Source organism: Neurospora crassa, linkage group VII (assembly GCF_000182925.2).
Source record: "Neurospora crassa OR74A linkage group VII, whole genome shotgun sequence".
Taxonomy (NCBI): domain Eukaryota; kingdom Fungi; phylum Ascomycota; class Sordariomycetes; order Sordariales; family Sordariaceae; genus Neurospora; species Neurospora crassa.
The window spans coordinates 338374-454866 of record NC_026507.1 but is presented as its reverse complement, the minus strand read 5'-3'; the positions used below and the strand labels follow the sequence as shown (position 1 = coordinate 454866).

General features: G+C 49.8%; 28 protein-coding genes and 4 non-coding genes across 33 annotated transcripts; 18 read left to right on the top strand and 14 right to left on the bottom strand.

The window, feature by feature from the left end:
- The first annotated feature begins 622 nt into the window (after positions 1–622).
- NCU09049 (hypothetical protein) lies at positions 623–2486 on the top strand. Its single transcript, XM_953460.3, has 2 exons — positions 623–1784; positions 1884–2486. The coding sequence occupies exons 1-2, from the start codon at positions 1357–1359 to the stop codon at positions 1972–1974; spliced, it is 519 nt and encodes a 172-aa protein (XP_958553.1). The 5' UTR covers positions 623–1356; the 3' UTR covers positions 1975–2486.
- An 881-nt stretch (positions 2487–3367) lies between these two features.
- On the bottom strand, positions 3368–8234 carry NCU09048 (hypothetical protein). Its single transcript, XM_953459.2, has one exon. The coding sequence runs from the start codon at positions 7491–7493 to the stop codon at positions 4176–4178; it is 3318 nt and encodes a 1105-aa protein (XP_958552.1). The 5' UTR covers positions 7494–8234; the 3' UTR covers positions 3368–4175.
- Positions 8235–9797: 1563 nt separating this feature from the next.
- Positions 9798–10768, bottom strand: NCU17167 (hypothetical protein; the record flags this gene model as incomplete). The annotated part of the gene is made up of 2 exons (XM_011397046.1): positions 9798–9971; positions 10613–10768. 2 exons carry the CDS (start codon positions 10766–10768, stop codon positions 9798–9800), a joined length of 330 nt encoding a protein of 109 aa, XP_011395348.1.
- A 3710-nt stretch (positions 10769–14478) lies between these two features.
- Positions 14479–14550, top strand: NCU15350. Its single transcript has one exon. It is a non-coding gene; the product is annotated as a tRNA-Met (tRNA).
- A 2330-nt stretch (positions 14551–16880) lies between these two features.
- On the top strand, positions 16881–18061 carry NCU09046 (hypothetical protein). The gene is made up of 2 exons (XM_953900.2): positions 16881–17260; positions 17345–18061. Exons 1-2 carry the CDS (start codon positions 16937–16939, stop codon positions 17579–17581), a joined length of 561 nt encoding a protein of 186 aa, XP_958993.1. The 5' UTR covers positions 16881–16936; the 3' UTR covers positions 17582–18061.
- A 1001-nt stretch (positions 18062–19062) lies between these two features.
- Positions 19063–21649, top strand: NCU09045 (heterokaryon incompatibility protein; the record flags this gene model as incomplete). The annotated part of the gene is made up of 1 exon (XM_953899.3): positions 19063–21649. The coding sequence occupies exon 1, from the start codon at positions 19187–19189 to the stop codon at positions 21647–21649; it is 2463 nt and encodes an 820-aa protein (XP_958992.3). The 5' UTR covers positions 19063–19186.
- A 799-nt stretch (positions 21650–22448) lies between these two features.
- Positions 22449–23847, bottom strand: NCU09043 (caleosin domain-containing protein). Its single transcript, XM_953897.3, has 3 exons — positions 23415–23847; positions 22859–23338; positions 22449–22787 (listed from the first exon to the last, which is right to left on the bottom strand). The coding sequence occupies exons 1-3, from the start codon at positions 23643–23645 to the stop codon at positions 22599–22601; spliced, it is 900 nt and encodes a 299-aa protein (XP_958990.1). The 5' UTR covers positions 23646–23847; the 3' UTR covers positions 22449–22598.
- Positions 23848–24608: 761 nt separating this feature from the next.
- NCU09042 lies at positions 24609–28143 on the top strand (the record flags this gene model as incomplete). Of its 2 annotated transcripts, XM_011396980.1 has the most annotated exons (2): positions 24837–27405; positions 27496–28143. In XM_011396980.1, the coding sequence occupies exons 1-2, from the start codon at positions 24994–24996 to the stop codon at positions 28039–28041; spliced, it is 2958 nt and encodes a 985-aa protein (XP_011395282.1). In that variant the 5' UTR covers positions 24837–24993. The 2 variants fall into 2 exon arrangements, with proteins under 2 accessions (XP_011395281.1, XP_011395282.1); XM_011396979.1 differs by having other exon boundaries at positions 24609–28041.
- NCU09041 (L-xylulose reductase) lies at positions 27894–29546 on the bottom strand. Its single transcript, XM_953895.3, has 2 exons — positions 28938–29546; positions 27894–28860 (listed from the first exon to the last, which is right to left on the bottom strand). Exons 1-2 carry the CDS (start codon positions 29477–29479, stop codon positions 28380–28382), a joined length of 1023 nt encoding a protein of 340 aa, XP_958988.2. The 5' UTR covers positions 29480–29546; the 3' UTR covers positions 27894–28379.
- Positions 29547–32088: 2542 nt separating this feature from the next.
- On the bottom strand, positions 32089–33592 carry mig-4 (menadione-induced gene-4). Its single transcript, XM_953894.3, has 2 exons — positions 32592–33592; positions 32089–32521 (listed from the first exon to the last, which is right to left on the bottom strand). Exons 1-2 carry the CDS (start codon positions 33393–33395, stop codon positions 32237–32239), a joined length of 1089 nt encoding a protein of 362 aa, XP_958987.1. The 5' UTR covers positions 33396–33592; the 3' UTR covers positions 32089–32236.
- A 1074-nt stretch (positions 33593–34666) lies between these two features.
- Positions 34667–36722, bottom strand: NCU09039 (hypothetical protein; the record flags this gene model as incomplete). Its single annotated transcript, XM_953893.2, has 4 exons — positions 34667–35203; positions 35266–35805; positions 35880–36079; positions 36218–36722. The coding sequence occupies 4 exons, from the start codon at positions 36720–36722 to the stop codon at positions 34667–34669; spliced, it is 1782 nt and encodes a 593-aa protein (XP_958986.2).
- Positions 36723–38654: 1932 nt separating this feature from the next.
- Positions 38655–40589, bottom strand: NCU09038 (hypothetical protein; the record flags this gene model as incomplete). Its single annotated transcript, XM_953892.1, has 1 exon — positions 38655–40589. One exon carries the CDS (start codon positions 40587–40589, stop codon positions 38655–38657), a length of 1935 nt encoding a protein of 644 aa, XP_958985.1.
- A 486-nt stretch (positions 40590–41075) lies between these two features.
- NCU09037 (hypothetical protein) lies at positions 41076–43528 on the bottom strand (the record flags this gene model as incomplete). The annotated part of the gene is made up of 1 exon (XM_953891.2): positions 41076–43528. The coding sequence occupies exon 1, from the start codon at positions 43104–43106 to the stop codon at positions 41076–41078; it is 2031 nt and encodes a 676-aa protein (XP_958984.1). The 5' UTR covers positions 43107–43528.
- A 271-nt stretch (positions 43529–43799) lies between these two features.
- NCU15351 lies at positions 43800–43895 on the bottom strand. The gene has a single exon. It is a non-coding gene; the product is annotated as a tRNA-Pro (tRNA).
- A 933-nt stretch (positions 43896–44828) lies between these two features.
- On the top strand, positions 44829–46034 carry NCU09036 (hypothetical protein). The gene is made up of 2 exons (XM_953890.2): positions 44829–45722; positions 45795–46034. The coding sequence occupies exons 1-2, from the start codon at positions 45020–45022 to the stop codon at positions 45959–45961; spliced, it is 870 nt and encodes a 289-aa protein (XP_958983.2). The 5' UTR covers positions 44829–45019; the 3' UTR covers positions 45962–46034.
- On the bottom strand, positions 45935–47224 carry NCU09035 (alcohol dehydrogenase). Its single transcript, XM_953889.3, has one exon. The coding sequence runs from the start codon at positions 46954–46956 to the stop codon at positions 46102–46104; it is 855 nt and encodes a 284-aa protein (XP_958982.3). The 5' UTR covers positions 46957–47224; the 3' UTR covers positions 45935–46101.
- Positions 47225–47692: 468 nt separating this feature from the next.
- On the bottom strand, positions 47693–49524 carry NCU09034 (mandelate racemase/muconate lactonizing enzyme family protein). The gene is made up of 3 exons (XM_953888.3): positions 49185–49524; positions 48987–49135; positions 47693–48922 (listed from the first exon to the last, which is right to left on the bottom strand). The coding sequence occupies exons 1-3, from the start codon at positions 49286–49288 to the stop codon at positions 47799–47801; spliced, it is 1377 nt and encodes a 458-aa protein (XP_958981.2). The 5' UTR covers positions 49289–49524; the 3' UTR covers positions 47693–47798.
- An 883-nt stretch (positions 49525–50407) lies between these two features.
- Positions 50408–54443, top strand: NCU09033 (C6 transcription factor). The gene is made up of 4 exons (XM_953887.2): positions 50408–50819; positions 51110–51134; positions 51198–53942; positions 54001–54443. Exons 1-3 carry the CDS (start codon positions 50572–50574, stop codon positions 53838–53840), a joined length of 2916 nt encoding a protein of 971 aa, XP_958980.2. The 5' UTR covers positions 50408–50571; the 3' UTR covers positions 53841–53942; positions 54001–54443.
- Positions 54444–56927: 2484 nt separating this feature from the next.
- NCU09032 (hypothetical protein) lies at positions 56928–60874 on the top strand. The gene is made up of 2 exons (XM_953886.2): positions 56928–57823; positions 58104–60874. The coding sequence occupies exons 1-2, from the start codon at positions 57515–57517 to the stop codon at positions 60486–60488; spliced, it is 2694 nt and encodes an 897-aa protein (XP_958979.2). The 5' UTR covers positions 56928–57514; the 3' UTR covers positions 60489–60874.
- A 2081-nt stretch (positions 60875–62955) lies between these two features.
- Positions 62956–67301, top strand: NCU09031 (hypothetical protein; the record flags this gene model as incomplete). The annotated part of the gene is made up of 6 exons (XM_953885.2): positions 62956–63473; positions 63527–64526; positions 64621–64655; positions 64882–65166; positions 65609–66071; positions 66150–67301. Exons 1-6 carry the CDS (start codon positions 63004–63006, stop codon positions 67299–67301), a joined length of 3405 nt encoding a protein of 1134 aa, XP_958978.1. The 5' UTR covers positions 62956–63003.
- Positions 67302–68286: 985 nt separating this feature from the next.
- On the top strand, positions 68287–68385 carry NCU15352. The gene has a single exon. It is a non-coding gene; the product is annotated as a tRNA-Asp (tRNA).
- A 1180-nt stretch (positions 68386–69565) lies between these two features.
- NCU09030 (hypothetical protein) lies at positions 69566–72975 on the bottom strand (the record flags this gene model as incomplete). Its single annotated transcript, XM_953884.2, has 2 exons — positions 69860–72975; positions 69566–69651 (listed from the first exon to the last, which is right to left on the bottom strand). The coding sequence occupies exons 1-2, from the start codon at positions 72912–72914 to the stop codon at positions 69566–69568; spliced, it is 3141 nt and encodes a 1046-aa protein (XP_958977.2). The 5' UTR covers positions 72915–72975.
- A 997-nt stretch (positions 72976–73972) lies between these two features.
- Positions 73973–74808, top strand: NCU09029 (hypothetical protein; the record flags this gene model as incomplete). The annotated part of the gene is made up of 1 exon (XM_953883.2): positions 73973–74808. The coding sequence occupies one exon, from the start codon at positions 73973–73975 to the stop codon at positions 74786–74788; it is 816 nt and encodes a 271-aa protein (XP_958976.1). The 3' UTR covers positions 74789–74808.
- A 1031-nt stretch (positions 74809–75839) lies between these two features.
- On the top strand, positions 75840–77835 carry gh47-8 (glycosylhydrolase 47-8; the record flags this gene model as incomplete). Its single annotated transcript, XM_953882.2, has 4 exons — positions 75840–76586; positions 76648–76979; positions 77036–77615; positions 77686–77835. The coding sequence occupies 4 exons, from the start codon at positions 75840–75842 to the stop codon at positions 77833–77835; spliced, it is 1809 nt and encodes a 602-aa protein (XP_958975.2).
- Positions 77836–79206: 1371 nt separating this feature from the next.
- NCU09027 (MFS transporter) lies at positions 79207–81000 on the top strand. The gene is made up of 4 exons (XM_953881.2): positions 79207–79364; positions 79433–79842; positions 79902–80401; positions 80456–81000. Exons 1-4 carry the CDS (start codon positions 79287–79289, stop codon positions 80920–80922), a joined length of 1455 nt encoding a protein of 484 aa, XP_958974.2. The 5' UTR covers positions 79207–79286; the 3' UTR covers positions 80923–81000.
- Positions 81001–82755: 1755 nt separating this feature from the next.
- NCU09026 (feruloyl esterase B) lies at positions 82756–84721 on the top strand (the record flags this gene model as incomplete). Its single annotated transcript, XM_953880.1, has 2 exons — positions 82756–83219; positions 83359–84721. The coding sequence occupies 2 exons, from the start codon at positions 82756–82758 to the stop codon at positions 84719–84721; spliced, it is 1827 nt and encodes a 608-aa protein (XP_958973.1).
- Positions 84722–85226: 505 nt separating this feature from the next.
- Positions 85227–88055, top strand: NCU09025 (glutamyl-tRNA(Gln) amidotransferase). The gene has a single exon (XM_953879.2). The coding sequence runs from the start codon at positions 85259–85261 to the stop codon at positions 87200–87202; it is 1944 nt and encodes a 647-aa protein (XP_958972.1). The 5' UTR covers positions 85227–85258; the 3' UTR covers positions 87203–88055.
- A 75-nt stretch (positions 88056–88130) lies between these two features.
- On the top strand, positions 88131–90106 carry NCU09024 (hypothetical protein; the record flags this gene model as incomplete). The annotated part of the gene is made up of 2 exons (XM_953878.2): positions 88131–88751; positions 88815–90106. Exons 1-2 carry the CDS (start codon positions 88169–88171, stop codon positions 90104–90106), a joined length of 1875 nt encoding a protein of 624 aa, XP_958971.1. The 5' UTR covers positions 88131–88168.
- Positions 90107–91013: 907 nt separating this feature from the next.
- On the top strand, positions 91014–93791 carry NCU09023 (laccase 2). The gene is made up of 5 exons (XM_953877.2): positions 91014–91431; positions 91529–91563; positions 91618–91929; positions 91993–92401; positions 92478–93791. Exons 1-5 carry the CDS (start codon positions 91089–91091, stop codon positions 93479–93481), a joined length of 2103 nt encoding a protein of 700 aa, XP_958970.1. The 5' UTR covers positions 91014–91088; the 3' UTR covers positions 93482–93791.
- Positions 93715–96222, bottom strand: NCU09022 (hypothetical protein). Its single transcript, XM_953876.3, has 2 exons — positions 95529–96222; positions 93715–95323 (listed from the first exon to the last, which is right to left on the bottom strand). Exons 1-2 carry the CDS (start codon positions 95790–95792, stop codon positions 93947–93949), a joined length of 1641 nt encoding a protein of 546 aa, XP_958969.1. The 5' UTR covers positions 95793–96222; the 3' UTR covers positions 93715–93946.
- A 2643-nt stretch (positions 96223–98865) lies between these two features.
- NCU15353 lies at positions 98866–98947 on the top strand. Its single transcript has one exon. It is a non-coding gene; the product is annotated as a tRNA-Ser (tRNA).
- A 169-nt stretch (positions 98948–99116) lies between these two features.
- On the bottom strand, positions 99117–102030 carry NCU09020 (hypothetical protein). The gene is made up of 3 exons (XM_953874.2): positions 101797–102030; positions 100848–101698; positions 99117–100767 (listed from the first exon to the last, which is right to left on the bottom strand). Exons 2-3 carry the CDS (start codon positions 101135–101137, stop codon positions 99612–99614), a joined length of 1446 nt encoding a protein of 481 aa, XP_958967.1. The 5' UTR covers positions 101138–101698; positions 101797–102030; the 3' UTR covers positions 99117–99611.
- Positions 102031–116493: the final 14463 nt, after the last annotated feature.

Genomic DNA, 116493 nt, shown 5'->3' with positions numbered 1-116493 from the left:
GCGGATGTCACCGTCGCATTTCGCCAATCCTTGCGACAGAAGACCATCGTGGTGGTGGTGGTGGTGGTGGTAGTTGCGTCGTCGCATCAATGTCGTCGCATCGGTCCAGCCATTTCCGCACATCTCGACATGTATTCCCTGGGCAGTCGTCAGGATGATGAATCACCACCACAGGTCGGGCATCCAACGTTTCGTTGACGCAAGAGCCTGATCCCATGATGGTGTGGGAAGCCAATTGTAAATGGGTGGGAGATTTGTTGTGTCTCGACTGGCCCAATTACACTAGCGGAGAAGCGTCATTGGTGAGGTTTTGGGTGACTGACATGTGGTGATCCTCCCCCCCTGCAAAGTGACGTAGACACTGGTTGGACACCATCGGGGGTGAACTCTTTACACTAACAGAATATGGTGAGCAAGATGGTATAAAACTGTTAGCAATCAGATGGTGGTCAACATCTCGGCATTTTTCTCTTGGCGCCGACCGACGTCAGAAACAAAGACAAGTAGCACGCGTTTACATGGGAGGTCTCGGGAAGGATTGATTCACATTTCACAGGGATTCGTTGGATGAAGGGTCTTTTTTTTTTCGTTTCTTCTTCTTCACCACGTTTTTCTTTGCTGGGACGCGGGCATCATGATCAACGCGATATGTGGATGGCTCAACGACGGAGCAAATGCCCATCTCCGTCGCTGGTTGCACGGCAGACAAGACAAGAGTGATAGGTATCGGGAAACAGACGGACGGGACTTGGCAAGCATGGCAAACCATGGCATGGCACCTTCAACTTGACTTGTGTAGTGTACAAGGCAGGCAGGAATGATGGATGGATGAAATGATTTGGTCAATTGCGGGTGTACAAACCTGTCCAGTCCTTGATCATCCGTCACATCATTCTGCCACATTTCCATGGATGAGACAAGAGTCCTCGCTTGTGACTGGTTGGGAAGAACCTATCGATGACGGTGGGAGAGGACAGGACAGGAAAGAGTCAGACAGCATGATGCCGGAGATGACGGGAGGTAACTTGAAATCTAAACTGGACAGTGACGAAGTAGAATGGGTTAAGGGTGATTGCTCATTCCAGTCCAGTCCTTCCGTCACTTCCACCAGACATTCCATTCCATTCATCACACTGCAGATTTAAGACCAGCCTTCTTCCCTCCCTCCCACTCCCGCTCATCACCTCTACTCCCTCAGTTCAGTTTGCTAGGACAACAACAACAAAAACAACAACGCAGGACAACCAGCCACTACCATCACAGCCCACCCTCCGCACCAGCAGTATCAACAAAGAACATACACTCAATCACCATTACCACCATAATCGTAATCTAAAGACACCGAAATCAATCACCATGGCCTTCGGACGCGGTCCCCGCACCCCTCACACCGGCACCACCGGCACGACAACCACCACCACCGGCACCACCCGCGGTGACCGTCCCAGCATCTTCAACCCGATCCTCTCGCTCTTGAACATCTTTGTCTGGATCTCCTCCGTCATCGTCCTGGGCATCGCAGCCTACGAGATCCACCAGTTCAAGAAGTACTACGACGCGTACCCGGGCGCCCGCATAGTGTACATTCTGGTGATCGCCGTCTTCACGGTCGCCTTCTTCTTGCTTTCGTTCCTGCTGCACCCCCGCCCCGGCTACACGTTGCTGTTCAACCTCATTTTCAGCTACCTGTGGCTGGTGTCGGTGGTGTTTGCTGCGCAGAGCTGGTCGAGTCGCCATGTGGCGAGGAAGTGGCATGCCATGGAGGCTTTTACGTTTATTGCTTTGTGAGTTGCATGTTTCGCCCCGTCGTCGGGATGGAGAGATGTGATATGAAAACGAAGAAAACTGGATGCTAACGATTTGACAACTACCTATGCAAATAGCTTCGGCCTGTTTTTCAACACCCTCTACGCCTGGTGGCAGCAGCACCGCGCTACTGTTCCCACCCGCACTACTACTGCTGCTGTCGTCTAAGCTTCCTTCCCTGTGAAGTGAAGTGAAGTGAAGTGATGCTGCGGCTGTGCTCATGGAAACTGGACTGGACTGGAACAAACAAACGATGCAAGCAAACGAAAACTAAGGAGGTCATCATCAATGCAGCTACCCACCCGTCTGCCGCGATGCCTCACTTTGTGTCTATGACAGGTAGTACCTGGTGGAAGTGAGAGACGGATACCCCTATTGTGAAGACCTTGATGGTCTTTTTCTAATACCTACCTACTTACGACTTGATGACGGATGATATCGGACTGGACTGGACTGGACTGGCTGGAAATGATGATGGCGAGGCGAGAAATCATGGCTTTCCCCCCTTTAATACCCACCAATACCCCAATACCCCTAATACCCACAATGTTACTTTAAGGTACCTAACAAGGCAATGGCGGATCGATGCGAAGCAATGGAGTAACGGCTGTTAATACCTACGTACGGATTGGATGGAATACATACCCTTCAATGAAAATCTCTCATCTTTTTCCATGCGTACCTACCCACTACATGTCCCATGAACTCGCTGTATTATTGACAGAATTGAACCGTATGAATTCGTTGTATGTTGACAGACATGGAATTGACCGCGGATGAAGATCATTTGTGTAATTGATGCCCTGTGCTGTCCTCGACTGGACTGAGTTTGAGTGACCACCATGCATCAGCAAAGACATATGTTGTAGCTTTCACACCGACACCCTCTCACACACCAAGAGCCGAATATAACGAGCAGGGTACTACTACCTCTACCTACATAGGCAACTTCGTTGAGCTTCAATAAGAGAGAGAGGCGAAGGCGAGGAAGTTAACGTGACTCGATGCGATGGGTAAGACAGGTACCTAGGTATCTAGGTACCCACCCACTGTTTACTTTCGGCTTCCCAGTCCATTGTTGATACCTCCATCATCATCTTCATCACCTCACCGAACCGAACCTCACCGAACTCGAGAAAACTAATCAACTTGCCTCTCTCTCCTCCACACTCCTTGCTTAAAAATCCTTAATGCTGTGTGGACTATACGACGAACCTTCATGGACTAGTAACTTGATCCTGAGTGGTTTAACTAGAAGAAATAATAATAATAATGATAATGATAATATACTTCCTAAAGAGAAATAGGGGCATCTTCCACACTCCTCGCTTAATGCTGTGAATTATACGAACCTACATGTAGACTATTGGTAACTTGATGATCATGGTTCAACCAGAAGAAATGATGATGATGATGATTTACTTCCTGGAGAAATAAGAGGGATGGGGGAGGGTATAGATTCATCGAGTCGTACTTGTCCTAACGACTCAATTACCACACACAAAGAGAGCAATCGATGTACCCGAACGACCATACCACGCACAAAGAGTAGGTACCTAATGTAAGGTACCCGAACGACCAAAACCTGCATACCTAGCTATGTAGGTAGGTAAACATTAACCAGCGCAATGGCGGCGTACGGACGTGCATGATACAAACATGGATCGATAGCGTAGGTCAAAAAAATCACATCCTTTTCTCTCTCTCTCTCTCTCTCTCTCTCAATCCTTCATCCCCTTCACCAAGTCTAGGTTAGGTAGTCAGTCGTCATTCGCTTCCTTCATGTTGTCCTGCTCCCCACATTACCTCAACAAGTTATGATCCCGTCCTTTCCTTTCCTTTCACTCTTTCTTGAACCTTCTTCATTCATTTGAAAAAAAAAAAAAATCTCTCATCTCTCTCTCCTCTCAAATCATGGTATCATACACTAGGTAACACAACTGAACAAGCTCTAACCCCCCCTTCCTTCCTTCCTTCCTTCCCCGCCAAGCATTTCCGCCATCCTCCGAACACTTCAGTTCCATGTTAGGCGAATCCCAAACTTTAGGTATTCATATGGTGGAATGCTTTACTCATTCCCATGCTCATGCTCATGCTCATCATGCCCTATGCAAGTTGCAACCCAGCCCAACCCAACCCAACCCAACCACTCCCCTAAGCGGTCAAATGTAGCCCCCTGAGCCCTGACTAAAACCGTGATCCTATGCATACCTTGCTTGACCTTGTCCCGGCATACTGTGCCCAATGGCCCCTGACCGTTCAACTCCGTGGATCCAATCAGGCATCTTCGTTGCTTGTGCTTGTGGTCCATGCCCTTCTTGTGTATTTGTTGCTATTGCTTGTTGCCTTGGTTGCCTATCCCATCTCCTTCACTTCTTTCCCTCCAAGAACATCTTCTTGAAGTCGGCGTTGCTTTTCTGAGCAACTGGTGGGCCTGGCGACGATTGACCGGTACCGTTGACGTGCTGCTCCGGGCCCAAGCCATCCTTCGCCGCCGCCGCCGTAGCAGCAGCGTTCTGCTCCTTCTGCACCTTGCTGACAGGAACGACGAACCCGAGGCCTTTCTTGGCCCCTGCTTTGCCCAACACAGGCGGTCTCCTGATGGGTGGCGGCGGCGGCATCAGCTGCGCGGCGGTCTTTCCCTTCTTGCTGGCCTTGGAATCGTCCTGCTTTTTTGGCGGCTGCTGATGGGGCAGATCGATCCTGTCTATCCTCTTCTCGGCCTTTTCTTTGAACAGCTGACCGACGGACCCGACGCGCAGCTTCTTACCGCCCTCGATCTCAGTACTATTGATCACAAGAGAGGCCTTGCCGGCCGTCGCCGCATCAGCGAACTCAACGACAGCGCCGCCGTGCTGCGGGTGGAGCACGAGCTTGTTGATGGCGCCGATGGGGGCGACGATGGAGCGGACGCGCGCGTCGTTCATCGTGTCGGGAATGCCAAGAATGGCGATCGTACGGGCGGCAATCTCAGGCCCAGACACGTGACTAGGTCCCGACCCGGAGGCGCTAGACTCGGGCGATCCTTCGGCTTCACCGTCAGCTCGACTCGTCGCGGTGGTTTTGCGCGTGGGCGGCTTTGACACCTCCACCTTGAGGGGATGGTTGCCAAAGATCACCTTATCTAGTATCTCAATTGCCTTGGCTGCCTGTTCCTTGGTTTCCATCACCACAAACGCGGTGCCGGTGCTAACACCCGCCATGTTGCGCGTCAGACGGACGCTGACGACGTTGCCGGCCTTTTGGAAGAGACCCTCGACGTCCTCTTCGCTTGCTGCACGAGGCAGGTTGTTCACATGGAGCTCGCGTTCTTCGGCCTGAGCTCCTTGGCGCACTTGCCTGTGGCCCGGATCGGAGAGCTTGGCCTGCAACTTGTACTTTCCTCCCTCCAACGGCTTGCCATCGAGTTGAGTGGCCGCGGCTGCAGCGGATCGGTCGCGGAAGGATACGTAGCAGAACCGACGCTTGGTGTTGTACTTGAGGCTGGGAAAACGGATACTGTGAATGTCACCACATTGTTTGAAAAGATCACGAATAGACTGCTCATCTGCCTCAGGCGGGTAATTGGTCACGAAGAGAGTGCAATCGGTTGCCGGGCTGACTTGGATAACTGATTCGCCGAGGCGTTTCCCATCGCGAAGCAAAGCTGTCCGAGCATCTTCTGGCGACTTGAACTCGATCAGCGCCACAGCCGGGGTACCTTCGCTCTTTTGGAGGTCAATGTTGTTGATGTGGCCGTATTCGCGGAAGAACTGTCGTAGCTTGGTTTGGGTTATGCCTTCGGGGAGATTGTGAACAAAAACCGATGTGTTTTCCCTGTCACGCTTGAGCTCAGCCGCACTCATAGTTGTTTCGCTCTTCGCCCGCTTGGCACAGTCATCAACCTCATCCTCAAAACCATCTTCGCGCTTCCTCTTGGAGCTGGGTGATGTGCCAGCTTGCGGGGATTCTGTCATGGGGTAATCCTGGTATTGTTGCTGTGGGTATTTCTCTTGCTGTTGGTGTAGTTGCGGTTGGTGCTGGGCCTGGGTCTGGGCCGCCTGTGCCGCGTACGCGGCCTGGGCTTGAGCTTGTGCCGCCGCTTGTGCTTGGGCAGCCTCCCTCTCGCGACGCCTAGAAACGCCCTTTCGTGTCTTGTAAATGGTGTCCTGGGCTTCCCGGAGGGTTTCGGCCAGCTCGTAATCGTTGCAATGCTGTAGATAAACATCCATAATCCTCTCAGGCCAGTCAAGCGTGCGCACCTTGAGAGCCTTGATGAAAACACGAGTGGCAAATGAGGGGACCCGCAAGCCTTGGGCCAAGGTAGCAGGTGTAGGACTCCGGTTTTTGCTCTTGGTAGAGGCGAAGACGAGCATTTCCCATAGGAACCAAGCCAGCCAGAAATCGTAGCTATTGGCGTGTAGGGGAATGACAGACAGCTGCTCCCATACGTTGCGTGCTTCATCAATGTCATCCTTCTTTTCGGTTAGAAACTGGATCAAGATCTTTTCTAACCTGAAGTTGGGGTCACCCTGGTAGGCATCACCGTACCGTCGCTTGCCCCAGTGTCGAACGTCTTCCAGGGCGGACGGGAGGCCGACTTCGGCAAGGTCAACGGCTTCTTCAGTCGCGTTGGGGTTCATGGCGGTGCGCTTGAGGTAGCCACACCAAGCCGAGTACATTTCCAGAACTCCACCCATGCCATCACGATCGAGTTGAGCACAGCTCGTCGCTGCGTGCTTGATGCGCTCAATATCAGTGAAGCCTAGGCCAGCTTCCTCGGCAGCCAGGATGTAGCGGGCCCAGACCGTGCCGGACCAGGGAACGTGGTGCACAGCGCGCTGAAGGACGTCCAGCATGTTAGGCAGGGTAGACGAGGGGATCTTTACGCGGCCCATTTTGATGTCCGAGTGCCATGTTGAGACGAAAACGAGAAAGTTGAGCCAGGTCGCTTCATCCGAAGACATGATGCCGGTAAGAGCACGCGAAAACAGACCCAGGCAAATGCGGATGTTGAGCAAGCTATGATGGTCCTTTTTGGATTTGGCCTGCCTAATCTCCCAATCAATGTATTCGGTCATGATGGCCTTCATGCCCGCGATATCGCCCACCTTCTGGGCCTGGTTGAGCTTCATCTCCCAAGGGTCGCGCATCTCGTACAGGCGCTTGGCGTCTCGGGCGTTAGCGGTAACGTGCAGCATCTCGGACTCGTAGTTGACGCGGTTGTACTCGGAGAGGAAGCTAGAAAACATCTGTGACGTGTTATCCCAAGCGGCATGGGGCACCGCCAGTCGGTTCTTGAAGAGATGGGTGATGCGGCGGACGCCGGCCTCGGTAGCTGTGCGGGCGAGCAGCTCCATCTCGAGGGAAACCCAGCGATTCCAGAGCTGGTGGCTGTCGGAGAGCCGGTACTGGACGGCCTCGTAGCCCTCCTGCCAGAGGTTGAGGGCACGGTCTAGGGTAAAGGTTTCGCAGCCGGCGCGCTGCTCCTCCATGGGCCAGCCAGCGTCGCTACCCGGCTGGCAGTCGGAATAGAGCGACCAGAAGTATTCGCAGTAGGCCATCCATACTTTGAGGCTGCCGGGCTCGGCCTGGACGGCGCGACCAAAGGTCTCGATGACTTTGACGCGGCCTTCGAAGTCGGTGGCGCCACGCAGCTGGTGGTCGACAAAGTCGACCCAGTTATCCTCCCCCACCGGACTCGCCATTGTTCTAAGCCTTGGATCGGGGATCTCGTGTCATCGGTCGACGGGGTGTTTTGTGCGGGGATGTGCGTGTGCGATTTGGTAGCGAGCGGTAGTCAGCAGCGGGATACGGACAGCAGATGGCGGGGTGTTGCCGTTATCGCGAGGCTACCGGTGCGATATGCGCTGGGTGGTCGGTCGGTTGGCCGGAGAAGAAAGCGTAAAAATTCTCGCGAGGATCAGGTGCGCAGGCGTGGGTGCGGCGGGCGTGGTAGATGAGGAACGACGGACTGGGGGGGCCGACGTGTCAATGCCGATCAGCGGATCTGTTTCCCAGGCAGTAGTGTAGTGTATGGTAGTCTAGTGTAGCCTGACCTAGGGATCCAGCCAAGATGAGAGAGGGAGGAGAGGAAGTTTCGTCAAGAAGACAAGCGAGGAAGAGATAGAAGGCGGCTGCTGGCTGGGATGGTGTAGACAAACAGTGGTGCGGGTGGTGAAAGTGTGAAGGTGTGGACCGTGAACGTCGTGGTGGTGGTGGTGGTGGTGGTGAGGTGGTTGGCGGCCGGATGACTGAGTGAGGATCTGTGATCAGAGATTCTCGGAAAACGAAACCGAGGACGGACGGGAGTGCAAGTGGACTGACTGAAGGATGGAAGATCCAGTGCGGTCTCCTGGTTGTTCAGGGCACTGACACTGACACTGACACTGACACTGAGAGCGAAGCTCGGGAGGGATTCTGTTCTGGGCCCCGCCGTAGACTTTCCGGGCACTTCACTTGTGACGGGGAATTTTTGGGTCGGGTCGGGCTACGTTACGGTTTTTAGTGGGCACAGTGAGGAGGAGGTGGTGGTTACCTGGTGGGCCGGACGGCACGGGCGGTACCTGGCGTCCATCGCCTTATCGCTGCGGTGCAGGGCAGGGCAGGCAGGTGGTTCCGCCCGCCGCGCTGTCCACTCTACTGGGAGAACGCGGGAAGGAGGGAGCTGGAGCGGGATGGAGGTCGAGATAGTACCTTCCAGGTTACAGTACTTGCCCGGACAGACTACATATTCAAGTCGAGGCATTGCATTGCAGTGTTCAGACTGACACGGAAACGTGACATTTTGGTGATCATGGAACTTGAGCGAGTCATGTCATTCACTTCAAATTGTCCCTTCCCGCCGCAAGTCAGTTCCTCAGTCCTTCTTCAGTACCTCTAGGTAATTCTGTTTCTGTTTCTCTCACGCAGTCGCACCTGTTCTCTTGGCTTTTGCTCCCAGCGCAGGCCGCACCCCTTCCATTCCACTTCTGCTGTGTGGGCGGCCGGTACGATCGGATGCTCCCTGCCCTGCAGCTTCTTTGGCAGCAGCAACAACCTCGCCAGCCCCGGCCAAATAAGTAGTCCCCTGACTGACAACCGACCGTAGCGCGGCGGGATAAGATGGAGACGGAGGGAGGAGTGAGTCCCACGGTGGAGCCCCGAACACCTTCGCTGCTGCACCATGCCCGCTGCTCGCTTGCGCAAAGCTCCCGTCACAGTGAGACTTGGGCGACACAGTTCACTGGGCGACGACTGGACACTGGATGGTACAATATGTATCTCTATTGAAGGCTAGAACATTGTTGATCGTCTTCGACCACCGTCTCAGGACATCCAGATCGTCTCCCATAGCCAATCGCCGTGTGTGTGTCTCGGGGCGCCAAGGTCCTTTTTGCTCCTCATGCTTTGGCAGCTGCCTGGAAGACGGAGGGACTGAAAAGTGACGGGTCTGTTAGTGGACCCTTGATTGACTGTGATCTTTTTCACGGCTCGGCGATCTCTGTTACTGTGTGTGAACCCTACAGTTAGTGTACATGTTGAGGTTGAAAAGGCGCCCCGGCATTTCTCTCTTTTTGCTTCCCACCTCACTGCCCTGATTGCCGGACAACTCTCGTAACTGGAATCGCTCTCCTTTCTGTCATGTTCTTTTGGGTCCTTCGTGTTTGGCGGCAGAAACGTAACGGCATGCTCTAAAAAAGACTTGGCACAAACTCACAGCGGCCCGTCAAGTGGGCAAACTTCATGATTGCCAAGAGGGGGGGACAAACCCAAGAGGCTGCGTTGTGCCGGACATGCACACACATGGCCAGGATGGCGAAATAAGCTCTGTGGGATCTCGCTGGGATGTCATATCTCATCTCCATTCCATTTTGACAAAGCCCACCAATATGCGACCTTCCTCCTGCGGCCGTGTCGCCGGCTCCGGCTCCGTTGGGTTGAGAGATTTAGCGTCCGACTCGTATGGGAATGGCATGGGAATGGGACCAGTGGAACACCGCGATCCAGTTCCGACCAAGCAACACCACCCTTTAGCTTGTGATGGCCTCATCCAAGACGGAGCTAAGCACATATTGGCGGACCACGACAAGAGGTGGTGCCCCGAAACGCATTGGTGCTGACTGCTGACTACTGCTGACTTTGCCCTTTGACTTTCCTTGATGCTTGGAGCTTTGTCCGACAGAGCCGGCCAGATCGACAGAGGTCTAGAACTGATCAGAGCAATTGATGGGCTGCCAAATTTCCTGATTGCCTTGCGAGTCCGATCGTGAGTGACACTGCATAAATTCCAGGAGGTGCGCCTCGTGTGCCTCTTTTTCACGCCTACGTTTCTGTGTTGCAATCGTGAAAACCTACACGGTGGAATGAAAGAGATTCAACCAAAATCGACAGAATTTCATGAGACAATTCACATTTCAAGCAAGTTGCCGACCAAAAAATGGAATCCCCGAAATCCGCTGCCGACATGGAATTCAAGATTTCGACCCTGGCGTAACGGGGGAAAAAAGGGGTCAGGGTCGGGTCGGGTGTGCACGACGGCACACCTCACCAGCGAAAAAAGTCGTCATGACGACACTGTCGGTCCCCGCTCTGGGAACAACCCACTTCGGGTCATCCGCGGGTCCAGGTGAGGAAGTGCTGATTTCAGTATGATTCAGTCTTTTTTATGCACGGGCATTTATCTATTACACTATTACATATGTACCTCCCTCATCTTTCAATAAAAGGGTCGACGATTCAGGGTCCTACCGCAAACTATTGGCAAATCTCCCGTGCGGCTGCAGTGCAAAAGATCCTTTGGAAAAGCCAGCCAGCAGCGGAGGGAGTTGGCAGTTCGTAAGAGTACCGTAGTCTCCAAAAAGTAAATCGGCCGGCCGAGCACCTTGGCGCCCACAAAAACCCCCTTTTGCCGATCTCGCCGATCAACCCTGAGCCAAGCCAATGAGGTGCCTGTTCGCTGACTGGTCCCTGGCTTTCCGTTCTCAGCTCCCAGCTCTGCCATCTTGGCACCGTTGGCTCCCGCCGAGACCCCTTTCCTGCCGTTTTTGCCTCGTCCAATTGTTTCCGTTGCTGGCGTCCTTTTTAGTTTCCTTTGTCTTGCGGCATTCTTTCTCCTCTTTTCTCCCCGCCTTGTGTGCATAATGTTGGTGTGGGTGTGGTGGTCTCAGAATCCCATCATCATTACTACCGTTCACTGTCGCCATGTGAGTTGTTCCTGGGTCGGGCGGGATGTGGTTCCTTCAGAAGAACATGGCTGGGGAGGAGGAGGAGGAGGAGGAGGACGAGGACGAGGGGGAGGACGAGGGGGAGAAAAAAACAGAATGATCTGGCCAAGACCGGGACGCCGAACGAAGCCCAGCAATCCCGTCGTAGCTGTGCGGAACAATTGCGGGTGCAGTCCGTTTTGTACTGTGGGCCTTTGAGCCTGTGACGTCATGGTCCAGCCGACCGAGTGCCGTCACATCCGAGCACTTGCCGCTCCACGCTTCGGCCATCTGAAAAGCGATTGGTGGTCTCGGCCTTGCAAAGTGGGCTGCTAAGGGAAAAGAAAAAGTCCTGCCAAGGTTGGCGTCATTGCCGCCGGGATTAGGTCCGCAGCACCAGAGTTGAGTGGAACCGAAGGCACTAAATCGTAGTAGCGGCGCATTCGACCCGTTATCGATCCGTTATCGAGCCCGCCCCCGACCGCTCGACCGTCCGAGACCGTCGATTGGACGGATTTTGGTCCACTGGCGAAATCTCAGCGACGGGACTTTGAGACTTTTCAGTCCCAGATGATTTGGATGGATGCAACGTTCTCGAAAACAGTCACTCTCTCCATTTCACGACTCTCGCCAGAAAGATTCTTGTTCTTACACACACAGAGAGAAAGTGTGTGACAGAAAAATTCAGTTAAAGTCAATCGAGCAATGAGTCTGTTCATCTGGACGTCACAAAGCAGCTGCGGGAACAGGGACCCTTGAGGACCCTTGGTTTTGTGACATGCATGGAATGTTTTGTTCTAGAACGCGCACAGTACATACAACAGTCAAATGAACCAACAGCCCTCACTTCAAGTTATAAGTATGTTAAGGGATCTTGGAGCTCTTCACAATCTTCTTGCCTCCCGTCCTCTGAATCTGACAATACCCCAGACAGTTTAGAGTCACTGACTGCCTCGCTGCTTTCAAAAATAGCTCCCTCCGAAAGAGATCGACTCTGATCCGTGGCGTTTTGAGATTGCTCACATGCTTTTTGTTTAGTGCATGCATAGTACTGTTACTCAGCGTTGCACTCGCGCCTGAATCCGCTGCTCCCAGCATCAACACTATCGATTCTACGACACAAGTTCCAACCCTCAATTTTGCAGAGTCAACACGGCAACTTCAAGTTGCGCTAGTTCATTCAAACTCTTACCATTGCAGCAATGACTGTGAGGTGGCAACGATAAATGCCAAAGTTCACAAAGAAAAGTCCATGTCCGCATACCTACCAGTATCTATCGTTTCCACACTTTACATGCACGTTGCCTTACACCCGATGTACGCAGTAAACGCAGCTGGCATCCTACCTACCAAACAAACGAATTTCAAAGTGGTGATGCGCTGGATATGTAGGGTTACATGTCTTGCATGGCCACCAGCTGAGTGATGGAGAAAGCAAAAAGCCAAAGTCGAGTAGAAAATTGATCAAGTTAAAAACGTCCATGCTTGCTGCCTCTCCCATGATGTGTCGCTCTTTCCACCTCCTCCTCCTCCTCCTCCAAACCAGCATCACAATGACGACACCGACTCTATCACCCCAGTGCCTCCTTCCTCGCAATTCCACACAGCTTTTCACCGGCCCTTAGAACCTCTTTCCCATTATAGACCTTCCATTACTGCACAAGCCTCATTTATCAGTTTCCCTCCCTCCGCTCGTTCCCGACGGACAGAGTAAAAAAGAATACAACTGATATCTCGTCGTTATGGCGCAGCGGTAAACAACACAAGGCAAGTTTCCATACCTTGGGTGCTCCTCCTCCTTGTTCCAATTCACATGAGAGGATTCGAGTTCGATTCCCCGAAAAGGCTGCCAACCGGCAACGTCCTCCAAATGATGACCTTAATTAGACTCCGATGATAGGTCAAAGTCAAGACCACAGGGAAAAAAAATGACGAACATCATTTCTCGTTAATCTGAAGGAAGAATACATACGTTGCCTTAATCACGAGTGGTCTTTCATTGAATACCTTGCCAAGTTCCGGTGTGTGCTAACCTTGGATATCTCGCAGTTCTACCTCTTTGATATCCGCGATTGAATTCGACCGATGATTCTGATCTGTGAGCTCCAAAATAGCCACAACACCACAGTATCTTTTTGGCCTGGTGTCCTTCAATGATTGAGTGTCCCAAATTGCGTTTACTGACACCATCGATGCATCGCTGCCCTCCTTCCTCTTCTCTTTTCTCGCCAACTGCATTCTCCAGCCAGTCCTCTTTGCATATCCCCCTCAAGTCCCCCTTCTGCAAGTCAAAACCCCCAATCCCACCATTCACCAACTCCATGAGCAGCAACATCATCTTATCCGCTTCCTCATCACCACCTGCCATATCTTTCGCCACCTCGCTCACCCTTCCCTCTCCTTCCAGCCCGCAGTATCAGTCTGCAGTGTGATCCCAAGGTGAGGAGAGCGCAATGAACTGTGCAGACCATGGTAGGAGAGGTGTTCAGCTTTGGTCGGACAGATCACGACGGAGAGTGTCGGCTTTTTCTCAACTATGTCCAGGACTGTGCATCATGATCGAACGAAGGACTCTAACGATCCCAACAAGAAACTCACGTCTGGTCTCTCAGTAGTTAGTCGGCGGGTGAGTCGATGGAAACGAAGAACCTGGGACGGCTGGGAACTGGGATGTCTCCGCCGCCGCCGCCGTTGCTGGTCGGGATCGATCATTTGAGGGAATCAGCCAAGCCTGGTGATGACTTTCGAGGTGGTGACTGTAGGCTGAATGGCAAATGAGCGCATCTTGCAATTTGGTCTGCTGTACGCTTAGCTTGAAGTTCGTTCACGTGGCTTAAAGTAGATTGTATGACACTGAGAGAGGTGTATTGATATCTGGAGCTACAGCCACCGTCGTCGACAAAGATCTTGGGAGCAGCCGATGCTGATCTGTTATTTACCCAGTTTCTTACTTCCTACCAATGTACATTTCTAGGGAAATTTGATAGTAAAGCATGTCACTATGCCAGTGACAAAAGCAGCAAGAAGGTTTCGGTATCAGTGCATGGTAAACCTCTTAGGATGACACCTTACTGCTGTTGTTTCACAGCTTCATGGATAGCATACGAGTCAATATCTTTTTCTTGGCAAGCACTTTTTGCAAAAATAAGGGCGAAAACAAAGTTATAAGGACTCTTTCTTCATGAATCAAATGTGCTCCATTTGCAGTCAGCAATTATCGACGTCCTTCTCCTTCCAGTATCAGCATACTGAAAGCAGGAGAGCTATTCTAAGTAGGAAAGCCAAGAATGACCTCATGTTGCACAGTATCCAGGGCGGTCGATCCCTATGCGCTGGAAGAATATACCTACGCTTACCAGTATATCTACACAAACAGAATGAATGATAGAAACCAACGGCAGAAACTGAAGAAGCGCAAATGGTATGCGATCAACTTGATTAGTTAAATCAAAGTTCAGTAACATACATAAACCTACCAAAGACCAGAACTCCACATGTTAACAAAAACAGCTGCATGGCGCAGCGGAAGCGCGCCGGGCTCATAACCCGGAGGTCACTCGATCGAAACGAGTTGCAGCTAAAATATTTCTGGCCTTTTTTTGTTTTTCTCGTCGGCTTTTTGCCTCAACACGATGTTTCTTTTTTGTCATTTTCGTAAGAAGTTGGTACAGAAAAGGTTTTCGTTCACAAATAATCCTTCTTAGGAGCAGCGTGATTACAGGCACTTCCAGGATTTTACTTAGCTACTTCTTTCCCGTTTATAAGCTACTGTTCTTTTGTCTTTCAACTTCAAATCGCTACCTTCCCCCCCCCCCCCCCCCCCCCCCCCCCCTTTGCGTTCCATTACCTAGGTACTTCAGGTAACTTCCTAAGGCTCTTCTTCTCCCTTCTCAGTTTCCCCTTTTCCATCCTTCCGTCCTTCCTCTCCTTCCTCCTTCCTCCCAAAACCACTCACTACACTCCGCACTCCGCACTCCCCGGTGCTTTCCCCAGCTGCACCTACATCTCGCCAAACTGAACCGTGGTCCGTGGAGGCCAGACGTTTATGATAACGTGTGAGGATGCCACGCGTATATATCAACATGGTGAATATTGGCCGAAATCAAAGCCTAGATAAACCTTCGCTCAGTTCATCTGACAATTGAGAATACATCATTTGTCAGAAAATAACCTTGTTAGCTATGATCTACGGGAATATCGACCCTGCTCGGATCCGGACCGCCCCACAAAATGTCAGACTGACGGGACTTGTTGTTGCACGGAAGCGGACTCACTTTCTCCTTTAACCGGACCTGACGGGAGTTTCTTTTCTTTTGACCTTCTTACCTATTCTACGCCTCAACCTCCAAACTCAGGACCGTACAAACTGCGTAGAGTTGGAGCATTCATTTCTCAGCCGTAACGCCATTTTGTACTGCCCTGGCCCTTTCGTACTACCACCAAAAATGCCCCCAAACCCCCGCCCAAAAGATCATGAAGGCAACCGATGTTCCCTTTAACTTACCATAGAAGTAGGTACGTCCTGTCTGGAGTTTCAAGATCTGATCGGCCACATTGCTATGGCGCCCGCCCCAATTTGACCGGGCACGCATTTTTAGGTATTGAGGATCGACTCTCGACGCAGCGATCTTGTTGCCAACCGGAGAATATATCGATAGGTACCTACCTACCTCTAGTGAGCCACCAATAATATTTCCTGCGGCAGGCGGCAACCTACATGATATCAGGTAACTAATGGATGAATACCTTAGCTGACGACGCCCGGAATGGATAGCATTGGGTTATACTTGCCCTCTTCTCACCCACAATTGTTAATGGCTTCAATTTGAGTAGGTGATTTGGTCGACTTGCCGCAGCTATCAGTTGATCCCCGCTGTTGGTACCGTCCAGAAAAATAGGTACCTCTAGCTACTTAAAGACGCGCAAACAAGCCGGGTTGAAAACAAGCTTACCTCTACTAACAAACAACAAGCTTAATACGGCCCGTCCCATGATATATTTGCGGGGTGTATACAGTACTCGTGTGGTTGCACGAAATCTCACCGGCACCCACCCGCAAAATCGGTAACTCGCAATGTATTGACATGCAGGGTTCTTTCTTTGGACTTTCGGTGGTCTCCATCCCTCCTTCTCTAGGACAGATTTCCAAAAAGAATAAGGGCTGCGTTGGAGCTGAACGCGTTCATTCAAGGTATTCCCGGGAAATATTGTTTCTTTTTCGTACGGCTGACGACCCGACTGAAGCTGAGCAGTGAAGTCAAGAAGGTACCCTACACACCTGTTTCCCGTAGTTGCAAACTTACAGTTGCACTGAGGCTCATGTATTGTCTGAGTAAGCAAGGGATGTACGTATGTGGTTCGGTTGAACCAATGTTTCTGTGAGGCGCCGAAGAGGCGTTGCTGATGATTGGGCGAGAGACCCCGTTGCCCTTACTGAGTTCCTGTGGTCTGGGGATATGCATTGTGCAGGAGAGACATTCTTCGGGAGAGATTGCGACCTTCTTGATGGACGGATCAGAAGATGCACATCTGACTGATAAATTGACGGATTTGCACAGTTTTCCCATGGCTCCATGTCAGCGTGGCTGGAAGTACATAGGTATGTAAAAGGTTGCAAGATCAATGATAGGACCAACCAAACACGAGGGGCATTGAGCCATGGGCAGCGACTGCCGAGTCCCTCCCTACTCCGTATGTCGTACCCCATGGGGGAGAGATAGTTCCCGATGGCTTGGACAGGGACATGGACCTGGAGGGAGTCAGGTACGCCCCTTATTCGTACGACGATCTCTGCGCGGCCCTCCCTGGCTCCCGAGACTAAGGAATGAGGATATCGATCAAAGTATAAGTCAAGCTCCTCCCTCAACTATCATCTGCTGTTCTCTCATCCCGCTTCACCAGTCCTACATTCCTCAGTCTACCTAATCTGTCACCACCAGTAACACCCACGTTACCACATCGCAAAGATGCACCTCCTCCCATACCTTACCGTCCTCGCCACTGCCTTCACGGCCCTAACCTCTGCCGTCGCCCTCTCCCAGTCCGAATCCAAAGCTGTTGAATTCCGCACCTACGGTGGGGACAAGTGCCTCTGCGAAGACGATGCCAACCTCCTCCGGGACGCCTACGTCCGCATGATCAGCGTCTGGAACCCGGCCGATGCCAAGTACCTCACAGACGACTTTAGAGACACAAGCGGTAGCATCAACATTTTGATTGGGAAGCCGTTGGATGGATCGGTGCCTACGTTTGCGAACAAGCAGGAGTTTGTGGATCATATGACTGTGATGGTTCGTTCTTCACTTCTTCTTCTTCTGTCTTTACTACTCTCTGTCTTGACTTTCATTCCTCTAATTACCTAATAACATAAACAGCCCGACAACCTCCCCCTCCAAGTGACCTTCTCCACCTTCAACTGCAAGTACATCACGCTCATCTGGACCGCCACGTTTGGCGTCGCCCAAAAGGCCGTGCGCGGCATCGCCGTCGTGGGAACCGTGTACGACAAGAAGAAGAAGATGTGGCTGATTAATAGCCTGGATGTTGAGTGGAACTCGATGGCTTATCTTTTGGATATTGGGGGCAGCTATCAGGTGCCTGGACAGCCATAGATTGCTTTCCTGGTTTCTAGGAGGGGGGCGCTGGTTGGAGCGACGGTCGGGAGTGAAGATTCCATTTTGAGAAGGAGGCCAGGGAAGGGAGGGGAAAGGTGCTGCGGTAACGCGGTAGTGGAAGCAGGGACGAGAATGGGGTGGAATGTAAATATTTCGTGATGATTGGGTAACTCGCGGACCGAAGCGCAAAGGGGTCAAGGGGGATCTCGGGTGCCGAGCCGGGAACAGACATTCCATTCAAGGTTGGCGGCATCGGTTTGCATGCAAGGGACTGGACCCGGTGCAGCATGTGTCACGCATGGTGCCTGGCTTCCATGTTTTTGTGTTCCTGCACAGTTGTATCTACTGTTTGTCGTCGGATGATGATAGTTAGGTCAGTTGATGGATATAATGAGATGGATCTGCTTGCAATTGAGTTGCAACTCACCGGTGTTGTAGGTTAGGTACGAGAATGAAGTTTTTCCTTCTGGATTTTTCAAGCCCAGCATCAAAGTGCATGCTTACCTGGTACGATTGCCATCACTACAGAGGTAAGTGCCGAAGCATGCATGCTATGTAGATTGAGACATATGCTGTGTTCAGACTGTGACTCGTGTCGAAAAAAGGGTCGCTGAGACACTTACTTTGTCTGCGCTTCGGAGCCTTTGCCGATGCCGTGCCACAACACACAAAGTTAAGTTTCTGTATATCTCCGTGTGTATGACCGAACTTGGAAAAATGCAGAAGACTCAGAAGCACAGAGAGAGCGAGTTTTGGCGAGGATTTTGGGCTATGGAGCAACGGAAATACAGCTGTACCCTTGATAGTTGCACAAATGACATCTGTACCATCTCTTGCTTCCTTGACGCCTGTAAAAAAAATAGCGGCTCTGCGCAACTGGACTGAAGTTGTTTTGGGCTGATTAAACTTTGTGCTGGTGCTCAAAAACTCGAGTGTCCCTGTTGTCTGCCAGTTTGCGCTGTACAACAAATCCACATCACGAACCCCTTTCAATAGAGGTAAAATCGAGACAATATGAAAAGACAATTCTACATTTGTTTTTGCATGCACATATACTCCCAGTCAATCCAAGCTTCGAGTAGCTGCAATCTACGTGGCGCTTTTATGCAAGTTGACTTCAGTCGGGTGCCCAGGGGCAATTGGGCTGCAAATGGAAAACCAGCGTTGCGAATGCACGCAGGTTTCGTGGGGAACTAATATGGCACCCACTTCTGGCAGTCCAACGAGTGAAAAGGAGGAACTGTAGAAGGTGTGAGATCGATTGCCTCCCTCGGCCAAGGATTGGATGATGGAAAGGCTGCATTGCAGTGTCGTTTCATCACCTCAGAATGGCTGGAGTGTAGGTGCCTGTCCGCCACTTGAACCTCAGCGAACTATTCCTGCATTGGTACCTCGCGCTTACCCGCCGGACATCGGCTTCTTTGGGTGTCCATTCTCTGACCCCGCTCTCTTTCCATCAACATTTCACGAGGAAGTGAGCGATATCAATCCATCAACCATCAAAACCTCAATCTGGCCCCCAAAACACAACCTTGCTTGACGCCTCCATCTCTAGACCATTCCTCGCATGTTGAGACAATCCCAAACCACCAGGACCCAATCATGGACGACAAGACCTCCCCCTCATCAATACCACCTCGGCACCAAGAACTCTCCTACACCACCATCCCTCTCAACACCCCCGCCACCGAAATCCGCCTCCTCGAGCTCTTTCCCTCCGCCGACTTCTTCTCCCCGCTCTCCTGCCGCCTCTACACCACGCCCATCGCCTCGCCTGCACCCTTCAAAGCCCTCTCCTACGCGTGGGGCAGCGACGACAAGACGCATCTGATTTACATTGACTCGTCCAACGTCACCAGCGACAATGGCAATGGAAATGATGCAGAGTCAGATGCAAGCCTTGCAAGCGGTCTCAGCGCTGTCACTTCTTCCGATGACAACGAGGTCAATACTACCGTCGACGGCGGTAGGACTGGGGCTGATGCTCTAAATGGAGAGAAGTGTATGATCCGGATAACATCCTCGCTAGACACTTGTCTGCGTCATCTGCGCGCTATACACCACCGCCACCACCACCCTTCGACCATTCTGACACTCTGGATCGATCAACTCTGCATCGATCAATCTGATTCGGATGAAAAGGCTGTTCAGGTTGGACTTATGGGTCAGATCTACTCGCAAGCCAAACAGGTGCTGATTTGGCTGGGTCCGGCAGCGGACGGGTCAGATGAAGTGATGGATATGTTGGCGGAGCTGGGGAGGGAGTATGAGAGTGTTGGGAAAAGCGTGGCCGATGCACCTTACATTGCACAATTGATGACAGAAATAGGCAGGGGTGTCGAATTTGAGGACCGTGGTGGTGAGAAAAGGAAAGGGGGGATTGGGGCGAACGAGGAGAATATCGTCAATGTCCCTGGTGGTGGTGGTGGTGATGCTGCTGCTGCTGGGAACAGTGGTGAAAGTGGGAGTAGGGTTGACTTGGGCGTGGACGTCACCGATATCGAGGCATTGGACAAAGCAGCAGTGGCCTGCACGAGAAACGAAGCCGAAGCAAGCACCGGAAAGACCGCCATGGCAGTCGTGGAGGAAGGAGCAGCAAGACTTTTTCGTCTGGGGTTGTCGGGAGAGTTGCAAGCTTTTTTCCGACGCCCATGGTTTACGCGCTTGTGGGTCGTGCAGGAGGCGTGCCACTGCGCCGATACTGTCTTTGTGTGTGGGATGAAGCCGCCGGTGAGCTACGATATTCTTGGGCCGATGTCTATTTGTGGATTGATTATCACACAACAATCAATGCTCAAGAGTCGCTACATGCTGAAGAGCGGCGTGAGGGACCCTAGTTTCGACGGAGACTTGGAAAGATTTATTGTGTCTGTCATGAGCGACTTGTTAGTACAGACAGTTCCGTTATACAAAACTCGCTATCAGACAGTTCGGCAGATCTCGAAAGGAAATGGGGGTGATAATCTATTCTCACTGCTCGTCGCTACGTACACGCAAGACACTTTAACTCGAGAGGCGAAGTTGCACAGAGATCGGATTTATGCTTTGTTGGGTTTGGCGGCGGATGTCAATGAGCTGGGGATACAACCCGATTATTCCAGTCAAACGAGAACTGCGCAAATTCTGACCGGGGTAGCAGAGGCTATCATCGGGAAAACAAAGGACGGTTTTCCGGTCGAGGTTCTCTCTTATTCGCAGTTTCCCAAAACAACCCTCGACGATGGAAGTGATGAACAACTACCATCGTGGGTACCGGACTGGGGGTCTGGCTTGAGTAATCCATTTTATTATAGACTCAGGAAGACGCATATGTTTATGGCATGCGGGCCTCATCGTTCAGTCGATATGGTGCCGACTACAACTGCTGGGGTGCTGGGTCTACGAGGATATCTTGTTGATACCATAGAAGAGGTGGTCGGCATGATGCCGACGAGAAACAGATGGCGTGAGAGCATTGAGTACTTTGAGAAGTTGGGCAGACTATGGGAACTTTCGAAGCAGAAGAATCAACCCATATACGATACGCAGGCGCGAAGGGAAGAGGCACTTTGGCGTGTGCCCGTGGAAGACACGGTGGCTGGTAGATTTACTTCGGAGCTCGTGGATCAACTTGACGCTACTAGGGCAAAGGCTGGCTTTGCCCTTGAATACCACAAGTGGAGACGTGGCTTGGAGCTATATGAAGCCATGGATTGTGACACAACAACTGTGCCCGGTTTGGGCCGTGGGGCGGATGGTGTGGATGATGATAAGAAGAAAAAAGCTCTTGAATGGTTGGCACACGCATCAGGGGCAGATACAGGACTTTACTACTACCTAGCTATGAGCAAAGCTACTACCGGAAGGAGGCTATACCTCACAAAGGAAGGGTACATGGGTACGGGGCCCTCCAACATGCAACCCGGAGACGTGGTTGTTGTATTTCCAGGGGCCCGTATCCCTTTCGTGTTACGACCCACGGGCGAAGACAACACATTCGCCTACGTGGGAGACGTATACTGCGATGGCATTATGGATGGAGAGATCACCCTCAGGGAGGAGAGACGGGATTTCTTCTTGGTGTAGAACTTGGACCGAAAGCAAGAGCAATGAATAGGTAGAGGTGGTGGACCAGTCAAAATCGCAGCAACAAAAGATACAAAATAGAAGCTAGGTAGATAAAGGTGTCCAAGCCCAAAAGAATGAGCAACTCATCCGTTGAATTTGAGAGAGGTAAGACTACCCAAAAGGCCATCTGTGATATACACACATTCACACACACGCGCACACACATGCGCACACACAACGAAAACAACAACAACAACAACAACAACAACAACAACAACAACAACAACAACAACAACAACAACAACAACAACAACAACAACAACAACAACAACAACAACAACAACAACAACAACAACAACAACAACAACAATCACCACCGAAAGCCCAAAGTAATCAAGATCTGTATAGCCATCTATTTATCTATCTTCCAACTTCCGCTCTATCCCAACCAAACATCGCTTGCTTAGCCTTAATTAGAAGACTTTATAAAAATTGAATAACTCCAGTCTAGATATTCCAAAAGCGCAACTCTGCTTCGAAAACACCCTCCCAAAAGCTTTTAAGAAAAAAAAAAAAAAAAAAAAAAAAAAAAAAAAAAAAAAAAAAAAGAGGAAGAAGAAAAAAAGAAAAAGGAAAAGAAGAAAAAGGCACTGATGGGTAAAGGTGGACAGTCCTGAAAGGAACTAGGTCTAATTACCTACCTCCTTGTTCATCGGTCAAGTTGCATGGTTCGTTGCCGGTTATTGCCAATCGACGTGTCAGCATGGCAACAACGGCACAACCCCGCCTCTTCAAGTGCGGGACATTGTTGTACATACCAGAAGGGCAATGCGCATGTTTTCAGCAGCTATATTGACGAGTCTATAGTGTTATTCCTCTAGGATCTAGGTTATGCTCATATGTCTACCTATGTCCGTTTATGGTCAGGACCAAGGATTTGTACGACCATGTCTCTGCATTTGTGCGTTCAGGCCCTGTGCAACTTTTGCGTAACACTCCTCTCAACCTTACTGACAATGCCGTTCAACGGTGGAATCCTGCCCTTGTTCTTAGCCCACTGCTCCCGGCCCAGGTTAAAGAACTCGCAGAGGCCGAAACCCTTGTTCCATCCCTTTTCGGTGCGGTAGGCCTCCCTGATTTTGAAGAACATGGAGCCCTGCAACCAAACACTTCTTGTTAGCATTGCCTTCTTGAAAGGTCGATCCGGGACAATCAATAATCACTCACATCGTAAATCCTCCTTAAATCCTCCTTGTCCACCATCCCGTCCTGCTGCACCAACAACCAGGTTACGCCAAACTCAAAGATGCCCGCAGCCCAGCCGAACGGGTCCGCAGCGAGCCTGTTGGCCGCTATCATGTTCCAGAGCTCGCCCGCCGACAGCGCGCCCTTGTCGCCCCTGTCCCACTTGCTGAACATGTCCTCAAACGCCTGCGGCACGAAGCGGCCTTCCTTGTCGTACGTGCCCGAGTCCGAGCCGTGCTTGGCCTTGTGCATGGACGGCAGGTACAGCCGGAAATAGGGGTCGGGGATGTAGGAGACACCGAGACGGGTTGGGTACGAGAAGTTGAGGTTGATGACGAGTGTCGCTAAAAAGCAGAAAAAGAGGTTGAAGCCGAGTTCGTAGAAGCCAATGAAGGTGTCTTGGGGCCAGATTACGCCATCCCTGTCGCGGTCCCAAAACATGCAGTGTTGTTGGAGGACGGTCTGCGTGGGGAGAGGATGGATTTTAGCGAGTGGACTTTAGGGGGAAATCGGAGACAGAGAGGGACGGGTGACATACGTAGTCCTTGAGGTCTAGGGCGTCGACATATTCGGCACTGCCCTCGGGCTGCTCGGTCGAGGGGGCCACATTCGCGCGAGCGATGCTAGGCTTGTAGATGTCGACGTCGATGTCGATTGCTTGGGGACGCTCGGCCGTGGGAGGACAGTTGGAGACGGCGGTAGCAAAGTCGACGCCTTGTCTTTCGTCGTCGACCTGTTCATCTTCTCTGGGAACCACTCTGACCGGCATCTTGGTCGGTTGTTTGACTCGTGGGTGTTGGGAAGTATTCTGTGGCTAGGAACAAATGCAGCTTGGTTTTGTACTTAATGATGTTGTCCAAAGAATGATCACACTTCGAGTTGGTGGAAAGAGGGAGGTTGATATAGGTGACGATAAATCGGCAGTTGGAGGTCGGATATGATGGAGGAGACGGACGACACCCTATACTTACCGGATCGCCTGAGGGGTGCCTGGTAGATGTGATACGGACTAAAAGCTCCATCCAATTGGGTTGGAATGGGCGGGAGTAGCCGGAAGTGGCTGTCATCGCATCCATCTGTTAAGCGACATCGAAAAAAGCAAAGGGATGGCACATGTCGTTTTCCTTGACTCTGTGTTATTCGTGGACCTTGATGGATTTGTTGATGTAGTGACGTCATGGTGAAAGCTCGAATGAAACGACTGCACTGAGAATGGGTCCTTTAGAGGCGGGGTTCAGTGTTGACATGTGCTTGCGTTGACTGGAAGTGGTGAGGAGGAACAACAGAAAACGAGTTGAAATGTCTTCGTGGGGGGGAATTTGACCCTTTCCCAATCACCATCGCCGGCAGTTCCCTTGCATGTGAAGATAGGTGGCTTGAGGTTGTCTGTCGATCATGTTCTTGTCTCAAAGCCAATGTTAGTGTAGTGCACTTAGCTTTGTTTATCATTCCCTTTCTGTACTCCACCATTCCTACCCTGCCGCTAATGAAGTGGCCCGGACCCTTCCACTTCCTTTGGCTCCTGAAGGCCAATCAACGAGCCTATAAGTGCCGGCCCGGAAAGCCGCTATAACAGGCACTAACAATTTCTACACAGCGGACTTCCCAAATGAACGGAGGAATCGCGTCCACCCGCGCTCGCACTTCCTCCCGTCCCCTTGTACCTAGAAGACCCGACCTGAACCACGTTTCGAATAAACAACTTGAACTTCCGTCCCTTCTGTCGTAATTTGTATCCCAAATTATCCGCGATCCTCTCTTTACCCGTGTCACACTACCTCCCGTACCGCTGGCGATTCATCCTCCATAAATGGAAGCCCGGAGACGCAACATAAAGTGGCTGGCGGGGTTCCGATGACGGCCTTCTTTGTACTGGGCTGGTGACACGACATGTAACGTTGACTTTAATTTGCGCGGGCATTCTTCTGCTTGCAAAGTTACACAAAAGAAATGCTTTGGAGGAGAATAATCGCGTCGCGCATGTAATCCATATCATGAATGGGAGTCCAGTATAAGATACCCTGCTGTAATGTTCCCCGATCGCGACGCTGCGAAGGCCGCAATTGCCCGCTACCTCTAGCCTCACCACAGCGCCCATCCACCGTGGGCTCTTCACGATGCACCTCAGGAGGTCTCCAGTAACACTTCAGGTGTTGTTCGGCGCCATCCTTGGTTTCGCCATAGCCACCGCGGCAGACTCTAGCAGCGCTCTAGTATCAACACCAGGCCAAGTAGCACCCGTTCCTGCATGGTACTTGCAGTCATCAACAAAAGCAGCAAGCGATTTGGAAGCTCTCTCTCGTCCAGGCATTGACACTTCAGGATGGCTCCACGTCAACACATCCAAGTGCACCCTGATGGGCTGCCTGTTAGAAGCCGGCATCTACAACGATACCGAGCTATTCTACTCCGACAACCTCCGGAGAGTGGACAGCAAGCAGTTTGAAGTCCCGTGGCTGTTCCGACAGGAATTCGGACTGGATCCAGGAGCCGGGAAATACTTCCATCTTCTCACGCATGGAATTACTTCCCGCGCCGACGTGTATCTGAACGGGAAACAAGTAGCGGACAAGAAGACACAGGCTGGTAGCTATGGAGGCCACACATACGACATCACTGATCTGGTTGACAAGGACAATGCATTGCTCATCCAGGCATATCCCACGAGCTACTACGCCGACTTGGCGGTGGGCTGGGGGGACTGGAATCCGTGGCCTGCAGACAATGGCACAGGAGTATGGCGAGATGTGGAAGTCAAGCAGACCGGATCTGTTGCTCTTGGACCCCTACGAGTGGTGACCCAGCTTGGAACGCCCTTGGATGGCTCACCCGCGAACGTGACTCTTAAATCCCGTGCCCAGAACTTGGAGAATATAGACGTAACCATCACCGTTACCGGCACCGTATCCCCGGAAGGCTACGCCGACCAGTCAATAATCTGGTCCCAAACCGTCACCCTGCCGCCCCTGTCTACCACAGACGTAACCCTCACCACCACTGTCCAGAAGCCAGCCATCTGGTGGCCAAAGCAATGGGGTTCCCAACCACTTTACAACGCTCAGCTCTCCGTCTTCGCTTCCAATAACACCCTCTCCGACCAGGTTTCCGCAGTATTCGGCTTCCGCACCGTCACTTCCCAGCTTAACTCATTCAACGACATCACCTTCCTCATCAACAGCCACCCATTCCAAGTCCTTGGCGCAGGCTACGCCCCCGACATGTTTCTTCGCTTCTCTCCCGCCAAATTCGAATCCGAAGCCCGCTACGTCCTCGACCTCGGCTTCAACACCATCCGCCTCGAAGGCAAGAACGAGCACCCGGAGCTCTACCAGATCGCCGACCGGCTAGGCATCATGATCCTCGCCGGCTGGGAATGCTGCGACAAGTGGGAAGCCTGGAGCTACAACCAGGACCTGACAGTCCCAACCCCAGTCTGGAGCGAAGACGATTACAACATCGCCAACGCGAGCATGTTCCACGAAGCCGGGATGCTCCAGACTCACCCGAGCATCCTAGGTTATCTTATCGGCAGCGACTACTGGCCAGATTCCAAGGCAGCACCAATGTACATAAACACCCTAAGACTCCAAGACTGGCAAACACCAGTACTATCCTCCGCTTCAAAAAGGGGATTCCCCTCCTTCATGGGCTCGCCCGGTTTAAAAATGGAAGGTCCTTACGACTGGGTCCCTCCCAACTACTGGTACGACACCGAACCAAGCGCTGGCCGTTTTGGAGCAGCATTCGGTTTCGGCTCAGAACTAGGCGCCGGCGTCGGAACCCCCGACTCATCCAGCCTGCACAAATTTCTTTCTCCCTCTGACCTCACCGACCTCTGGAAGAACCCCAACAAAGACTTATTTCACATGTCCTCCACCGAAACATCCAGCTTCCGCAACCGCAGGATTTACAATACCGGTCTCTGGAACCGCTGGAGCGCCCCGACTTCTCTCGAGGACTATGTCCAGAAATCCCAAATCACCGACTACGAAGCCACCCGCGCCCAATTTGAAGGGTACGCAGCCAACTGGGGGAACTCCCAACGGCCTGCGACGGGTATGATCTACTGGATGTTAAACGGTGCTTTTCCAAGCTTGCACTGGTCCATCTGGGACTACTACATGCATCCTGCCGGGGCGTATTTCGGTGCCAAAGTCGGTAGTCGGATCGAGCATGTGGCGTTCGACTACGTCAAGAAGAGCGTGGTTCTAATCAATAGGTCGTTGGACAAAGAAGGACCAAGAAGTGTCGATATCGAAATAATAGATCCAACTGGAAAGACACTATACACCAAGACAGTAAAAACGACAACCGAGCCGAATACAAGTAGGGAAATCACCTCTTTGGCTTCTGCTTTTGAGGATATCAAAGATGTGGTCTTTCTTCGTTTAGTCCTCTCTGGTACTTCCCCTAAGGACTCTGATACTTCCCCTAAGAACTCCAACCCCTCCTCTGATGTCCTCTCCAACCCTTCTTCTTCTTCTTCCAAAAACACGGAGCTCAAGGCCCTCTCCAACCCTTCCTCAAAGGCGTCCAACCCCTCCTCTAAGATCCTCTTCAACCCTTCTTCTTCTTCCAAAAACACGGAGCTCAAGGCCCTCTCCAACCCTTCCTCAAAGGCGTCCAACCCCTCCTCTGATGTCCTCTCCAACCCTTCTTCTTCCTCCAACGCCAACCCTTCTTCTTCTTCTTCTTCCAACCCCTCCTCCTCCGCCAGAAACACAGAACACAAAGTCCTAAGCAGCAACACCTACTGGCTCTCCAGCACCCTCGACACTCTATCCTGGGACAACTCCAATTGGTATTACACCCCCGTAAGCGAGTACAGTGACTACACGGCATTAAACAAGCTACCTGCCGCGAACGTGAGTGTCAGTGTGACTGCTTTGTCCAAGGGGCATTCTGAGTACGAGTCTTCGAAGGTGCAGGTGACGTTAGAAAACCATTCTTCCTTTCCTGCCTTCTTCATCAGTCTCAACTTGGTAAACAAAGAAGGGCAAGATGTGGTGCCGGTGATTTGGGATGATAATTACTTGACGCTGTGGCCAAGGGAGAAGGCTACGGTTCAGGTTGGGACTCTGGAAGGGGCGGAACTGGTACATGCAGCTGCTGCTGTGAAGGTGGCTGGGAAGAATCTTAAGGGGATGACAGTGATGGTCGGTTAAGGGTCCGGAATTGAAGGTCTTGAACTCCGAGGAGTATTCAAGTTCAATCATGCCGCTGGAGCGGGGGAACGCAGTGGCTGACAGACATCTCGAAGTCCTGGGATCATGGTGTTATAACATTGCTTAATTTGACATTATTCATGACTTCGTACAGGCTTCTACATAATGCTCAAGGGGCTAACTGCAAGCGAATCGAGCGAGGTGCATCGCATCCACGGCATCTCGGATCCGAACACGCCCCATATTTCCGGCTCCGGGTGGCCTGTGCACCCATGCCGTATGACGTAACTCCCGGGTGATCTGATTCCGGGACCAGGTCTCTTCTCCGCGCTCGTCCTTTAGCGGACAGTGTATCCACCGTCAATCAAGATATCCGCACCGGTGGTATAGCTGCTGGCATCGCTAACCAAGTAAACATAGGCGCCCTTCAACTCCTTTGCATCGCCGTTCCTGCCCAGTGGAATCATGCTCTTCCACAAATCCTGCGTCTTCTGGTCGACAAAGTCCGACAAGCCGGTGTCAATGTAACCGGGCGAGATGCTGTTGACACGGGCAAAGTCGCGCCACTCGTTGGCCAGCGACCGGGCCATGTGAATGCAGCCGGCCTTGGCGACATTGTACGACGTCTGCTCCTGGGGGTAGTTGGCGATGTGGCCGGAAATGGAACTTGTGATGACAAAGGAGCCGCGGCCGCGCTCCTTGAAGTGCGGGCCGACCGCCTTGGCGCAGTAGGCGGTGCCGTTGAGGTCCGTTTCGATGACGCGGTCCCATTCCTCCTTGGAGCCGTCGAGGACACCCGACTTGGCTGTGGCGCCGGCGCTGTTTTCCTTTGCGTTAGCATGCGTTCCTAGAGAAAGAAAAGGGTACACAGAGAAGGAAAGAGAGCGTCTACATACTTGGCAATAAAAGCATCAATCTGGCCGAAATCCGCAATGACGTCCTTGACCAGCTTCTCGCATTCCGCGTAGTCGGCCACGTTCAGCTTGTAGGCCTTGGCCTTGATTCCGTACTCCTTCTCCAGCTCGGCAACGTTCTTTTGAGCGCCATCGGCCCGCGAGGCGTACGTGATGGCTACTGAGGCGCCCATCTCGGCGCAGCCACGGGCGGCTTCGATGCCCATGCCTCGAGGACCGGAAGCACCGGTGATGACGACGACTTTACCCTTGAGGCTGAAGAGGTCTGAAAGCTTGGAAGCCGTGGGGATGGCGTTACCCTTGGTGGTGGAGGCCATGGTTGCGGTTTGGAATTTGGGCTTGTATGGGGTTGGTTTTGGTTGTCGATGTGGTTGTGGTTTGGTCAAGATGGTGGTTGAGAAAGTTCTTGGTTGGTTGTGTTGTGGTTTTGAAAAGAGAGGAAGAGATGAGATGCAGATGGGAAGATGCCGTCTGGTCAACGGGGAGCAAGTTGTTGATGCTTTATACGTTCGTACTGCCTGCATTGTAACTACCTACGTACCTATCTACTTACCGATCACCACTTCTCTTTCGATGTGCAATGTAACAGTGAATGCCACTGCAGGTGTGAATGGGGAGATTTCTGTTGTCATTGTGGATGGTGGATGGGATGGCCCTTACATGTAATGATGTCATGATTAGGGGAACTGCAACGCGCATGCCGGTTCGGAAATAGCGGGCACGCTGTATTAGTGTTTTGGAAATGCCTGGGCGTTGTCCTGCTTGTCGGCCTGCTAACACTTCTGCGCCTTCACTAGGTGTCTAACTGATAGGCCACTATTTGCACTGGACGAGTTGTGTTATTCCGCTATCTTGGCCCTCACTGCTCCTGCATCCGGATACAGATGTGTGTGCATAACCGAGCCCACATTGAGCTCACTCGGTGGGGTTTGGTGGTGGTGAACGTGGACGCCTGCCAACATTTGCTTTTGCTGATATCCTCTTGGCTGCTTTATAATCTCGGTGTTACTAACAAGATCACGATGGGAAGTGTGAATGATTGTGATAAACAGCTGCAATGCTCGCTGTTTCCCAAGACTGCCAAGATCCATCTCAATGGTTCTGTAGCTGTTTCCCTAAACTTACACGTGTACTTGCATCGCCAACAATGGACTCGAAGTCCCTGATCACTGACGGCAGGACCCAAACGACGGCAACTGAAATCCGATCACTGCAGGGACCGCGGGCGCGGATCTTCCCGTCGCGCGAACGCAGGCACCTTTCAGTCTTCCTGCGACCTCTCGACTTCCAAGATTCACTTCCCCAAACCTTCACTCCTCCTTCCCATGCAGTGCTGTCAGTCAATCAGCCACCTCTGAGCCACCCGCACGCAACCATTGTTGGATACACTCACTAGGTACGTAAGTATAGAGATATATCGATAGATGCTCACTGACACACAGCTATTTGGACTCTTTCCATCAATGCCGGGAAAATGCCTTCTATCAATCGCCCAGTCCAGTAGGCAAAGGCAGTTCAAAAAGAAGAACTACAACCTAAGCAGAAAGAGACAAGTGAATATAGGAACAAAACCTGACCATACCACCCTCTATCTTCAAAGCAGAACATGATAAAGGCTAGCCGCTCTCCTCCACATCATACCTAACTTCTGGTTGCCCCCGTCCAGGAGCCACCGCAGACCAACAACCTGGAAGGTGATGGAGAAGCGTCTGCCCTTTGACAAAATCCACCGTGGGCCTTTCTACTTTGCTTCTATCTATATCGCCCTCCTCATTGTCTCTTGGGTCCTCACATGTGACATGTTTTGCTAAACAGAGGGACATCCAGTTCCATCTCAATGAACCCAAGAAGAACCATGGCTACCACCTACCTACCGCGACCTCACCTTCCGTGTGCCCAGGTCGAGGACTAGAACTTTGATAGATTGATATGGCTACTAGAACTACTCCAGCTCCATGGTCCGTACCTAGTATGTAGAATATTGTCCTTTCATCTTGCGCATCACTTACACGCTACACGTATGTCCGAGGCAGGTCCGAGGCAAGATCTGACGCAGCGTGGTAGATCTGAGGCAGCAAGCAGTCCAGCGGTTAGTACCTCTAGTTATTTGGACCTGGAAAGTGGCCAAGGGAAGTGAATACCTAAGTCAGAAAGGTGGGAGAAGGAGGGCAAGTGAGAATCGACGATGAAATGGGCAGGTTACTTAGGGTATGTAGGATGAGTGTCCTTAGTCCTGATAGTTGGACTTGTTAAAATGTCCTTTCCTTTTTTTCTTTTTTTTTTCTTCGTCTTGGCTTTGTTGTATCGTTGTGTGTCCAGCAGAGAGATGATTGATTGTATATTAAGTGTTAACGGGATGGGGAACAGATTAGTTATCTATCTATCTAATTTTCCAATAATGCGCGACTGTTTTTGGTTCGTTGTTGAGACTGAGCATACATTGGTTATATATGCCGGGGATGACATTGGTTGGATTCTGGGAAGCCCCGATTCAGTGGTTTCGAAAAGGCTAATTGATGAGACGGGTAATGGAGATGACAATTGTGACAAAAAAAAAACCGCTGTTGCTTCTGGACGGAGTGTTAGTAGTGTGGCTGCCACTTTGATCCATGGCATTCGTTGGTGTTGACGCTGTTCAACCTTTCAGAAGGGCGAAAGGAATCAAATTGGATGGTCGCCTGAAAAGGCGTTGTTGATATTGTTGGATAGGTACTCTCTAACGATTTTGGTTGACAAAAAAGGCTTCGATGTAGATGCCCGCGGGTGCATGAAACTCCGATAGCTTAGTTCCTTACATAGTTCGATTCTTCCTCGCTCGGGTTCCCGTATTTGGTCGGTCATCATCATCTCTCTGAAGAACTTGTGCATGCTTACTGTAACCATCGGATATCAACGGCAAGCAATCCCATAGGATTTGACCCCTGGCTTTGAGCTGCCATCCAATGTCAGACGGGATCTGGCGTGACACAAAGACCACGCACAGCTTCGGCGTCAATGGACCAACAAACGGTTCTGCTGTCAGCAGTCATTCAGCATGCACGCCACCGGCGGCACGTTCGGTACCGTTCCTTGCGTCACACACCTTATTTCAACGACACGACACGACACGACACGACACGACACACATCTTTGACCCTTTAAGGATTTGTTTTTTCTTTCAATTGTTTTCTTTTATTCGAAAACTAGCAATTACAATTTACATAGCTAGCGGCGGGTATAATACATCCATCCATCCATCAATCTCTTGCTTTTTTGTTTATTTTTAAAGAGGAGAGAACACTTTACTCATCCTTGATGTGAAGGACAGCCTTGCCAAAGTTCTCGCCCTTAAAGATACCGACAAGACCCTTGGGGGCGTTGTCGATGCCCTCGGTGACGTGGAGCTTGAACTTGACGGAGCCCTCGGCGATCCACTTGGAGAGCTGCTCCTGATGCTCCTTGGCGTACTTGGGGCCAAAGTCCTTGTCGAAGACGATGAAGCCGCGCATCGTGAGGCGCTTGGCGACGACCTGGATGAGGTTCTTGACGCCGTAGGCCTCTCCGGGCTTGACGTTGTATTGGGAGATCTGCGTGATAATTGCGGTTAGTACAAGTGGAATGAGGAAACAGGGGAAAACGAAGAAAAAGAATACTCACCATGCCGCAAGCGACAATGCGACCAAACGTGTTGAGGCACTCGAGGGCAGCGTCGAGGTGCTCACCACCGACGTTCTCGTAGTAAATGTCAATACCCTGAGGAGCCAACCTCTTGAGGGCATCGAGCGGCTTCTCCTTCTTGTAGTTGAAGCCGCCATCGAAGCCGAGCTCGTTGATGATGAAGTCGAGCTTCTCGCCGGCGCCGACGGAGCCGATAACCTTCAAGCCCTCGCGCTTGGCGATCTGGCCAACGACCTGGCCGACAGCGCCGGCAGCACTGCTGATGAAGATGGTCTCGCCGGCCTTGGGCTGGCCAATCTCCTTGTACGACGACCAAGCGGTCAGACCGGGCATGCCGAGGGGACCGAGGAAGAGGCCGAGGTCCTTGAAGCCGTACTTGTTGTCGATCTTGGTCTGGACAACCTGGCCGACGATGCCGCCCATGACGGAGCCGACCTCGGTCTTGGTGAGGGCGGCGTACTCGGCAATGGGCAGGTGGGCAACAACGAGGTCACCGGGCTGGTAGTCGGGGTTGTCGGACTTGAGGACCTTGGCAACGGTGTCGTTGGTGACGGGGCCGCCGAGCTGGTAAGCGGGAGCGTAGGACTTGACGCTGGCGTCACGCATGCGGCCGCGCTGGTAGGGGTCGAAGGAGGCCCAGAGGATGGAGACGGTCATACCGCCCGGGGGAGGAGCGGCATCGGGGTCGAAGCCACGGTCCTCGATGACGATGTGCTCGCCGGGGACGGGGTATCCCTCGGGGATCTTCTTGAAGACGAGAGTCTTGTTGTGGGTAGGAGCCATTTTGATGTGTTGTGTGTGGATTTTTGTCGAGGTGGTTTTGAAAAAGGGCGATGACGGAACAGAACAACAGACGGGACCACCATGGGATTTATATCAACAAGAGCACGAAGGGTCCGAACACATGGTGGACAGCGTCAACAGTGGGGACATTGCTCGGATCGACTGGAGACAGTTTTGCTGATAAAGCACGTTTTCGATGGCACGATTAGAATCATGAAGAAATGGTGACGTGGGGCAATCGATTCGGAGACTTTCCAGCGGCCACGGCCTAGTGTACGATCCGCCCCTGTGGGCTGCTTCCTGGGATTTGGTCCCCTTTGCCTCGGATCATGATGCACTCAGACACCGCCGAAAAGGAGGCTGTTTCATGGGTCGGGTGTAAATACTACTACCTACTTGTAGTCAAGCGGTGTTGTTTGTTGTGTAGTGTGTTGTATTGTTGTGGTGATGCTGTGGGTGATGGTTGCCCAGCAATTGCGCCATTCATTGTTCAGTGCACCTAGTTCAATGGCTTGATAAGCTGCTATCGTCATGACCTGTATTTCCAAGCAAATCCAATCGTAGCAAGGAGTGGTCTGTGTTCCCGATTCAATCATTGACTTCTCAGAGCTGCTCTCTCGCTGTTCAATTGGTTCTTTGGAGCTCCGGAGCTTCCAGCTTGCACTGTAGAGGTACCTAGGTACCTACATAGCTATCTTATCGCCAATTGCAATCGCTGAGATCATGATGGAAGTGAGAACTCAATCGGCGGAAGGAGCCCCGCGCGGGGGGGCCGCCCTTTCCGCTGCCCTGGGATGTCGCCAAGTACCGAGGCATCTCCAGGGGGGCATTTAAGCTTGTCTCTTCACCGTCCGTTTCACCAACGAAGTTCCCCTGCTCGTCCGCTTCTCCATTCTGATTTCTAAGCACACCACAACACGAGTTTTATGCAAGATCTTAAACCTCGGCTTGTACCGCTGTACAAACACTAAAATATACCCCGTCTCCCGTCCCTCGTATCACTGATCCCGACTGGTGAAACAATCATGTACATACCGCGGATGGTCTACTTGTATGCGCATTGTGCAACCTCGGGAAGCTCCTTCTGTTTGGTTTCAGAACTTTGACAGGCCATGATTGTTTACATTACGTCATGCACTATGGATTTTCCCGGCAGCTTCCGGCAACCGGACCTCCCGGCAGGCACTGATGATAACCTGCGACAGCTTACACCCTAACCCTCTCTACCCTTTCTTTCCTCTCCTCTTCCATGTTCCCCAACACAACACAACTCAATGCGCAAACCTGAAGTCCAACCTTCGACTCCCTTGCACCTTGGTCGTCTTGATATACTCAGCCTTCTGCTCCTCCGTCAGCCCATTCCACACCTTATCCTTCTGCTTATTCCTCCACACATAGTACGCCTTGGTGAACAAGAAGACGCCAATCGCCAGCAAGTTGATCACCACCAGCTTGGTGTTGCCATCATGGTAATACGGCTTGTCGTAGTCCAAGTAGATGAAATTGGCTACCACGTTGCCTAGCTGGACCGACATGTTGTACAACGCCGCCGACACGCTGCGGGCCCCGACGTTGTTGGCGTTTTTGGACGTCCAGGCTACGAGGATGGCGTGGCAGTAAGGATACGACAGGAGGACGGACATGAGCGCATACGTTCCCCACGCGTTTTCGATCAGACCGGGCCAGAACCTGAGCGCCAGGATGCAGGGGAGTGTCCAGAGTGATTGAAGCATGGCGACAAAGGTGCGCTCCTTGAGAATGTCGGAGAGCCGGGTGAGGAGGAGGAGAGTGATGATGTGGACGACGGACTGTGTTTTCCCGTCTTGTCAGCATATGGCTTCCTCAATGAACATGAAAGGGATAAACTCACCGATGGAATAACCAGCAGATTCGTATTAAACGCGCTGAACCCCAGCCTCCTCAGCGTCAAAGTCAAATAATAGTTCACTGGCGTTTGCGGAATATACGCCACCAGCCCAATCGCATACAGCGGCCAGAGATCGTAATCCTTCAAGGTCTCCCACAGCCTCTTGGGCGTAATGGCCTCGCGGTTATGCATATCGCCCTTGGACGGATCATCTCTCAGCACGCGGTTAACGACAATGGCGACTTCGCGGTCCGTGAACCACCCGTTGGGGCGGAACCACGTCTTGGTTTGCACGGCCGAGGCAGGCATCATGAAGAAGGAGGCCAGGCCGATGCAGAGCGTGATGAGCCCTTCGACAAGGAACATCCATTGCCAGCCCGCCCAGCCGTTGATGCCACGCATGTGCAGGAGGCCAAAGGCCATGAGACTGGTGATGATGGAGGTGGTGGAGAGGGTGGTCCAGAAGTAGGAGAGGCGGATGGGGAGCTCGCGCGAGGTGTAGAAGTAGGAGAGCCAGAGGACAATGTCGGGGATGAAGCCGCCCTGGTGATTGTGTTAGTTCTTGTTGGCCTCCTTGGATGCGAACGGGGAAGGTCACTGCAGGTAAGAAGACAAACCTCGATAAGACCCAACAAACACCGAGTAGCGAAGAAACTGCCCCTTCCATTCAACGAGCACTGCGAAATGGCAACGACAGACCACAGCACAATCTGTATCGGAATCCAGCGATCCGGACCAAGCTTCTTCGACAGCAACTGAGACGGCAGTTCAGCACATAGGAACGACACCAGAAAAATGACGTTGCCGTAATTATAATCTGTAATGTTGTCAGCCTCATCTTCAGCCTCATCCCCCATCCCCTTTTCTTTCCTTTTTTTCTCTTCTTTCTTTCTTTCTCCTGCTCTCTCGATTTTTTTTTCTTCTCCAACCCACCCCGGAATATGTAAGTACTCACCATTAGTATTCAACCCCAAATCGTCCAACATCCCATCCGCCAACGCCTGGCTCAAATTCCCCCGATCGACCTGCAGCGCAAAAAACATGACAATCGCCCACGCACACGCCCGAAAATCAATCTTGCGAATAATGGCCTTTTCTTCTTCTTCGGTCCAGGTTACGCTCGGGTCGAACACCGCGCGGCATTCGTAGTCGGCTTCTTCGTAGACTTTGCGCCAGTGCGCGGCGACGACCGGGTCCAGGAAGGGGTTTCGTGTGAGGTCGGCGTATTCGGAGGATTCGGAGAGGTCTGATGACGAGGAGGAGGGGAAGTTCTTGGTGTCGGGAGAAGGGGAGGGGGGGATTACGGTGCCGTAGGAGGAGGGTTTCTTTTCGTCGGTGGGGGTTGGGAGGGCGGAAGAGGTGGAGGAGATGGAAGAGTTGGGGTCGGGGGAACTGGAGCTCCCGCCTGAACCAGAGCCTGGGTAGGGTGGTGGTAGTGGTTGTTGCGGTGATTGTGACATGCTTGTTGAGTCGGTTGGGTGTCTTGTCGTGTGGTGTTGTTAATGGGGGGTAGATAAGATCAAACCGCGGGAGCACAAAGCTTTGAACCCGATAACTCTCTCTTACAGATCGGACTGCAAAGACTGGCAGGACCCTGAAATGAGACGAGGTGAGATGCGATTAGATACGATGAGAGGTACCGACAGGAACCCAAAGTGAGGCTCAAGTGTCGAGAGAAAGATGTCGAAGATATGTTAATAGTAGGTACATACAGCCTATGTCTGACAAGACTACAGGAAGATTCGCAACGATACGAGACGACAAGGCACATGCGAACACATTGTCTGGATAGTTGGGAAGGGCTTATATACGACGTGCTCTTGGGTCACCTTTGTTCCCGCTTCTCTTCTTCCTTCCGTTCCCACCATCCAAAGGGGTGAAATATCCTACCTTGATTGCGTGATGGCCACATACCTACTTATTTATCTACTTATCAGCCCAGTTGGCAGGCTAGCGGGTTAACAGGTTATCGCTCGCAAAGTTCACTTGGGGAATCACGAGGGGGGTGGGTAGGCACTAGGAACAGCACCTCTCGGGCCGCCTGTTCGCCACAGTTTCTTTCTTTGCCCTATCTGTGGAGTACCGTTGATTTTACTTGATGGCGCTGACCTACATAAACTCCCCGAACGACAGGGGAACGGGAGCAGGAGAAGAAAAACACAAGTGAGAAAAGCGTGGGGTGGGCAGCCGTGTCAACAACCGACCTAATCGAACCCGGGAAACCACTACCGCCTACCGCATACCGGTACATAACACGTACGTTGGCATTGGCAATCACCGTGGAAGAGATTCGGTTGGTCAATGGTATTTCGCTGCTGACTGACTGTATGCCCTACCCGGGTTCTAGACGGACGGACGGGGACGGGGAGAGTGCCCGGTGGAACTGTGGAAGTGGAAGTGGAAGTGAGCAGCGAGAACAGGGTAGCTAGCTACTTAGCTATCTATGTCGTGATTTCTTTCCGGGATGAGACGACTTCGTTGGGCTCGGAGTGATTAGACTATAGGGGAATGGTCTAGAGATCCCGCTCGCATCCCGCATCCCGGTCGATAGGTAAGTACATCTAGTCTGGGGCTGGCTCTTCTTTGGGAAAGGTGCTAGATGACGGCGAGTAGGGGCTCAAGGTTCTAGAATGGAATCCCATCTGCTTGTTGGTTTCAGTGGTTTTGATGAGATAGGAAGGAGGTGTTGTTCACAACGAAACGAGAGTGAAGAGGCATCACTGGAGATACTCGTCAGGTACCTCCCGTCCATCTTCATGAGGCGGAAAAAAAAAAAAAAGAAAAAGAAAAAAAAAAAAAAAAAAAAAAGCTAAGATTATACAAGCAACCAAACGACCTCGCCATACAACTCTTGACGAAGCTTGTTGAAAACAAAAAGCAAGCTCCAAGACGAACCTTCCAGCCCATTCACAACTTGAAGCCTTGGCATGCACGAATTACACCCACGTTGTCGCAAGCCGGCCGTTCAGTTCTCGGTACCTACAGTACCTTACCAAGATGGAAACCACCTACGAATGGCGAGGCATGGTGGTGGATGGTGCAATCAAATAGTTCCCGTTGTTGTGTGGTAGGTTCGCCAGTGATGTACGTTTCTAGGGGATGTTCGTCAACTCCCTGGAGTATGGCACCATCGCGACCCCACTCGCTGAATGGGTGTGTCAGCCAAAATGATACTCACGGCGAGGCGACAACAGTACGCCCGGGTTGGGTCAGAGGCATGAAAAACAGAGAGAGGAAGGTTTTGTTTTATAAGGAGCTTGGAATTCCGGAAAGTTTTCTTGTAAGTGGTCTTTTTCGGTTCTTTGACTCTTTGCACAGGCAGCACAAAAATGTCCCCTCTGAGTCCTGTAGTTGATTATCTGACTTGACAACTGAAATAAACACACTGCCCTTCATCCTTCCCACTCATCACCATCCGCAGCTTCCCCCTCTTCCTGCTGCCTCTCCTTCCTTTCACGCCGTTTCCTAGCCTTCTTGATCTTCTTACCAACCAACCTCATCGTCTCGACACGGAACTCTCGATCCTTCCGCTTCCTCAACCGTTCCTTGTAATCCTTTCTCTCGTCCTCTTGCACTTCCTTCCCCAGCAGAGAATCCGGGACTGTCCGGAACATATTTTCCACTCGTCGGTCTATCTCCCTCTCCTCTGCTGCACGCTTCTCCTCCAATTCCCTCATCTTATCCGTCTTCGCCAGACGAGCGTTCTCATGCTCGTGGCCGTACTCGACCACGACCTTATATGCCGGCCCATTCAGCGACTCCATCATTACTTCCATCTCATTCTCCACATCCTTTTCCCGGATTCGTCTGGTTCGGAACGGCATGTGGTAGTGCCTCAGATCTGGCGGTCGGACCGTTGCGATGCTGATCTGACGTGCAGCAACAGGTGGTTCACTCTCCCGGAACGCTTCGACGTGCGACTCGGCATCCTCTAGCAATTGGTCCTCCAAGCCAGCCACACTGTTCAAACGACCCGGCTTTTCGTCTTCAGTAAACCGAGCGTTGCCCTTCCATTCGACAACCTCGCCGTCTGGTCCCGTGCTTTCAAACCATCGGATCGCATCGATGAGCTCATCAGAGTAAGGCCCGCCTCGACTTTGCGCATAGGGCGCCAAGTCGTAAGTCTCGGAATTGAACCAGTTCTTTTGGCCTCTCATGGGGATGTCATGTTCTATTCCTGGGCGACGTCTGTCTAGTATGATTCGTCGTAACAGCTTTCCCATGGCGTAGATATCCTGCCACGTGTCCGGCTCTTCCATTTGCCAGACTCGATCCCTGGGGCTCACGCCATACCTAGCCTCTCGAATGCGATCCTTGGGTAACGATAGACGGCCAAAGTGAATGATACCATTGTCGTGAGGCTCTTCACCTTTTCTTGCCGCATTATCAAAGTTCGTCAGCACCACGCGCGGAAGTCGGCCATCCATGCTCTCTTCGTATCCTTCCTCGCCATATTCCGGCCAATGCAGCATGATGTTGTCCATGGTCAACCATCGGTGGCAAACTGGCTGCCAGTTGCGGGGTATTCTTTCTCCGTCCTCGTTGCGTTCGTTCCCCTGGCGTTCAACGCCCCAGTGCAGATAGAGCAGGGCTCGCGAGAGCTGCTCGATGAGGTGCCAGATGAACGGTTCCTCCACGAACAGGGCACGTTCACCTTCTCCCCAGTTGATACGCATGATTGCATGCTCGAGAGAGCCGCCGTTCAGGTATTCGTAGTACAGAGAGGCGTTGTAGACTTCCTCTGTGGCCCTGCCATCTCTCTCGACCATGCCATGGTCCAGATGCCCATCCTTTTGTTCGTGAGGAAATCCGTAGGCGTACAATTTCTGGAAATAGGGTTCATCCGGAAGGCGCACTTCTACACGCGGGTCGCGGTGGTCGCCACTAATTCGAGCAAAGCGAATATCGCCAGGGATTGGGTGGGCGTACATCTGCAAACGCCGCGGCAAGCGTTGTCGTATGTCCTTCCGCTCGGGATACAAGGTCGCCAGGTCAGAACGCCTCAGGTACTTGCGTACGCGCTTGTTGATGACTAATTCCTCGGTATACAAGTCATGGACAAGGAGAAGTCGGTTGAGTGGAGCAAGCTGTTGGATGAGAAGGAATCCCCTTGTACCGGGGCTTCGTGCGCGTGCCTGAAGCCACTTGTAGCTCTGGATTCGATTGATAGCGATGTCGCCGCTATCCCATTGATTCTCTTCTCGGGGGGCCAAATCCCAATGAGCGACGGGAAAGAGAATGGACCAGTGAAACATGTCCCCGGCCTGAGTCGGACGCTGTGGCTCTGGTGATGCAGCAGCATCTCTTCTTGTTCTTCTCGAAGGCATGTTGTGGTGAGTGGTCTGCGTTGCTTCGGACTCGGATCTGCGACAATTGCCTCGTACCAGGATTTGCGACAAATGGATAAGGTTACGGGAGCAAGCAGTAGTTGTCCATTTGCCTGGAGTTGAGTTCACGAAGCTTTATGGGTATCGTTCTGGTGCAGACATCCTTTGTATCCTGCTATCCGCTTTCGGTGTCGAGGCGTCGAAGCAACAAAGGATGTTGGGTGGTCCGTACTAACTGTAGAGGTAGTTACAACAATCAACAAAGGGAGTCGGTACCAAACCCAAAACGAATCAATAACCTGCACGCGTTCCAGTCCGGCCAGCATCGAGTAGACAATTGCTTTCTTGGTCAACAGCACTCGTGGAAGACCAAGGGATAAATCGCACACAGAGGGCCGAAAGCCGTTTCGGATGTGCCGAGTAGAGGTAAGTAGAAGCATCTTTGTACAACTTCTAACACCCGGAAAGTGTAAGTGTCGTAGCGGCTCATACCAGCATAATTTTCTGGCTTGACGACAAAGCCCCCGCCCACTGTTGCGTCTCGGTGCCCTCCCCGTCCATCAGAGCATGGACATAGCAAGTACCAAGCACCCGATACCCATGCATCCCATCCTTGGTTTCCCGCAGCATCACAGGAACTTGTCCTCCTCTGAAAAGGGCAATGGAATCTCCCGGAGAGGTCTGCCGAGGCGCCAGCCCAGGTCTGCCAGATGCATCGACAAACGCACGTCTTCGGTAGATCTTCCAGGTACGACGGTAGTTCCAAGACTCCGACAGCATCCAACTTCTTTTTGTTTCTTCAGATACTTGAGCTTCTGCGGGGGGCGCAACTCTCCCTAGAAGGACGTTGAAGCCGTGTATGTACCGCTCTGGTGTCTCGAGCTCTGCACGGGTCGCTAGACCGAAATCTGCCATGGGCACTCGCCAGATGTTGTCCCTTGCAACTTCATCGCTTTCACTCGCCAATTGCAGCAACTCTTCTAACCATGCTCGACATGCGAGCAGGTAGTCCTCCTGTCCTGAGACACTAGTGAACTCTGAACCGATACGGGCGACAGTTGACATTGCTGCTCCCGGCAAGAAGAGGGCGAGCTTCGACTCTCCAATCATTGCAGTCTTCACCGTGCTGTTTGAGGGCCAATGCTTTCCCTTTGTGGCATTGAAGTCGAATCTGGCTCCAGGTCCGTCAAGGTTGACGCTGCCGATCGTCGGGCTCCTAGGTGCCGTCCAGTCGGGCACCCAAGAGGGAAGCCCCTCATGTGCCCAACGAGCGGTCTCCCGATGATAACATAGTACATCCGGGCCATATTCTTGTATCAAAGCTAGGGCGACGTGCGTGAGGACTGTGCTGACCGTTGTCTTATCCGAGTAGTCCACCGGGATTTTCTTCCTGTCACACTCCCGTATGAGACCGAGCAATCCGTAGATGCGATCACGAGGATCCGTTGCCTGAATAGACTTGTCCTCTCCATCCGCAAAGTCGGTAAACAGCAGCACCTCCATGAGCCGCATGCCATCTTTTCCTTTCCGCAGATTGCGCCTGTACGCATTCGTGGCCTCCTCGAGATGCACGACCTTGGGCATGATGTCTCCCAGCAACTCATACAGCCGCCGATACTTGGGATCAATGTTCGAGTAAAGGATGATCCACTCGAACAACTGCAGCGCATCCCGAATATCCTCCCAGTCCACCACCACCCCCTCGCCACTCCCGCACGCCACCACCGCTTTTCGAGCCAGCACCACTTCCTGCACGATCCACAGCCGTCGCCAGTACGGCCGCTCACAGAAGAGCTGCCAAATACGTTCAAAGTCGAACCCCCCACTCTTGGCGTTCTCGTGTCCATAATCCCGGGTGATGCTGAACTGAAGCACAGTCCACACAAACCCCTGCGCAACCTTCTTCCTCTGATCTTCCTCGCTAAGACCCTTAAGCGCGCTGAGAAGCGGACCTTCCCGTTTCTTCTTCACCTGCTGTCTGAACATACTCCCCAGCCAGGTTACCGTCTTGAGCGTACATCCACAGTCCCTATGAGGCCCTTCACCCGGACGGGGTAGCAAGCCTAGCCAGACGAACACCCTCATGGCGCTTGTGTAGATTTTGCTCATAAGCGGAACCTGGAAGGCCTTCTCATCGTTGTCGGCTTGGTTGATGCACAAGGCGTCTATCCAGAAGCTTGTTTTGAAGCCATTGTCCTCCGGTTGCTGTTGCTGCGAGAGGAGGAAGCATAGAGCAGAGTGAAGATTGGGGGTAACGGTCATGGAAATACCGTCGAGAAGGATGGTTGGAAGGGGCTTATCGGGGTCCGGAATGCCCCAGACATAGGAGAGGGCCTGGAAGGGCGGCAGTGTTGCAGGTGAGGAGGGTGCGGAGAGGGCGACATGGCTGAGGGAAAGGGAGATAACTGCCGACGCAGAGTCCGACTCTGTGGGGACCTTCTGCAAACTGTCGAAAGTGAGAAGGCGGATCTCCTCTGAAGTGCAGTCGAGAGGCTTGTATGGAGGTCTAGGAACCATGTTGGCAATGTCGTTGCGTGCTGTCCCCCAACTTATTCAGCGGTGAGGACTGTCAAATCATAAGGTATAGAGGAAGTGATCACGAGAGAGGAATAAGTTGGCGGTGAATGTCTTGACTGTTGAAGACAAATAGAGAAAAAGGGAAAGGAAGGAGGACCAGAGGCGACTAAATATACCTAAGGTAAGGGTAACCGTATATTGGTCATATCCACCTTGAGCCAGGACATGGTGATAGCTTCAACAAGGGCAAGACAGAGAGAGGTTCAGTCGAGAGGGTGGAAGCTCGGCGCTTCGAGCTATTCTGGAATTTGGTCAAAAGTCTTCACGTCAAGCGGCCCACGGAAAATGTAACGTTCTGAATGTCTGAAGCCGAACGCTCCTCCCATGCCCTGTCACACCCCATTGCAGTTAGGCAGGTGCTGAAGATGACAGGGCAGCAACTTGGGCGCGATTGCATGCCCACAGTAAGCACACCCACTGCGATTGCCGCCGGCCGTTAACGAAGACCATGCCGTGATGATATCACGCCAGACAACCATGTTGTCAGGCACATCTGAAACGAGGAAGAGAGGAGGGAAAAGAGAAGATGAACTCATTGCCAAATGCTCTCAAATTGGAATTTGACGAAACGTGAAGAGCACAGAAAGGTGAGATGCTGTCAAAAAAGACCAGGAAAAAACTTTGCAAAAGAAAGGGCTCAACCGGGATTTGAACCCGGGACCTCGCACATTCATGGTGACCATGAGGGTGTAACCCGAAGCGCGAATCATACCACTAGACCATTGAGCCAGTTGTAGTTGTTGATATTGGGCTTTGTCAAAACCTCCTATATTGCACACTCATACAATAAGCTGGCGCGAATCCTTCTGCTTCGTTGTTTAATGCATCTTCTCTTTCGTGTTTGGTCGCGTGAAGCTTTCCGACATGCACCCCATCCATTCACCATCCCACTCTTCTTTTCTTGATTTCGCGCCCTCTCCTTCAAACTTCAAAGGCCTCAGAATATAATCCGTTTTTGTCTATCTCTTTCTACCTCCACCATCAAGGTCATTCCTTGTCGTCTAAATGGCGCGCTCCACGATGACGTACGGGGTCTGCCCGCCATCTCGGTAGCGGGGACCAAAGCCCAGGAATATCGAAGTTGTGCGATGTGCCTCCTCTTCCGTGCTGCGCCGCGGCTTTCTGGGACGGGATTTGTTGAGAAGTGACAGCAAGCCGAGCGGGTGCTCTTGGCACACACCGTCCGACAAGATGTCCGACTTGACAGAAATCAACAAAGGCCCGGAGAATAAGCGACTCCGACAGATCTCATCAAGCAAGACGCAAATAGCTTTGAGCACCGAAATCTAGTGGTCAAATCCTTGTCTTGAAAGATGAAACAAAAAAGTCCCCTACACAACACTCACTCGAAGAACTCCCCGGATCCACCAGGTCTTCGCCCCGTCCCGTTTTGCGTCGTCTCCACCGCCGACCCCAGAGCCAAGAATTCAACATTCCCCCAGATGATCTACAACCAGGACCATCCAAGCCACCTACCGAGAACTTCCTTGGATGACGCGCTCGAATCGCCTTGTTTGAAGCACCTTTGACAGGTATGATAGGTTCCTCGCAGTTGCGTGTTATCTGGCACATTCCGGCCGTTACGGCCCGTGGGGAGTCGGGGGGCCCGTTGGGATGGAGAGGACACGGAGTGGCATGTGCATCAATGACATCAACCGTTATCTTGGACTGAGTTTATCTCATGTGTATATATATATATATTAGGTATAGTCCTTCTACCTCTACCACAGCAGTACCATCTTGGTTCCCGTCAACCGATTCTCCAAAGGCCACTCACCTCCATACAACCACCATCACCAACAGACAATACCACCACAACACCACCACAATACCACACCAACAAATCCATCAAAATGCTAGCCCGCCGCGGTGTAATAGCCGACGAACTCACCGAATCCAGGTCCCACGTCCAAGAAGCAGTACTCGGAAGCAGCTCCGACCATCGAACCACCCCACAAACGCACTCCGAACAACCACATCCCGAACCCCCCAAAACATGTACCGACCCAAACTGCCATTTCTCGCCCTCTACCTCTGAATCTGCATCAGCAACCTCCTCTTCCACCGTTCGCCAAGAGCAAGGAAATGACCACCACCACAACCACCCCACACACCACCACAGCCACCACCATCACCATGAATGGGATAACCTCCCAGGAATCACCTCCGAAGCAGAGGTTTTGCGGCAGATAAAGATGCAGCAGCAGCAAAGGGAACAACAACAACAACAACACCACAAATGGGATAACCTACCGGGAATCACTTCAGAAGCGGAGGTTCTGCGGCAAATGCAGCAGCGGGAACAGCAACAGAAAAACGATGGTGGTCAGGAGCAGAGCCAGGGCCTGGACCAGGGTTCCGAGGTTCAGGGAGGTAACAGCAATAAGCCAAAACAAGCGACATTTAAAGAAGAAGAAGAAGAAGGGCAGGCTGGGAGCAGCATCACCGGAGGCTTTTCCACGGAGGCCGGAGGACAGGAGCAAGATAAAGGGAAGCAGAGGGAGGGTGATAGTCCAAATAGGGGACGGGGGGCGGGTAGTACAGGGAAAAGTCACGGTTAGTCAAAACTCCCGTGTAATGTTGCATGTGGCGGGAGAGAAATGTGCTGATACGATTTTTGGGGTACAGAGGCGAATGTAGGAAGCTGGAGTCGTTCAAGGGACCGAAGGGGTTCTTCCGCCGAGGACGAGGCGGGAGCTAAAAGAGCAGGAGAAGGAGCAACACAGGGTTCATATGACCCCAATGATTACGACCGAGGAGCGTACGTGGAGACTAGTAGGGTTGGGTTGGAGTAGTCCGTCATTCACCACCTCAATGTCGACTACCTTTCAAGCCAAGAATTTCTTCTTTTTACTTACCCTTCCTGGCAGAGATGATGTTCATCATACCTATCAACTATTTCCACCCCTTGGGTTACACTCCCCTCCCAACCTAATCACTGCAAATTAACAAACAATCCCCCATCAACCAACACCTGCGCCCCCGTCACATACCCACTCAACTCCTCACACGCCAAAAACACCGCCGGCCCACCCACATCTTTTGGTTGTCCCAATCGTCCCAGCGGTATCCGTCCCTCCATATACCTCCTCTTCTCCCTTCCCTCTTCCTCGTCAGCGTTCAAATCCCCTTCATTCAACTGCGTCTCCACCGTCCCCGGCAGTATAGCATTACACCTAATCCCATACCTCCCCAACGCACACGCCATACTCTGCATCAGACTCAACACCCCCGCTTTCGTGGGCGTATAATGCGTCTGCCCTGCTCCTCCCACCAAAGCCGAAATGGAGCTGATGCCTATTATTGACCCCCCGGGTGGATCCTGGTGACGCGCCATCTGTCTGGCTGCCGCTTGGACGACGTAGAATGCTCCGTCGAGATTGGTGCGGACCGTGTTGCTGAATAAGTCGGCATCCATGTCTAAGAAATCGGCGAATTGGCAGATACCGGCGTTGGAGACGCAAATGTCGAGGCGGTTGGTCTTGAAGGTGTCGAGGGCGAACTTGACTAGGGCTGGACCGGTGGACGGGTCGCGGACGTCGCCGGGTAGTAAGGCTAGAGAGCCTATTGTTGTGTGCTGCGGTGAAGAGGAGGAAGAGGAGGAAGACTTGAGGGCTGCGGCTTCGGCAATTAAAGAGTCGACGTGGTGTCGGTCGCGCGGGAGGTCGAGGTGGTTAACGGCTACGGAACAGCCTTGGGCGAGAAAGGCGAGGGTGATGGCGCGGCCAATGCCGGTTGTGCCGCCGGTGATGATGGCGGTTTTGGAGGCTAGGAGGTTGGTTGGTGGCATTTTGGGGGGTTTAAAATCGGAGGGTGGGAATTGCTGTTGTTGTTGATTGGGATTTGGGGTAGTGAAACTGTGACTTTTCGATATGCTTTTGGAATAAAGGAGGTGCGGTTCAATGGGGTATAAACTGGCAATGGAAGAATGAAGAGAAGGTCTCGGTGTAGTTTTCCTCAAGGTCACTTCCAGCAGTAATCACGAAGAGATGGTGTTGAGCCAAGGGAGCTTCAGATTAATGTATCATATGTACTGCATATATTATCTCATCATCAATCACCTCCATCTCATATTGCAAAGTTCAATCCATCCAATTGGCCCGACTAAAAATCATCACAGGCTGAAAGAGCGGATGGTGTTCGAAAGCTGCGAAAAGTCGAAGACAGAATGGAGGGGAAGAGGGGAAGCAATAATAAAGTGGGTCCCGACCCCAACTCCTTGACCCACCATGGCGGGGCCAAACCGAGAGATTCCTCCACTGGACCTCGGGGAGAATTACAGCGAGATTGGCGAGGTCGGTCCCGTCATTCCACTTGTCCGGGCACCAATTCCTCTTAGTCCTTCCCTACTGGAGATGAATTCCCTTCCATGTGAGATACAAGTCTTCGTAGACTCATTCAGTCTTCAAGAAAATTTGAATTTATATTCTCAGGTGTTTGATGAATGTGAATTTCAGTCAGCTGAGCTGCCATGGAGGTTCTCACGATGACGTCAGTGCTGTGCCCCGAGTACATAATGATCGGATCGATTTGTTTTGGGTTACATGCTTATAAAAAGGAAAACGGGTGAAAATATTGATCGTTGATATCATTTCAGACAAGACTTCGTAGACCTCAAATACAACATTTCTGCTACAAGCTCGTAAGCTCCTGAATCCTCGCTACAAACCCATCAAGCACCCCATCACTCTCCTCCTTGTGCTCTGTCACCCCCGGCGCCGGCGCCGGTTTTGTCTCCTCAGCACCTGTGACACCCGAACTAGCATCCACAGGTGTCAACGGTGCCATGGGTGGTGGTGCAAGCAAATAAGCACTAGGAATCAACTTTGCCCTCGCCACGGGATTAAGCGTCAACCCAAAGCCCGGCTTATTAAGGTCCGCTGTCGTCAAGAAGCCCTTGGTCGGGATCGGTTCATCCAAGAACAAATCACCAAACACCGGCAGCACACTCTTCCCGTCAGGAGAATTAGCCAAATACTCCTGGAACGGCGTATTCGGCTGGCTCATCACAAAGTGGTAACTATACGGTCCACTAGCGTGCGGGACAACGGGAATGTCGTACGCAGCCGCCATGGCAGCCACGCGGAGCAGCTCCGTCATGCCGCCGAGCCACATTACATCCGGCTGGATGATGTCCAGATTCCTACCCTCAATCAGCTTACGGAATCCGTAGCGAGAGTACTCGTGCTCGCCCGTGGTGAACTTGACGGTGGGGTGGGCACGCTTGATCTGCTCGAAGCCGTCCGTGTCGTCGGGGGAAAGACACTCCTCCCACCAGTTGATGTCGAGGTCCTTGGTCTTCTCGACAATCTCAATCGTGTACGACACGTTGAGCGACATGTAGCAGTCCACCATCAAAGGGAAGTTTGGGCCGACGGCCTCGCGATGCTTGCGCAGGAACTCAATGTTCTTTTGCAGGCCGACGTGCCCTTCCTCCGGGCAGTAGGGGAGCGGCACCTTGGCGCCCCAGAAACCCATCTCTTTGGCGGCTGGCGGGTCGGGACCAGTGCAGTAGAAGTTGAGACGCTCCTTGGTGGCGCCGCCAATCATCTTGTAAACGGGCTCGTTGCGGATCTTGCCGAGGAGGTCCCAGAGGGCGAGGTCGATGACTGAGATGACGGCAACGGGAAGACCCTTGCGGCCGTAAAACATGGAGGCGCGGTACATTTGCTCGAAAAGGTGGTTGGTGTTTCGGGGGTCGGCGCCGATGAGGAAACGTTCAAAGTGTTGGTGGACGAGCCAGCATGCCGGAGGACCTGTATTGTGGTGTCTTGGTTAGCTTGACTTGCGTGTTGTGTGAATCTGGAAGTGGAACATTACCCCCAAAGCCAGTTGCGAATCCGACGGTGCCATCGGTGGCCTCGATCTCAACAAAGAAGGAGCCCAGGACATTGATGCCCCAGCTTGTGCGGGAAGCCCGATACTTTTCCCATTGTGAGCATGGCGTCGAGATGGGAGAGTCGATCAGCCTGTGCTGTTAGTGTTCAGTCCCGAGGAGAGTCTTGGTAAAAACCATACCAATGGCCGCCCTTGACGTTGTGGTAATCACCACCCGAGCCAACGCCGCCGATGACAAAGGATCGTATGCTCTTGATGGTAGGAAACTGTCTTGCTGTCGCCATTGTGTCTGTGGGTCTTGAAGAAAAGGAGACATGAAGCCGAGAACGAAGTGCACGGGGAACGAGAAGATGTCCCCGTATATCTAACTGAGCCAAAGTTCTAGGTCAGGTACCTAGCCTCGGCTTTTCCAAACACCGGGAAAGCACGATGGACGATGATCACGAGCTATCAAAGGACAGTCGAGAATTCGGGCCACCATTCGGGTGGTGATGTCCCGACGACGAGCATAGACTCAACATACATGGGGTTTTGGAGACTCCGAGCTGTTTGTTCACCCAGGAATGGTTTTATTAGGTTGGTCTGGTCCCTTGATGCAGCAAGCCATCAACCCCACCTCCACGTTTCAACGCTGGCCGCATCAACGGCTGCTGAAAAAGAAGACCGGCAAAAAGAGAGCCGATGAGCCTGATATTAATCTGAACTCTATTTTGATGTTGAATAGTCCGAACGACTAGTCCGTCACTTTTACAATCCATTGACATAGGGTTAGGTTGTTGGTGGTTGCGACGGAGTTCGGAGGTATCGAGGCCTGGCCAATGCCTGCCTCTGCTTATCGGGCCCGTTTGGGAATTCCTTCATTCTTCCCCGCTGGCCCAGGCCTGTACCGATTTCACTGTTCAACATCAGCCCGAACCTCTCCTGACACAGTTAGACCATTTCTAACCCCTCATGGAAAGATCGCTTTGTCTGCGTGCGCCTGCACACCTTCCATTCCGCTCGCCCGCCAAGCCCACCTGGGAAAAGCTGAACTGAGTGAAGAGCCCTTGGCGAGGGAGTGGCTCGATGTTGGATGTTCACAAGACAGAAGGTTCGCTTTTCTGGGGATTGGTCTTGCCCACCAATTTCTCAGGCAGTTAACTTCCACTTGAACCCTAAATAAACCATACTTGCCCCTAGAATCGTTCATTTCAAAATTCCTTCACGAATTTAATTCTATCTCGTTGCTCCCAAACTTTGCTATTCAAAAGACATTATTCAATACCACATGTACCTGTATTTACCGTCTTGGTTTTCGGCTTTGTTACTGTAGGGTAGACAAACAAGAGCGCACTGACCTCGAACCCACGGACACAGGATCGACATCAGCAGGGCCTCCTCCACTCCACCCAGGCAACCTGAACGGCATCCGCTGCTTTTCATCCCGAACAGCCTCCCCGCTCGGTCACCATCACGCCGAGCAACCCAACGCGACTACAACCCTCGGCCCAGATCGGCCGTCCCCAATCGCAATCATCAATCAGTAGAGGTATACAGGCATCCGATCGAATCGCTGCCGACCAGCGCGATGGCTGCTGCTGCTTCCGGGCAACAGCATCATGCAGCGGCAGGAGGACCGTCACCGTCACGACCGCCATTGTTCCAATTCCAGGGGCAGCAGCAGCAGCAGCAGCAGCATGGCCCGCCAAATGCCTCCGTCTACAGCGACGACGGCCAGCAGAGCGGCGACGATGACGACGACGACGACGACGACAATAACCACGCAAATGACCAGGTGCTTCCTAATGGCAAGCGAAAGAGACCCCTTTCTGTCTCGTAAGTCCATACATTCATTCATTTCATTCTTTTCCTATTGGCCTCGACGACGACCTGCGCCATACTACACTCGGCATTGTCTGTTAGTGCCACCATGTATTATACACGTTGTTGATAACACCCCGTACATCCTGGCATCCTCACCACCAACAACAACAACAACCACATCATCATCATCAACACGGCGGGCTTTTCATAGGCATCTTGTGTACCTTTACTTGAATTTCCAATTCCAATTGTGGTGTAGTGTTGTATTGCAGTGGCAAATCAAACTGACCAGGGATTACAAGGTGTGAAACTTGCAAAACTCGAAAGGTTCGCCTGATCTTCCCAATTGCAACCCATCTCCCCGCCATCCCACCACTAATACTGAACTAGGTAAAATGCGACCGCGGTCAACCAGCCTGCGGATGGTGTAGTAGAAATACAGTCGTGTGCGAGTACAAAGAACGAAAGAAGCCCGGCCTCAGAGCAGGCTATGGCCGCGAGTTAGAGCAACGTCTCGACAATCTCGAAGCAGAACTCAAAAGACACGCCGACATCTTAGCGGCACACGGACTCGACCTCAACACGAGCCCGGGGAGTGTCAACACTCGTGCTACGCTCAGCATCAATGCCAATAACAGAAATAACCATGCACCATCAGGCCATCGGAGCACACCAAGCCTGCCGAGCAACGGCCACGGCACACCGCGCGATACAGGACCCCCTCCGGTCTTTGCTCACGCCGGCCCAGATTCGGCTGAGAGGGCTCTATTCATGCACAAACCCCCGACTTCAGCCGATTTCAGTCTGGGCCCTCACACTCCAGCCATTGTCCATGACAACTTCCAGCATGTGGCAACTCCCCAGCCTCGGATACAGCCGGCCATGACCCCTAGTGCGGCCGTTCAAGAGTACTATGGCGCCCCCCGAGCCGTCTCCCATCAGATGGCGGGTCCGTCGCTAACAGCAGCTGTTTTGCCGGCCACGCAAGGGCAAGGAGGTGCTGAACAGGAGCTTCCTCCGTATGGCGTTTGTTACGCTCTCATGGAGCTATACTTCAAGCACATCCACCCATGGTGTCCAATCCTGAACCGTGAGACCACAAAAGATCTGTTTTTTGGCGAGAGAATCCCGAACGAGGAAGAAAAGATCCTGTTGCATGCCATTGTGGCTACAGCCATGAGATTCGCAACGGACAAGATGCTCCCCAAGGAGAGTCGGCAGCGTTTCTACACGGCCTCGAAGCAGCGTGTTTTACTCTATGGAATGGAACATTCATCCGTCATGTCGCTACAAGCCCTGGTGATCCTTGCGCTGGATCTATGCGGTAGTAGCAACGGACCCCCAGGATGGAACATCATGGCTCTCATCACTCGAGGGGTGGTGCAGCTTGGCTTGGCCGTCGAGACGAACTCCATGACAGTTTGTCCAAGCTATCCCTCAATCTACACTCTTCGCGCCATGGTCCTTCCAGAACCCCGCGACTTCACCGAGGAGGAGACCCGCAGAAGGTTGTTCTGGATGGTATATGTGCTCGATCGCTACGCTACCATTTCCACGGCGTTCGACTTTGCGCTCGATGACAAGGAAATTGACCGGACCCTTCCATGCCGCAACGAACTGTGGATTAAGAATCAAAAAGTTGAGACTAGATGGTTCTACGCCGCTGACGATGATAGCCGACTCAACAGCAACAGCTCCGCCGACTACCAAGTCAACAAGCCCGAGAATCTTGGCGCCTTCAGCTACTATATCGAAATCCTGGGTATTCTCTCCAAGATCCACAAGTTCCTCAAGCAGCCCGTCGACATCTCATCTCTCACCGATGTTGAAAATTGGCAGCACCGCTATCGAGAACTGGATACAATGCTCAAAGTGTGGAAATTCGAACTCCCCGATGACTACAGCAACATGGCCAAGATCTATGAGCACCCCAGGGTTGCCCGTACTCTAAACTGCGCCTGGATCATGCTCCATGCGACCTACCACACCGCCGTCATTCGTCTGCACTCGTCAGCCGCATACCCCACCGTCCGTTCACCCATCTTCTCTCCTTCCTACATGGCCTCTCAAACCTGCCGCGACACAGTCAATAATATCCTTGCCCTGGGTAAATTCGTCGTCGAATACAACTTGCTCTCCACACTTGGCCCTCCCTTTGCGTTCACGCTCTGGGTCGCTGCCCGTGTTCTACTGGTTCACGGCAGCACCGTTGAGCGCAGCCTCAACCCGGATATCCAGTTCTTTGTTGACACCCTGCGCGAGATGGGCAAGTACTGGCCCGTAGCCACGCGCTACTCCAATCTCCTGACGCGCGTACTAGACGAATACAAGGCCAGCGTAAGCGAGGGCGACGAGGTGACGCCCAGTAGCGTGCGGATTCTGGCGGACATGCGACGGACCGCATTCGACTTGGACCTGTTGATTAGTCGCCAGCCTAGGCATGGCTCGCGGCAACACGGAGCATTGACGGGCACCGCGGCCGGAAACAGTGTGATGAGCGCAGGCGTCATGATGCCTGTCACCAATAACAGCAACGGACATTTTGGTATGGGAACAGAAGGAGGAACAGGAGGAGGAGGAGGGGGGGCCAACGATCTGGAATATCTCGATGTTTTTGACTTCTTCAACATGCCCAGATTTCCTCTGTCAGCCATTGCCCCAGCACAGAATGCTAGCGGAACTGAAACGAACCAGAACCACAGTATGGGCCAGGGACATGGTATGGAGGGCGCTGGCGGCGGAAGAGGACTAATTGATGATGGCGAAAGTGGTAGCAAGCAGCCGCCAGGCCAAGGCATGGGCAGCGATGTCATGCATGGCTCGGCAATGGGAGGAGGAGGATCGGCACAGGGAGTGGGGCAGTTCAACATCATGGACTTTATGGTGTATCCTGAGCGCGATTGGCTTGAGAATCCTCGCGGTTCTTCTTGGGTCGATGCTACAGGAGGAAGGCCTGAGCAAGGGACTGGTGCCAGTGGCCCTAGAGCAAGAACTGGGACTGGAAGCGCGGAAGGCGCTGGGGCGACTCTTTAGGGCTAGGAGCGCCCCCAGAACCCTCAACCCCCGCATCGGACAGGAAGTAAAAGGAAATACAAGAGGGTGGTTTGCATCCGATGTAATTGGGCCAAACAGAAGGTGAGTTATTCCTATCTTGTGGGGAGGTGCTGATATTGACATGGCCATGTTCTTTCAGTGTGACCGCCAACGCCCTTGCTCTAATTGCATCCGTCTCAACAAACAAGATGATTGCCGATATGAGTATTGAACGCGTCCGCGGCCAAGGAGCAGCCAGCAGCTGTCTGGAACTGGTGCTGCTGGAACACTTAGAACAACTAGCACAGGCGAATCGCAGTTTAGATTATATTTTATTTTCTCGGAAGGATCAAGGAAACAGGTAGCGAGCGGGCCTGGACGCGTGATCTTGGGTATATAGCGCGTAACCCAATACACAAAGGGGATGGCTTATAATGTAGTGCTTTGGCAGGCATAGGCATAAGCATGCTGGGCTTTTCTTGCTTGTTGTACAACGGAAATAGCGAGTACAAGGTAGTCACTTGAATAACTTAACGAAGGGGAAATAGCGGTATTCTTTGAAGTAATGTTTATCTCGGACCTATGCGTCCATTCTGCTCTTCTGAGGACAGCCATCATGTTGGAGTTATTCTGAGTGTGCTACTATTTGCACTCATTGCCGTTCACCTCATCACTTTCACAGTCGCAACCTTAGCTTCCTCGCCTTTCTCTTTGACCGTAGTGTACTGAGAGATGTGTATGAAAATATTTCAAAATGTCTGCGACGACGGCCTCGCGGTACCTCGTCGCTAGGTACTTGATGGCTTGACTCCGGTACTCTTGTGACGACACATTGCCCCTGGAGGTGGTGGATTGGTGATTACATCAGGTAAGGTCCGGCTGCCGCGGCGGTGACGGGATTCTACATTAATGGTACACGAGATCTTGGTCTTTTTTTTACTTTTTTTTTTCCTTTTTTTTTTCTTTTTTTTTCTTTTTTTTTCTTTTTTTTCTTCTTTTTTTTTTCTTTTTTTTTCTTTTTTTTTTTTTTTTTAAATAAAGAGCGGGAGTAGATCCTGAGTGTTAAGTGATTGTCCTACGAAAGATGAAGAGATCGTTGGAAGAGAACCGAACGAATGCCGGTGAGAGACGATAAAAAAAGAGAGAGAAAGAAGAAGCGGGAAAGAAGAATCGTCATGCGACAATGCAAACTACCTTAGTAGGGCAGCAGAAGAGACAGAAAACTGAAGAACCACCCGACTCGGCCGCCTGGATACCTAGGATCGGATGGATCGCCGGAACCGACCGACCGCCCGCCCGCCCGTCACCTACCTCTAGTCAAGGATCACTTCAATGTGGAGACATTTCAGTTACATGCACAATGAGGATTCAATGCAGTGTTCGAGGAAAAGGGAAAAGAGAAAAAAAAAAAAGAAAGACCATGGATGGATGGATGCTCCATGTTTTAAGCCGTCCCGCGGGCCGCATGAGGCGGCTATGAGCGGGCATAATGAGCGGGCATGGAGGATGCGGGCATCAATGGATGAGGGGAAATTTGAGACCTACAGTAGGATGGGGAATTCGTGCACGTCGGTGACGGTGTTTCAATCTCCAATGAAAGAATCGTGAGAAACTTAGTTCAGCTTGCAGCGAGTAAAGTCTAAGACAGACATGAGCGGGGAGGAGACTTAGGAAAGGAGAGCAAAAGGAAAGAGGCGGGGTGGATTGAATTGAATTGAATTGAATTGATTGATTGACAGCACGTGCTATGTCGTTCAGCGCAGATACTCATTTCTTTCTTTCCTTTTTGATCATCGCATTGTTCAAAAAAGAAGTGGAAGAACTGGAGAAGAACTGAAGAAGAACAAACCCCCGGTCAATCGCGGCCTCTTTCGGACTTGTTTCGCTTGGAGATCATTTTTCGTTAGTTAGTTTAGTTGGATACTTAAGTAAGCAAGCAAGCAAGCAAGTAGCCTTGCGGATGAATCCCGTTGGCTGTCGTTGTTGATTGATTGAATTGAATTGAATTGAATTAACGGGTAATTATTTTGGGGTATAATTATCTCATCTCATCTCATCTTATTTGATCTACGTGCTGCGTATCTGTACAGTATTGGTGGACATTGGATCGGAGATAACATTAGACTATTGGCACACGACACGACTCGCTCGCTTGCACATGATGACGAACGGATGTTGGGTCGCCGTTGTCTTTGAATTGAACTGAACCGTAGAGGTATAAAAGACATAAAAAAGGGTGAACCCCTCTTTCTCGGAATGGCCTCGCATGTTTCGTCCGTCTGGTGGTGTCTCGGTCAATCGGTCGGTGGTTGATGGAATGACGACTTGTCGTTCGGTTCGTTGTTGTTGTTGTTGTTCGTTGCTTTATCAATGGATTCCTCCACTTGGGTGTGAGTGGGGTGGTTTGGTCGCAATGGGGCCGCGGACCGGGGAAAGAAAGAGACACAAGGCGGCTAAACTGGAAGTGGTTAGGGTGATGTGCATTGGGCGGTGAGCGTCTATGTATCTTTGTAGCCTTTGGCAGCTGGTGGACGAGTGTGTGTGTTAATGGAATGGTGGAAGAAGTGATCAAGGCCATAACAGGAGGGAAAATGGCTGGCAGCTGAGGGAAGGTGTTGAAGGACTGGTGTGTGGTGTCATTGGTGTGAGCGGGTACCTGTTCGGCGCAACCCTTGTCTCTGGCACAAGCCGCGTCTGGGCCTCTTTTCACCCCGACACCTTTCCATTTGTGGTCAACAGGCTTGGCTGCATCTGTAAGCGGGCTGCAACGATTGCGCCAGTGTCAGTCATTGGCGACGAAATGCACGCATTCTCTGCTTGTGCAGTGGTGACCTGGCGCGTCCTCGACCTCTGGAATCGAATCCACAATAAACGCCAGTCATTTCTGCTGTGTGTTGTTCAACGCCTTCATACCCAACACGAAGCACATGAGGACCGGACCGGGGCCTCAAATGGGAACAAGTGGAAGACATGGATCATTCTGCTTGAGGAACCCGGGGCCACGGGGACAGGGGGGGATGTCCAACCAGTGCTCGCCGTTTTGGTCGTTATCATTCAATTTTCCTTCTTTATTTTTTTCTTTTTTTTTTTCGCTCTTTTTTTCTCTCTCCATTTCCCTTCGTCTGTCTAACCCATACCCACCGACCGATGTCCTATACCTCTAGCCTATAGACCGGCGAGGCCCCGTTTCCTCTTCCTCCTCTCAATTCTGCTGTCATCAGGATCCCAGTGTCAATATCGGAACACCCACTTTGCCGGGTTCACCGTCCTTTGCCGGCCAATCCTTGCGAGTCCCGAGTCAACGATCCGTGGTCCTCGTGCTTTTTCCCGACCTTCCACTTCTTTTTCTCCATCCTGCCTGCAAAATCTCCGACACGGCATTCGGGTATCTGTGCACAGGTGTTCCCTACCTGTTCCTTACCGACTTCTACGCTGTTCGTCCCTAAAAAGCCACAGCGCCAAAGCGAGTCCAGATTCGTGCTCCCGGTGCCGCCGATCCTCCAGTCAATCAGGGGTCGACATTTCAGCAGCATGGTGGAGGTGGTGTTGACCAAGACACTATCCTCCTCCTCCTCCTCATCCTCATCCTGCTCCTCTTCATCCGCCTGTGACGACAACACATTCCACCGACGGTCCCCGAGTAGCCCGACGAGTCCAGTATACACACTATAGGCATGGGAATGGGAATGGCAGACGCCGCGACTCCGAACGCCGACTGCGAACAAGAAGTAGCCGCCGCCGCTGCTGCTCCTCCTGCTACTTCTGCTGCTGCTGCTGAGCCCGTAGCTGAGCTCGTGCCGCAAAATCCACCAACATCACCCACCGCCGCCATGGGATCCAGCGGCGATAACTCCGCCCAGGGGGCACAGCCGTCGGCTATGCGGTGCTGCTGTGGAAGGGAGGACTGCGTTTATCTTAGGCACAACTGTACTCTTCTCAAGAGTGTCGAGCGCGATGTCCATACGGCCGCCAAAATGGGCCAGGTGAGTAATCAATGACGCAGACCTGCTCCCTGTTGATGCGTGCCGCATTCCTTTCATCCGCTCCCTGTGCGCCTGGCGCCACCGTCAATCGCTCCCTTCATATCCCTTGATTTGGCTTCGACCATAGCCTGGTTGCAAAATCATCTGCACCTATCTCGTCTTCCTCACAGATTGCACAATGCTAGAGTGGTCGGAAAAGACACCTGCAACGCACAGCAAATGGCGCGCGCGACAACCCAGGCCGGAGGAATGCTTCTCCTCGCTGACCTTTTCCCTTCAGACTCTGCTCATCCGCCATGAAGCCTACATGGCCGCCGCCGAACGCGACCGCGCCGAACTCACCGCTCGCATTGAACAGCTGGAACGCGAAAATGCAGAGCTCGAGGAGAGGAACAGGGAAACGATACACGAGAATTACAGCCTCCACGCCGAACTCGAGTCGCTCAATGATACCGTCCGAGAGGCCGACACCCGCATTGACTACCTCGAGACCACCCTGCGCGAGTCCCAGCGCGAGATCCGCCGACTGGAATTGGCGGCGGAGAGGGCAGCGACCCTGGAGAAGCAGCTCTCCATGCTCGAAGAGGAGCAGGCGACACTACAGGCAACCTTGGTCAATACACAGGAGGAGGCGCGCACCGCCATCACACGTTGGAAGCAGGCCGAAAAGGGTATCAACGACTTGCAGGAACAACTGGAGCGCATGGAGAAGGAAGCAAAGGAAGAACGGGAACGACACGCTGAGGTTATCGGCCGTATCGAAAAACAACGAGAAATGGAAAAGGAGCTCAGCACGGCAGCAGGCAGACTTAAGGGCGCTGCCGCTGTCAAGTCCTTATCCGACACCAAGAGCACGCGCAATGTCGTGTCGCATTTCGTACGCGACCTCTTGCAGGACAACGCCAACCTACAGCTGGGCATTGCCGAACTGCGTGAGATGCTAATGAACTCACACGACGAAATCCAACTCCTACGGGAACAGATACATTATCACCAGCCGTCATCAAGTAATCCTAAACAGTTGGGTACCGTATCAACACTACAGACCGAATTCGACGATCCCGACTCGGCCAAAACACCAAAGATCTCACAAGCCGTGCACGTCCACCACCATTACCATATCGCCCAGAAGGGCGAGACACGAAAACAAAAGAAGAACAGGAGATCCATGACTTCAGGTACCTTTTCGCCGCCACACATCATCTCAGCACCTACAACACCAGTATCCTCCCAGAATCCCCAATGGCAGGCGGGCCGTGGCCTTGGGCCACCCTTTATCCCGCGTCACAGTGCTCACGATTCCACCTCGACAGCAGCAGGCCGTTGGTCCCTAATCTCCGAAATGCCCTCCGAATTCGCGCCATCCTCCGCGCCGACCTCTCCCCAATCGAACCCCCGGCGCAATTCCGTCTTCGACCGCGGCATCATTGAGGTGTCGGTCCCCAACTCTCCCACCACAAGTGTCGATCCAACTTCCCCCGAATGGAACCGAAAGTCGCACCGCAGACAGGCATCCCAATGGTCGACTCGTAGTACGGCCATGCACAATTCCGGCACCTGTTCACCACCGTATCCCGGCCACCGTTCGCTCGCCGGTCTCGTTCTTGCCGAGGAGCTCAACCAGGCCATGGGCGCCTACACCACCGACGACGTACCTGACATGGCCCACGGGGTTTCCTCCGCCGAAGACGACACCGTTGAGACCATGAGCGCAAATGGCGACGTCGATGACCCGGAAATTGTGACGGACGACACGATTCACAGAGATCTCGACTTCCACCCCGAAGCGGCAGAGCAACGAACAGGAGGACTCCGACGGATGACCTCACACGAATCCATCATGTCCCTCTCCAACGGCCTCGACATCCACACCCTCAAGGTCCGCCCGAGCCAACTGACCCTGCGACCCCTCGGCCTCAGTGCCGCCGGAACCGGAATCAGCAACGTCACGGCCATGCCGACCATCTCGGCGCGCGGTTCGCGCGGAAGCATGCACGCCAGAGATAATTTGGCCCTGGTAGGACAGCGCCTACCCCGACCCGTATCCACCTCCCAGAATAACAAACGTCCCTCGGTCGCCGAGCCGCCCTTCTTCCTCAATCCCAATCGTCGCGCCCACACTGACGGTTTGCATATGTCCTCTTCTGTGCGATCAACAGCCTCCCGTCAGCTGTCTCTTCCTACCTTGGGTAGGCTAGTCTCGTGGCGGCCTTGGAGCCAGAGTTCTAGCCAGCCGACTACCGCAATCGACGCAGTACCCGGAACCACGGGAAGATCAACAGGACTGGAGCCAACCCCGGAACTCCCCGAGCTCACATCCACCCCGGTTGGAACAGGAAGCACAGGCGCAGGCACCGGCCTAGGCATCGCCATTGCTGCAAGCGACGGCAAGTCATCCTACCGAAGCGTCAGCTCGTCCACCACCACTGGCACGGCCGGCACGGTAACCACGACCACCACCACCCCCCTGTCGTCTTCCTTGCGGTCCGTGTCCTCTGCGACGACGGGGACGACCATCAAGCCTAGGGCGCCGGGCATCAACCAACCCGGCGTGATCCCAGGGTTTTTGTCGAGGAAGGGTGGGTTGCCGAGTAAAGTGACGGTGGAGGCGTTGGATGTGAGCCAGCTGGGGAGTATTGAGGAGGCTTTGAGGGAGGGAATATAGGGGTGATGAATAAGGGGATCTATAAAGGAAAGGAATTAATGATGTGGAATGATGGCTGCTGTAGAAGGCAGGAAGGGAAAATACGACGAAAAGGTTGGATTTGCATATTGCAATATTACTACATCATAACCTTTTTTTTTCTTTGTTTGGATCCAGATTCAGATTCTCAGTTGTTTCAGATTTTCTCATGGCGACCCGGCCCAAGCGATGGTCGGCAAGGAAGAGATGTTGGATCTTTAAAGAAGGGATTTCTTGGATGGATGGATTTATTTTGTTTTAGCATCTCTGCGTCTTTGCATCAGGAAGCGGTGTTTTGGGTTGTTCGAAGGTATCGAATTGTTTCGTACATGTGTCTCTAGGTTATTTATACCCTTGTTCAAATTCGCCATTGTCTGCTTCTTGTTTGTTAAGTGCTTCTCTTGCTCTTCTTTTCCTATTGACTGCCGGTCCAGCTCCGTCCGATATGATTAATCCAGACTCGCAGCAAGTATATACACAATATCTCATGTTGTAGTTTCAAACCACCACTAACTGAACTGGAAGGACACATCGAGACTCCCCAGCTCTCTCTCACGGGACCGCAAGAGGCATTCTACCCAATCTCAGCTGTGGCCTGTCTTGTTTATACAGTAGCGTTTCGTACTACTACCGCATCCTACCAAATACTTCCAAAAAAAAAAACCTACTCTATTAATGCACGCCCTTCTCAATCTCAGCCGGCCTCAGCAGCGGCCGGCTGCGTCTAATCCAATCGACCGTGCTATATCGTGTTAGTTAGATAGGAGAGATACAGATGGAAAGATCCAGGTACTAATCGCCGCCGCCATACCCAATCTAAACGTACTAACGTCACAAGCGTGAGGTAGGTAGAGGTAGTTTCTCCTCTCGTCCTTCCTGAAAACATCAACCCCCCGAAAGCTGAGTGATTCAGTTCTCTTAGCACAGAATCTTCACAACAACAACAACCGTTGCGTTGCGTTGCGATTTCGAACCGACCGCTAGGTAGCCAGGGCATGCCACCACCCATTTCCCCTAAATTATACGCGTCGACCCCTCCAGTCTTCTATAACTCTCCCTCCTCTTGACCTCCTCCTCTTGACCTCTCGCGCGCTGGTTCGGCATCTCCGTTCCTCTTCCCGGAGAAAAGAAAATTAAAAGATAAAAAAAACAAAAGGTATACTGCTTTAGACACCAACCCCCCGCCCGGTGCCTCGTATCACATTCCCGAAATCTGCCTAGAGTTTGAGCGTGCCGGCAGCGACCTACTATGTGTTGGATGTTGGACGAGATCAAAAGCAGGAATTGTTTTCTTCCAACTCTGTTAACTGAAGGAAGTTAAATCGACCAGGGGACGGGGGTGGAAAGAAGTGGAGGGTCTCTTACGACTAAGTAGGTGCCTGGATTGGAAATTCATTCGGGAAAAGCAGATGGATGGATGGATGGATGGCAGCAACAATCGATGCGTGGGCGAGTGCGATGGGATCGATCCCATCGTTGAAGCCAAGGATGAGGAGGTATGGCATCGATGATTTTGTCAACCTGGATTCATCACATGGGTACACAGTAATGTCCAGATGAGATGATGGTGGATCTCATGTCAAACATGGGTTTTTCCAAACTTACTATGCTTAGAGGAACTACCTCTAGGGAGAAACGGCCATGATGAGTCAGACAGGAAAGAGGGTGCCCGGACTTCAATTGTCAGTGGAAATTGCGTGGCGCTACGTAGCCGGCTGAAATGTCAATGGTGAGGTGTACTTTCCGTTATGAAGTGGATGGAGGGGGGAGGAGTTTGGCTGACGATTAGACTGAGGGGGACTGGTCAAGGGACTGAATGAGTTCAGCTTCCGTCGTCATAACATGACGCAGTACTATCCAAGTGAACAAGGAACAGTGAGTGCCTGATAGGTTGCACGAGAAGCCTTGGGTTAGTAGTTGTCAAAGGCAGAAAAGGAAAGATTTGTTATTGTCGCTGACGGTGAAGGAGGGTACTGCTCAATCATCCTTTCTTTTCGATTGGATAGGTAGTGGAAGATGCTGGCGTTAATTTTGGAGATGGAAAACGACTGGGATAAAATGATCCGAGTTTCAACTAAGTGCCTGACTGCGCCTCCCACAGATAAGCAATTTGCTGCATCACTATGCAGTTAGGTAGGTAGGTAGCGTTGTGGCTGTCTGTACCTTGCTCTTCAAGGCAGACTGCAGGAGGCGCTTCGAGCCTTGACGAATAACGGGAGAGAGCGTGGTTGATGGGTAAGTATCTCGTGTGGATGGAAGGAAGGAACTGAACGAAGGCATCGCCCAATTATTGAACGTCCCCACCACACCACATGCAATCAATTCTTGCCTGCTAGCCGAGCCAGCCTCTCCAGTTTCATGCCTTCTTCAAGTTCCTTTCCAACTAACCCCTGGTGATTTTCGACGGAGCTTCACACTCCCCAATCTGTTCTCTTCTTTCTCACCAACACTGGACTCACCTCCTGTCCTCTGTCAAGTCGTCGCTTCCCGCCTCAACATGGACCCGGCGTCGATTCTCGGAATCGTGGCCGCTGCATGCCAGTTCGCTGAGCTGGCGGCAAAGGGCGCAATCAAGGGCGCTGGGCTGTTGAAGAGCCTGAGAGACACTCCTGCCAAGCTCACGGAACTTCTGACACTTGTTCAGATATCGAAACAAAATATGGTACAACTGCGAGATCACCTAGCCCACCCAACTCTCCTGAGTCTGTCGAGCCAATTTCAACTGCAAACCTACCGGGACGACATTGGAAAAGCACACAAAGTCGCCCAAGATTTGGAACTGCAGATCGAATCCCTTGTTGGACCTACCACCCAGGATTTGAGGGGGATCAAAAAGCTCTGGCGAGACGTCATCACAATCAAGAAGGAAGGGGAGTTCAACGACAGATTCGAAGCTATCCAGCGGTACAATGAGCAAATCCACCGCGGACTCTCAGGTCTCCAGGTTGCTCTGTCCACCAAAAATCTGTGAGTCAACCCAAAGTTGCCCCTCAAATGCAATAGATATTAACAGCCTTCAGGGAGAGCAGTGTAGCCATTGGAACGAGAGTCAATGAGAACACCACCGTTCTGGCTGAGATAAAGGACAAGGTCTATGAGCTGAACAGCAGGAAGACCGATGTTGATATCGATGTGAACGTGCATGGTTCTACACTCATCGGAGCTCAGCAGACACGAGCCAGCCCAGCAACAACCCGAATCGAACTTGAGCTGCGACTTGAGCCGGCAACGATCAGGGACGAATTGCGGAGCGAACTAATGCTACTGATGACTGGTCAAGGGCTGTACGCCAGCGCTTCCAATGCGCTTCTCCCTATCGTATCACGCCTTTCCCACGAAGATAGAGCGCAAGTAGCTAGCATGCTTCTGATGAATCAGATTCCGTATTCAAATAACCCGAGAAGACACAGCAACTCTGCAGCGGCGAGACGCTCCTTTGATCGGCACTCCGCTTCCGGGCCAACAGTGTGTGGTTGTGACACCAAAACTTACAACACTGGAAAGGCATTCAGACGTGGTCCATTTTCTTTTGGTTATGGCTATGAGAACCAGAAGCGACATCATACCTCTTGTCCCTACAGTGGAGGACAGGCTGTGAAACAAACCTGGAACTATCAGCTATGCATGCAACTCCTCCCTCTGGTCAACAAAACGGTGCAATTCGCTTTCTCTGCGACAATCGGCGGCGGCGGTTTTGAGCTCCGGTTCCCGCTCAAAGTGTTTCCTACCGTTCAAAGGGCCAATTCGGCGATATTCAGGCTCTTTGATAATTTCGCCGAGCGATGCGCAGAGCTCGATTTCTTCAGGGAGTATTACGTTGATGAACGATTGTACCCTTGGTTCTGTGTCCGCCGCATTTGTCCCACAAACAATGGGCACGACAGCAATACCGCGGTTGTGTGGAACATTGATCGTATTCGTCAAGAGCTCCGACATATTCATCGAGTGCTATGTGATGCTCATATCCTCCAGATTGGTTCAATCAGAGACAGGGATGAATCTGGATATACTGTCCTTCATGTAAGTTGTCCTTCTTCAACACACACTACCATATTCTCTACTTGTTCGGGCCTTCATGACGGCATTACATCGTTCATAACTAACAACCCCATAGGAAATGATGCTCTTGATCCTAATTTTGATGCCAGTGTATAGTCATGTCGCAGACGAAGTCACAGGCCTTCTCGCGCTCATCTCAGTCAATGGCATTGACGCACACTCTATCCCCGGTGACTCTGGATCACACTCTATCGCCGATAACTCTAGATCACGCCGTTTGATAGCACTTCCAACGTTGCAAATACATCAATCGTTTAGACAAGATTTATTCCAGTATGTGTGACTACAAGATCCATTGCAATTTGAATTTGAACAGATCTACATGTACTCACCTTGCCATATTCCATCCCCACAGAACCATGAATGCTACAGTAGCATCCCCTCTGAACAGCGCAATAGCCGCTATTCAAATGAGTTTACCCCTATTCGGACAGATGCTAGATTCGATAGAGCAGCCACATCTGCCATTCGATATTATGCTAAGCACAATGTCCTTGCATTGGGACAGTCGCACGATTAAACTTGCTGCCGATATGAACTTCTACGACGTTGAATTCACCTACGAATTTGATTTTGATGATTTATCGGGCGAGGTAAACCAGTATGCCTGCGTCCATCGTACGATGTTGACGTTGCTTAGGATGAAACCAGATTTGTCTACATGTAAGCAAAGATATACTTGACCATTCATCCCTCTTGGATCGAAGGGGCCGTCTCGACTAATTGTACCGCTGCTGACATTTATCATAAGCCACTTTCGAGGGGGAACTCGCAAGGATCGTACTAGATCGAGATCTCCGTAACCTGGAACGATTCCTGACATCGTCCACACTCAACTGGAGTGCACAAGCATTTGGTTCATACGGAATAAGTGTTTTAGATTTGGCTGTGGGTTGGAGGGAAGGACTGCAGGCTCTGTCTGCCGTCTGGACGTCGGATGCGTCACGCACCTTTTGGCTGGCATTCCTGATATCTGACAAGGAATCTTGCCACCAAATTCTCGACTCGTTCTTCATGCCTATGAATACTTTCCCTTTCATTAGGCTCATGATGGATTTGGTCAAGGCTGATGCAATGGATTGGGCCCAGATCGTTGTCAAGTCGCATGTTCGCAAACGTACGGATCTTGCTACCCTTGGCCGTCAACACTTATCGCCCATCGACCAAAAGAGACTGGGACTTTCTACTACTCAAGTCATACCGCTGGATGCTCATGCGCGAGAACTATACAACCTTTTGAGAGATCAAGGGATTCAAGTCCCCCAAGCCTTGCACCCTGGATGGGCTGGGTCGATCTATCAAGTCTTGGGCGATTTTTCCGACAACCACTATGGGTCACCGCGCATCTACAAGGGTTCTTCTAAAGCTCCGTCTACTGCACAGGTCCGTGAGAGCTTCCTGCTGGTCGTAGTGGCGCAGCAGTTGTTCGACAACGGGTTTACCGCTATCGACGACGGGTTCACCGTTTTCGACAAGACTCATATGAACATAAGAAGAGACAAGCTGGTGCGAACGTCTCTGGATCAAGCCACGCGGAAACTTTCTGGACTGGCACCACTACCGATATGCGTATGGCTTCTACAGAAGGGTGCCAGTCCGAATTTTCCGCTTCCGATACATCACAAGAAACAAGGCTACCTCGGGCGTCGCAGACAGAGCAGCCGCAATCTCTTAGAGCGGCTAGCAAAAGGATGCACTACTCAGCCCAACTCACACTGGTCTTTGATGCGTCTGCTAGTTCAGTACGTTTCCGGCCTGTGTCCTCCCATGTTGACAGACAGCTGTGTCTGTTATTGTCTTGCCTCGGACGGATGTCTACCACAACACCTCCACGTATCCTTTGATGCCTACTCCCGTATATGCAACCAACATGAGCACAAAGCGAATGCGTTAGTTTCTTGGCTCGAGTCGTGTTCTCTTACCCGGGACGAAAAGTCGCTGTGTTTCGAACAAGCAGTGCGGCTAGAGTTGTTTGACAGGCTCGGCCTCGTTCACACATGCTGTCTAGGGCGGGAATACAAAATGAACCCTCCCAAACCCGAAGAAGTCGAAAGGATCAGAGACGATGACGAGGAACTAGCATCGCATTTAAAACTGTTAATGTTCGCTTACCGTGGGTCCCTCCTCATGTTTCTCCAACGGCATGATGAAGATGAAGAATACTCGACGGAGTTCGATTGTGGCTGTTATGAATTTGAAGATCTGGGGAAAACGCCTCCTTCTTGGGGTAGCCATAATCTTGATGGCCACACAACTCGGTTGCTGGCTCACTGGCGCCACTGGTGGAGTGTGACGGATCCAATACTGGCCGATATTTACGGCATCACTCGGATGGAGCTCTATAAAGCTTATGGTGAAGAGGTCTTTAACGTCAGATGTCGGTCAGAGGTGGAAGTAGCAGATATGATGCGTGAGACAGCTGACAGGAGGACTAATTTGAATCTGGAAGAGATGGGATTTGGCGACCTCGATTACAAGGAAGTAATCGAGCGGCATTTTGCCACTGAACTAACATACGCGAAGGAAAATATTATTTCCGTGCCTAGAGGTAGTGAGGATGCGCACTATTGGCTAAAGAAGTTTGATGAGACAGCCTTCGTACCAGTCTACAGGACAGAACTCCTGGACGAACTGATGGAAAAGCTAAGGCGAGCAGTGTCGGGACAAGATGAAATATTCGCAAAGGAAACAGACATATGGAGCGATGCGAGGAGTTATTATGAGTGGACATTATGAGTGGACTCGAATTTAGTGATGAGTAACAGGGAAGTTCAGTCCAGTACTGGTTTGTTTGTCACCTAGTTCGAGACCTCGTGTCAACTTTCCCATGCATTCTCACTGCTGACTAATGCGTGATCTTACCCTGAATACGTTATTTCTGATATCCAAAATGCCATATAGGATTCTTGCTGACGGCTTTTGTGATTCGTACCAGCCATTTTCATTGGTTCTTGCGAGGTTTGGGACAATACTCGGGATAGATTTCGTGTACGTAGTGTGGTGTACAGAGTACGGCATAGTACCTACCTAGCGTACCGAGCTGAAAAACAAACCAGTACTGGATTGTGATGAATTGGGAAGACGGATAGAGAATTAGCTTTCGTTGTGCATTTAGTTAGGTATATAATGGCGATAGACAGTTGCGTGGCTAAATCAGCATAATCCTCAATCTGACTCGTGAAAAATCGGCTCCGTATGGGTTACCTATACCCTATCTCCTCATGGAAGTACACTCTTATCCTTTCCTTCTCTTCCTTGGGGACAGTCCAAGCATTAAGAAGTCCAATGAGTGGAGGTTATTGTAGACTGTGTAACTTGTGTTGATAGGCACTTGAAGTAAAGGAAGGGGATGTTGATAGGTCTAGGTTGGAAGGGGGAATAGGTAAATGGTAGAGAAGAGAGTGACTTTGGTATGTGTTAGCTGCCTGACATATCGAGGGAACACATGCGAGACCAGTGTCGTAATAACCAGCCCCAGATTTACGACTTCACTCCCACGATACACAACCACGAAAGAACAAACCCCAAAAACTTATTCCCAAATTCCAGTCGCCTTCCTCCAAAAGCTTCCCAATATCAATCTGTTCAATCCTTCGATGCAGACAGGTAGTTAGAATGATTTGTTCCATATTCTAGGAATGCAATTCAAGACAGACAATATAGGCTCACTAGAAGCCCTCTCTGACCAATCAACTACGACAGCTGATCCAACAGTTGTACATCTTCCGTAGTATAGTGGTCAGTATGTGAGCTTGTCAAGCTTGAACATGATATCAGTTCGATTTCGCTCGAGACCCGGGTTCAATTCCCGGCGGGAGAGACCATCACTTTTTTTGCCATTTTTGCAGCTTTGTCTTCACACCCAGCCCAGCATCTTTTTGCATTCCGATTTTCTGTTGGGCGAGGGAAAAATGGATGCTCTGGAGGTCCCTGCCGGCCGTTCCTGGACCGCCCCACTTAACAAAGAAGTAAGAGTGGGGACATTGGTCCTCCACTTACAACCATAACCACAACCACAACCACAACTGCCACTTCCTTCCAACCTCTTCCTTCGTGATTTTCTTCCTCACCACTTGCAAAGTCGGGCCTACAGCGGATGGCGCTATCTCGCTGTCACGCGCTTAACCCATAAACGACGGAACATTCCGACATTCACATCGCTCCATCAGCCATGGAGACGACTGGAGGATTCCAATCACTCGAAAGTCCCCCCGACTCGTTAACGAGAACCATTTCTCTAATTGATGGAGAATAAATATCTCATTAATACCTCTACTCATAATTGCTAATCCTCCACTAGTAGTCACGCGAATCCGTCCCAACCGAACTGTACCTGTACCTGTACCTGTGCCCTGCATCCTGCTTGGCAACCAAAGCTGATCTTTTCTTTTCATAGCATCTTTCCTTCCCCCCTTTGCAAGAATGCGAATGCGAATGCGAATGCTTAGGACGCCGTGCCCAGCTCCCGTCCTGCACAAACGATCGGCCAGATGGCATCATCATCATACAGCTAGAGGTAGCTACCTTAGCTACCTTGGAGCCAAATCCAATCCGCGAGCAGCACGCGATTTGCCTTGACCACACACAGGTGGTGGCTTGCATATATAGAGGTATGTAGGTAGAGGTAGAGTTCGGCTTTGGCAGTAAGCCTGATGCCGCCTACTTACTTTCCAAAGTCAGCCTAAAATAATGATGAGGTAGGTAGGTAGGTAACTATCTGATTGCCGGGGGCACATACCTAGGCATAGTTGAAGGAACCGGCCTGCCTGCTCCGATTGTTTGAACTGGTGCTGCTGGAACTGACGATAGGTAGGCTTAGTGAAGTCGGGGTGGCACACTTTTCGGATGGAAGATAATTACCTAGGTAGTTTGCATCGTCTGGGGTCCAGCAGGGCGTCGTCCAAAAAAAAGTAGATTTAGAGTCTGATTGAGGTTCCTCTCGACGCGGACTGGAGCTCTCCCCGCGTCTCTCCATCGGACTAATAAAATATGAGTCTCTTTTACACGAGAGGGAAACTCAACAGAGTCACGAATCCAGCCAGGTATGCAGCAGGACTTGGAATTGTCCCATAGGCTGATGATTGATCTGTGTTAGGTAGGTCCTTTAGTGGTACCGTTCTGTATATACATCTTCACGACTGGAGATGCTCAAATCCACCGCGTTTCTTCATTTTTACTTACAACATGGGTAGTTCCCGTATGTTAGCCTTTGTAGATCAATCAACCTCTTTCATGCCCGTTGACCCCCATGTCGTCAAAGCAATTGAACTGACTCCTAGTCATTCATACCGTACCTTGTTCCTGCTCCTTTTTGGCCTCCTCCTCCTCCTCCTCCTCCTCTTGCTCCCCTTGATCGTCCTCTACTCGTTCTTGCCCCTCCTGTTGTTCTTGTCGTCCATCGCCGTCGTCTTGCTGTTCCTTCGCGTCTGGTGCTGATGGCGCCTCTTCTGCTGGCGTTTCGTATGTCTCAAGGTCATCTTCATCCTCTTGCCCCTTTTTATCTGCTCCCTCCCCTTGTCCTTTTTGTCCCTCTTGTTGCTCCTGGTTCTGTGTCTGTCCTTGTTCTTCCTCGGCTTGCCCATTTGCATTATCTGGTGATGCATCATCTCGTTGCTCGCCGTCCTGCTGTTCCTCCTGTTCCTGATCCTCCTCTTCTGACCCATATCTTTCTACATGTCCCTCACCCTCCATCGGTGTCGAGGCGGACGTCTTCCTCTCTTCCTTACCATCGCCTCCCTCGCGCGGCACCACGTTCCCTGGCTTGTGAACCACAATGTCAGACGGCGCTCTATTGTAACCCTTTTTCGGTCCACGTCGTTTCTTGGGCGGATTTGTATGCATTCCTATCTGTATCCCCTCGGCATCTCTTGGTCGTATTTTTTGAAACCCAGGGAGGTCCTTCGGCGGAGACGGTGGGCGCGGCGGCGGCGGTGCTAATCGTGGTGGCGGTGCTGGTCGTGGCGGCGGCGCTGCTCGTGGCGGTGGTAGTGGTGGAAGCGTGTGGTCCGACGCCGGCGGCGGTATCTTTGAGGTGATCATGATCTCCATGGGCTGCGCGATCTCCTTGGGCTGCGCGATCGGCCTCTGCAGCTGTTCTTCCACCCGTCTCTGCAGCTGTGCTTCCATCTGTTTAGGCCGGAAATTGCTCCACTGCTCTGGCATCTTTCTCGGTTGATCCATCACTTTATACATGGAGAACGCAACTGGGTTGTCCCTCCCAAAGAACTTTGCGTATTTTAGCCATCCCTTGCCAAAGGCTTTGTTGTTCATGTCGATATCCACCCAACCCCTGTTCCTGTTTGCGGGGTCCATGTCGAGTTCCACGTCAAGCTCGCCAGCTCGCCGGCCGATCCAGTCGAAGAAGATGCGCACGGGAGGCATGGGGTCATAGGGGGATCTCCGTCGCGGATACTCGACGAAGAAGTCATCGCCTCGTCTTCGCTTCTGATGGGGTATACGTGGCAGAACCTCAGGGTCATGGAGTAGGTAGGCTGACAGTTCCTCTAGCAATTGTTCCGATTTGGCGAGGATCATGGTGCCTAGGGCAACTTTGAGGTTGATGGACGCTACCAGGCCGTAGCTGTCAACAGGCCAGTTGAGAATGTCGATGGTCATTTCGCCGGGGCGTCCTCCCCATCCACCGTCTTCCAGGGCAGGACACTGGATCAGCCACGAGCCAACCAGCTCTTCGATCTCAAAGGGCTCGTATGCTTGCTGGGGGTTTGTCCGTAACAGATGGGCTTTTATTTGACACAAGCGGAAGTGAGGCTGAAGTGCCAATTCCCAGGTAGGGTTACCTTGGATCTCCACCCGCTGTGGCGTTGTGTTTGCGACTTGTTGGCGCATGGACGTCTCTCTCAGGTGTTCTATCACCTCAAACGGCTTGTCACCCCAGCCGATCACCGTCTTGTCGATACCGTTGCCGATAAAAGCCCAGACGCGGAGGTCAGGGACGCGAAGGACGGCATGTGTCAGAATATTCCGAATATCGGGACCTCCAAACCATCCTTCGATGACGACGGGCTCCGGCGTCAACATGGGCATGGGCCGTCCGTGTAAGCCGGTAAGAAAATATTTGGATAAAAAGTAGTCGATGTGGAAGTGGGCCTCCATGGTAGGCACATGGATGGTTATGGACGGATGAGAGGCTGCAATGCTGGCGAAGGCCTCCTCGATGGCCCCCTCGATGCCGTACCACTCCCAGCAAATGACAGACCAGAGAGGCATCATATGGGACCGCAACCCGGGAACGGCTTTAACCACCTGGCGGGTGCCGTCGTAGTCGTTTAGTTTGTGCAGTATGATGGGGTACCGTGTTTTCCATGGATCAGGTCGGCCTCTGGTGTCGAAGAAATACTTGGCCATGAACAGGTCGAGGCTGCAGTTGATCTCGTCGGTGGGGGTGGCGCATCGCGCAAAGGTTTGCTGTTCCCAATACGTGAATGCTTCTTTGTACTGTCTGTTGATGTCCTTGAACTGTCTTGTGAGGTTGTCCTCGATGGTCAGGATGTCAGCAGGCGGGAGCTTGCCTTCTTTGATGGTTTCTCTGAATAGGGCGGTCTGTAGAGCGTAAAACAAGTCGCCAGGAAGAGGCTCAGCGCCGGGGGCAGATTGGTGAACAGGGATGCCGTAGTGTATCAGTTGGGCGTGAAACCAGGCTTTGGCGACGGGTTCGATGGGCGGAACGGCATTGGGATCACGCATGATCATGTGGAGGTTGTAGGGCGTCTCCCGCTTGAAGCCCAGGGCCTTGAAGCCGTCCTTGTCATACGTGAAGGGTCCATGGACAGCGGGTGCTGGAGGCATGGGCTTTGGTCCCAGGTCGGGGGGCGGCGGGCCAAAATGTCCATAGATGCCATTGGGATGAGGGCTTGGTGCTGGCCGAGGATGAAGATCGGTATGAGGTCCGGGTGGGGGGCCATTGTTAGCGGTGCCGTTGGTGTTTGGATGACTGTGAGATGGGGTTGAGGAATTTCCAGTCAAGGGTCGATTTCCATCAGATGAAGGATTGGCACGGGCTGGTTGAGTTTGTGGTTGGTGTTGTTGCTGTTGTTGACTTTCTTGAGGTTGAGTCTCAAGTCGGCCATCAGGTTGAGATGGAGGTTCAGAATGAGATTTATGGCTGCCTTGATCTTCAGGTGGGGCTTGGGCGGGACTCTGAGTTTGAGACTCGAATGCGGGTGTTTTGCCATCGAAGAGAGAGTCGGCGTCCTTGTCGTCGTCGTCGTCGGCTTGCGGGTGAGTCTCGGGGGCGGGGTCGGCAGCCGTTGGACTTGACACCGAGTCCATTGTTGTTGGAGGATCCGGTTGGCGGTCGGTGGTACAAGGATCCATGGCTACTACTACCATGTGTCATTGATGTCGCGTCATGTTGTCCAAAAAGGTCACCGTGGCTCCTGTGAAAATGGCGAATGAGTGGTGATGTTGACAAACAGAAGAACTTCAGACGCGCAAATTGACAAACGATTTGTTTTCGGCCGGCAATGCTGGTCCAATCAGTGGATCCGGACCCCACATCGGGACTCCCCACCAAACACTATCAGCTTTTCTCGCTTTTAGCGTGATGAACTGTTAGTGTGTGAATAAGTAGCTGCTCTACTGGTAGGTGATGTTCTGCCATCCCATTCATTGCTCGTCTCATCTTCCCTCCTTCCATCTCTTTTTTCCACAACTTCGGGACGGAAAAAGTACTTGCGACAAAAATGTCCAAAAATAATGCAACCACAAAGGCACCTACCACAACTCAACCGCAAACAAGCGACCGAAGGGAAATGGAATGTTTCCCGACGGCAATGACCGAGGTACTTTCGCTCCCGACTTTCCGGCGACCACTTGTCTTGTCATGCCCGAGTTCCCATCACTCGGTGACCAAAACACCACGGCAACAACGTTACGCAGTTGCGCCTTTTTCACCAATCAACCATATCCAAGCGGGAACCATGTCTTGACACCATTTTCCCCGAGTGTCATCAACCACGACGATTGCTCAAAGTAGGGGACTTTTATACTCATCGGTCCCGCCCTCGAAAAGCTTCGCGGCTCGACTTGAAACCATCCATCCATCCGACGGGAGACTTGCCGTCGGGGCGGTTATTCTTTCCTCGAGTGAAGAGAGTTGACCACCACACTTACTGACCGGATTACCATCATGTAATCTTCCCGGCACAATGGCTGTTGCACCGGACTGGTAAAGGATTGTATCGCGGTTGTAACTACATCGAAGTAGGCTCAAGTGAACCTGCTAAGCCGCCATGTTCATGTTATAAAGTAAGACATAGCCCTCTTCTCACATCTCATCTTCGCCCGTGTTTGCCAAGTCCATCAATTCGGCTGGACATCCATTGTCTACACTCGCCTTGCATACTGCCTTCGTCAACACCACGCCAGAAACAGATATACCAGCCACCATGTTCACCAAGGCCCTCCTCACCCTTACGGCCCTGACCCTCACAACGGCCACTCCTCTTCACCTCGAAGACTCCTCCCCCACCTCTCCACAACCTCCAACCTCAACAGCCCTCGGCTTCGCCCTCGTCGCCAACCTCACCGACCCCGACATGGCCCGCAACCTCTTCCTAGACGACATCAACCACTGGTCCCTACGCGGCGTGCACGTCGGGGCAGGCCAAAGCACCGCTGTCCTCGCCAAGCCCAACACCACTGCATCCGGTTCCTCTTCACAGACCATCGCCGAAAGATCCAGCTCCAGTCCCCACCAAATCTACTACCAAAATTCCACTGGCGGCATCTCCCTCGACAGTTCCAACCCCTTCCCCCTCTCCATTCGTCTGGGCGGCATCTACGACTCAGACTTCCCCTCCGTCCTCTACCTCGGCATCTTCTTTGGGCTTTCCACCCCTTCCATCTCCATCTCCTCGCCCTCCGGTCACCCGCGCCTTTTTATCTCCTCCGCTGGCCCTGATTCACCGCAAGCTGACCAACCCACTGCTCCCGGGTCGCCCATTACGGATAGTGAGGCACCGGAACTGTATCAGCGCGGCACGTTCATTGTTTGTAACGAGACGGATCCGGTGTACACGAGGCCGCAGTACCCGGTTAGGTTTGTCAAGTCGAATGGGGATGGGACGGTTAGTTTGCCGGGTAATTGTGCGAGGATTGAGTTGCTGGCCGAGTGTGGGGTGTTGAGGTATTTGGATGGGCAAGGGATGGAGTATGGACAGGATAAGCCGGGGGTTGTGGCATGTTTTGATGGGGATCTTTGATCTCTGGGCAGGCTTCAATGGTAGGTGTTGGTCAGTTGAACAATAACAAGAATTCCTGTGCGGGAGTAAGGTCACTGGGCAGGTGGGAAGAGGGCTGGGAGGGAAGAATCAAGCGCTGTTGTGATGGTTTATCGAAGTGGAGGTTTGAATACATGGCTTTGGGTCCCGGCAAGCGGTCGATATACCGAGGTGCACAAGGTATTATAACACAAACAGCATCCCTCCTAATGATCGAATTTTCACCTGGACCAATCAACACAAACCTGCTTTCTGCGTGAAAACGCCGAGAGGCTCGATGAGACCACAGCTAAAAAGCATGTTGATGTTGCAGTGTGTTTACTTGAACCGTCCCCTGGTCCACGGTCCGCGACAGATCTACAGTAAATCTTCATCTCCCCCTTCCCCCTCCCCAACATTGTCATTCATTCTATTTTTGTTTCAACCATGCCAAGTTTATCCCAGCCCTATACCATACAACTTCAACCACCGCCAATCCTCGCCAATCTTCCACCGTTGCATCTTAACATATCGGTTTACCTGCCTTGGCACCCTGTAAGACATGTCGCGATAAATAAACCAAAGCGCGGTACTGTGCATTTCGAACGAGTCTCAAGGGTCTCTCTACAGCAGCTGAGTGGTCAATAGACAACGGACCGAAACAGTTGTGGTGTGGCGGCGGCGGCACCATGTCCATTAACAACCTAATGACAAAAACTGCAAATGGGCGGCCGGTGGTCAGGGTTTTTGTGGCGGCCGTTTTTAAAGGAAGAATTATTATGATCGGTTACTCAACCTTTCTTATTTCATCATTTATTTTGGATTTCTTTTTTTCTCTGAACTCCTCTGGTTTGGAGCTTTTGGGGGCTGAAAAACTGAAAAAAAGGGAACTAAAGTGTAGTCGCGACGACAGAATCATTAAGATCTACATGCCCGCCTCAACGTCTTCACGATCCCACGGAGTTAGTTAGGCCTTGCTAAACCACCGTATCATCCACCATCCTCCGCTCCGTCTCACAACGGAAATCACGACTGACTGACTGACTCACCAACAATGGCGCGCTTTTCCTCCACCGGCAGCAGCATAATAATCCCCCGCGGGCGCCTCCGCCCCAAATCTCGCCGTCGCCATATCCTCCCCCTCCTCGCCCTCTTACTTCTCTTTAGCATCGCTTACTTTCTTCACTCCTCCTCCTCCTCCTCCTCCTCTCCTCCATCAGCAGCACATGCTGTCTCAGAGTTCGCCTGGCTACAACACCACATGAACTCCCCTTTCCCCTCTCAAAGGAGAAACTTAGTCTCCAACACCTCTTTCGACTGGAGCTCCATCCCCTACAAATATCCCCCGCCCTTTCCCCTCCGGGTCTTACCCCTACCCTCTGGCTTTCCCATTTCTTTACCACCCATCCAACACCATTTTGGACCAGAATCCCGAACAGCGCGCCATATCCGCGAATCCCGACGACAGCAAGTCAAGCAAGTGTTCATCAAGAACTGGAAATCTTACCGCGAACGAGCATGGAAAAAGGACGCTTTGCTGCCCATTTCCGGGGGATATAAAGATCAATTCTCCGGATGGGCCGCTACGCTAGTTGACGCACTGGATACGCTCTGGATCATGGGGTTACGGAGTGAATTCGACGAGGCAGTCGCAGCCGTAGCCGAGATCGATTTTGGAGTTGTGCAAGAAGGAAGTGGAAACAGAGTGAATACCTTTGAGACTAACATTCGGTACTTGGGCGGACTTTTAGGGGCGTATGACCTTAGTCACAGGGATATACTATTGATCAAGGCGCGCGAGGTGGGCGATTTACTGTTTGCGGGGTTCAACACTGCAAAGAGAATGCCAGTGGATTTCATAGATTTTGAGCGGGCCAAGGAGGGAAAAGAAGGGGTTGGAAGTGGAAGAGACAGTAGTGAGCGCTAGTCCGGGAACACTCACGCTGGAAATGACGAGGCTGGCGCAGGTGATGGGGGACATGCAGTATTACGATGCGGCGGCGAGGGTGATGGATGTTTTTGAGCGGGGGCAGAATCGCACCAAAATCCCGGGGTTGTGGCCTGTCTATGTGTCGATGGCGAGGCAGGACGTAGTGCCGACGAGCGGGAATCAGTTTGGCGTGGCGGGGGGTGCGGATTCGTTGTATGAGTATTTGCCCAAGATGTATGCGCTTACGGGGGGGTTGGAGACGCGGTACGAAGACATGTCGAGGGCGTTCTTGGAGCGGCGGATCAGAAGTTGCTTTTTAGGCCGATGGTGCCGGGGAATGAGGACGTCTTGATGATTGGGACGGCGGATGTCATGATTAATAAGAATGGGAAGGAGGAGGTGGTGCTGAATCCGGAGAGCGAGCATTTGGGGTGTTTTGTGGGAGGGGTTTATGGACTTGGTGGGAGGTTGTTTGGGAGGCCGGAGTGGGTGGAGAACCAGGGCATCAAGATCACAAAGGGGTGTGTGTACGCTTACAGGGCGATGCCGACGGGGATGATGCCCGAGAGGTATAACATGGTGCCTTGTCCGTCACGCGATGATGTGAGTTGTTGGTGGAACGAGGACGTGTGGAAGAGGGAGAAGAAGAAGAGGCTTGAGTGGAAGCAACATCTACCAAAGGGGTTCACGACGGCGAAGGATCCGAGGTATATCCTGCGACCAGAGGCTATTGAGAGCGTGTTTGTCATGTGGAGGATTACAGGCAGACAGGAGTTCCAGGAGGCGGCGTGGGATATGTTTACGGCTGTGAGCAATGCGACGGAAACCGAGTTTGCGAATGCGGCCGTGTTGGATGTGACCAAGGCCGAGTATCCTCTGCCAAAGGAGGATTACATGGAGGTGAGGGTTCTAACCTTGACCCGATATGACGCCGTATTCAAGCGATGCAATAGCTGACAGTGGTTCGCAGAGCTTTTGGTTGGCCGAGACACTCAAGTATTTCTACTTGGTCTTTTCGCCGCCAGATGTTATCAGTCTCGATGATTTCGTCTTGAACACCGAGGCGCATCCGTTTCGAAGGCCAAAGAAGCCACGGGTCGATCGCCCATTGAAGATGTAATGTGTAGACTGTCAGTGTGTCAATACCATGATCGAATTGGATATCAGTACCATCAATGATTTGACCATTTATGGTGTGGCATGGACGGCGGGGATCCAACGTTGCCATGTCGAAGACTGGCCATCCGATTTGGACTGCTGATGTTGGGGGACCAGTGTTGCAACTGCCGAATGCGCATCCAGATTGCCCTCTTGAAATGGACGAGTCAGATTTGGCGACCAGATTGAAGTCGCAGTTGGAATTCCAGTTGGTGATCAATTGGGGAAGGAAGCTGGAAAGCTAACCTACAGTACCAACCTACTTGTAACTGCAGTGGCGAGATGTCTTCCTTCCTGTTGGAGAAGAAGCGCGGCACGTAAAAGGAAGGTGCATGTTAACTCTGCATGACCTGTAAATTTCTGCATCCATTCCATCTCCAGGTCATTTTCTATCGACGATAGGTACTTATTCGAACTGAATGGGAGGGAAGACGTTCGAGTTCCACGAGACGAGATGTTTGCAACCTCCGTCTCCCTGTCCATGCGGGACTGAGTGTGTGTCGATCTTCCCCACCATGGCCATGTTCTGTTCGAGCTAGACTGTATGCCTTAACAAAGCAGACATTGATCTGAACGCTGTCCTTCTCTGTTTCATCACCAGATCAATGCCAAAACAAACCAAAAAGACATATTCAGACTTTACTCCTCATCCTCCTTTGAAATTCTCATTCAGCCCTTAAAGTACGTTGTTGAAGAACATCAAGAACTGGAGCTCGATAATGTTAGTGATAAGGGAAAAGGTACCTTGGAGATCAGTTTATCTGCACTGACGTACCTTAGCGCCCCTCCCCCACAAAGTACTACACTATACCCCTTCGGTACCCTGACGGTTTTCACCAGACTAGGTACCTAGGCAAGTTTGCTGCTTCCCCTCCTTCTCCTTCGACTCCTCCAGTTCATTCTCCCCCGCACCCAATCTATCGCTTACCTTTATCCGCCCCCAGCAATCCAGAGGAGATAGGTTTCCTTTGGTTTGTTCCAGCTCACAATACTCTCCCAAAGAATATGCAGGAATGACTAGAGGTAGGCACCAACCCAACATCGTACACCTATGGTAGGGCGCAACATGGAATGTCTGGTTGCTGATCGCCACTCACGGTCATGGCCCGAGACACCGGAGGACCCTGAAAGTGACACACTTTGGTTAAAGACAGGTCTCGCCGATGTGTCCAATCATATCGTCTTGTGCTAGAAGCTAGAGCTAGGCCAAGGGTCCTTGGAAAGCTGGCATGGTGCTGTGTAATACGCACAGCACAAGGAAGGGCACGAGGGTAGCTACCTAGGTACCCAGGTTTCTTGCTCCTTATCATCAGAGAGCAAGCCCAGCCCTTCAAGCCTCCACTTCGGATCACGACAACCCTACTCAAACGTCCCTTGTCTACGTCAAAACACAAACAGCCCGCTCAAACCACCATGGCTCACTCGATCGAAGAAATGGACCCAGACAAGGAGAAACAGTTGGATGAGGTCGAAGTCAGCAGGAACAACGAGGTTAGTGGCAGGTCCATCGCACCGTGTCTCAATCTCAAACCTCCAACATGCTGACGCAGTTCTGCCAGTTGACCCCGGAATTCGAGTATTCTCAAGCTGAAGAGCAAGCCTTGTTGCGTAAACAAGACTTGACCATACTTCCCCTTTGCGCTGCCATCTACTTCCTCTGCTATCTGGACCGTTCCAACATCGGCAACGCCCGCATTCTCAACTCGTCGACACACAATGATATGCAGACCGAGACCCATTCCACCCAGTACCAGTTCAACATTGCCTTGATGGTCTTCCTGGTGGCCTACGCCACTTTCGAGGTGCCATCCAATATTCTGCTCAAGAAGCTGCGGCCTTCGCGGTGGATCGCGTTCCTCATGTTTTCATGGGGTGCCATCACTATGGGGCTGGGTGGTGTTCAGAACTTTTCCTCCTTGGCCGCTGTGAGGTTCATCCTTGGTGCTTCCGAAGCCGGTCTTTTCCCTGGGTTGGTACCACCGATGGCCCCTTTGACCACATCAAGCCGCTAACCATCTGGGCGGATAGCCTGGTCTACTACCTGACCTTTTGGTACAAGTCCGACGAGCGCAGTGTCAGAGTCGCCTCTATTCTCGCCAGCGCCACGCTCGCCGGTGCTTTTGGGGGCGCAATCGCCTACGGCATTGGCCACATGAACGGCGCAAGCGGACTATCTGCATGGCGTTGGCTCTTCATCATTGAAGGCGCCCCATCGTGCGTCTCGTCGCTCTTTGTCCTCTTTTTCCTACCGGATTACCCAGAGGAGCACCTCAAAGGAAGAGAACGCGAAATTGCGCTAGCTCGTCTCAAGGTAGAAGGGAGCAAGAGTCATCATCGCAGCATGACGTGGCAGGATGCCAAAACTACACTTACGGACTGGCGGCTTTATGGCCACTACCTCATCTACTTTGGAATATCGGTTCCCTTCAGCTCGCTGTCGTTGTTCACCCCGTCCATCACTGCCGGTCTGGGATACAAAGATCTCCGGGCTCAGTTGATGAGTGTGCCACCTTATGCGGTAGCTTATGGTTAGTCTACGCATACCTCCGTGATGAATACCTTACTGACGGAATTACCTACAGTCACACAAATTGTTGGTTCGTGGTCAGCGGACCACTTCAATGCCCGCGGTATTCACAGCGCCGTGTTTTCGCTCCTCGGTGCCGTAGGGTTTATAGCCATGGTCACACTACCAGTAGATGCCTACCAGCACAGATACGGTTGTCTCATCCTTGCATCGGCGGGTTCTTTTGCCTGTGTCCCACCAATGCTGGGATGGCTCTCATCAAATGTCTACAGTACGGCTTCCGTAGGTCTAGCCATTGCAATCAATGTGAGTGTCGGGGGTGGCATTGGCCAAATCCCCGGTGTGTGGATATACCCAAAGGAGGAGGCCGCTCGGGGATATCCCACGGGTCACTGGACCAATGCGGGGATGCTTCTCATGGTTTCGGCGGGAGCAGTTGGACTCCGGGTTTGGTATGGCTACAAGAATCGGCAGCTTCTTCGCGAAAGTAACGGACAGGAAGTCCGGTTATTCCGACTCTGAGAAGGGAATCTGGGGTAAGATGGAGGCTGACTGACGTATTCACCATGGACAAGGTATGCATTTCAGCGTCGTACCCGGGTTGTTTCTTCTTTTGTTCTTCTTCTCTTCTTTGTTCTTTTTTGATTAACAATCGCAATCATCACAAAGTCACTTAAGATACACCCACACATGTGAATCGAGTTCGGGGAGAGCGTCATAGCGGCATACAAAAGTTAATTTGCTCGGAGCAATTCAAGCGCGGAAGTGGAGTTCTCTTCACCCTTCTACCCAAGCGTACAGCTTGTAGACAGGAGAAATATCCTTTTCGGACATGGAAGTCCCGGCGAGATACCTGCTCTGCTCCTGGTACTTACAAATATGACGTTTGATAGGTTCAAGAAGCGGATAGTAACCTCCTTGAGATCGGACGGGGTTCTTCGGAGTGGGGTTCTAGGTTGGGGTCCCCAAAGGATCCAGGTTGCCTCCGTAACAAAACCTGAAGCAAGAATGAGAAACCCAAAGGGTGAGAAGGGAGGGGCACCATTCGGGTTACCGCCAGTCTGGATCAGATCAATAATTGGGCACGTATGGCAACAGAGAGAGAAGATATAACAGCGGCAGCGAATTCACATCGGACCCGAGCCGTCCCCTCATCCCTGCCTGCCGGTAAACTTCTCCGACTACCACATAATCTCAAACAACTCGTATTCCAGGACAGGACCGTCCGACAACGCAGGGTTATAGCTCTGCAATTTGCTTCTACAGCCAGCTACTTACAGCCAAACGCAACTGACAGACCTTTGACCTGACAGATTCCGCACGACTGTGCCTATCCTGAAACTGCAAGTTTGTGTGAGGCTACACGGTAACTGCATGCTTGGTAGCAGTACGCAGTCCCATCATTCCCCGCTCGAAGTTGTAACTTTGTGTTCTTCATCTCCCTCGTCACTCGTAATTTGTCAAACCTGGGACAGTGTCTCGCACGACCCAAGATTTAGAGTTGTAGTCTTGACGCTGTGTTACCATCTATTTCCAGAAAAAGAGTAAGGTAGTATCAGACTTTGAAAGCACACAGATCAAGCTTCATTCCAACTCAACCCAAGGTCACCGAGCTAGCTCCCATCATCCAACCTCTCCAATCAAGCCCAGCATCATATTGAAGGTAGTCTTGGAACTACAATGGATCGAGTTGGCAGTTGCGATTCAGTGTCACACCCGCATGACCAGCCTAATGCATATATCTGCCATGTCTGCTTCTCCAGCTTGCCCTCGGGCTGCTCCTCCGCTGCATGGCTGCTCTGCAAGTCAGCTTGCAGATTCCTGAACTCCCATCCTGTCGGGCACCTTGGGCAGGCTAGCATCTACCCCGACCGTTCAGCTTGATGACAAACGCTAGGAGAAGCCGCCAAGGTATTACGCTGGATACCGACCGTTTCAAGCCATGGAAGAAAGGTTCGCCTCTCCAGACGAACCCCAAGATGCCGATTCACGACCAACCGAACCTCGTGATAGCACTTCGAAAGTTGGGATATCCTCGGTGGGTGTCGTTGCAGCTGGTAAGTCATACAGTTCTGGATTCTTTATAAAGGGAACACCAAGTACCCGTCTTCACGATATCCTTAGTTGTAGACGTTACACTGTACCACGTTCGGTCTACCACATTCGATCCGTCTACCCTGAGGGTTACTCAACTACCCATGTTCTCTACTCGGTCTACTTCATCAGTCGACTCTTGTCAAAAACTTCCATACATGGAACAGAACGAACTGTTTTTCCTTTATTATCCTCTTACTGATTCTCTTTTATGGTCTCCGCAACGACAGACCGTTATCCATCTCTCTACTTCTTTGCATAATGACGCGTATCACAGCCTCTCTTGCCGGAGTCGTCGCTGCCCTCCTCGCCATTGTCATCCAAAGTCATGCCGTACCCGGCACATTAGGATGGTGGGAACGTGATATCCCACCACCAGCCTCCAGCTCGGCAGCTGCAACATCACCGGCAGAACCAATACCAACAACGCCACCTGATAATTGCAACCAGGCCTTCTTCACCAGCATCCTGCCCTCCGAAGCAAACCTGGAGAATATCGCGGCTGTTCCAGATGGCGGCAGCCATGGTGAAGGAAAGGCGAATATTGCGTATCCGACTGACCCAACGGATCTTCCCGCATTATGTGCGGTGACGGTCAACGTGACGAGTTCGCCGTCGAGTAGCTATCGGTTTGGGCTGTTCTTGCCGATGTCGACGGAGTGGAGCGGGAGGTTTCTTGCGGTTGGAAATGGAGGATTTGCGGGGGGGATAAATTGGCTTGATATGTATGTCCTTATGTTGCTTTTGTCATGGTTCTTCCCCTCCTGTCAACGGACTACGAGCATTGCTCTTGTTTATGGAATTTGACCACCTTTGTGTCTTCGATGGCCGAACCAGCTGCTAATGATGTCTCTGTCAATCCAGGGCCCCCGGCACACATTACGGCATGGCAACCGTCTCATCTGACCTTGGCCACAACGGGTCTGTAATCGACACATCTTGGGCTATCAACCAGCCTGAAAAGAAGACCGACTGGGGATGGCGTGCCCTTCATGGAACCGTTACGCTCGGCAAGAAGCTTACAGCCGCCTACTACGGCAGCGATATCACTTACTCGTACTATAGCGGCTGCTCTACGGGTGGCCGCCAGGGTCTCCGCGAAATCCAAGAATTTCCTGACTCCTTCGACGGCGTGCTTGTCGGCGCCCCAGCCTGGTGGACTTCCCACCTCAACAACTACATCACCCAGCTGGGCATGTACAACCTCCCCAACACCATCGACTCCTACATCCCGACGCCCTTGCTCCAAGTCGTCGCCGATGAAGTCGTCCGCCAATGCGACCCAACCGACGGTCTTCAAGACGGCATCATCAGCCGTCCCGACCTCTGCACCTTCAACTCCTCCCTCCTTCTCTGCCCATCCAACGAACCAGCACCAACCTGCCTAACCAACCCCCAACTCTCCACCCTCGCCAAAGTATACTCCTCACACCACCACGAAACCACAGGCGAACTCATCTACCCGGGCCTGACCCTCGGCTCCGAAGCCCAATGGTGGGCCATCATCGGCAACACCAACGGCCTCCCTTCCCCCTTTGGCATCGGCTACCAGCGTAACTTTCTCTTCGACAACGCCGCCTGGGACTACACCACCTCTTACTCCGATTCCGTCGTCGACCTCGCTGAGCGTCTCGACCCGGGCCAAGCAACAGCAGATCACTACGACATTTCGGCCTATAGATCCCGCGGCGGCAAGATTATTTTGTATCATGGCTTAGCAGACGGGTTAGTACCCACTAAGGGGTCGGAACTTTACTACCAGCGGACTATGCAGTACTTTGGCGACGAAACGACAGAGTTCTTCAAGATGTTCTTGATCCCAGGGATGCAGCACTGCTGGGCTAGTCCGGCGGGGGTGGATGCGCCGTGGAATATTGGCGGGGCGTTCCAGGCTGGTGTCATGGGGTCTGGGGTCTGGTCGGTGCCCGGATTCGAGGGAAGTGAGGAGCATGATGCGTTGGTGGCGCTGAGGAAGTGGGTGGAGGAGGGGAGGGAGGTGAGGCAGTTGGTGGCAACGAGTTGGAGGGCGGGGATGAATGCTAGTGGTGGGGTGAGGAGACAGAGAAAGGTTTGTGCGTGGCCGGGGAAGAGTGTTTTGAAGGAGGAGGTGGTGCAAAAGATGGAGGATGGGGGGGATGTGGATGTGGATGTGGATGTGGATAGAGAGGAGGTGTGGGAGTGTAGGTGGCCGGAGGAGGGTGGTGAGGGGGAGGTTGAGGTGGATTAGGGCGGGATAAGATGAAAAAGGGGTATGGAAAGGGTAAGAATGATTTTTGGTAATGGACAGGAAAAGGAGATGTTTTGGTTGTGACGGTTGAGGAGAAGTGTTGTGTAGGAACATTAGTGTACAGGGTCCTGGAGAAGTACCTTGGCTTTGGGGAGTCGGTGAGGAAGGATAGCCTGTTCTAAAGGCATCTTGTTAGCACCAGCTTGGATTCAATACATAGCTAATAATCATTTAAGTTTCTTCTTTGGCAACTTCATAATACATTGACATATTAATGGTCGTGTTTAATCATCATGTCCTCTGTTCCCTTCGTCTAGAAAACAGGCGGGGTTAGGGTTGGAGGAGACAAGTCCCGTGTAAGTGATAAGATCCCCTGTATAGCGATAACGGGTTGGGAGCTATGACCACCATGAGGGGAGCACCACGTCGGGCCAAATTCCCCGAATCCCCAATTCCTTCCCAATTCCTCTTTTCCTTTTCTCCATCCCGCCTTTGGTCACAACACGAAGGCTTGACGCCGACACCATCCGACCTACAATGCCTCGAATCCCCACTGTCGAACTCAGTAGATATCTACTGACTGGTCACATTGCCTCTCCCGGTTGTCTTCGTGCCCGCGCCGCACTTCCCGGCAAGAATACGCGCGTAGCTCTCGGCGGTGCTCCTCTCCCCTCGCGACAGCTTCAGCCTCGTCAACACGCCCGCTACCTAACGACTGAAACCTCCTTCGCGAACCCCTCAGCCACAACCTCTTCTCCCGCCGCCGCCGCCCCCTTCCGCAAACAACTCAAAGAACAAGCCAAAGCCCTCAAAAAGTCGGGCCACAAAAAGAAAAAGAGCAGCGACAACCAAACAGTCCCCGGCTGGGAACTCACCGTCGGCATCGAGATCCACGCCCAGCTCAACACCGCCCACAAGCTTTTTTCTCCCGCAACCACGTCCTTCAACGACCCGCCCAACACCCATGTCGCCCCCTTCGACCTCGCCCTCCCCGGCTCCCAACCGCTTTTCCAGCCCGCCACACTGATCCCCGCCGTCCGCGCCGCTTTGGCTCTCAACTGCTCCATCCAGCCCGTCAGTCGGTTCGACAGGAAACATTATTTCCACTGGGACCAGCCGAGCGGGTACCAGATCACGCAGTTTTACGAGCCGTTTGCCAAAGATGGCTTCATCACGCTCTACGCCAGGGACGGGATCGCGGCGGAGGATGGGGAAGAGATAAAAGTCGGGATCAAACAGGTGCAGATGGAGCAGGACACGGCCAAGACTACGGCACAACCCGGGGATGTTCAGTGGTTGGATTTTAATCGCGTCGGGGTTCCCTTGATTGAGATCATCACGCTTCCCGAAATCCACCACCCCGCTACGGCGGCGGCGTTGGTGAGAAAGGTGCAGATGGTTTTGGCGAGTGTGGATGCGTGCGTGAGCGGGCTGGAGGAGGGCGGACTAAGGGCCGATGTGAATGTTTCGGTCAGGAGGACGGATGATCCCAGTGGGAAGTTGGGCACGAGGACGGAGATCAAGAATTTGAGTAGCTTCAAGGCGGTTGAGGACGCGATTATTGCTGAGAGGGATAGGCAGATTGAGCTACTGGAGGAAGGCGGGGAAGTGAAGGGGGAGACGAGAGGGTGGAGCTTGGGAAGCACAGAGACGAGAAGGCTCAGAGGGAAGGAAGGCGAGGTGGATTATCGATATATGCCTGATCCGGACCTAGGGCCGGTGGTGATCGGGGAGGATCTGGTGGCAAGGTTGAGGGAGACGATGGGGGTGTTGCCGGATCAGGAGGCGGATCAGTTGATGGAGAGGTATAACCTCAGCGCCAAGGATGCCTTGTCGTTGATGTTGCTTGATGGTGGAGCCAGGATTCAGTACTTCTACAATGTGCTTGATTCCCTTGAGGAACGCCTCGTCGCCGATGGGCAAGCCGTTCCAGAAGGCGCGGAACACGCAACCCTGGCTGCGAACTGGTGTCTCCACGAACTCGGCAAGCTCACCGACTCCGCTTCCTCTTCCTCCTGTTCAGATCCAGATGTCCTCGAAGGCCTAGCCATGACGCCCCTTGGCGAATCACCCCTCGTTCCCTCCTCCTCCCTAGCCGCCATCCTTCACCACCTCTACTCCCGCACCATCACCGCCAAAGTCGCCAAGGACCTCCTCTGGGCTGTCTACCGCGGCGAGATCCCCGAAGGCGGAACAACCAGCTACATTGATACCCACGGCCTCTGGTTCAAGGAGCTGCCAGAGGAGGAATACGCAAAACTGGCGGATGAGGTTATCCAAGGAGAGGAGAAGATATTGGGCGAGTTCTTGAGGTGGAAGCAAGGGAAGATGAAGGCGTATCCCCAGGGAAAGCTGATGTTTTTGGTGGGAAAGATGATGAGAGGGGGGCCGGAGGGGAGGGTGGAGGCTTCTGGGGCGGAAAGGGTGTTGAGAAGAAGGATTGAAGAGGTCTATTTGCCTGAGCTGGAGAAGGGGGAGTAATCTTGCGTTCACGAAATGGGGAATCCCGTAGTTGGGGTCTCGGTACCGTCATCGACTCGGGTCCACTGGCCTCCACGCAAGCTTTCGGACTTCTGATCACGAACCTGTCGTGACCATCTACCACCCACAACAAGGAAGAAGAGCGGTGGGGAGGGGAGATCCATGGCCGTGGTCCTGTTGCTATCGTCACTATAAAGGCACGTCAAGCGCTCGCTTCAATGGACGATAACACCGAAGCCTGGCCCAGGTAGAACAACGTTCGGCTTTACACCTTGCACTCTCGGCAAACGGAACAGTTGCAGACCGTTCTGACCAAGAACCAACTGCATGCCGTTCCGAGCTCGTCGGCCTTCCCTTTCCATGCCATGCGGCGTCACATTCCGATCTTGGCTCGCATTGACTGCTACTTCCCCTCCTTCCCACATTCTCAAGCGACGTATTATGGAGCCATTTCTAAGCTTACCATTGGTGATTATCGCTCTTTACAAGGCAACGACTGGCATAAGATGCTTTCGATTACCCTAATAAAGTTTCATTGGTCGTCAATCGGTCCATTGGCTGGCGCATGACGAGACCTCGGAAACAGATGGTTGTGTACAATGGGGAGAAACGGCCGGCCATGGGTCAAAGCACAACACTTTAGCCATACACTGATGGACACTCAAGGAGGCGAATGGACAGTGATTGCAATATCTCGGAAACAAGTTACCAGGCTCAAACCCCTCTCACTATAACGGAACCAGGCCAGGCGATTTACCCGCTGCCATGAGTCCTGTGTTGCGCTTAACAAGGTAGTATTCGTCTAGATCCAATCAATCAGACGCTCATTGTTGAGCTTCATATATTAATGTTCCCCTTCCACCACTTTCTGGTGATTTTGTCCCATCCTCACCTTCATCCTCCGCGGACCCTGGGAGTCTCGCACACTCTTCTCTCTCCTCTCACCACTGTCCTCATCTGCCTGCCATGATGAAGTTCTTCTTACTCTCCCTCCTCCTCGCCCCTGCTCTAGCAGCCCCCGCGGATGCGGACCCCACTGCCACCTACGACTACATAGTCGTGGGCTCCGGTCCAGGCGGTGGTCCCCTTTCCGCCGAGCTCGCCCGCGCCGGCTACTCCACCCTGCTAATCGAAGCCGGCACCGACCAATGGGACAACCCGACCTACGCCGACATCCAGAACTTCAACGAGGCCGCCAACGACGAGACTACGCGCTGGGACTTTTGGGTCAAGCACTCGGACGACGCGGCGAGGGATTTGAAATTCAAGCATACCACCTGGGACACCGGTGACGGGACGTTTTATGTCGGGTTGGATCCGCCTGAGGGGGCCAAGTTGTTGGGGATTCAGTACCCGCGTGCTGCCGTCTTGGGCGGGTGCGCGATGCATAACGCGGGCGTGGCGAGCTTGCCGGAAGATGATGATTGGAATCGGATTGTGAATCTGACGGGGGATGCCAGCTGGGAGGCCGGGAAGATGAGAGAGTATCTGAAGAAGATTGAGAGGAATGAGTATGCGGATGCTGATGATCCTTCGCATGGACATGATGGTGAGTTTTCTTTGTGACAGTCTTTCGTATAATGAGATGGGAACTGACAACGGACGACGGTAGGCTGGCTGGCAATCTCTAACTCTGATCCCTCCTGGGCCAAAAACGACAGCAGTCCAGCCGTCAAAATCATGAAGCGGCTCGCCGAGCTCATCGGCCAAGACCCTTCGCGAGTAGCCGACTTCGCCAACACCGACATCCTCGGCGACTTCCCCAACCGCGACACCATGTCCTCCTTCTTCAACCTGGCCACCCACGCCGACAAGACCGGCAAGCGCTTCAGTCCCAACAACTACATCCGCGCCACCGTCGCCGACCCCGCCAAGTACCCTCTAACCGTGAAACTCAACACCCTCGCCACCAAAGTCCTCTTCAACACCACCGGACCCAAGCCCCGCGCCATCGGCGTCGAAGCAATGTCCGGGCCCTCCCTCTACCGCGCCGACCCCAAGCACATTCCCGGCACCACCGCGCCCAAAACTCAATACTTTGCCAGACGCGAAGTAATTCTCTCCGGCGGCGTCTTCAACACCCCCCAACTGCTCAAACTCTCCGGCATCGGCCCGGCCACCGAGCTTTCCAAATTCGGCATCCCCGTGCTCGTCGACCTTCCCGGTGTAGGCGAGCGCTTAACCGATAACTACGAAGGTTCCCTTTTGGGGCTAGGCAAAGTCCCCATCGCAAGCGGTCTCATCACCATCTTGTTCCGAACCCCCAACGCGCCCACTCCCAAACGAAACATCTTTGCCTGGTGCGGTGCGTTTTCCTTTGAAGGATTCTGGCCGGGGTTCCCCACCTACTACGGCCCCAATCAATATTCTTGTGCAATGGTGCATATCAAACCCCGCTCGCAAGACGGGAGCGTTCGGTTACTGTCTGCCGATCCGCAGGATAAACCGGAGATTAACTTTCGGTTCTTTGAACATGGTGGGGATGAAGATCTAGCCGAACTTGTGAGTGCGGCGAATATGCTGAGGGAAAGTTGGCAGGCGGCGGGGGAACCGGTCTTGCCTTTTGAGGAACTGCATCCTTGTCCGTCGTCGGCTGAAAAGAAGAGTAATGGAACGACGTGTTCGGATGGGAAACAGGCCGAGTATTTCAAGACGCAAGCGTATTCGCATCATGCGACGTCGAGTTGCCAGATTGGTGCTGAGGGGGATAAAATGGCGGTGTTGGATAGTAAGTTCCGCGTGAGGGGGGCGGAGGGATTGAGGGTTGTGGATGCGAGTGCGTTTCCGAATGTGCCGGGGTTCTTCCCGAGTGTGCCGACCATGATGATTAGTGTGAAGGCGGCGGGGGATGTGTTGGCTGCGGCGGCGGCTGCGAAGGGGGCAGATGCTGGGGATGGGGAGTAAAGCGGAGGGGGGGATTGGATTGAGGAGTGGTGTGAGGATTTAGGATGAGGTTGCTGGCGATGGTGATTTGGTGTTGAGTTCTTGATGTGTGGGTGTCGTGCCAGACCTTTACGTACCTCACCTGAAAACTAACTTTCTTCATTCCCTCATAGTGGAACATTCCCCCTCCTTGTCGTTTCTTCCTGGCAAGGATCCAATGCAGCCAATTGCTCCTACGCGCTCTTTAGCGTTTTGTTCTCGCAATAGACTAATCTTACCAGGTGCCTGGGATTGATTCTGACAAAACGGAATTGAGGAGGGTTGAGGGGGGTCGAAGTTCAGGATTGGCGTTGAAAGCATGTCTGCATATGCAGGCGAAGCATGAGCGCATTCCCTGCATGTTTGACTTGCTTGATGCGATCAAGAGAGCCTCGGGTTGTCAAAGCAGGCCGTCCGACGATGTGGATGTTTGGTTCTTTGAGCTGCTTATAATGTTGGACAAAGGTGCATTTGCAGATGAGAGATGGCAGCAACATCGAAGGAGACGGATGACAAAAACAGGAAAAGGGGCATATGTCAGCCATACCGTGATTCCATGGACTTCCAGTGAAGAGATACGGAGGGAAAAGACAATCCGAATGCCGCCAATTCTTGTTCACCTTCCCCCTCTTTACTCCTCCTTTTCTGCAGGATCCGTTTCCAACATTATGCACCTTGCTGACTTGGACTGGAACTGACATTTACGAGAAGCAGGTGTCGACATCGATTTGGCAACTCTTTTTGTGCAAAGAGACGATGTCTTGGTAAGCGTGCTTGTACAGACAGACGGGGCGCGAGTTGGGTATAAGAGCTCGTCTTGGTGATCTGTCCTTCCCTCATTCTTCTTCACCTTTTCTCTTGTGCGTTCCCATCTTCATGCTCTTGTAACCACCCCGTCTCCCTGGTATCTCAGCTATCTGCACTTCAGTTGTCAATAGGTCACGATACCCAAGCCCCAATAAGCATGGCGTACCGCCTAAGCCTATTACAATATCTTGTCTCTGTTCTTGTCCTCTGTAAACATGTCTTGACTCTCGATTTTGGTCAGTCGTACAGCGCTGGCAACTCAGACTTACTCGCGCCTCGTCGGTACACAGAGCATGACCTCAAACGCAAGGGGCTAAGCGACCATGTCAGCTTTCATCCCGAAGGTGCCTCCGAGGGCTTCTACTGCCATTACCCCGACTTAAAGTCGAAGGAATGGGAAGCCTGCAATGACGGGGCCGATTCAAGATGGTGCTGGTTGAGACAACTTCAAGCTCAAGAGGGCGAGTCACGTCCTAAGGGATACACCGTCACAACGAACTGTACGTGCACCCGCCTCTTTCATATTCTGTTCATCACGCTACTCCTTTGTGATGGTTTATACTGACCTGGCGACCGTTCGGTCCTCTACCTGAACAGATGACAACTTTACTCCTATTGGAATTCAGAGACATGTACGTATATCCTTGCCAACTACACGTAGGCCTGAGTCTGACGAATCAATCTAGTATCACATGGATATTTCCAAGCAGACCATTGCCCCCGATGGTACCCCTCGAGAGGCCCGTCTCATGAACGGCACGTATCCCGGACCCACGATCGAAGCCTGCTGGGGCGACACGGTCATCGTCCATGTCACCAACAACCTCGACGACGAAGGCAGCGTCATTCACTGGCACGGTCTGCGTCAGTTCTACAACAATGACCAGGACGGCGTGGCCCTGACGCAGTGTCCTATTGCCAGGGGTTCCACGTGGACCTACAACTTTACCATGCTGCAGTATGGGACAACCTGGTATCACAGCCATTACATCTTGCAGGTAAGCAAGCGCTTTGATAGTTCACAAACTTATATAGTGTTGGAGCTAACATATTTCCAACAGTATGCCGATGGCGTCCTTGGACCGGTCGTAGTCCACGGTCCAGCCAGTGCTCCCTACGACGTTTCCCTCCCGTCGCCCCACTTCATGTCGGACTGGGTGTACAGGAAGGCGGAGGAAGAGTTTGAGAACGAGAAGGATCCGGTGGTCCGTGGATCCAAGGCAGACAACATCCTAGTGAATGGCATTGGCAGAAGCAAAGAAGCCGTGGCTGCTTACAATGGCGAAGACATTCAATCGTTGTACCCCATCACTGAGATCCTTCCGGGGCAGAGGGTCCGTTTGCGACTGATCAATGGAGCCGCAGGAACATCGTTCATCTTTTCCATTGACGGACACGCGTTGGAGATTATTGCCAATGATCTGGTGCCTGTCGAGCCACAGATTGTTGACTCGCTGCTTGTCGCCGTTGGTCTGTCGGCCCCCCCTTATTATTCTCTCCTCTTTCCCCTGTTCCTGATCAGTGAGAGACTGACAAATAACTATAGGTCAACGATACGATATCATCATCCACGGCCTTGACAACCCTTCCCCTTCAGGCAACTACTGGATCCGCACCCATCCCGCGGACGGGTGCAACACGTTCCGCAACGGTCTCTTCAACAGCACCGACAGCACCAACGAGGACCCCCTCGACCCGCGCACCGGCATCCTGCACTACGGCCACTCCTCCGCCACCTACTTGTCCCTTCCCGACACAACCGCCAACACCATCAGCGACTTCTCCTGCGCTCGCGTCTCCGAGCAAAGCTCTCTGCGGCCCGTCGTCCCCTGGTCCATCTCCACCACCCCTCTCAACAACCTCACCCTGTCCACCTTCTACCCCTCCCACCAGACCGAAGACGACGTGCCCTACGGCAACTACACCCACTGGCTTCTCCGCCTCGACCCCCTCGTCGAGAAACAAGGCGGCGTCAGCTTCCACAACCCCCTCTTCGCCAACTTCAGCACCCCCTCCCTCCTCGACTTCACCAACATCGGCCAAGGCGAGAACGACAACGTCATTCGCCTGCCGTACTCGTCCCACCCGACCGACTTCATCCACATGGTCATCGACGGGTCCCTCCTCCCTTCTACGAACCAAACAGACCTCGACCCAGACGTGATCCCCTTGCTTGCCCACCCGATGCACTGGCACGGCTCGGACGTCGTCTTGCTGGCGCAGAGCGAGCAGCCTTTCGATCCGGCGACGTCGATGGATACGTGGAACTACGAAAACCCCCCGAGAAGGGATACCATCATGGCGCCCGCGGGGGGGTACGTGGCGGTGGCGTTCAAGCCGGATAATCCGGGGGTGTGGTTGGTGCATTGCCATATTGCGTGGCATGCGAGCGCGGGGTTGGCGCTGCAGATGGTGATTGATGATGGGCAGGGGATGGTGGAGAAAATGTTGGCGGGCGAGAGGATGAAGCGGTTGGAAGGGGGTTGTGAGGAGTGGAAGGCGGATTTGGGGAAGGTGGTGGATTATAAGAAGGAGGAGTCGGGGGTCTAGATAGGTACCTAAGTAGGTAAGCTTCTTGTTTTTGCCTGCCTGCTTGTTTGGATGGGAGAAGAAGGGACGATACGATAAATGTACGTTGTTGAGATTGGATTGTGTTTGGACAGATAGGTGGACGCAACAAAAAGAGACAGACACATGGTGGGTACCTAGGTAGGGAAGCAGCGAGTCCTCCAGATTGGTCACATGCACATAAGGACGAGGGGGAATCTATATCACATCTTTTGATGGTGGGTTACTGGGACATCATTATATCGTCTTGGTGGACGATAATCACTGCAGAAAAGAAAGATGGTGAATTATCACACCGGGTATCCTGTTTTAACATACATACAACAGATTGTTGAACACCCCAAACACCAGGCTGACAACAGATAACCGCCTTTTTTTTGTTGTTGATATTTTGCCTCGTTCCCATTGACTCCCTGATTCCATTCTCATCATCGTCACCCCGTGGTGTCATACAATAGCATGAACATGTGCCAAGTCAGCATCGCTCCCCTGGATATAGGTCTGGTAGGCAAGCCATTCCGACATCCTCCGCGTGTGCGAATCCCGGGTTGGTGACGTTTGATCCTGATCATACGCGATTGTCACCTCCATGTCCCGTCCGTTTACACTCCTTCCCGTCAGTGGCGGGTCCATCACCGCCCCAACACCACCACCATGGTTTCCACCATTGACACTCTGTTGATGTACCGTGTCATCACTATCCCCTCGTGATAACCCTTCCGCAATCTCCACGCTCAACTCTCTGCTTAGCCTACTCAGTCTGCTCACCTCCGCCGGCCTCCCATCACCATGTCCATGTCTATTTGCAGCCTCCTGCCCATCTCTCCTTCCATCATTACTACTTCTGGTCCTACTACTCCCTTTACTCCCCCTCGTCAAAGTCGTACTCAAACTGCCAAACAATCCCCTCTTCTTATTTGTACTCCTTCCCGTCCGATCACTCCCCGTAACAGTCATACTCCCCGTCCCCCCCGTCCCTCCCGTCCCTCCCGTCCCTTGCGTCGTCGTCGTCGTCGTCGTTGTCCCCTGCGTCCCTTCCATATTCCCACCCCCCTCCTCCTCCTGCCCTTCTTCATGCTGATCCTGATTCCCACTCTCCAAACTCGTCAAATTATAAAACTCGGCCGGCGGCGGCGGCGGCAACCTGGAGCCCCGTTCTCTTGCTTCCTTCAACAACGCTCTCAGTATCGGAATACTCGCCGCCACAATCGTAATCGCCGACTCGGCAATGCCCCAAATCACCAGATTCGTACTATCAAACGTGAAATTCGAGTTTCCAATCGTCGGCAGCTCGCTCGCCTTGATAATCGACGCCACCCCCGCAAACACGCCCATGGACATGGCCACCGTGATGCCCACCTTTTCCGGTTTATTCATGGTCAAGATCCAAATGATCTTCCATGGCAGGACGGCCAAGACAATGTCCATGGTCCCTGAATAGACGGCAGTGAAGATGTTGTAGTGGATCTGGATGGACTTGTCGATGCAGGTCCCGGGAAGAAACGGTTGCCAGATTTTGGGGATCGGGTCGCATTGGCCCCATGTGAGGCCGACGGCGACGCCGAGACTCAAGTTGACGGAGATCATGATGAAGATGATGATAAAACGGATCCAGTCGTCTTGGGCGATGCGCAGCACCGTGATGGCGAAGGAGGTCTTGGACCAGAGCGCGGCGAGAATCGAAAAGGTACCGGCGAAGTTGGTGAGGAGGAGGTAGTGGTTGAGAAAGGGGATGGAGTTGGTGGGGTTGAAGAGGGAGGTGGGGAGGCCGAAGCCGAGGGTGGTGGAGTAGGAGATGAGTGCTGAAGAGGTTGTTAGGGAGATCTAGGGTTTGGTTTTGTTAGTTCTTTTTTCTTTTTTTTTTCTTTTTTTTCTGGCATTTTGAGGGAATTTCTAGTGGGTTTTGCTAGGGGGGAAAAGGTAAAGGGAACATTAAAGGAAGGGGAATGGATGGATGGATGGATGGATGGATGGATGCTAGGTTTGGGACCGTGGTTAGGTTACCAGGAAAGACATGGAAAAGACATACCCATGATAGAATCAAAACATAATCATCCCACCACAATCCACGTCCTCGGTATCGCTTGCAGTAGATGCGCAACCCCAAAAACAAGGTGGCGAAAGCAGTCAGGAACCAGCAACTAAAGTTCACTAGGGCCACCCTCGACCTGTGATCTGGAATCACCTGCACGGTGCCACTGGCCCTTCTTCTCTCCAGATGAATGGCGTTAACAGCATGGTGAGCAGCCGCTTCGACAATAGAGGAAGCGGCTGCTCCTACTGTTGGGGCCATGAGGTTATTGCTGTCTCCGTGTGGATGAAGCTGTACTCATACAGTCGATGATGTCGGTACCTGTAAAGTTCATCTACCGGCATGAAACCCCTTGTTTCTCTCTCTTCCCTTTCCCTGATCCCCCCCTGTGGGTTTTACGCCAAGAAACGGGTTCGTCGATTTATCAGATGCAGATACTGTAGACTGTAGTGTAGTGTAGTGTAGAGATGAATATGGGGGATAGGCGAGATGGGATGGGATAGTCAAAGTTCCGTTGGTTCGGGTCCGGTGGTCTGGTTGCAGAAGGGGCGTGGAGCCCAGTTACGACCAACAGCCAACTAGATAGCCAAGGATCAAGATGGCCCAAAGCAAGGTGGCAGCGGTAGTTGATAAGTCGGACCGAGAACCGCCGCAACGATAAGAATAGCAGGTGTGTAGTGTACTGTGTAACTCAGTCAGTGGGGAGGAGACTTGCTTTTTCGTGATACCCCAAGCTGCAGAGGGTAATTTAGACGAGAAGCGGAAAGGAAGGTTGTTTGGCATGTGAAGTCGAAAAAAGGTTGGATTCAAAGTCAGGAACCAGAAACCCAGAAAAAGAGAGACGGAGACAAGCAGGATGTGTGAGACGGGAAAGACGGGAAAGGTAAGACGACGTCCGATCTGTTGGACGACCGGTGGGAGGGACCGAGGCCCGAACCGGTAAAGGATCTGGTGTACAGCAATTTCCACTTCTTTTTTTTTTTCTTTTCACCCCCTTCTCCAAGTCCAGAACATCCCAAGAATGTTGGATGTGACGCTGGTTTTACGTGATTGGTAACTGATACTACCGTCGAATAGGAAGGAGAAAGGGTTTAGACGGCCCTATCTCACTTCCATGGCGCCCGTTTTCCCCTGGGGCCACTCCAGCGAGATCTTGACCCTCACGACGGAGATGCTCTTTCGGGGAAGGCCACACCTTATGTGAGAGTTTTAAAGCTTGCTCCTGGCTACCATGGGCAGCACCGTGTCATCAACCGGATTGGCGCAGAATCCTGGTGTGATGCACGGAGCAGGTCTCCGTTATGGGCGAATTGTGCGGTAGGCCAAGGACTGGGACAGGGCACGCAAGCGAGCTCCCCTAATCTGGGGTTTCGATATCCAAGACTCGTTTATACTGTTGACTATACCCAACATGGAATGGAAATCGTACGGGATGCAACGTCAACCGTCTGGGCCGTGCTTGGCATTGTTTGTGGGACTTTGCCCTGACACTGGTTTCCCACTAGACTGGTTGATGGAAAAGCCAAAAAAAGACGATACAAAACGAATTGACGGAGATGTTTTGAGATGTCTTTTCGAAGCGATTTTCAAGTCGGGATGAACTCCAGACGGGAGTTACCTGACGCCAAGAATGGCCCAGACGTTTGGCGTTGGGAACGGATGACGGAGATGATGATTCCGCCACATCCCGGAACCCCCGGCCGTCCGCCTGTTTCTCATACTCTTACCGCTCAGCATTCGACCGAGGCCCAAAAAGAAGCGTCGAGTGTGCCGAGGCTGGGTTTCACACAACCGGGTGGCTTCCTCGTGGCTTTTTCGTCCCTTCATGTTTCAATCGCTGTTGCATAAGGACATCAGATCTTTTGTTCATCGACAGAAAACAAAGGGGTAATCAACCTAGAGATACTCGCCAAGATGTAATTCCGCGCCTTTTCCAAGCATCTGGAAATGAAGCAACCAGATCAAGCGACACTCTTTCTTCCTCGTCGTCGTGAACCTTGAATGAATTAAGGTAGCGGCTTAGCGGCATCGATCGGCGCCATGTCGTACGTAGTGTAGTGTACTGCATAGTATGTTCTTAGCAGCTACACTAGACTAGTGTACGCACCTGAATCATAGTGTTGTTAGCATTGATCGAGATCATCACCCAACCCAGCCAGCCAGCCAATTTCCCCCACCGACCCAATTCCCGGGACTGTCAATACTTACCTTTCATCTCCACAAAAATCTTGTGTACTCGAAGAGGCGCAAGATGCTTTCCCCCTTCCCAAATAACAAGAATACCTAGGTATGCGCTTCCTCCGCAAACACGTCTTTGTCGCGACACAAATGCATTACGTTGGACTGTCCTCTGCCTGCCCTCCCGGTATATATTTATCCATGGATCGTGATCCCCCCCCTTTATAAGCGAGGAGATTTGGCTGAGCGCCATGTTCTGGCTGTGGTGAATTCATGGCGGATAGCGTTGGAAGAGGATTGAGTGATGAATTGGAGCCGGCAGGACTGTAAGCATGGTCGGGTTTTGAGTACCTATATGGGAGGGCATGCGAGTTGGGGAGAAGGTGAATGGGAAAGGGAAAGGGAAAAGGGCGAAAGAGTAAAAGGACGTACAACTCGAGCATGATCTTGATCTCGGCGAGAGGTTCGTCGTGGGACGTGGGTGAGCTCCAAGTCGATGAAGGCTTGCGTCATGTCGTCTCCTCTTCCGGCCACCCGCATTGAATGACCACGACTTCAACGGGCAACAGCCGCGTGTTAGCAGCAGGAAACGCCATCAGCGTCGCCCGGCAACCACCCGACGACACACCCCGCCTGTTATTGACCTCGATGAACGCTTTTAGGTACGTCCCAATTGACTCCTGTAACCGTTAAAAGTTCCTGCCTTCTCAGGCTTTTTTTTAGCGTCTTCTAGTGTACACTACATATCTCCACCGCGTCATGTCCGTCAGGAAGGATTGAACGCGCGGAAACTGCCCCATTGGCATTCATTGCACAGGGCAGCCCAGCTGAGCTGCATGTCTCAGTAACCCACCCCCCCCCCCCAAACCCCCCCGCGTTATGCTGCTACTACATTGTATCGTAGTCTAACTAGGTAACGTCCGCTCGTTACGATAATAATGAAGTTGCATTCAATACCATGACATATACTTGTATTCGGTAAGCATTCTGGGAAGTCTTGACGTAGAAGAAAAGAAGAAGAAAAAAAGTAATAAAGTATATCCTGGAGGAGAAACAAGATGGATGGTTGACTGTCTGCGACGTAATTTGTAAGCTGAGCAAAATCTTTCACTACATAGATACAGGGTCCAGAGAAAAGTTTCATCAAAAATCACTCGGCGTGGTGGCAGAGTGGTCTAATGCGCAAGACTAGAAATCTTGTTCCTTCGGGAGCGTCTGTTCGAATCAGGCCCACGTCGCACGAATGACCATTTCATAACTTTTTTTTCTTTCGCTTTTTCATACGACTCAATTGCCTACGACACGTCGAATTTTTATTTTTTTTATCTCTTTTTACTCTTTTTTGCTCGTCGAGTGTTGCCTTTAGAATGATGCATATCACCGTGTCACTAGGCTGCACTTTATAATGCCAATGCCACACGTTAGGATCCACAATTCCATTTAGTCTACTCTTGCTAGCAAAACTCATGACGAAAGTGGTATCCTTTATCTGTACTCCTTCCCATTGCAAGCTATGACATGAACCATTTCCATTACCGTGAATCGTACATTTAGACTACCCCGTTTTTCCATCAAATACTATTGTTCCACTCATACCCTTACATCTCCCAAACCTCAAGTCAGTCCCATGTCTCAACCTGAACCCTTTTGTCTGTCCGTCTTTTACATGCATGCGGTATCTAAAACCGAGTCCTCTAAACCCAAGTCTTTCATGAAGCCGAAAACGCCCCCTTGAACTCCGTGTGCCATGCCGGTACTAGTTCCCCAATCCCAACCAATGTCGTGAATCATTGATAACCCGTGTCGTCAATCGTAAGTCGTAACCAGCCAGATCCCCCCCTCAAAATCCAGCTCCATGTCCTTCTCTTCCACTTTCTAAACAGATTCACAGATTCATATGAATCAAGAATCCTCATCATGTCCCGGCCAGACAATCTCCCTCTTCACCACCGCCCTGACGCAGCGATACCCTATAAACGCCCACGCCAGAACCAAGGCAACCGTCATCCCGCTTCCCATCCACAGCACCCCCTCACTGCCCAAGCCAGCCCCAATCTTGATACTCGCAATCGTGAACCCGACATTCGGAAACACAAGACTCCACCAACTCAAATGGAACCGCTTGTCCTGCATGCCTGCGACACAGCCCGCCACGGCACTGATAAAGAACCAGAACCCCAATCCCCAGAGAAAGACACCCAGCCAGATGGCGCCCAGCTTGCATCCCGCCGCCGCCAACGACGTCTCCATGCTCTCGGGTCCCATGCCGCCAATAAGGACAGCGACGCGCGCGGGATCCAGCTGCGCAAATACCCTGGGGATGTCGCTCGCCATGCTGATGACCGCCGCACCCGTGAAGCTAGGCGGGCCCACGGCAATGAACATGCCTGCGCGCTGGGCGGGTAGACCAAAGGCCATGAGGCGGGACAAGTACGAACTGAAGAAGAAGAAGCTGACGAGTAAACCCAAACCCTGTGCCGCTAGACCAGCGCAGATCATGCTGATGGCTGACGAGGGGGCTTGGGTCCTGGAAAACGAACCGGCAAGCGTTCCTATCAGCATGACGGGGAAGATGGGCAGGACCCAGGCGGGCGTGATGGTGGTGAGAGACAGGCGACGCTCGGCCTTGACGGTGAAGAGGAGGTGGTATTGGATGACGGAGGCGAGGAAGGTGAGACCGGAGAAAAACCAAAAGGCGACGCAGAGAAAGGTGGCGAAGGAAGTGAGTGAGGCGCGGGGGTCATCGTTGTCGTTGCCGTCGGAGGGGACGCCGTAGGAAATGTCGCCGTTGAAAAGAAAGATGCGGGCGTACTCGGCTACGTTGCAGAGGATGGCGGCGATGGAAAGAAAGAAGGTCGGCACGAAGAGGGCTTCGTGGGGCCGGGTGAAGGCGCGCCGGAAGGTGGACTTGTAGAGAACGAAGCGGAGGGTGATGGAGGTGGTGATCACCAAGAAGAAGAGCAAGTCCAGGAGAAAGATGACAAGGCCGATGGTGGAGAGACCGCGGAAACGGTGGGGGGTAATGGCCAGGACCAGAGAGACACCGCTGGTGGAAAGTCTGTTGATCATGTTAGTGGGCCGCCATTTACTGACATGAGACGATCACTCATCATCAGAGTGAAGAGAGAACAAACTTACGTGACGGTGTACCAGGCAAAGGTAAAGTGCATCAGCCTCTTCCTCCACGGAATGCTAGGCTGGAGAACAGTCGGGATTCTCTCGAGGAGTTGTCTAGGTTCGGGAAGATTGGCATCGTCCGTGTCGGTGTCAACGGCACTGGGTGGCGTTGTCGTGTCATTGCCCTCAAGCTTGAAGGGGACAAAAGAGCCGATTACAGTTGTGGCGGTCGAGTTGGAGGGAACCGATTGGTGGCCTCTTGCTGACTCAGGCGTCGGCGCGGGATGGTGATGTTGGACATCGGTTGCCATGATGGGCGATAGCGATGTTCGATATGATGATGCTTGATGATGATGTTGTTGTTGTTGTTGGATGTTGATGATGAAAGCAAAGGAAGCAAGTCTTGGGCTGAAGAGCTCGAGCTGTGCTGGATGTGGTATTGGGAAGAGTTGGAGAGACAGGAACAGATCAGCTCGATGTCCTGATAAAGTCGGCTAAGCGACATGTGGTATGGACGACCTGGATGGCGACCGTCGATATCCAGTCGTTGTCAACATGTTGTAGGGTTGTTGGTATCCACTCAAGGCCACTGTTCAGGGTAAAGTACGACTCTGTTCATGAGCAATCAGAGCTGTTCAAGAACCGTTAACGTGGCGGCGCCTGGTATGAGTGGTCTGAAAATGGAGATACAACAGCGTTGTCCGGCGAACCAAACATGTGGTTGACGGCGTTAAAGTGGCGATGCACCTTCACTCAGGGGAAGTGCATCCATGGCTGCCCGTGTTCACGAACAATCGGGTGTGTTGCCGTAGGGATTTGAACAGTCATCCCGCGCAGCGTGGAAGCCTCATCAAGGCCCAACGAGGGTTGTTCTAGGTAGCATCGCGCGTCAATTGTCCGATTCGTTCCTGGGTCTCGACCTGTCACCTCATCGACGATGGACTCGGGCAGTGTAGAAATATCCACTCACCGCATTTCCAGCTTTTTGTCTGTTACCAACCTAAATGATACCTCGACATAGGCCCGAGATGAGGCCATGTCTCCTTTAGACCCGACAGAACGGGTGATGATGTCGTCGATGAAATCAATGCATCGTTCGAGTCTCGATACTCGGCTATCTGCTCAGTCTGTTCTAGAAGTAGGAATTCCAAAGTCCAAACCTCCACCTGTGATCATCATCACCTTACTTTGCGGGCCGTTGTCGTCCGGATTACGGCCGAGGGCGAATGGGGTGGAAGATGGGAAGAGAAGGAATTCTGCATGGGCCAGAATTGAGACGAAGTGGCTTGGCTAGAGGTCCAGGCCCAGATCACGCCAAAATTCAGGGGGGGCGACCCGCTAACGGCTCACTGCGTGGCAGCTGCGTGGTGGTCCCTGTAAGCACCTACACTATGTCAACAGCCCGAACCGAACCTTATTTTGAAACATCAGACCAAGCAGTTCTTGGCGCCAAGAATTGGCGATGACTTCGTTCTTTTTGTTTGCGTTGGCGTTGCCTCGACTCATTAACGAAGGTGGAAAGCAGATCTTGGGGTCTTTTTTTTTCCAAACCCCAGCTGCCTCCGGAGGGCATGGGCATCTCTCAAAGTGTGCAGGGTGCGCCCATGACTGTAGAGGTGTAGAGCATGGCCAATGACCCTAACCTCCATCATTCATTCTTCACCAACAGGACCGAAGACGATCCTCACAGACACTCGGCAAAAGCTTCATCTGTAGAACCATCCTTCATAGCGGAATGGAATGATTGTCTACCTCGGATCGAGTGCGATTTTCCAGGTAGCTACCTAGAGGTAGTTCAATGGACACACTGGACGATACGACATATGCCAGATTGATCGCCTCGAGGATGCCAAGCACACATCCCTCCTTCCCCTTTCCCTCCGCCCCCTCTATGTAGTTACACATCACCCCTGGTTTGTTCGTTAGCTTGGTACCTACTTACAGGGTTTTCGAACAGGGGGAACAACAAAAAGTAAATACCTAATAATTATACTGATTATAGAAGGTAATGAGGTGAAAATTGTAAATGATTGGTGATTCTAGTAGTTTTTAGCTAGAAAGAGAGGTTTGTGTGCGTGTGTGTGAATCCCTTCTATCAACTCATTCTAACGTTAAAATCTAGCGATTTCGGCCAATCAAATCGCGCGAATAGACCTTTCTGACCGTGTTACCCCCCTGTAGAAGGATGTAGGGCGTGTCCTACGCTAACAAACAAACCAGCATTGATGTGTATATCTTTTTCCCTACACTCGTCACTCTCCATCCCTTGATGGCCCCCTCCACATCCCCAGACAATCCCTTCATCCTCCACGTGGCTTTTTATCCCCCCCCACCAAACATCCCGGCTCAAACATGTCCGAAGTCTACATCTATCCATCTATCTATCCTATTTCTACATCTTATTAATATTTCGGGTCCGAGTTAAACAATGGCCTCCCTCCGAGTGGCTCCCCCCTTAGTTCCTCCTTGCTTCCCCCTGGCAACTATTTATCCCTTTAGAATAAAGAGAGATGACCTACCGAATAAACAAACAACTACTACTACAATTAATCCAGCTATACCACGCGATCCACGCGATCCACATAACGATTATAGCGCTTAGCCTCTTTATTTGCTATCGGCGACCTAGACCTAGTTTTATTAGGTACCTCTAGTAGGTACTACCTACTATTAAAAAGATGATTGTGAAATTGATTTTCTTATTGCCTTAAACTATTAATTTTAAGATTGGAAGGATGGGCGGGAACCGCCTATTTTTAAATACTAGTTTATACGTAGTTGATTTAGATAATTCCTCTGAAGTATTTGATCCCCGGAATAGGGATTAGATGCCGGGATAAAAACCCCGGGGATTAAATACCGGGCTGAATCCCCGAAGTATTTGATCCCTCTAGAGGGATTAGATACTTCAATACTCCCCTTCGAAATAAATACGGAGAAAAACGGGGAAAAATAAAGTTACTTTTGCCCAAAACGCAAGGTAGATAAGAAGGTTGTAGATATAGGCTAGTAAAAAACCTAGTAGGTAAAAAAAGGTCTCTATATTATTTAGAATTTTAATAGAAGTATAAGGTAGATGAGAAAATATAAGGTAAATAGAAAAAGTCCTAGGTAATTGTAAAGAAATATTAGGTAATTATAAAGTAATATTAGGTAAATATAGTCTTTAAAATTGAGTAAGATTCTTAGAAAGGTGCGACTTAGTAGTATAATTGTATAATTGTAAATCGATTTTTAAAATTTCTTATACTAATAAATTTCGTAGGAATTAAAAAGTCTTAATTTAGTACATTAGATTATACGCTTCCTAAATTACCAGTCGGTAGGTATATAAGAAGGAGTATAGGGGTAATAATGGAAGGTATAATTATTTTACTAATAGTAGGTATAATTACTAGTAGTAAGTATAGTTACTAGTAGTAAGTACGGTCGTTAGTATTACTTTTAATAGGTATATTCCCCCTTTGTAGGAAGGTTATTTTGGACTATAGTTTAGGCACCTTCCTATAGTAATTTATAAAGGAAGCCCTATTTTAATTGAAAGTACTATTATTATATAGCTCTCTACAATCTACCGGGGTATTAATAAAGTTGTACAACCCCCTTAGGAGCTTAATAGAGATATTAGGTAATATTTAAGAAGATTTTATTGGTATTAGGGAGTACCTTATAAGCGTTAATAGTTATTAGTTAGTCTTATTTAATAAGTATATATATTAGAAGTTAGGTTAGTTAGGTATTAGGGGTTTGTAATATAAATAATTTAGTGGGTGTAGGTACTACTATTCGGGTTATGTTACGCGAAGATGTGCTTCACAAGTGATAACAATAGAGAATGATGATATAAGTAATTGGTTGCTGGACGGAGCAATAGTGCGTAACGATTAACGATAGTCTTATTAAAGGAAGTTGAAGATAAGAGCTATTGCGAGCCTTAACCTGGAACCTCGTATACGATTTTATTGAATGTAAGTAAGATAAATATAAGGTTAGTATAATATAATTTAATAATTTATTAACCTTAATAGAGGTTAACGGGACGAATACTCTTATATAGTAAATTATATACTTTAGTAAATATTTATTATAATAAGATAGAGTATTTAAATATTTACTAAGAATGCCCTATAACATTTCCCTCTTAATAAAAAGAGAAGAGTGTTCGCTATTTATATAATGTTATTAAGTTTAATTATATATATAAAAGATCCGGTTATCTATTAGAGTTTTTATTTATTCGTTTATATTTAGATTAGTTACCCGATATAAAAACGTATATTTACCCGAATAGAATATATAGTTTAATAATTTAGTACTAATCCTTTAATAACCGAATTCGTAATAAGGTATACGATTATTAAAATTATTTTCTTTTATTTCTTTATTCTCGTTTATACGCTATATATTTTAATAAGAATATTTACGTCCTAGTGGAGAGTCCTTTTATTCCTAATCGGTAGGAAGATAATTGCGGCGAGGAGAGTGGGTAGTAAATAAAATATTGAAGTAAGAATTAGAGTGAATTAATATTGTATAAAATTTATTAAATAATTTTATTAAATTGGGTATATATTAAAGCGAAAGGTTATTAGAATAAATACTACGAGGAGTAGTAATATTAGGAAGGGTTTCGAGTATACGGGTTCTATTGGTGGTTAAGGTTATAGGATAGTGGCGAATACGAATTTTTTACGCTTCTTTAAATTCGGTATAGAGGATTGTTAATTTTGCCTATAATTTTTATATAATTTTATTCTAATATTCGTTAGAGGCTGCTAAAACCTTAGTCTATTTCTTTAAAGCGTTCGCTAATATACCCTCGATTTCTTCGTAAGAGATAAAGTTGATAAGTAGAGCGGCTTCCTTATTAATTTCGATAATATAGTCGATTACTTTTTTAATTATAGGTAATTCGTTTAAGGCCGATTCGGTAAGTGCTACCTAAGTACAATAGAAATAATTAAATTTATTTAATAGATTACTAATTTGCTTGGGGAGTTTAGTACTATAATTGGAATATTAGATAGTAAGTAGTATCGCTTTTAAGGGAATACAATTAGTAAAATTAGTATCTCTATTACGTCTCTTATTAAAGGTAAGGTTAAGAGTTACTTTAGTATTGCGAATTAATTTATATTACAAAAAGGAGTAGTTATGTTACCGGATATGTACGATTAGCTATAGAGTAGGGTGCTGGGACTACTCAATTGAGGTATGCTTAGTACCACGGCCAGGGCACGCCCAGTACTGTAGTCGGGTACGTGCCAATTGACTGCCATTGGCAGGCGACTGGGGGGAAGTGGGGACTCCACCCCTACAAACCAGGGTGGATCCCTGCCCAGGCTAGGGACCTTACATAAAGGGATCCCTAATTGGGCCGGCTAACGGCGGCTTTCTTCCCTTCTATATCTTACTTTCTTACTTTAATATTATTAATTATATTAATAGATATTTGGAATTCTAAGTACCCAACGAACCGTAACATCTAGTAACTACAACTAAAAGATCTAATTAACTAAACTATTCTTAATCAATCGATCCCTTAATTGGAATATTGCTTAATTACTCTACAACGCGCTCTACGCTTCCGATCGTTAAATCCTATAATTTTCTCTAGCGAACATCGACCCCGCAATTAACCCCCCTCACTAACCATCGCCGCTTCGGTTACTTTAATTACTCACTTCCTTCCTTTACGCTCTTACTTAATCGTACTCCGGCCCCTCAGTAAGATCCTTACGCACTTCTATCACTACTAATTTCCTTAATTATATTACCCTAATTTAAATTATCGCGTCTACGGACTTCGGTACGTGCGACGTAATCCCTTAATACGATAGGTATCCTTTATTCTAATAATTTTACTTTAGTGATTTTATTTAGCGACTCTCCTCTACTCTATATTTATACGGTTCTATAATTGCGGCGTTAATACTATACTATAACCTTATAATTATAGTAAACCTTATATTTAATTCCTTTAACGAGGAACCGTCCAAACCGGCGCTACTTCCTCCTAATTTCCTTAAAACGATTTATTGCAAAATATTTAAAAACCTAATAAGATGGATTAACCTTCGATTTAATTGCAATTCTCGTATAATAAGCGCCGGATTAAGTAATAGCCCCGATAGTCCGGCCTTACCGCCGCTAATTAATAGCCCCAATAAGACTAATTTATTTAGTATATTTCCCCCCGCTATACCCCTTCCAATAACATCGGCCAATAGAACTCTTCTAAACCTTTAGAAATTATCTAACCCTATCCTAACCTTATTACTTTAGTTTAATACTACTCTATTAACTTTACTAAAGTTTCGTACCTCTTCAATTAAAGCCTTAATACCCATTTAAAAGACTTTGTATTAAATTAAAAGTAATATTCCGCCGGGTTACAACTACTTACGTATAAATATACCTCCTAACCTCCCTACTAGTAAAAATATTAATTAATTTATATTTATAAGAATAAAGTACTATAATTAAAATATTAATTAAAAACTTAATAACCTTTAGGACGAGTTTAATACTAATACAGCTAAAATTAATCTTATTAATATTCGTATTAATAATCTTAAAGCTAATATAAATAAGGATATATCCCGCCTCGATAAAAATATTAATAATATTATATCGGATATTAAGGATAATTTAAAGTATTCTTAGAGCGTTTATAATATAATTAAAAATATAGGTAGTAACCTAAATAGTACTAATTAGAAAGTTAACCTACTTAATACTAATATTAATTAACTAAATATAACTTTTCGTAGAAAATAGGTCGAAATTGACCATCGTTTTAAGGGCGTAGCCAAATCCATAAATATTAGCAAAACCTAGGCCGAGAAAATAACTAATGTAATTAAGGCTATTAAATAGTAGTTACTTTCTATTACTAATTTATATAAGGCTAGTACTTATTCCCCTATTATTAACCAAGCTCTTAATAATACCAAGGCAGCAGCTATTAATAAATTAACGGAAATAATAATTTATATAAGCCCCAAAATCCCTACTATCAAGCTCCACTCAACCGAGAACCCGGCATTTAATTATAGGTATCCTAACGTTAAACCCAATATTAAATCTAACAAGTACTATACTATAATCGCCAATAATACTAGTAGCCCTAACCCCACCCGCTTCTATTATACTAAATTAATTAATTTCTCCCTAAATATTAATAAGGGAAAGGTACTCTATTATCTATATACCCCGCCCAACTATAGTTATTCTAATTTATCCCCTAATTATAATATTAACCGAACATTTAATTTTAATTTATAACCCTTCCCTAAACATAATAACTATATATTAAACTATCGCCTAGCCGAATTTTAAAAGCGCTTCGAAGCTACTACCCAACTACAAAAGTAATTAACTACTAAAATCCGTACAGCAGCTAATAACGAAGGTAATCAACCTTCCCGCAATAAGGCTTATAGAAATAGTAAGCCTCCTACCAAATTAAAGGGTAGTACCGACCCGTCGTCTAGTAGTTTAAGCTCCGATAAATTAAATTCTACCGACTCTAAGTATAAATACCGTTGTAGGAAGTACTATAAGGCCAAAAAGGCTCAATACGAAAAACGCTATAAAATTAATTATTATAACCCTAACCCCAATAATTCTAATTCCGAAGATAGAAATACCCCTTCCCCGCACCCCCCTCCTAATAGCGGCGGCCCCCCTAGTAGTAGCAGCAGCGGGCCCCCTAATAATAGTAGTAATAGAAACCCGCTTAATAATAACCCTAGTAATAACCAGGGCCGTACTAGTACTATTAATACTAGTTACTCTTCCTATTCCTAAAAATCTAATTTTAGACTCAAGCGCGAAGATATTAGTTAATTTATTCTATTTTATACTAACCCCGACGATATTAGTATTATTACTAATAGTAAGACCCTAATTTATACAGATGCGTTCCTCTTCTATAAACGCCTTTTATTATTTTTAGAAAATGAGAATACTACCGCCAACGCTAAGAAACAAATTATATAATACTTCTCTACCCTCCTTAGTAGTATAACTATACTATAGTAGAGTAACGAAATCGACCCCCTAAAGTATTAATATTTGCGTTAAAACGGCCTCGAGCCTGTTCTTAAAGTACTAATTAATCGTTTCCTACCTAATTTAGCTACCGCGACTAAGAAATTTACCGAAGACCGCTTCGAACTAAAGGATATTGTCCGTAATAAAAACGCCCTATTTTAATTTATTTAACGCAAATTTCGTTACGTTTATACAATAGGAACTTTCCATTATACTAGTAAGAATTAGTACAGCGTCATAATCCAAATTTAAATTAATATAGACTTTAAAATTAAATAATACTTTAATCTACCTACAAAGAAAAGTACCCTCGCCGAATATCTTACGGAGACCGAAGGTACTAAAGTAATTTTACTAGTAGCCGCCCGCGAGCGATACTTATACATCTATTAAAAAGTTACTAGTACTACTGTAAAAATCGAGGCAATTATCCCCGCTAATTAGTACGACTATAATTAGGATAATCGTAATAGTTAGAATATTCGGCGCAACAATTATAATTATTGCAATAACTATAATCACCGCAATAATCACAACCGATATAATAATTACGACCGACGTAACGATTGCAACTAGCGTAACGATTATAATTGCTATAATAACTATAACCAGTATAATGACCGTAACCGCCGTAACGATCGTAGAGATAGGGTTTACTATATTGATAAGTTAAGTAATAAAGAAGCTAGGAATACGGAGGACAATTAAACGGCCTATATTAGCGATGCCTCTATATTATTAGGAAAATCGGATTTAAACAACGGCGCCAGCGTATTCCACACTACGGATATAATTTTTAATAGTAAATTAAAATATTCCTACTATTATAAGGACTTCCTATTAATAAAGGTAAGACGCCAATATATAAAATTATACCTAATATACAAATAACTATGCGCCCCCCTTTTAGTAGCCCCCTTATCCCGAATATATATTTACTATATAGAAATCTTCCTATCCTAAAACGCCCTATTTAAATATATCGACTTTTATAAAGATACTAAAGTAAGTTACAAACGACCCGCCCCTTAAAGGATTGCCTCCCTAATCGTCGGACTACTAATATTCAAAATATTAGTTTATAAGAATAAAGAAATTCTAAAAGGACTACTATTTAACTATACTCACTTCCGTATTATAGCTAGAGCTTTACCTGAAATTAAAGAGACCGAAATATATATAGATTTAAGCACCGCTAAAATAATTATTAGCCGGAACTTCCTATCTACTTTCGAATATACTATTTCAATAAAATACGCTACTAAAATTTAAGGAATTAACGGTAAATCCTTAAAGCTTATAGAATAGGCGACCTTTATATTCTACTTCAAAGGTACGGTTAATAATAAATTTAATCTAATTAAAATTTAAATAGCTAATTAAGTAATAGATAAGCTATAGCCAAACCTATTGTTAGCAAACTCCTTCTTCTACCCCCGTTAAGCAAATATTAATTATAATACTAAATATATTACTTTCCCCAATATAGGCCCTCTAATAATTCCTTTTAATATTTAACACCATTCTATAAAATATATAAGAAAGGTTACTATCTTAAAAAAAACTATCTTATAGCCTAGCGAGGAAGTAATAATAGCCGTATATTATAAACTACTACCTAAAGGACGAAGCTTTATATTTAACTCCAATAACAGTAGTACAGTAAATACAGTAGTCAACTATAAGTCCCCGAAAATAATTCTATTTAAAAACTCTACCCATAGGGTCCGTATAATCTCTAAAAAATAATATATTAGGTATATCGAAGAGTGTAAAGATAGTAGGTATTTTACTAGCGATTAGAACGAAATTAAAACCGTAGCCTTCTTTATCTAAATATTCAATACCCTTAATAATAACCCTATAATTACTATCAATAAAGTTATTAAGTATATTATAGCTAACTACATTCCTCTAATAAACTTCGAAATAAACCTTACTCCCCCTATCGAAGCCGCCGCTCGAAGCTAACGACCTACCCCCGTATTAGAAGGACCCGAACCCTTCAATTTCCTAGTAGTATTAAAGAAATATTTAATTTTGGGTATCCGTATAAATAAGCTAGAAATAGTAACTAAAGAGGGTATCCACGTTTATGCGGCCGATAAAGCACATACCTAGGCTTTAAAAAAATTAGTAAAATCTTTCTTATTACTATAGAAAGAAGGAGGATTAATAAATATATTAGAGGAAAATTATATATATATTCCGCTAGTAGAAAACTAGTAGAATTAAAGGGTAGCTATAAGAATATACCCGTTAAGTAAAAAGGAGTAGGCTATTATCGATAAAGTCTTCAATACACTATATAAGTAAGGTAAAATATAATAAATTACCCGGGCAACTCTATTTATATACCTAATATTTATAGTTTAGAAAGAAATAAGGGATGGGAAGTAAAAAGGCCGACTAATTATTGATATAAAGGTTATTAATGGCCTTACCGTACTTAATAATTACCTACTTCCCTTATAAAACGAAGTAATTGTATTTATACGAAGTAAACGTTTCGTAGCCGTTATTAATATAATAGCCTTTTTCTATTAATTTGGAATATAGCTAACCTACCGAAACCGTTTAATTCTTATTACCTATAAGAGTCTCGAAGCATCGATAATAATTTAAATAGGATTTTAAAATACCCTTATATATATATAGAGGTTTATAGACCAGCTTCTCCGCGACTATAAAAACTACTATCGTATATATATTAATAATATTATTATTATCTCTAATATGTAGGAGGACTATATTACCCATTTAATTACTATTTTTAACCTATTTACTTCCCGAAATATCTTACTATCCCCAAAGAAATTATTTTTAAGCTACCCTAACATCGAACTCCTAAGCTTCCGGATCGATAGTTTAGGATTCTAAAATACTTAATAGCGAATCGAAGTATTTAAAAAGCTTATTTTCCCTAAATAATTGAAGGCGTTTAAGTAGTATTTAGGAGTATTAGGATTTTTATACTATTTAATACCTTATTATATTTAGTTCTTTAAATTACTTTAACGAAGAAAGGTTTAATTATTCATTGTAGGACGTATAGAAGGTATTATTATTAACAGTAAGCTAGCTAAACAGGCTACTTATTGTATACGTACGAAGTTTATTCTTATAAAAAAAGAAGTAACTTTATTTAAAACTCTCTAGGCCGAAATTTGTAACGGGGTAATATTGTATTACTTAGATCCCGATAAATAAATTTTCCTTTAAATTAATAATTCTATTGAAAAGGGTTTCGGTATAATAGTATTTCATTTGAAAAACAATTACGTTTAGGAACCCGGTACGTATATCCCTACAAACTAAATTTTACCGATTCTTTTCTTAAGTAAATACTTAATTAACATTAAAATAAAATACGGTCCCTCCGAATTAGAGGTTATCTACTTAATTTAGACTGTAAAGAGGCTCCGAACGTATATTTATTCCTATAATAAAATAATTATTATCCTTATAAATTACTTTGCAACGAAGGGTATTATTAAGTAAAAATTATTGCGAATAAATTCTACGGATAAGGATAATAAACGATTAATTAATACGTCTATCTACCTCTCCTAATACGATATTAAAGTATATTATCTACCTAGTAAATTAAATTTTATACCCAACGCCTTAAACCGACTCCAGTCTACCAACGATATCTAACTATAATCCGAAGGTACTTCCATCTTCGACGACGTTTAATTAACGGTCGACTAAATATATTTTATAATTATTAAGGCCGTCTTAAATAAAGAATTGAAGAATTAATTTATAATTACCTACTACAAAGATGGAAAGTACATTGTAGTTATTAGCGATCTATAAGACTTTCGGCTGCGTAGTAATAATAAGGACGTTATATTTTTTTACTATCCCGGCTACCCGTTTTTTATAATCGATAGAATAATCTATACTAGCCAATTAAACAGTGTAAAAACATTGTACGTTCCCTATAGCTGTATATAGAAAATCCTAGAGTTAGTATATAATAAGAAATACTATTTTAGTCAAGACCGAATGTTCTACAATTTGAAAAATTTCTCTATTATTAATAAAATGTATTTTATTAAGTAATATATTCGAAATTACCCGTCTTATAACTTAAACCAAATTAACCGCTTCCCCCCTATAGGAGAGTTCCAACCTATTCGCCCAAAGTTCAATAATACCCTCCTTATATAAACAGTAATTATCGACTTTATTATTAATTTACTAACCATATTAACTATAGACTCCCTATAGAAACTACCCAGCTACAACGTCTTTAATACCTTAATACCCACTACTAATATAATATCCAAACAATTTCTACTCATCCTAAGATATTCAACCTATACGGTAGAAGAATAGGGCATAGTATTTGTACGATCCCTCATCTTATTAAATTAGGGCCTCCTACTAGGGATTATATTAGACCGAAATAAGAAATTCACTTCTAATTTCTAATAAGGTATATAGTAAGTACTGGGAACCCGACTGCTAATAACCACTACTTACTACCCTTAAGGAGATAGCGCTTCGGAATGAAAAAACTAAAGTATTGAAATTACTATCCGATTCTACATTTTTAATTACCCCGATAATAATTAGCTATTATTATTACTATTACTATAATAGAACCTTAATAGTACTTATATTAACGCCATCAAAGTATCACCATACAAATACCTCTTTAGTTACTAGTTACAAAGCCCCTTAGAATCCCTCAACAACCCTTCTTTACAAAATTACAACCCTATACTCTACAATTATATTCGTAAAAAAACTAAACTTACTATAGACTTCGCCGCCGCTAAAGCTAAATAGTTCTACGATTTTGGCCGTAAACTAATAAATATTAAAGTTAGTAATAAGGTCTTCCTAAAGCTATACTATAGGTATTATTTACAAGACCGTCCGTCTTGAAAATTCTCTTAATAACAAATTAGTCCCTTTAAAGTTATTAAAAAGGTCGGAGAACTAGCGTTCAAACTAGAACTCCCCCATACTATAAAGGGAATTTACCCGGTTATTTCGATCGTTTACTTCAAAAAAGCTCCTAACGAAGAAAACCTATTCCGATACTTCCCCCCGCCCCTAAAACTAATTGAGGATTCCTAAGAAGACTTAGAATTAAAATTAGGCCTACAATACAAGGTAGAAAGGTTAGTGATTTATAAGGAGTTAAGAGGAGGGAAGATAAAGTATTAAATTAAATAGAAGGGATATAGGAATGAAAATAACGAATAATAAACAGAGGAATAGCTCAAAAATACTTTATATTTAATTTCCGAATATTAGGATAGGTGCGGGGGATATATTGAGAAGGACTTTAGTAAAAAGGACTCTGGTGGGAAGGGTTCTAGTAAGAAGGTCACTCAGAGAAGTACTAGGAAGAAGGATTAAGGTACTACTGAGGATAATAGTTTCTTTATATATAAGCCGGGATTTATTACTAAATATATACAATTAGCTATAGAGTAGGGTACTAGGACTGTTCAATTGAAGTATGCCTAATACTACGGCTAGGGTACGCCCAGTACTATAGTCGGGTACGTGCCAGTTGACTGCTATTGGCAGGCGACTGGGGGGAAGTGGGGACTCCACCCCTGTAAGCTAGGGTGGATCCCTGCCTAGGCCAGGGACCTTGCATAAAGGGATCCCTGACTGGGCCGGCCAACGGCGGCTTTCTTCCCTTCTGCATTTTGCTTTCTTACTTTAATATTATTGATTACATCAATGGATATTTGGAGTTCTGAGCACCCAGCGAACCGTAACAAGTTATTAGTAAATTATTTCTTATACTCCTTCTTATTTTTTATATATATTTTAACAATCTTTTTAATTTCTGTACGTAATTCTTAATTGATTTTAATACTAAGATTAATGTAATTTTTATTATAGTTGGCGAAAGCGTTAGCGAAGGTTGGATATATTTTTCTTTTATTATTACTTTTATTAATAGTAGTTGAATACGATTATATAATATAGATTAGAGTTTTATATATTTTTTTCAGAGTTATTTTAGTAATTAGGGTTTTAATATAAAATAAGATAGGGGCCGGTCTAATTAAGGGTTGTAAAGCTTTATAAACTTTATTAGCTAGTTAGGCGAATTTTTAATATTCTTAAATTTTAGAGAAGTTAATATTATTAATATTAATAATACAATTATTAAGGTAAATATTATAGAGAGTAATTGGGTAATACATTTAAAGATGTTCGTTAGTAGTAATTAACTCTTTTATATATCCTTTTCCGAAGAGGATATTGTTAAATTTAATAGCGATTATAGGAATTAAATCGAATTTGCCGCTAAAGTATAACTCCTAAATTTTAGTATTATTAAATTTAGTAAGAGTATTAGACTCTTATTCCTACTAAGATCTATTATAATTACTAGAAATTAAGTCCTTTAGAAGTTCGTTTAATAAAAATACGAGTGTAAGGTAGGTAAAATTGTTATTAATAGAGTGTAGGATTGCTGAATCTATATTAATTAATTTACTCGTACGATCGATAGTATTGTAAAGAATAAAGTATAGTTTATTTTCGTATAGTATAAAGAGATAGTTAGTAGTTATAATTAGTATTAGGCGTTTACTATTTTCCGCTTTCTTAGGGTTATAAATAAGAATTCCTTAAGTAAATTAGAAGGATTTACTAGGAAGACGGCTAAGGGGATTGTAGGGGCGACGATTTTAATTGAAATTATTAAACGTATTAATAATATATTTATAGCGAATATAATTAAAGAAATGTTTGAGCGAGACTAAGTTTATTTGTTCGATAAGATTGGTTATAAAGTTAGGTAGTATTACGTATATATTATCTATTTTTAAATTGATAATTTTATTAGGAATATTATTAATAGTATAACAATTGAAGTATCTTACTATATTAGTTAATACGTCGAATTATAAATTGTATTCGAATAATTATAGGGCGAATTGCCGATCTATTGTAAGATTATATAAATTACTATTACAATTAGAATTATTAACCCAATTATTAAGAGTTACAAGTAGATTATTAATAAGTAGTAGGGAATTTATATTAATATCGGCTATTTTATTATACTGCGGTTATAATTAATGAGTATAAAATAAAAGAGGATTAATAAATAACAATTAGTTTTAATAAAATTATTATATAAAATTATAGTAGAGTTGAATATATAGGGATAGGGTAGGTAGTAATAAGGTTACTAAGGTAAGAAGGAGAGAATATAAGAGTAGTTGGATAATTTTAATTCTTTTAAAAATTGTATATATATACTAAGATTCTTCCTTTACAAATATTTACTTACTGGGGCTGTTTACCGTATATAATTGTAGCTGCCGCTGCCTTCGTACGACTATATATACCTACCTAATTAGAATAGAAACTTTTAATTAAAGTTGTAAGTAGCGTATAGTGTATTATCTTATGTACTACTAGTAATAGGCCTACTTCCGCTTAGGCGTACTTTTAAGCGAAGTTTTAGAAATTTTAATAGAAAATATAGAAAATATAATTTCTATAGGAAAGTCTAATATAAAAAGAAAATAAAAAAATTTTAAATAAAAGAAATATTCTCAAACCCTTATAGTTTCTAAGTAATCTCCCCCTCTTTTCAATAAAAAATGTTATA

Bases quoted from the DNA above. Each gene is read 5' to 3' on its own strand.
- mig-4 (XM_953894.3), bottom strand. From the start codon at position 33,395: ATGGCTCCTACCCACAACAAGACTCTCGTCTTCAAGAAGATCCCCGAG. The intron at 32,522-32,591 runs GTGAGTATTCTT...ATTATCACGCAG, and splicing joins GCATTGTCGCTTGCGGCATG to ATCTCCCAATACAACGTCAA.
- NCU09025 (XM_953879.2), top strand. From the start codon at position 85,259: ATGCCTCGAATCCCCACTGTCGAACTCAGTAGATATCTACTGACTGGT.
- NCU09043 (XM_953897.3), bottom strand. From the start codon at position 23,645: ATGCCGGTCAGAGTGGTTCCCAGAGAAGATGAACAGGTCGACGACGAA. The intron at 23,339-23,414 runs GTATGTCACCCG...CTCCCCACGCAG, and splicing joins CCCTAGACCTCAAGGACTAC to ACCGTCCTCCAACAACACTG. The intron at 22,788-22,858 runs GTGAGTGATTAT...GTTTGGTTGCAG, and splicing joins ATTTAAGGAGGATTTACGAT to GGCTCCATGTTCTTCAAAAT.
- NCU09022 (XM_953876.3), bottom strand. From the start codon at position 95,792: ATGGCCCCAACAGTAGGAGCAGCCGCTTCCTCTATTGTCGAAGCGGCT. The intron at 95,324-95,528 runs GTATGTCTTTTC...ACCAAACCCTAG, and splicing joins ATGTTTTGATTCTATCATGG to ATCTCCCTAACAACCTCTTC.
- NCU09049 (XM_953460.3), top strand. From the start codon at position 1,357: ATGGCCTTCGGACGCGGTCCCCGCACCCCTCACACCGGCACCACCGGC. The intron at 1,785-1,883 runs GTGAGTTGCATG...CTATGCAAATAG, and splicing joins GCTTTTACGTTTATTGCTTT to CTTCGGCCTGTTTTTCAACA.
- NCU09033 (XM_953887.2), top strand. From the start codon at position 50,572: ATGGCTGCTGCTGCTTCCGGGCAACAGCATCATGCAGCGGCAGGAGGA. The intron at 50,820-51,109 runs GTAAGTCCATAC...AGGGATTACAAG, and splicing joins AAGAGACCCCTTTCTGTCTC to GTGTGAAACTTGCAAAACTC. The intron at 51,135-51,197 runs GTTCGCCTGATC...ATACTGAACTAG, and splicing joins AAACTTGCAAAACTCGAAAG to GTAAAATGCGACCGCGGTCA.
- NCU09032 (XM_953886.2), top strand. From the start codon at position 57,515: ATGGGAATGGGAATGGCAGACGCCGCGACTCCGAACGCCGACTGCGAA. The intron at 57,824-58,103 runs GTGAGTAATCAA...TTTTCCCTTCAG, and splicing joins CGGCCGCCAAAATGGGCCAG to ACTCTGCTCATCCGCCATGA.
- NCU09036 (XM_953890.2), top strand. From the start codon at position 45,020: ATGCTAGCCCGCCGCGGTGTAATAGCCGACGAACTCACCGAATCCAGG. The intron at 45,723-45,794 runs GTTAGTCAAAAC...TTTGGGGTACAG, and splicing joins TAGTACAGGGAAAAGTCACG to AGGCGAATGTAGGAAGCTGG.
- NCU09041 (XM_953895.3), bottom strand. From the start codon at position 29,479: ATGCAGGCAGTACGAACGTATAAAGCATCAACAACTTGCTCCCCGTTG. The intron at 28,861-28,937 runs GTATGTAGACGC...AAAGGAAAACAG, and splicing joins ATTGATGCTTTTATTGCCAA to CGCCGGCGCCACAGCCAAGT.
- NCU09034 (XM_953888.3), bottom strand. From the start codon at position 49,288: ATGGCGACAGCAAGACAGTTTCCTACCATCAAGAGCATACGATCCTTT. The intron at 49,136-49,184 runs GTATGGTTTTTA...CTAACAGCACAG, and splicing joins AACGTCAAGGGCGGCCATTG to GCTGATCGACTCTCCCATCT. The intron at 48,923-48,986 runs GTAATGTTCCAC...ACCACAATACAG, and splicing joins ATTCGCAACTGGCTTTGGGG to GTCCTCCGGCATGCTGGCTC.
- NCU09020 (XM_953874.2), bottom strand. From the start codon at position 101,137: ATGGCAACCGATGTCCAACATCACCATCCCGCGCCGACGCCTGAGTCA. The intron at 100,768-100,847 runs GTAAGTTTGTTC...CATGATCAACAG, and splicing joins TTTGCCTGGTACACCGTCAC to ACTTTCCACCAGCGGTGTCT.
- NCU09048 (XM_953459.2), bottom strand. From the start codon at position 7,493: ATGGCGAGTCCGGTGGGGGAGGATAACTGGGTCGACTTTGTCGACCAC.
- NCU09046 (XM_953900.2), top strand. From the start codon at position 16,937: ATGCACCTCCTCCCATACCTTACCGTCCTCGCCACTGCCTTCACGGCC. The intron at 17,261-17,344 runs GTTCGTTCTTCA...TAACATAAACAG, and splicing joins TGGATCATATGACTGTGATG to CCCGACAACCTCCCCCTCCA.
- NCU09035 (XM_953889.3), bottom strand. From the start codon at position 46,956: ATGCCACCAACCAACCTCCTAGCCTCCAAAACCGCCATCATCACCGGC.
- NCU09023 (XM_953877.2), top strand. From the start codon at position 91,089: ATGGCGTACCGCCTAAGCCTATTACAATATCTTGTCTCTGTTCTTGTC. The intron at 91,432-91,528 runs GTACGTGCACCC...CTACCTGAACAG, and splicing joins ATACACCGTCACAACGAACT to ATGACAACTTTACTCCTATT. The intron at 92,402-92,477 runs GTCTGTCGGCCC...AAATAACTATAG, and splicing joins CTCGCTGCTTGTCGCCGTTG to GTCAACGATACGATATCATC.
- NCU09027 (XM_953881.2), top strand. From the start codon at position 79,287: ATGGCTCACTCGATCGAAGAAATGGACCCAGACAAGGAGAAACAGTTG. The intron at 79,365-79,432 runs GTTAGTGGCAGG...CAGTTCTGCCAG, and splicing joins AAGTCAGCAGGAACAACGAG to TTGACCCCGGAATTCGAGTA. The intron at 80,402-80,455 runs GTTAGTCTACGC...AATTACCTACAG, and splicing joins ACCTTATGCGGTAGCTTATG to TCACACAAATTGTTGGTTCG.